This window comes from Solea senegalensis, unplaced genomic scaffold (assembly GCF_019176455.1).
Source record: "Solea senegalensis isolate Sse05_10M unplaced genomic scaffold, IFAPA_SoseM_1 scf7180000012418, whole genome shotgun sequence".
Lineage (NCBI taxonomy): Eukaryota > Metazoa > Chordata > Actinopteri > Pleuronectiformes > Soleidae > Solea > Solea senegalensis.
The window spans coordinates 32,776-176,954 of NW_025320628.1; the positions used below are offsets into that span (position 1 = coordinate 32,776).

Consider the following 144,179-nt stretch of genomic DNA (forward strand, 5'->3'; position numbering starts at 1 on the left):
TGTCCCTAAAATTTGAATTGGAGTGCCTGTGTGACTGTTGTTATTGTCTCAGGCTCCATTTCCTGTGAACATGTGTGCATGCACTTTTCCATGTCCAGTGGCATTCGGGACAAGCCATCAGCATCTCCATTGACTCTCCCAGGACGATACTTTATTGAGAACTTAAAGTCAGCCAATTCAGCATTCCAACGGTGTGTTGTGGCATTGAGCTTAGCTGTGGTCAAAACATAGGTTAGAGGGTTATTATCTGTATAGATGACAAATGAGGGCACATAGTACAAGTACTCATGAAATCTTTCACAAATTGCCCATTTCATCGCCAAAAACTCCAACTTTTCAGAGTGCAGGTGATAGTTAGCTTCTGGAGCAGTTAGCATTCTCGACCCATAACCAATGACAACCAGCTTGCTTTGTTGTCTCTGATACAGTATTGCGCCAAGCCCTTCCTGTGAGGCATCACAATGCAGCACAAACGGTTTCTCAAAGTCAGGGTAACCCAAGATTGGTGGACACAGCAGATAGTCAATGAGCTGGCAGAGCACAGTTGGTGTTTTCCTGTCCAGGTGATTGGTTGGCTTGAAGATAGCTGGTCTTACTTCTTGCGTTTCCCCTTTGCTCTTACTCAATCCTGCTGCTTGGACTTTACTACCAGAATTGTTCTATGTGGTAAGTAGACTGTACAGTGGCCTGGCAATGCGTGAAAAGTTTGGTATGTACTGTCGGTAGTATGACATTCTACCCTATCATTTTCTGCAGGTCCGGTTTTCAGCACCGAAAACCAGGCACTCCCACTCAGGGTGTTCAGCATATCCTGCACTCGAGGGATTGGGTGGCAGTCAGGAATGGATTTTTGCTTGAGCTCCCGATAATCCACACAAAGGCACAAGCTCCCATCCTTCTTATGCACACAGACTATTGGTGAAGAGTATGGAGATCAGGACTTCTGAATCCATCCCCTATTCAGTAGGTCCTCCAAATACTCCTTCACCTCCCTGTGGAGAGGCTTGGGTACAGAGATGTCGGTGCGCCTTACTGGGGTTGTGTCACTCAGTCTGATCTTTAACTGCAGTGATGGAATACATCCCACATCACTGTCATCTTATGAAAAAGCAGCACATTCATCTCTTAACATTTGTTTCACTTTTATCTGTTGCTCTGGGGTCAGGTGATCAACTGACACTGGAGGGTCCCATAAGTCAGGTGTGCATATGTCCAAATGCCTATTTTCTAAATAGACTTGACCTGCTGTAGCTGACCTAACACTGTGCGTGGGGTGAGAGTAATGTCGTGGTTGTTCTCATTTGTCACTGGAATATTTATTTTCAACCAATTTCCCTTCTGTAGACTGATGACAGTTTTAGCGAGGTTAAGCCCCACTGGCCACTTTCGGATCTCATCTGGTTCGAAAAGAACATCCTGTGTTTTGGACCAGGGACCTGTTCTCACAGTACATTTAAACTCTCTGGTCTGGCCCGCAGAAATCACAGTCTTTAGCCTCCCAACTTTCACCACGCCCTCTTTATCATTCTGATCACGGCTCTGTACTATGTGAATTAACACATCTGCTTTCCTACAATCGATGGAAAAAGCTTCTCTTACCACTGCAATTGTAACGTCTGGGTGTTGCTCCATTCCAGTCATCACCAGGTGCTCAATCACATTGTAGCCGACGATTGGTGGTTCTGGCTAACTAGATACAAGCACTGGTACATCAAGCTCTGTCTTTGGGACCCCTTTGGAGCTCAGCTTGAACTTGAGTTGGACCCAACCCACAAAGAGTTTAATCTTCGCCCAGCAATTCATCAATGCTCCGCAGTCTTATGTGTGGAATGTTAGACTTTCTCCAGCTTTCATTAATAATTGTGACTTGCGAGCCTGTGTCCCACAGTGCTTGTGTTGCCACATCCTCAAAGAAACAGTCCACAATACATTTTTTCCCAATGAGTGCTCTTAGCTTGGCTTGGCGATGTGAGGAAAGATGGCTAGAATATGTGGCACCTATAGTCTGTTCAACCCCCCCACTTCTCTCTAAGTCTGCCTCCAGCTGCCTGATACGGTCACAGAGAAGCTCTTGCACATTATCATCTGGTTCTGTCTGGTTTGGGGCTAATGCTTTTGGAGGTGTTACAGTCTGGATTGTAACATTCATGCCATCGGATTTCCCAGTCAGCCCCTTTTACAGCCTCTTGAAAAGTGTCCAGACTGACCACACTTGAAGCAGTGTTGACAATGGGCACCTGTTCCCTGCTCATGACATGTTTTACATCCTCTTCTCATACCCATCCCAGCATGACGGGCGCTGGGGTGTTGGCCATGCTTCTTCTGAGTTCGGCCATTTCTTCTCTCAGCAACCTGACTTAACCTCATCATATAGAGCTTGGCTGTTAAGCTGCAGCTGTGAGTATTTTTCTGAAAAACTCATTTCTGTAATGCTTTGTGTTATGTTTTCTGTTATTTCTTTGCTAGTAATTCTTACAGCATTTTCTCTTATTTCTTCAACTGTTCTCAGCATGGTTCCTAAATAAAACTTTGCCACTTCATCTTCTTCATCATTGATTACGTTGTCCACAGAGTCTGTGATTAACGTTCGCCTTGTTGAGGCATTTCCATATGGGATTTTCACTTCATTACACACCTCTTTAAGCTGATTCAGACGCAAAAGCCATAGTCTCTGAGACACGGTCTCTGCCAGCTCCACCAGATCCTGCGTGTGTGATACTCATATCTCAGTAGGTTATGCTATGCTATTGTGATCCGCAATTAACTCATTTCAGGTGACACACGTTTTCATCTGACTTCCACTTACAACTTACCACTTACTTACTTACTTAAAATGCTGAAGATCAAACACAGTCACATTACTACACACTCTGTATACACTTTCAACACTTTATACTCAACATATTCCCAAACTTTTAGCTCACCTGTAAAACACAGAAACACAAGCACATTAGCACGATCACATCGCGACATGCAGGCTGGCTGGGGGGTCCTCAAATTGATAAGCACTACGTTGCACTTCACTTAAAGGACCCCTTCGCTGCCTTAGAGTATGAGTTTCACTCATTATATCCACATTTGAACCTACTGTAAATATTAGCTCGTCTTGTGCACCGATGTCCATAAACAAATCAATAAAAATAATGACAATGAAGAAATTAGAATATAGTACACACTTAAGAAGAACTAAGAATGGGGGGGTGTCCGCTTATATTGCCCACATTATTGTGAGTCCCACATTAACCTTGTCTCTTTTTTTCCCTAGTTTGTGTCTTTCCTTCCTTTCCTCTATCTCTCTCTCTCTCACACACTCTCTCTCTCACTCTCTCTCTCTGTATCCTCATCTTGCAGGTTGCAGGATCCAGATCCAGTTTTCAAGGCTATTGCTATCATACATACATCACCATAATTATGCTATAATTAAAAGTCGATATCAGTATAATTTTTATCAACACTCTGTGCTGCTTCTTATATAAATTACATTGTATTGCTATAAGCATGTCATCATTGACCATATAAACTTGTAACTTGATACAGTTGTTGTGCATCTGCTCCTGGTCGCTCTCTCTCTTCTGTCTCTACCTCATCTCCCTCTTGTCCTTTCTCTCCCCCCTTTCTGTCCCCCACCTCTCCGCTGTCCCCCATTTTCCTTCCACCCCAATCAGTCGAGGCAGATGGCTGCACATCTCTGAGCCTGGTTCTGTCAGAGATTTCTTCTCTCCACTGATGCCTAGTGCTTGCTCATTGTGTGAACTGTTGGGGTTCTCTGCTCTCCTTAATGTTGTCTATGTACAGAGACCTGAGATAATGTACAGTATGTTATGATTTGGCGCTATACAAATAACATTGAATTGAATTGAATCTCGAAAGCTACATGTGGTGTGAACTTTTCACATTGACAGGCTATGCTGATTTCAGCACAAAGAAGGAAGTCTTCGATAGGGTCATAGGGTGTTCAAAGGCTTCAAGAGGAGAAGAAGATCCTTGTGAAAGAAATGAAGCAGCACTGGGGGTCTCTCAAAGCCCATCTTCTGGATTGACCAGTGCTGTGGAGAACACGGGAGTAGCATGCTAGTTACTAAAACAAATCTAGAGTTTTATAAGCAGTGAGTTACACAAACAGCGGCCAGTATTTATCCGACGTACAAACACACACATTTTTAGGAAAAGGACAAATAGGGCTCATAAACTGATCATTCTGAAACGTCCTGTTGTAGTCTACATACTACAACTTCTTCCGTAGCTTCCTCTTGTTCAGGGTTGGACTCTGGTTCAAACATATATGGTTGAACCGCAATGTTTCCTCCACCAGCCATGTTCCTCCCACGGTTCTCGTTCAATTGTTGTCATGGTAGCGTGAACGTGCTGGTGTCGAGGGGGTGTGTGTTTACCTGTGTCACATTTGCATGTAAAGGGACCAGGCACAAAACCAAGTGTTCTGAAAGGGGCTGTTTTTGCAGGGTTATTGAACTGCTATGGTGCTTCATCCTTATGGTATTTTGACCAAAGCATTTAAAAATGTTGGTTATTGGTTATTATTATTATTATTATTATTATTATTATTATTATTATTATTAATAATAATAATAATAATAATAATAATAATAATATGTATTATTATTGTTATTATTGGTTCAGGAAAGTACTAAACAGAGCTGTGTTAATTATTTTGCATTTTGGGACTCTATGGAGTGATTCTGAGATGAATACAGGTACATTCTGTCTCAAATATGTCTAAGATGCACTTATGACTTATAACTTATGAGTAGCACTTCATAGTTGGGCTTACTTGAAGCTCTTACTTACTTCTAGCTCTTATTTGTACCCAAATGTTTAAATGCACTTATTGTAAGTCGCTTTGGATAAAAGTATCCAAATGACATGTAATGTAATGTAATGTAACATTTATGGGACAATCCTGGGCCAGTCCTAGATAAGGCTTATTGAAGAAACACAGATACTTCTTATATTGGAACTAAGGGATCCACAGGTCAAACCTGTTGTTGATTCTCTAACATTTACGATCATGTGTTGTATAGGAAGAGCATGTTAAAGATAACTTTTAAAAAGTGTGGTCCAGCTCACGGGGGCCAGAATTGTTCAGAGATTCGGCAGGAACACATTCTCCTGAGCTGCTGCAGAGCTTGGTCTGATGCCTAACTTGTAACCAAATAAAATTCCCTATCGTTCGTTAGAAGAAGGAAGCAGACGCATTGTTACAGTTGGAGAAGTGTTTTCCTCCTGTGAACTCAGCCACTGTTAGCAACATGATGAGGACAGATCATGGATGAGCATCTTCACTGAACACAAGATCATGGATGAGCATCTTGACTGAACACACTCAAGACATCTACCAATAACCGTGTGTCACATTATTGTTATTAGTAGAGCTGCAATTTAAGGATTATTTTCATCATCAATTCATCTGTTGATTCTTTTTGATTGTTGATAAAATGTCCAAAGCTGGAAAAGATGATGTCTGAATGTTTGTAGTGATTTCTTTGTCAAATGAACCCAAAAGTATTCAAATTTAAGAAGCTATTAGAATATGGACCATCAATGACATTATAATGTATGAATGAATAAATGAATGAATTCTTGTTGTGTCTTATTTGAGTGCCTTTCGTCATGTCTATTTAAATGTCAAGTCCTTCGTTATTTCTGTTATTTTTGCTATTTTACTGTGTACCTTAAGCCGGGAGTCTCTGCAAAAATTTCATTATGTCCTCATAATGACAATAAAAACTTCTTGAATCTTGAATCTTGAATCTTAATATACATAAATACATTGAAGAAATGTATTTATCAATGCTTTTTCTCTGATGGCCAACTTTAATTCATTTATTCTTTCATTTATTTCTGTATTTTATTTGTTCTGTTAAACAAGCTTTACTCTTAGCATACAGACACTTATCAACCTTTTCTTTCTATGAAACATCAGTGACTATCTCAAGAGTATAAAGAAACACAAAATATATTTTATTTCATAAAATAGATTTATTAACAGCTTAAATTGGATCTCAGTATTTACAAGTGCAACATTTTGCTATTACATCTGCATTGTTTGAAACACAGATTATCATCAAAAAACTGAAGAAAATCTTCATCACTCACAAAGACACACTTGGTCTCACAAGTCTTCTTTTAAACCTGTGCAGTTGGCAGCAACGTCTTTGTCAAATCACTGTATATATATATATATATATATATATACATAGAATGCAATAATAAAATGAACAATGATATTTATGTTGATATGAAGCAGAACTTTGACGGTGATGTATTTTAAAAACCGTCATTACATAAATATCAGGATTATATCACTGTAATACAATTTAGAAAAATAGACTAATCATAAAGGTAATATGCTTGTAATGAAGGTATATGAGAAGACACTGAACATAATCCTATAATTCATTATTTCTGAGCTGAACAGTTGAGTTCAGTCTCAGCAGAGTTCTGTTTCACTGTGTGCATATGTCGTCTCTTTTAGTCTTAGTTTGTCCACCACCTGCTGCTGACTTTCATACATGAAAGGCACCTATTGCAACTTCAGCAACATGGACGCCATGGCCAAAATTCATTCAATAAAATGTTTGAAAAATTTTTATAAATAGTCATAATAATCATGTAATAACAAGCAAACCACTGCCATTTAAAGAGGTTTTGTCAGTATAACATGTCGAATTTACAGCAGGGGTCTCAAACTAAAGGGACCTGGCAGCCAATAAGCATTCAGTCTGGTCATGAAGGTCATGAAGGGCCTGTCATGTGAAATGTGGGAAATTAGCTTCAAATCATATCACAATCATGATATTCATGATGGAATTTCAAAGTCAAATACACAGTTCATCAACACTTAAGTAAATATAAACATATTCACAGCTGCAATAAAAACACTAAACATGATCTATGTATATATATATATGTACAGTTGTGTGAAAAAGTGTTTGCCCCCTTCCTGATTTCTTATTTTTTAGCATGTTTGTCACACTTAAATGTTTCAGATCATCAAACAAATTTAAATATTAGTCAAAGACAACACAAGTAAACACAATGCGTTTTTTAAATGAAGGTTTTTATTATGAAGGGAGGGAAAAAAATCTAAACCTACATGGCCCTGTGTGAAAAAGTGTTTGCCCCCTAAACCTAATAACTGGTTGGGCCCCCGTTTGCAGCAACAACTGCAATCAAGCGTTCACGATAACTTGCAATGAGTCTTTAACAACGCTGTGGAGGAATTTTGGCCCACTCATCTTTTCATAATTGTTGTAATTCAGCCACATTAGAGGTTTTTCGGGCATGAACCGCCTTTTTTAAGGTCATGCCACAGCATCTCAATAGGATTCAGGTCAGGACTTTGACTAGGCCACTCCAAAGTCTTCATTTTGGTTTTCTTTAGCCATTCAGAAGTGGACTTGCTGGCGTGCTTCGGATCATTGTCCTGCTGCAGACCCCATGTTCGCTTCAGCAGTGACAAGACGGAACAGCGAGGACTCAGACGCAGAGGTCTTTTAATAGTCTTTATTGACACTCTTAACAATTCTCAAGGCAGGTCCTCTTTGCTGAGGAAAAACAACAGCGTGGCTATGCAAACCTATAGCAATTTGCGAGCGCAACGCTCTACAAGAGAGACGTTGCGGAACTATAAACGTGGAACCAAAAATCACTCAGAAGAGGAAACAAACTTAGACTATGGTTATCCTAAAAAACTTAAACAGAAAACTCTCCAAACGGAAGAAAAACAAGGCTCTAAGCACTTCAAAAAGAAAACAATCTCTAAGCACAATCCTAATGATTGGCGATCCTTAACTAACTAAGAATGAAATCAAAACGCAATCTAAATGATTGGATCTAAATAGTTAAAGGTAAGTCACAATCCTAATGATTGGAATTCCTAAAGAGGCTGTGAAAATTAACCAACAAAAAATCTCTCCCAAGGAGGAAAAATAAAAGGGCTATAAATCTGAACTAAGGAGTCAGCTATCAAATAAAACGTCGCTCACAAAGAGGATCAGAAACTTGAGAATTCTGTGGCTGTGACAAGGAGCTTGGGTGATCAGGCATTGGCGATGACACACTGGCACTGAAACAAAGAAGCAGAGAGTTTTTAAAGTGCACATGGCTTGATTGTCTGCAGGTGTGTGTAATCAGGCCGGCAGGCCGGCAGAGGAGGGGGCGGGGCAAGCTGCCGGAGTGACAAGCAGGCTGAATGTGCGAACAGATGGCCGCACATTCTCCTTCAGGATTTTTTGGTAGACGGCAGAATTCATGGTTCCATTTATCACAGCAAGTCTTCCAGGTCCTGAAGCAGCAAAACAGCCCCACACCATCACACTACCACCACCATATTTGACTGTTGGTATGATGTTCTTTTTCTGAAATGTGGCGTTACTTTTACAGATGTAATGGGACACACACCTTCCAAAAAGTTCAACTTTTGTCTCGTCAGTCCACAGTGTATTTTCCCAAAAGTTGTCATCAAGATGTATTTTGGCAAAATTGAGACAAGCCTTAATGTTCTTTTTGCCCAACAGTGGTTTTGGTCTTGGAACTCTGCCATGCAGGCCAATTTTGCCCAGTCTCTTTCTTATGATGGAGTCATGAACACTGACCTTAACTGAGGCAAGTGAGGCCTGCAGTTCTTTGGATGTTGTTGTGGGTTCTTTTGTGACCTCTTGGATGAGTTGTCGCTGCACTCTTAGGGTAATTTTTGTCGACCATGTTCCATGTTTTCTAAATTTGTGAATAATTGCTCTCACTGTATTTCACTAGAGTCCAAAGCTTTAGAAATGGCTTTATAACCTTTTCCAGACTGATAGACCTCGATTACTTTCTTTCTCATTTGTTCCTGAATTTCTTTGGATCTCGGCATGATGTCTCGCTTTCGAGGATCTTTTGTTTCAACTTTCACTTGTCTGACAGGTTCTATTTACAGTTGTGTTCAAAATAATAGCAGTCCCACATCACTAGCAAGATAAATCCCTGTTTTTGTTAGAATTTAAATTGCTACACTGCAAGTAAGTTTCTAGGAGGTTTAATAAAGGTATGGAAAACCAAAAGACCCAACAGGCATGACGTGCATGCTGCTGATTCTGTGAAACTGAATCATTTACTGAAAGGGGCGTGTTCAAAAAAATAGCAGTGCTGAGTTCAATTAGTGAGGTCATTGATTATGTGAAAAAAATAGGTTTTAAACAGGTGGCCCTTATTTTAGGATCAAGGCAACTGACGCTGCATACGCTGCATATTTGTCCTTGAAAAACATAGTAAAATGGGTTGTTCAAGACTATGGCATTGGTCCTATTTATCATATACCAGCGATAATGGATCAGTTTGAGTACATCAGAATACTGGAAGAAGTCATGTTGCTGTATGCTGGAGAGGAAATGTCCTTGAAATGGGTGTTTCAACAAGACAATGACCCCAAACACACCAGCAAGCGAGCAAAATCATGGTTGCAGACAAACAGAATTCAAGTAATGGAGTGGCCAGCACAATCCCCGGACCTTAATCCCATAGAAAACCTGTGGGCTGGCATAAAAAATGTTGTCAACCAAGAAATGCAGAGGAATTGTGAAACGTAGTATAATTGTCCCGGTGCCAGAAGTTGGTCAACTCCATGTACCACAGATGTGAAGCAGTTATCAGAAATCGTGGTTATGCAACTAAATATTCGTTTATGATTAATAATATTAATGATGACGATGAAAATAATAATAATAATGATAATAACAACAATAATAATACTACTAATAATAATATTAATAATAAAAATAATAATAATAATCACAGGCTGTGAGTTTGAAACCTCGGCTTTACAGTGATACAGTACCGAATGTACAAAGTCACTATCAGATCACTTTAGACTGCGCTGATTTCTCGTACTTCTTACACAATATCTGAATATTAAAGATGGGAGTAAGCAACATTGGCATTAATGCGAAAAAATGGGACTACATAAATTTTTTTCAAGTTTTTTTGTCTGAGAAAAAACAAAACAAATGCATGAGTCAGAAGATGAACATGTCCTTCAGGTCAGAACCAAGTAAACACACTTTACCATTTCTGATCATTGCTGTCAAGCATCATGGCAACGGCCATTCATTCATTCATCATTTATTGCTGTATCCTCCACACGAGGGTCACCCTGGAGAAGTCATGAGTCCATCACATGGCAAACACACAAAGACCAATAATCACCTTAGAGTTCACCTCTGCATTTGGGAGGAGATGGGAGGAAGGCCACATGCACACAGAGGAGGATCATGCAAAGCTTCTCAGTGTGAGGTAACCACTACTCCACCATCAGCTGAGGAGCTGGAAACTCACAGACAGACGAGTTTCTGATGTTATTCTAAAACAAGAAGATAAAAAAAACCCTGAGGAACAAACACACAGTGTTTCCCTCGAGTCCATAATTAACAGCCATGTTCAAGCAAGTGATTTTGGTTTAAAGAACATTTTGAGTAGCAGCATCATCATCATCATCATCATCACCACTACCATCTGACATAAAACAGTTTGTTTGAGTACAGTGATAAAAAACTCGTACATTCTTTTTTAAATGTGCCACAATGGGGTGCTGCATCTTTCCTCATGACTTATTATTATTGTTATTTTGATCCAATGAAATGAATTATTTGATCCCATCTGTAATGCTTCTGTTTTTTCAGTCATTATTTTGGTCTGGATAAACCTGAAGGGAAATGTTTATGTTGTCTCATGTTTAATAACTTTTTTTAGTGCGACATGCAACTGAAAGACTAGAATTCATCATGTCTAAAGCATGGATTTAGTTATTTGGTTCATTTTAAGGGTAATTAAATATACTAAATATGTACAGTCACGTCCTGGTTTTCAACAAGGCATCGTTGCAAGTCTGAATATCGCTGGTCAACTGTCTGAGTCTCTTCTAGTATTTAGACTTTAGTGGATGCAGCAGAGCTCTATTAATGTCTCCTCACCATGCCTTCTTTCTTTTAGGCCACTATGTAAATGTTGGTAAACGTTACCTTACAAAGTCCAAGTTTCCCTTTAACAACTGACTGTAAGTCAAGGAGCCCTCCTGTCGTATTGGAACAGTGAGGCCAACTCCTTTATTTCTGCCGTAGAATGAACACATTTGGGTTTGACATCAAAAGAAGAATATGAGACACCAGATGAACATTTCATCTTTTACTTCCAGGTATTTACATCTGATCTGACACAACATAGAGGATGGCATTATTTTAATGGATCGCAACATTTTTCATGTAAGCAAAAGTATTGGAACAGACAGACTTAAAAAGGATTAAAGTGAATAAGACTTAATATTTAGTTGCAAATCCTTAGATTTCAATAAATGCATCAAGCCTGTGACTCACTGACATCACCAAACCTTTGCATTCTACTGCCGTGATGCTCTTCCAGGCTTTCACTGCAGCCTCTTTCATTTGTTGTTTGTTTTGGGGCTGTACTGCCTTCAGTCTCCTCTTTAGCAGGTCAGACGCAGCTCTATAAGGTTTAAGTGTGGGCAGTGACTTGGCCAGTCTAAGACCTTGTGATGAACTCCTTTGTGTGTTTGTCGTTATCTCGCTGCATGGTGAAGGATCTCCCACTCATCTTGGTGGACAAGCTGAGGGCACAGCACTCACCAGGGCAGACTCAGCATCAGCACACTCTCTGTGGCACTGGCCCAGTCCCTCAGACAGATCATTCCTGATACACACACAGAGAGAGACAAACTGATGACACAATTGGGTTGAGGTAGAGTGGACGCTGGCATGTATGTTGCCGCTGCTCACCAGTAGTTTTTAAAGTGTTTTTATTGCTGCTATGGCTTATGGTTCTTTGTGACAAAACTGACTCTGGCTTCCACTCATTCACAAGAGTTAAAACAGCTTCTCTCGCACAGTTAAATACTGTCGCTCCGGCACTTCTGTCCAAAAGTGCACGGGCTAATGCCGGCTGCTAATCCAAGCTAGCTGTCACGCCACCGGCTTTCTGAGTTTTTCCGGTTCCTTCCTCGTCATGTGGCCCAACAACTCTCTCACCCGGTTTGGTCTCATTTGGATACTGCTGTCGTTCTGCCATCATCCTGTGGCAGGACTACTTCATTACTCTGTAGCAGACCTTCTTTGGATCCGCTGGAATACACCGGAGCTGCACCATCACCCGGACATCACTCACCCACCCTGCTGGTGTTACATCCACCGTGGGTCCCGCAGACATCTCCAGCACAATGGCTCCAGTACAGTCAACTCTACTTGGTCCACTTCTCGTCGCTCTCCCAGAAACTCCGGCCGTACCGTCAACCACCACGCATTAGCCGGCCCTCCAAGCCACACAGTGATTTTATCAGTTAATTTTCCACTCTACTCACTTATATATCTACTCTCTCACCTAATTTAATTCTGCTGAGGGACTTCAATATACACATGGACAATACCAACCTGCCTCTCACCAGAGACTTTGCATCCTGTCTGGACAGTTTTGGAATACAACACCTCATAGATTTCCCCACCCACATTAAAGGACACACACTGGACTTAGTCTGCTGCTCTGGTCTCACCCCCTCCAAGCCCACTGCTGATGCTTTCCCTGTAACGGACCACTTCCTCCTCACTTTTAATGCCATACTCCGCCTTTCTACTCTCAAAACCCCCCGTCTCATTTCATTTCGTAATATCAAGGACATTAACATCAACAATCTCTGCTCCAATATTGACAGTTTCCCCCTCATATCTGCTATCATCCACTCCTCACTTTCATCTGGAATAGTCCCTTCACTTTTCAAAACTGCCGCTGTCACCCACATATTAAAGAAACCCAGTTCTGGAAAACTATGTCAGTGAAGGGTTGATGGTTTGATCCGAGGGGCGGTAACGTATTGTGTCACTTCCTGTGCTTCCACTGGTGTTCCGCTGTGTGTCTCCTGTGCTCTCTGCAGTTTTTATATCTACTGGAACTATCGTTTCACTGAACAAACACTCGTTTTATTACAAATACTAGTACTAAGACTAATACTTTCACCCGCTACTTTTGCTTAAACACTATCGTTTACGTAGATCACGTACGGTGTTTCTTTCTTTGCTAGTGTAAAGTTAGCTTAGCAGCGATGGCTTCTCTCTCTCCCTCTCCTCCTCCTGTTCTCTCCTGTGTTGTGTGCCACATGTTTAGTTACTCCTCTGCCTCCTTTAGCGATAAAAGTACTTGTAAAAAATGTAGCTTACTGGCTAGGGTGGAGGTGAGGCTTAGTGAAGTAGAAACTCGGCTCCGCACCATAGAAGCTAAATCAGTTAGCCAGTCCCCAGTAGTCGGTGCGGACCACATAGCATTAGCTCCCCCAGCAGCTCCCGTGCAGCCGGGAGACAAAAAGGGCAGCTAGGTGACTGTCCACAGTAAGAGGCGTAGTGTTAAGCCTAAGAGTCCTGTCCACCACCAACCTGTTCACACCTCAAACAAGTTTTCCCCTCTCAGCACCACACAGACTGAGAAACCAACTCTGGTAATTGGTGACTCCATCCTGAGGAACGTGAAAAATAGCGACCACAGTCAGGTGTTTTCCCCGGGGCTAGAGCGGGCGACATAGAGTCTTATCTGAAACTGCTGGCTACAGATAATCGAAAATTCAGTAAAGTTATTATTCACGTCGGCAGTAATGACACCCGATTACGCCAATTGGAGGTCGCTATAGTTAATGTTAAGTCTGTGTGTAGGTACGCACAATCTATGTCTGACAATGTAATCTTCTCTGGTCCTTTGCCCAATGTAACCAGTGATGACATGTATGCATGTCGTCATTTAATCGCTGGCTGTCGAGGTGGTGTCCAGAAAACAACATTGGGTTTTTAGATAACTGGCAAAACTTCTGGGGGAAACTTGGTCTCATGAGGAGAGACGGCGTCCATCCCACTTTGGATGGAGCAGCTCCCTTATCTAGCAGCTTAGGGCATTTTATTAGAAACCCATGACAATCCAGAGTTGAGACCAGGACACAGAGTTGCAGTCTTTCATGCTTCTCTGTGCTTCTTTTCGAGCAGTCACCTATTAAAAACCCCATAGAGACTGTGTCTGCCCCTCAACCTACTAAAGTAAAAACTAAAGTAAATGAAGTAAATAAATCAATAACAAACAGAAGAGGAGTTAGACATTCTAACTAAAGATTAATACCAACAATAAAATAGAGTCAAATAATACCACTTTCAAATGTGGACTATTAAATATAAGGTCTCTCTCCTCAAAATCTGTTTTAATAAATGATCTTATCTCTGACAATTGTATTGATTTATTCTGTGTAACTGAAACTTGGTTACATGAAGACGATTACGTCAGTCTAAATGAGTCAACTCCACCCACTCACGCTAAAACCCATATTCCTAGAAGCTCAGGCTGAGGAGGAGGTGTAGCAGCCATTTTTAATACTAGATTATTAATCAATCCCAAACCCAAACCAGGATATTCATCGTTCGAAAGCCGTATTCTTAATCTATCTCATCCTAGTTGTAAATCACCGAAACCAATTATGATAGTTACAGTTTATCGTCCACCTGCACCTTATTCAGAGTTCCTATCAGAGTTCTCTGAGTTCTTATCTGAGTTAGTGCTTAAAACAGATCAAATCATAATTGTAGGGGATTTCAACATCCATGTAGATGTTGATCGTGATAGTCTTAGCTGCGCATTTAACTTGCTGTTGGAATCAATAGGTTTTATTCAACACGTTAATAAACCAACTCATTGCCTTAATCACACCCTTGACCTTGTTTTAACTTATGGTATTGATATTGATAACTTAAACATAGTTCCTCAAAACCCTCTCCTTACTGATCATTATTTACTCACATTTAATTGTACAATAATGAACTACAATAACATAAATAAGAAATACAGCTACAGGCGGTGCCTGTCTGATAATAATATTAATACATTCAAAGAGACAGTGCAACCTTTATTTAACTCGGTGCCATATGTCAGTACATCTGAATGTACCTTTTGTGATTTTACTCCCGCCCTCATAGATAACCTTGTTGATAGTACAGCAGCCTCACTGCGTATGACATTAGAAAGTGGTGAATCAGATGAGACGAGCACCATGGTTTAACTCCAATACTCGTACTCTTAAACAGGCATTACGTAGATTAGAAAAAGGCGTTCCAATAACCTAGAGGAATTTTATATAGCCTGGAAAGATGGTTTTGTAGCTTACAAAAAAGCCTTACAGAAAGCTAGAGTTGCCTATTATTCTTCTTTAATTGAAGAAAATAAGAATAATCATAGGTTTCTTTTCAGCCCTGTAGCCAGGCTGACACAGAGACACAGCTCTACTGAACCATCTATTCCTTTACACTGAGCAGTGATGACTTTATGAACTTTTTTGTGAATAAAATCTCCTCCCTCATATTGGGACTGACTCATCTTCTAGCACAAGAGCTTTAGAAGTACCAGGTGCACAGTTAGACAGTTTCTCCCTTACAGATCTCCCTGAGCTAACATCATTAGTTTCATCATCTAAGCCGTCAACCTGTCAATTAGATCCTATCCCCACCAAACTGTTTAAAGATGTGTTTCCTTTAATTAACAACTCTATATTAACTCAAATTAATCGATCCTTATTAACTGGATATGTGCCCCAAACGTTTAAAGTAGCAGTTATTAAACCCCTTCTAAAAAAAGCGACCCTTGACCCAGATATTTTAGCTAATTACCGACCTATATCTAATCTTCCCTTTGTCTCTAAAATCTTAGAAAAGGCAGTTGCCAATCAATTATGTGAATATCTGCGCATTAATGGCCTGTTTGAAGATTTTCAGTCAGGTTTTAGATTAAACCATAGCACAGAAACAGCACTAGTTAAAGTTAGTAATGATCTTCTCTTGGCGTCAGATAATGGTCTAGTTTCTTTAATTGTCCTGTTAGATCTTAGTGCTGCATTTGACACCATTGATCATGATATTCTACTGCAGAGATTGGAGCAGACTCTTGGGATCACAGGTGCTGCCCTCTGCTGGTTTAAATCATACTTATCTGATAGATTCCAGTTTGTTCACTTTAATGATAAAGCCTCACTACAAACAAAAGTTAATTGTGGAGTTCCACAAGGCTCAGTGCTTGGGCCTATACTTTTACCTTATATATGCTTCCTCTAGGGAACATTATTAGAAAGCATATCATACACTTTCATTGTTATGCAGATGACACACGGCTATATTTATCGATGAAGCCGGATGAAATAAATCAGGTTGTTCAACTCCAGGAATGTCTCAGAGACATTAAGTCCTGGATGACCTGTAACTTTCTACTTTTAAACTCAGAAAAAACTGAGGTCATTATACTTGGCCCTAAACACTTCAGAGAAAAACTTTCCAATCACATTGTCACTTTAGATGACATCACCCTGGCTTCCAGTTCCACTGTGAGGAACCTTGGAGTTACTTTTGACCAGGAAATGTCTTTTGCCTTCTTCCATCTGCAGAACATTATGAAAATTAGAAACATTCTGTCTTTACAGGATGCTGAAAAACTAGTTCATGCTCTAACAAGTCTGTTGGAATCCTTCAGTTAATTCAAAATGCTGCAGCACGAGTTCTGACAGGAACTAGAAAGAGAGACCACATAACTCCAGTGTTAGCTTCTCTACACTGGCTCCCCGTACAGTTTAGAATTAAATTTAAAATCCTCCTCCTCACGTACAAAGCACTTAATGGTCAGGCCCCTTCATACCTGAAAGACCTAGTCTTACCCTATCACCCAAATAGACCACTTAGGTCACAAAATACAGGTTTTCTTGTGGTTCCCAGAGTCTGTAAGAGTAGAATGGGTGGCAGAGCCTTTAGTTACCAGGCTCCTCTCCTGTGGAACCAGCTTCCAATGATAGTTCGGGAGGCGGACACTCTCTCTGTATTTAAAGTTAAACTTAAAACTTTCCTTTTTGAAAAAGCTTATAGTTAGAGCTGGTTCAGGGAAACCATATGTCATTAACCTTGTCTCTTTCTCTCCCCAGTTTGTGTCTTTCCTTCCTTCCTTCCCTCTCTCTGTATTCTCATCATGCAGGTTGCAGGATCAAGATCCAGTTTTCGAGGCTACGCTTATCATCACCATTATTATTATTTTGTAATTAAAAGGTCGATATCAGTAACTGTATAAACTTGTAACCTGATACAGTTGTTGTGTATCTGCTGCTGGTCTCCCTCTCTCTCTTCTGTCTCTACCTCATCTCCCTCTTGTTCTTTCTCTCCCTCCATTTTCTCTCACCCACCTCTCCACTGTCCCCCATTTTTCCTTTCACCCCAACCGAGGCAGATGACCGCACATCTCTGAGCCTGGTTCTGTCAGAGATTTCTTCCTGTTAAGAGGGAGTTTTTCTCTCCACTGATGCCTAGTGCTTGCTCATTGTGTGAACTGTTGGGGTTCTCTGCTCTCTTTGATGTTGTCTATGTACAGTGCCTTGAGATAATGTATGTTATGATTTGGCGCTATACAAATAAAATTGAATTGACCCCAATAATTACAATAACCTCAACCCCATTTCTAACTTACCTTTCATTTCCAAAATCCTTGAAAAAACTGTTGCCACCCAACTTCACTCTCACCTATCCCTCCATTCACTCTACGAGCCTTTCAGTCTGGTTTCCGCCCCCGTCACAGCACAGAGACCGCCTTAATCAAAATCACCAACGACCTCCTCATTGCAGCTGATTCTGGTTCTGTCTCCATCCTCAACCTCCTCGAGTGCTGCCTTAGACACCATCTCACACCCCATCCTCCTCAGTAGACTCTCCTCCATTGGCCTCTCCCACACTCCCCTCAGCTGGTTCCACTCTTACCTCACAGGCCGCACTCATCTTTCACTTCAAAACCTTCCCCAGTCACTACAGGTGTGCCCCAGGGATCTGTCCTGGGGCCCCTTCTCTTCATCATCTATCTCCTCCCCCTTGGCCACATCCTCCGTAAATTAAATATCCAGTTCCACTGCTTCACGGATGACACCCAGCTCTACCTTTCTTACAAACCAAATTCCACACTACCACCCCCCTCCCTCACCTCTTGTCTCTCTGAGCTAAAAACCTGGTTCACCTCAAACTTCCTTAAATTAAACTGCAATAAAACTGAACTCCTCCTACTCGGCACTAAATCCACCCTCTCTAAAGCTAACAGCTTCGCTCTAACCATTGACAGCTCCTCAGTTTCCCCCTCCCCTCAGGTAAAGAGTCTGGGTGTCATCCTCACACACCGCCTACTCTCTCTAACATCCCTGCTTTTACTGTCACTTCCCCAAATTTATTGTGTTGATTTTATGTGTTTTTTTGGTTTTTAAGTAATTGTTTGATTTTAAATCATCTTGTTTGTAAAGTGTCCTTGAGTGACCTGAAAGGCGTTTTTAAATTACATTTATTATTATTATTATTATTGTTATTATTTAAATTGGCAGACAAATGTTTCTGTAGACTTCTGAGTTCATGTTGCTGCTGCCATCATGTGTTACATGAGAAGATGAATGAGCACATCAGATGAATGAGCCCATCTCAGAAGAAACCATCATGACATGACCTCCACCGTGTTTCACAGATGAGCTTGACTGTCTGGGATTCTTTCTCCAAACTTTAGTCTTTCTATGGTTTTGGTAAAAGTTCATCTTTGTCTCATCAGTCCATAAAACTTTGTCCCAGAATGTTTGAGGCTCGTCTCTGTACTTTTTTGCAAATTCCAGCTTGGTCTTCCTATTCTAAATGCTAATGAGTGGTTTGTATCTTCTGGTGTAGCCTCTGTGTGTTTGTTCATGAAGTCTTCTGTGATACCTTCACTCCTGCCCTCTGGAGGTTGTTGCTGTCATTAAAAGTTCCCATCTTCTCTCGTTTTTCACCTGTAGACAGCTCTGTGGTTTTCATGTTGGTTCCACTTTTAAATGCAGTCTGCATGCAAAACATGTCCTACCCAATCTGATACTGAGCATAGACATTCAGTGCTATTTATTGTTTGAATAAATAATGTAATATGACACACCTGGGCAACACAACACACCTGTCAGTAACATGTTCCAATACTTTTGCTCAAATGAAAAATGGGTGGGTTCAAACTGAAGGTGCCATCTTCTATGTTGTGTATCAGATCAGATGTAAATACCTGGAAGTAAAAGCTGAAAAAGCTCATATTCATCTTTTGATGTCAAACCCAAATGTTTTTATTCTATGGCAGAAAATAAAGGAATCGGCCTCACTGTTCCAATACTTTAGGAGGGCACTGCATTAGAACGTGTGGAAGAATACTTTGTCATTTTATACAACACAATGTGTGTCTTCACAAAGAATACTAAGAAAACTTCCACCAACTTTACTGTTGGACTCATTGTCAGAACCTCATACTAGGCATGGGACAATAGCACATGAACAAATAAATCAGTAACCAATAAATAAATAAGTACTGTATGTTTTTTTTCTTTCATTGTGGTTGACTTATTGTAAGTGCTTTTAATCACGATAATATCATGTATTGTCTGATCACTCCTCACACCTGTCTTTACTTACACAAATCTCACACTCAAAGAACTGGCATTAACCACACCAGAATCCATTTGAAGAAATTACGATTTCAAGTAAAGACCTGAAAATCCTTCATTTATCCATACAATAAATAAATTATAGGAAAAAACTTAAGTTAATCTCATCTACATCCTGTTACTGTACTCCTGTAACCTGAGGTCAGTCTCCTCCACGTTACCGTGGTAACATTCATCACTTTCCACTCTGCCTGGACAGACACCGGTCTAACCTGCAGCCGGACACCAGTGTGTGTGTGTGTGTGTGTGTGTGTGTACCACCACTGTTTGCTGTGCATGAAGTGAAACTGAAGATGTGTACATTCAAAGTGCTCCAACAGTTTACAGTTACATGCAACAGTGTGCACAGGCACCCCACTTCACAGACATGGACAGTGATGGACCCAACTAAATGACTAATCCACATTAAGATTCTCAGCATGTGTGTCTAACACTTTTCAATAAATAGATGTAATGACTAAGAATGGCTATGACCAATCACATCATGTCAAAAAAACAAAAAGATAGGATATGATTGTGTAAAATAAAAAATAGCTTTCTTTTAATTTATTATTTCAGTGGTAACATAGACATTGAGTCAAATATCACAACGTTGGAATTCATCCTGGACATAATCAGGTGTCAGGGAGTCAAAGTAAAGCACAAATACACATTTAAAAAGAACTTCAGCAGGTGAGAAAGCAGTGAACACACACTCTGAGCCGGTGTGACACACACTATACTGCTGATGTTAATGACCTTTGGGTTTCAATTGGAATCTCTCCAACAAGGCTCTCAGGATGTTTCCTGGGATTCGCTGGTGCTGGTTTATCAGAGACTGGACTGCCTGCTGCACCTGCCCCCCCCCCAAAAAAAAACACACCATGTCAGCAGCATTAGCTACAAGGAGGTGGTGTTTCCGTGAATATCTAGTGGAGGCCTGGACTATGAAAGTTGTTGTGTTTCCCTTATTTTACTACTACTACTCCGAGTTTAATACCTACACACACACACACGCACACACAAAGTATGGCTACTGCAGGTGAACAGTCAGTGCAGGATGAGGTAACGTCTCAGTGCCATCTGAAAATGTCTCTACATGGCCTCTACATTAGCCCTAGGTCACATTAGATTGATGTTAAATTTAACAATGAAAAAGGATTTGACTAGCACCAGCTATGCCCAGTATAGTGCACAGAGCGCCATCTCCTGGTATGTTTTATTATCAGCAAGAATAAAATAAACATATCCTAGACATTTATTGGGAGTTTAGTATTTTAATATTGTGTTAATGCCCGGTGAGAAGACCACAGGACTCAAACTACGTGAAACTAAGTCTAACATTTATTGATGTTAAAACAATGCTCTCACGATATCGGTGCTTGAAACTGAGTGTGAGTCGGAGGTAGGGCTGTGCGACATGGACTCAAAGTCATATGTCGATATTTTTTCTGTGATGTAATTGGGGTTTCCCCCAAAGCATTATAGCATATTAGATCAAATGTTTTCCAGGGGCAAACCCTTTAAAAAATAAACAAAGAGTCTGTTTAAGCCACATGCCAAAGGTCAGATATCACTGAAATAAAAATGCTCCTTGAAAAAAAATAAAACAAATCTCGTTCCTGCATGACAATTATATACTGTAATTAGTTCAAAAAGACAATTATGTTACAATTTTAATAGAAATAAAAACAGACTTAATAAAATTGGAACAAACATGACTAATAAAATAAAAATTTTATCTGTGAAAATGAATGCTTACTTGGGTTTAAACAATTTACTCGCTGGGGGGGGGGCGCTGTGAGATGCGGATAGAGTAGACGTGTTTTTCTGAGCTCCTCGCGGCACACCAAATTATACTAATTAGGGGCGCACTTTTGCACGCCAGACTCTCAATTTTTGTCTTTAAGGCTTCACCTTGTGGTCATCCTTGAGTTTATCGAAAAGGGCAACACGGACATGTCGACCAAAACCTCACGAGGCGGAAAGGGAGCTACTCGCTCGCTAACATAAGCTGTTTCTAGTCGTGATCAAGCTAGCACGAAATCTGCTGGCATGTCATCAGCTGAGAAGGAAGACGAGCTTCCACTTATTTGGCAGAAAATGTCCAACAAGCTGCTACAGTCCTTTAATGAGAGGTTTGACAGGAGCTGAGTTTACAGAATCTTCTGTCCGCCGAGAAAGCACTCACGGAGAGGCTGTCCATCAACGAGGGCCAGACCATGGACCAAGAGCAGCGCATCCATGCTGTGGAAACTTCAGTCGCCGAGCTGCAGCAGGAAAATAAAAAGCTCCGGGCCAAGCTTTCGGACCTGGAAGGTAGATCCAGGCGCAACAATATAAAGATTGTTGGCGTTCCCGAAGGCGAAGAGAAAGGGAGGCTGACCGAGTTCTCCAATTTAATTCCCAAGCTGTTGGGGGATGATGTCTTCACCAAGCCGGTAGTCATCGATCGGACGCACCGCACACAACAGCCCAAACCACCGGAAGGCTCCAGACCCCGCACAACAATTGCACGCGTACACCTCGCACAGGATAAAGAAAAGATTCTGCGGCTCGGGAGACAGCGGTCGTTGGATTATGGAGGTCAGCGTATTTTGATCTTTCCCGACTATACTGCGGAGGTGATGCAGCAATAGCGGAGCTTTCGTGAGGTGCTTCAATAGAATAGAATAGAAATACTTTATTCATCCCCAAGGGGAAATTGTTTCGACATAGCAGCAATACAAGAAAATATTATAAACAGAAAATGTAAAATGTACAACATTGGGAAAAAAATAGTGCAATAATAGAGGAATGGCATAAAGGAGTGCAATGGCATACCATATGTCATGGAGAGCAAATGTGCATTGTGCAAGTGAGCAGTCTTTTTATTTTTTTTATTACAGAGAGTTATTATAAGTCCTGATGGCTGATGGCAGGAATGACTTCCTAAATCTATCCTTATGACAGCGGAGCTGTTTGAATCTCTTGGAGAATGTACTCTCCTGGGCCTGGAGGATGTGGTGGAGGGGATGATCGGTGTTATCCATGATGGAAAAAAGTTTATTCAGCATCCTCCTCTCCACCACCATTTCCACGGTGTCCTGCTTGCAGCCGATGACGGAGCCGGCCTTCTTTATCAGTTTGTTGAGTTTGTTAGTTTCACCGGCTCCAATGCTGCTCCCCCAGCACACCACAGCAAAGAACAGTGCGCTGGCCACAACAGACTCGTAAAATAACTCCAACATCTCGCTGCATACATCAAAGGATCGCAGCCTCCTCAGAAAGAATAGCCTGTTCATCCCCTTCCTGTACACAGCACTGGTGTTAGCCTTCCAGTCCAGTCTGTTGTTCAGCCTCACACCTAGGAATTTGTATTCCTCCACCATCTCAATGTCCTCCCCCAGTACCCTCAAAGGTTGTGGAGCTGTCCTCTTCTTCCTTAAGACCAGCCACTCCAGCACCTTCATCAACTGCTGAGGGAGAAGGAGGTTCGCCACTTGCTGCGCTTCCCGGCCAGGCTTCATGTCCATTACCAGGATCAAGTGAAGGTATTCAGCAACCCGGTAGAAGCTAAGAACTTTGTCGACCGAAAGCTTTGAAAGGCTATATTTTGATTTTGTGTGCAAAGAGTCTGGACGCGTAACGAGTGAACTTTTATTGTGGTGTTTGTAGTCTAAATCTGTTCTGCAATGTGTGTTTTTTCTCTTTGCCCGGTGGTCCCTGATATGGATGAGGGTAACTTTGCTTCGTTTGGGGAAGCACTGGTTGGGGGTTTTGTTCATGTATTTGTTAACTGTTGACTTGACCTTTTTTGTTTGTTTATTGCTGGCTGCCAAACTCAATGTTGATATTATGTTTTATTACAATGCTGTTACCTTTTGTTGCTTATTGTTTAATCTTGTCGCTCCATCAAGGTATTACATATTAATAATACGCTTGATTCTATATCCTTGGTTTCTTGGAATGTCCGTGGTTTAGGCCACCTGATAAAGCGAGGTAAAGTTTTTGCACATTTGAAGTCACTGAAATCGGACATAATATTCTTGCAAAAAACACATGTTAAAGCCACTCAGCATAGAATACTCTGAGCTAACTGGATTTCACAGGTCTACCAGTCACATTTTACATCCAAAGCTAGAGGCGTGGCCATTCTTTTCCATAAATCTGTACCCTTCCGTTTTCACTCTTCCATAACTGATCCGAATGGCAGGTTTATAATTTTATCTGGCTATATCAATTTATTTCCCATTATACTGGTAAATATCTACAGACCGAACACAGATGATCCAGCTTTTCTCGCAAGGTATTTGACCCGATCCCGGATGATGATTCAAGTCATATACTGATTGGGGGTGACTTCAACTGTTATCCATATCTGGATACAAATTGAGGGGTGGAGTGGCTCAGTGGTTAAGACTGGTACCCTGTGTGCGAAAGACATCATAGTCGCAATGGTCGCAAGTTCGATTCCACCCCTGGCTGATTATACTCAATTCAATTGTAAGTCGCTTTGGATAAAAGCGTCTGCTAAATGACATGTAATGTAATGTAATGGATAGGTTCTCCTAAAATCCTTGTTGTACAAACTCTTAACAATTTAATGAAGTCGAAAAAGATTACAACACCCATCTGATCTTGATTATTCTTTCTACTCTCATGTACATCGATCATATACACAAATTGATTACTTTTTAGTGGATTCTAGATTAATCTCAAATATTGACCACACTAAATACCACAGCATAATAATATCGGATCACAGTCCAGTCACCCTTAAACTACAGCTGTCTCTTCTTAGGCAGGCCTACAGTTGGCGATTTAACCCTTTTTTGCTCACAGATCAGGCATTTAAGGAATACATCACATTGAACATTTCGCAGTTCCTTGAGATCAATGACAATGGGGAGGTGAATGATTCAATACTGTGGGAGACACTTAAAGTATATATTAGGGGTCAAATTATTTCTTACAAAGCAACATTGAAGTGGGGCAGGTTGGACACGATTGAGAAGGAATTGCTTGCTGCGGAACAGGCTTACAAAAACCTCTTTGCTCCAAAGGGATTATAATAACGTTCTTAAGTTAAAATATGAATACAATTCCATTTTTGGGGAACAAATTGGCAAGACACTTCTAAAACTTAAACAGAAACATTTTGAATTTGGCGACAAACCGCAGAAGTTATTGGCTAGGCAGTTAAAGGGAGAACAAGCAAAACGAGCCATCTATAAAATTAAATCTAAATCTGGTCAGATGCTGACTGATTTAAAGGAGATCAACAAACGATTTAGTGAGTTCTACTCTGAAATTTACACTTCTAAATCAACAGCTACCACAGTAAGACTCTGACCAGTCTTTTGATTCGCTTCAGTTCCCACAGCTGGATGAAGTTTTCAGGGAAAATTTAGACTTGGATTTTTTTGAGTTACAGGATGCCATCAAAGCATGTTTTAGCAAAGTTGCCACTGACAACGCCACTGCGGCTGACTCACCGCTCAGGCCTGGTGCTTCTGCCATGTGTTTGTGACTGTAAGCTGTGCGCGCGTCTGGGCGAGACAGAACTTTAGCTTGTTGTATGTTTTGATACAAATTTCTATCAAAGCTGAGCTGTCCTAATGGAGTTCGTTCTTGCCGGCAGAAACACACAAAAAGCCAATCAGCTAACAGACAGGCGGACCCAGCGTGCGGAAACAGCCAATCGTATCCCCGAACGTCATCAGTAACAGGCAAACAGCCAATCATTCAGCAGCTGTGTCGTTCGGTTGCAGTAGTTGCAATGTGTTTTTTTTTTACAAGGGAGTAGCATGCAGTGAAAAGCCAGGAGGAGAGTAGAGGTGGCCGCAATGTAGCAAAACCTGGTAGTATAGTAATCCACGGTAGTACCGTTGTGTAGAATTTCTAGTATAGTAGGAACCGTCACGATTTTATTTTAACCCATTCATAGAATGGGTTAAAATATTATACACTGATCCAAAATCCTCCATTCTCATAAATCTCTATTTTCCTTGCAATGTGGCATTCGTCAAGGGGACCCATTTTCTCCCTTGCTGTTTGACATCGCACTGGAGCAGTTGGCACTTGGCATTAGGGATCATCCAGACAAAGGGCATCAAGTTGGGCGAAATTGAGACCCGAGTGACTCTTTATGCTGATGGTCTCCTTGTTTGTTTGGCCGACCCAGCAGTCTCTATCCCCATCCTACTGGATTATATACATTCCATTGGGAAGATTTCTGGTTACACTATTAATTGGCAAAAGAGCGAATTTATGCCCTTAGTGGATCAATTTACTGAGGACTTCCTGAGTAAGTTGCCTTTCAGAGTAGTGGAAGACTGTTTCTCTTATCTGGGACGGAAACTGACCAAGAACCCATCTTTTCAGACTGAAATTCATAGAAGCATTAGAGAAACTCGAGTCCTGGAGGACACTGACCTTATCCATGATTGGACGGGTTAATTCTATCAAAATGGTGAGCCTACCTAGGTTTCTTTATCTTTTTCAAAACCTGCCTGTACATTTAAATGCATCCTAACACACCAAGAGAGGCGACTGTAGTGAGGCGTTTGTGCAAAACTGAGGAAAAACTGCAGAAAAAGTGTGGTTGTTAAACCCTCTCACCGAGAAAAGTGTGGGTTTTAATACACCCACCTCCCTCACGGGTGCGTTTTACTTACTTTTGTAGGTAAAAGCAGGTAAAAGCAACAACCATCTAGAACAAATGTCCTAAGGGAGGACCCACAGACCCCACACCAGTGTGTCCCCTCCACATTACAAGTGCTTCGGACGTCCATCCTTTCATTCATACTAAAATAAGGATCTGCATCAGTCTAGCATTCCACAAATTCTAAAAAATGAGCAAATATTTGTGGCCAGTTGTATGTCCTTGTACTCGTGAATCTCCTCACATAAGCTCAACCAACCAACCTCACCTTTTCTGACAGCTCTGCAGCAGTTATGTTGGGGTCATATGGGATCGGATCCCCAAGGAAGGTCCGGAATTTCACAGGAAATCCACCATAGATGGGGGCTACAGGGAGACGGAACCTCTCATACAGCCAGCGGAAAAAACCTGGCCAGACACAGACATGAGAGGATATGAGAGAAATCAAATAAGACTGCAGATGTCATCAAATCAAGAGGCTTTCAATCACATTCTCAGATTATACACTATGTCAAGAATAAGACTGGTTAGTTTTTTTCTTTTTAAACAAAATCCTTCCAGACTAGGTTTTATTACAGGTCTCTCCGCACTGGTTCGGACCTGTAACGCCTCCCAGAGGGGAATGGGGTGAACAGTCTGTGGTTGGGGGCACTGCGTTCATCACCTGCCTCAGCTTCACGGGGCCTGGTCTCCCATAGCAAGACACAAAAATGTTGACTGTTTTTTCCCAAACCTTGAAACCAGTCTTAAATTTACATTTATAAAGCTGAATAACTAAAGAGCTTCTTTTAATCATTAAAATAAAACACACAGTTTAATCTGTAATCAAAATATTGAACAATTAATTGAGTAATCAATCAATTCATTTATTTATTAAAGGTGACATAGAATGCTTGTATCACACATATATGTTAGTTATGGAGGTCTACTTATATATATTAACTTGTTTTCATGGATAAAAACTAATTGCTGCAAACGAGCCGATCAAAATATCCCCTCACTGACGCTCTCGTCAGCCACGCTGTTTCAGACCAAAACCAGACCCCTAGAATGTGGACTGTGTTGTGATTGGCCAGCCAACGAGAGCTTTCCCACTGTCCTGTGATTGGCCAGGTACCTGGAAGTGACGTAATAGATAGGCCAGCTCTCAGATACACAGCTCCCCCTCTGGCACGGTGGATGCTCTGCATCTCAGCAGCTACAACGAGAGTAGTTCTTCTTCTTCTGCGGTTGAATGTACGCAACCGGATGTGCCCGGACTAGTGCCCGCACCAGGAGGCGCTACGGTGGTGAGAGGAGTGGTGAGGATTTTTGATGACGACAACACTATTTTCTCAGCAGTGGCTGAACTGTTTGTTCTGAAACTTCAGGGTTTCATAAACGAGGTAATGACGCAGATACACACACAAACGCAGCGTTAATTGGAGCTTCCGGTCTATGTGGGCTTTAATTGAGTAATCAATGAATTGTCAGTCATTGCAGACCTGTGTTCATGTGTAAGAAATATTATCCTGTTATAAATCGATTGTCACATAATGAACGTATTGGGATGTCATTATTATCTTTGGCCATATTGAGCATAATGAGTAACATTTTAATTTCCAAGCACTTCAGTGACGTTATCTTGTGATTTCACCTACTGAGCGTTCCCAGAGACCTGAAGCCTTCCCGCACATTCTGTGTAAACATTGGAATGACTGGCTGAAAGACAGAGAGCGCAGAGGAAAGAGGAGATTAGAGTGAAGAACGTCCTACACTGTATGTGGAGAAAGAATCACTTATTCAAGAAATGTACACATAAGCTTAAAGTAACATCAATGTGATGGAATTTATACTGTTAATCTACAACTGTTGCAACTTTAGGGGTCGCAACAGTTTTTTAAGGAATTGCAGGACGATGACTCACCACTTGAGAGTCAATGGCAACTTGGGCAAAGCCTTTGCGTTTGCCCCAGAGAAGAGGGTAGGTCTCATCGCTGAGCAGGGCCTCCCGCACTCCTCCTGGAGAAATGCCTAACAGGTGACCATTCCTCAGAGCCCGCACACACTCTTCCTGAGGACCATGGATCACACTGAAAACTTCCAAAAGTAACTTGAACCCTGGAGGAGGGTGATTCAGGGAGGACATAAGAGAACAGAAGAAAAGAGGGAAGTGAAAAGTGAGATATGTACACTCTAATGTTTACTTAAGTTCAGGACAAAGTAACAGTGACTTGTGTGACAATAGATCTTTTTTTTTTTACAATTTTCAAATCATGATGAATCTTGTTTGAGATGGTGTTTCCCCAAAAATCAAAGAGCTTGATTAAATGTTGAATGTAATACATTTAATGTGTAAAAACACAACTTAATGTAGTATTATTACAGCAATATTATCATACAAGTTTTATAGTATTTCAAATATTGCCCGCTGTTCATGGTAACAAAACAACACATGATGTGCAATGTGTTTACTTTGGAGGAGGTCATGGGCCAGTTTTCATTATAACTTCATAATAAGTGCTGTGCTGCATGAAATCAACTATGAGACCTCTGACTGACATAATGTAAGCAAGAGTGCTCATGTATGAAACCTGGAATCTTGAAGAGGAAGTGGTCAGCGACAGAGTGACACGTCCGCCCCTTCTGGATGATAAGAGTGGCCAGAAAGTAGTAGTAGTCGATGGGAATGGCTCCATGATAATAAACGATGAGTGCTGGTCCTTCAACAGGGATTTTCTCCAGTCCATGGATCTCATAGCCTGGTTAAATGATTAAAGAGAAAAATACATTACAACAACCAAACACAGAAAGGATGCGTAATAATAATAATAACAATAATATTATTATTTTTATTATTATTATTATTATTATTATTATTAATAATAATGATAATAATAATAATAACAATAATAATAACTAGTACCGCAAGCGGTAATTAACGGGTTCGAGCTCGACAGCTCATCTCCCGTTCATTCATTGCTTGCTGTACTAGTTATTTTCAGCGGCGTCCCTGCACAAAATCAGATGGCGTTTCCTGTTTAAAATGGCCGACTTCCTGTTGGGTGAAAGGCGTGTCTGTAAACGTGTTCAGGGAAGGTCCCTTGACTCACATATCAAGTTTCTTGCGGATCGGACAATGTTAGACTTTACTTCCTGTAGGGAGGTTATCCTTTACAGCACATATGTCAGAGTCAAGGCCCGTGAATGAGTTATCTCTGGCCCGCGGGATGATATTTAATTACTATTAAAACCGGCTTGCAGTATTATGTGCCCTCAGCACCATAATACTACAAATCCCAAGATGCACTGCGAGTGCATTGGCGTGTACCGAGTGCCCGCAAGCGAGCGCGATCCCATGTCATCCTTCATGAACAGCATCACAGTCACAGTGGAGTACTAAACATCGCCGTCAATTTTCATCTCCCTCTCCCCCAAATAGGCAAATAGAAAGGTAGACGTTGAAAACAGGGGGTTTCAAGAAAAGTGGGAGGCAGAATAATGTTCACCGAAGTAAAAGGAAAGCCTGTGTGTCTTGTGTGTGGAGACAGTGTGTTGAATATAACTTAAGAAGGCACTATGAAACATGCAACTGTTTTGCACTTTTTCAAGTTTGCACTAACTTTTCTCATTTTATTATAAAAGACAGACATTGGTGAGGATCAGAGCAGCACACTGATTTGTTTTTTTAATGCATGCTGTTTTATTTTTGCATTTATCTTGCCATTGAGCTTTGAAGGAAAATTACATTTTGCTGTTTACCTGTTAAAAAGAAGAAGGAAAAACGTTTTCAATTTGTTACTGGAAGAGCCTTGAGAAAATATTGCAACTGATTTTATTTATGTTTTGCTAATTTAATGATTAAGTGCAATATAGGCTGTGGTATTGGTATTGGTTCAATATGTGCAATAATTGCAAGTTTTAAAAATAACTAGTACCGCGCGCGGTTCTGAACGGGTTCGAGCCGACCCGCGCGAGTCGCCGTGTGCCACGGCTCCCCGCGCGCCTCGCGCTCTCACCCGTTCATTCACCGCGCGCGGTACTAGTTATTTTCAGTACTAGTTATTTTCAGTACTAGTTATTTTCAGTACTAATTATTTTCAGCGGCGTCCCCGCACATTTCGATCCAAATTTCGGGGGGGATCGGCAACGTATGGCAAAGTTATAGGGCACTTCCTGTTTAAAATGGCCGACTTCCTGTTCGGTCAAATGCGCGTCCGTAAACGTGTTCAGGGAACTTCCCTTGTCTTACATATCAAGTTTTGTGCAGATCGGACAATCTTAGAGTTTACTTCCTGTTTCGGGCATTCCACTTCCTGTTGGGAGGTCATCTTTTGCAGACATGCTCAGGACAGGTCCCTGGTGTGACATATAAGGTTTCGTGCAAATTGGACAACGTACGGCAAAGTTAGCGGGCACTTCCTGTTTAAAATGGCCAACTTCCTGTTCGTCTCTGGAAACATGTTCAGGGAAGGTCCCGTAACTCACATATCTAGTTTTGTGTCAATCGGACAATGTAAGACTTTACTTCCTGTTTCGGGCGTTCCACTTCCTGTAGGGAGGTGACCTTTTACAGACATGCTCAGGACAGGTCCCTGGTGTCACATATAAGGTTTTGTGCAGATCGGACAATGTACTGCAAAGTTAGAGGGCACTTCCTGTTTAAAATGGCCGACTTCCTGTTCGGTCAACGGCGTCTCCATAAACATGTTCAGGGAAGGTCCCGTAACTCACATATAAGGTTTCGTGCAAATCGGACAACGTACGGCAAAGTTAGAGGGCACTTCCTGTTTAAAATGGCCGACTTCCTGTTCGTCTCCGGAAACATGTTCAGGGAAGGTCCCGTAACTCACATATCTAGTTTCGTGTCAATCGGACAATGTAAGACTTTACTTCCTGTTTCGGGCGTTCCACTTCCTGTAGGGAGGTGACCTTTTACGACATGTTGAGGAAGGGTCTGGGGTCCCACATACTAAGTTTCAAGTGGATACAACAATCCTTGTTGGAGCAGCATCAAAAACTATAAATGTAATTCTGTCTGCTGTCACCAGGGGGCGCTGTATTTGAAAATTAATATTTTCATATAAACGTGTTCAGGGCCGGACTATCATCAATCCCAGCAACTTTGGTTCAGATCGGACCAGGATTGGCAAAGTTGTAACAGTTTGTTTTTTTTGAATTTTCTACCACCACCAGGAGGCGCTGTTTTCAAAATGTACCGTTTCAGCAACACAGTCGTCTTCAGGAACTAACCATCATCAACTATAGCAAGTTTGGTTGGGATCAGACCTTCCATCGCAAAGTTATAAGAGTTTCATTGTCTGCTGTGAAAAATTATTATTATCTCCAACTTTGGCGCCCCCTATCTCGTACGCCATAAAATATTTTAAAAAGCTTTTGATAACTTTTGATGCTCAACTCGTCCACAATGATCTCACCAAGTTTGAAGGTGATCGCACAAAAGCTCTAGGAGGAGATAATTGAAATACAAGCTGTCATACTGTCTGCTGTCACCAGGGGGCGCTGTTTTCGAAATTGAATATTTTCATATAGACGTCTTTAGGGCCGGACTATCATCAATCCTAGCAAGTTTGGTTCAGATCGGACCAGGATTCGCAAAGTTGTAGCAGTTTGATTTTTTGTCCCAAAAATCCGACTTTGCGTCGTTGCCATGGCAACACCGTTAAACGATTTGTCGTCATATTGGTCACGCATCATCTACCATGTGTTGTAACTATTGTCACCAATTTTGAGTGCGGTACGATCATCTGTGTAAAAGTAATTCCCGAAATTGTAAAAAAACTTTTTTTTTGTGTATTTTCTTTCACCACAAGGAGGCGCTGTTTTCAAACTTCACCGTTTTTTCATAGACGTCTTCAGCCATGGCCCATCATCAATCATAGCAAGTTTGGTTTGGATCGGACCTTCCATCGCAAAGTTATAAGAGTTTTGTTTTTCTGATGCGAAACATCAGAATCATCACGAACTTTGCCGCCCCCTATCTCGCGCGCCATGCGACATTTGAAAAAACTTTTGATACCGTGAGCTCCTCAACTGGTCCACAGGGACCTCACCAAGTTTGAAGGTGATCGCACGAAAACTCTAGGAGGAGTTAGTTCAAATACCATTGCTGCGAATTCGCCAAAATCGCCAAAAAATCGCCAATCAACCCAAGATGGCGGAATTCCTGTTGGGTTTGGATCATGGTCATAATGTAATTTTTTCTTCATCCTGACCCACTACACATGTGTACCGAATTTCGTGCATGTGCGATATTTGTGTTGGTCATGGTGAATTTGGACAGGTGGCGCCGCACTTATTGGCCCCTCCCACATTCAATTTTCAACGCACATTCCCCGAACCTTTTTCAGACGTAAATTTACACCAGGATTGATGCGGTCACAAAAATCTGTGAGTTTTGGGGTATGGGAAAGGCCTCAAAAAGGCAATTCATTTGGGGGAATAATAAGAATAATAATAATAATAATCCTTCCAGTTTCAAGAGGGTTCTTGCAACCTTGTTGCTCGAACCCTAATAACTAGTACCGCAAGCGGTAATTGACGGGTTCGAGCTTGACGGCTCGCGAGTCCCTGTGCGTCCACGTCGCAGCGCGAGTCCTCTTCCTCATCTTCCGTTCATTCACCGCTTGTGGTACAGGTTATTTTCAGCTGCATCCCCGCGCAATGTCAGGCGTGTCCTTTTAAAATGGCCGTCTTCCTGTTGGGTGAAAGGCGTGTCCGTAAACGTGTTTAGGGAAGGTACCTTGACTTACATAACAAGTTTCGTGTGGATCGGAGAATGTCAGACTTTACTTCCTGTTTCGGGAGTTGTACTTCCTGTAAGGAGGTCATCCTTTACAGACATGTTCAGGGCGGGTCTGAGGTCTGAGGTCTAACAGTGTGATTTCGTCTATAAGTTGTTATTTTTGTGAAAAACAACTGATGGTATCAGAATTGAAGCTGAATTTTAGAAATAACTAGTTATTTTTGTGATAGAACATCTGATGGTATAAAATTTAGGGTGCATTTTCTCTTTTTTCCCTCTGTTACTTTTTCTCTCTTCCCATTTTCCCTGTTTTTTTTTTCCTTGGCCCCTCTTGCAGTACCTTTTGCCCCATCTTTCCCTTTCAGAGCAGCATGAGAAACTGTAAATGTTAGATTTGATAGATTTGTAGGCAAATGCCTCCATCATGTGGCGAACAAAGGTTACTGCACTGACGAACCACTCAGTAGAGTGGATCCTGTGTAGTGTTCTTATGTCAACACCATTGAACGATTTGTTATCATATTCAGCAAGCATCATCTACCATGTGTTTTACATGTTTTCATTCATTTTGAGTATGATACAATGAAATTTGTTAAAGTTATAAGGGAAATTGTGAACTTGTATTTTCTGTTACCACCAGAAGGCGCTGTTTTCAAAATGTACAGTTTTTGCATAAGCATCTTCAGCAAGATCCCATCATCGATCGCTAGAGTTTGGTTAAGATCTGACCTTCCATCGCAAAGTTATAAGAGTTTGTTGTTGTAGCGAAGTACCAGACGTCATATTGTCTGCCGTCAACAGGGGGCACTGTTTTTGAAAGTGAATATTTTTATATAGGCATCTTCAGGGATTGACTATCATCAATCCTAGCAAGTTTGGTTCAGATTGGAATAGCATTCGCAAAGTGGTAGCAGTTTGTTTTTTGTCGCAAATATCTGACTTTGCAGTGTTGTCATTGCAACACTGTTGAACAATTTGTTATCATATTAAGCACGCATCATCTACCATGTGTTTTGAATGTTTTCCCAAATTTTGAGTTTGATACAATGAAATTTGTTAAAGTTATAAGGGAAATTGTGAACTTGTATTTTCTGTTACCACCAGAAGGCGCTGTTTTCAAAATGTACAGTTTTTGCATAAGCATCTTCAGCAAGATCCCATCATCGATCGTCACGAGTTTGGTTAAGATCTGACCTTCCATCGCAAAGTTATAAGAGTTTGTTGTTGTAGCGAAATACCAGACGTCATATTGTCTGCCGTCAACAGGGGGCACTGTTTTTGAAAATGAATATTTTCATATAGGCATCTTCAGGGATTGACTATCATCAATCCTAGCAAGTTTGGTTCAGATTGGAATAGCATTCGCAAAGTGGTAGCAGTTTGTTTTTTGTCGCAAATATCTGACTTTGTAGTGTTGTCATGGCAACACTGTTGAACAATTTGTTATCATATTAGGCACACATCATCTACCATGTGTTTGGAATGTTTTCCCAAATTTTGAGTTTGATACAAGGACATTTGTTAAAGTTATAAGGGAAATTGTGAACTTGTACTTTCTGTTACCACCAGGTGGCGCTGTTTCCAAAATTTACAATTTTTGCATAGGCATCTTCAGCAAAAGCCCATCATCGATCATCACAAGTTTGGTTAAGATCTGACCTTCAATCGCAAAGTTATAAGAGTTTGTTGTGTGTTGCGAAATACCAGACTTCCTAGTGTTTGCCACCACCAGGAGGCGATGTTTTCAAAATTTACAGTTTTTGCATAGACATCTTTAGCAAGGGCCCATCATCGATTGTCACTTGTTTGGTTACTATCTGACCTTCCATGGCAAAGTTATAAGAGATTGTTGTGTGTTGCGAGGAATCGTGATTTTAGCCAACTTTCCTGACCTTCTTCTTGTTCGCCGTGATACTTAATGAAAAGATTTTGATACCTTTGGATCCTCAACTTGTTCACAGTGACCTCACAAAGTTTCAAGGTGATCCCATGAAAGCTCTATGACAAGTGCGTTCACATACCATTGGTGCGAAATGGCCAAAATCTGCAAAAATGTACTTTCAATCCAAGATGGCGGCTTTCCCGTTCGTTTTAGAGCATAGGCTGCTTTGAATTTTTTGACCGTCCTGACCTAAGGAACGCGTGAGTACCAAGTTTAGTGCATGTACATTAAACGTGCTCCTCAGGAGGACAAGTTTTACGGGTTGTAAGAGTTTCGCCTTTTGTTGTGAAAAATATGAATGAACGCCAACTTTGGCGCCCCCTATCTCAAAAACCATGTGACATTTTAAAAAACTTTTAATAACTTTAGATCCTCAACTTATTCACAGTGACCTCAACCAGTTTGAAGGTGATCGAATTAAAGCTCTATGACAAGTGCGTTCACATACCATTGGTGCGAAATGGCCAAAATCTGCGAAAAATGTACTTTCAATCCAAAATGGCGGCTTTCCTGTTCGTTTTAGAGGTTCGGCTACGCTGACTTTTTTGACCGTCTGGACCTAACGAACGCGTGAGTACCAAGTTTCGTGCATGTACATTCAACGTGCTCCTCAGGAGGACAAGTTTTACGGGTTGTAAGAGTTTTGCCTTTTGTTGTGAAAAATATGAATGAACACCAACTTTGGCGCCCCCTATCTCGTTCACCGAGCGACATTTTAAAAAGCTTTCAGTAACTTATGCTCGGCAACTTGTTCACAGTGACCTCACTAATTTTCAAGGTGATCGCACAAAAACTCTAGGACAAGTTCATTCAAATATCAGGTGTCATAGTGGCTGCTGTCACAAGGGGGCGCTGTTTTTGAAAGTGAATATTTTCAAATAGGTGTCTTCAGGGCCAGACTATCATCAATCCTAGCAAGTTTGGTTCAGATTGGACTCAGTTTCGCAAAGTTGTAGCAGTTTGTTTTTTTGTCACAAATATCTGACTTTGCAGTGTTGCTATGGCAACACCGTTGCGCCATTTGTTATCATAATAAGCACGCATCATCTTTCATGTGTTTTAAATGTTGTCACAAATTTTGAGTTTGATACGATTAAATATGTAAAAGTTATTACCGAAATTGTGTATTTGTTGTATTTTCTGTTACCACAAGGAGGCGCTGTGCTAAAAATGTACAGTTTTTCCACAGACTTCTTCAGCAATGGTCCATCATCAACCCTAGGTAATTTGGTTGGGAAGTGACCTTCTATCGCAAAGTTATAAGAGTTTTGTTGCCTGTGGCGAAAAATAAAAATTTTCACCAACTTTGCCGGCCCCTTTCTCGTACACCATGATACTTATTAAAAAGTTTTTAGCAACTTTAGATCCTCAACTTGTCCAAAGTGACCTCACCAAGTTTGAACGTGATCCCATGTAAGCTCTAGGACAAGTTCGTTCAAATACCGATGGTGCGATATGGCCAAAATCGGCAAAAAATGAATTTTCAATCCAAGATGGCGGCTTTCCTGTTCGTTTTAGAGCATAGGCTACGCTGACTTTTTTGACCATCCCGACCTAAAGAACGCGTGTACCAAGTTTCGTGCATGTACATTAAACGTGCTCCTCAGGCCCACAAGTTTTAGGGGGTGGAGCAGTTATTTGCCCCGCCCACTTTCATTTTTTAACGCACATTCCCCGAAACATTAATAAACGTAAATTTACACCAGGTCTGATGCACTTGCAAAGAATGGTGAGTTTTGGGGCATGTTCAGGGCCTCAAAAACGCGATTTATTTGGAAGGCGGAAGAATAAGAAGAACTAGTACCGCAAGCGGTAATTGACGGGTTCGAGCTTGACGGCTCGCGAGTCCCTGTGCGTCCACGTCGCAGCGCGAGTCCTCTTCCTCATCTTCCGTTCATTCACCGCTTGTGGTACAGGTTATTTTCAGCTGCATCCCCGCGCAATGTCAGGCGTGTCCTTTTAAAATGGCCGTCTTCCTGTTGGGTGAAAGGCGTGTCCGTAAACGTGTTTAGGGAAGGTACCTTGACTTACATAACAAGTTTCGTGTGGATCGGAGAATGTCAGACTTTACTTCCTGTTTCGGGAGTTGTACTTCCTGTAAGGAGGTCATCCTTTACAGACATGTTCAGGGCGGGTCTGAGGTCTAACAGTGTGATTTCATCTATAAGTTGTTATTTTTGTGAAAAACAACTGATGGTATCAGAATTGAAGCTGAATTTTAGAAATAACTAGTTATTTTTGTGATAGAACATCTGATGGTATAAGAATTTAGGGTGCATTTTCTCTTTTTTCCCTCTGTTACTTTTTCTCTCTTCCCATTTTCCCTGTTTTTTTTTTCCTTGGCCCCTCTTGCAGTACCTTTTGCCCCATCTTTCCCTTTCAGAGCAGCATGAGAAACTGTAAATGTTAGATTTGATAGATTTGTAGGCAAATGCCTCCATCATGTGGCGAACAAAGGTTACTGCACTGACAAACCACTCAGTAGAGTGGGTCCTGTGCAGTGTTCTTATGTCAACACCGTTGAACGATTTGTTATCATATTCAGCAAGCATCATCTACCATGTGTTTTACATGTTTTCATTCATTTTGAGTATGATACAATGAAATTTGTTAAAGTTATAAGGGAAATTGTGAAATTGTATTTTCTGTTACCACCAGAAGGCACTGTTTTTAAAATGTACAGTTTTTGCATAAGCATCTTCAGCAAGATCCCATCATCGATCGTCACTAGTTTGGTTAAGATCTAACCTTTCATCGCAAAGTTATAAGAGTTTGTTGTTGTAGCGAAATACCAGACGTCATATTGTCTGCCATCAACAGGGGGCGATGTTTTCAAAATGTACAGTTTTTGCATAGACATCTTTAGCCAGGGCCCATCATCGATTGTCACTTGTTTAGTTAATATCTGACCTTCCATGGCAAAGTTATAAGAGATTGTTGTGTGTTGCGAGGAATCGTGATTTTCGCCAACTTTCCTGACCTTCTTCTTGTTCGCCGTGATACTTAATGAAAAGATTTTGATACCTTTGGATCCTCAACTTGTCCACAGTGACCTCACAAAGTTTGAAGGTGATCCCATTAAAGCTCTTTGACAAGTGCGTTCACATACCATTGGTGCGAAATGGCCAAAATCTGCTAAAAATGTACTTTCAATCCAAGATGGCGGCTTTCCTGTTCGTTTCAGAGCTTAGGCTGCTTTGAATTTTTTGACCGTCCCGACCTAAGGAACGCGTGAGTACCAAGTTTAGTGCATGTACATTAAACGTGCTCCTCAGGAGGACAAGTTTTACGGGTTGTAAGAGTTTTGCCTTTTGTTGTGAGAAATATGAATGAACGCCAACTTTGGCGCCCCCTATCTCGAAAACCATGGGACATTTTGAAAAACTTTTAATAACTTTAGATCCTCAACTTGTCCACAGTGACCTCACAAAGTTTAAAGGTGATCGCACAAAAGCTCTATGACAAGTTAGTTCACATACCATTGGTGCGAAATGGCCAAAATCTCCCAAAAATTTACTTTCAATCCAAGATGGCGGCTTTCCTGTTCGCTTTAGAGCTTCGGCTACGCTGACTTTTTTGACCGTCTGGACCTAAGGAACGCGTGAGTACCAAGTTTCATGCATGTACATTCAACGTGATCCTCAGGAGGACAAGTTTTACGGGTTGTAAGAGTTTTGCCTTTTGTTGTGAGAAATATGAATGAACGCCAACTTTGGCGCCCCCTATCTCGAAAACCATGCGACATTTTGAAAAACTTTTAATAACTTTAGATCCTCAACTTGTCCACAGTGACCTCACAAAGTTTAAAGGTGATCGCACAAAAGCTGTAGGACTAGTTCATTCAAATACCAGGCGTCATAGTGTCTGCTGTCACCAGGGGGCGCTGTTTTTGAAAGTGAATATTTTCATATAGGCGTCTTCAGGGCCAGACTATCATCAATCCAAGCAAGTTTGGTTCAGATCGGACTCGGATTCGTAAATTTGTAGCAGTTTGTTTTTTGTCACAAATATCTGACTTTGCAGTGTTGCTGTGGCAACACCGTTGAACTATTTGTTATCATATTAAGCACGCATCATTGAACATGTGTTTTAAATGTTTTCCCAATTTTTGAGTTTGATACGATTAACTCTGTAAAAGTTATAACCGAAATTGTTTTTTTTTGTATATTTTGTTACCACAAGGAGGCACTGTGCTCAAAATTTACGTTTTTTTCACAGACTTCTTCAGCAATGGTCCATCATCAACCCTAGGTAATTTGGTTGGGATGTGACCTTCTATCGCAAAGTTATAAGAGTTTTGTTGCCTGTGGCGAAACATTAAAATTTTCACCAACTTTGCCGGCCCCTTACTCTTACGCAATAATACCTATTGAAAAGATTTTGATACCTTTGGATCCTCAACTTGTCCAAAGTGACCTCACCAAGTTTGAAGGTGATCCCATGAAAGATCTAGGACAAATCTGTTCAAATATCATTGGTGTGAAATGGCCAAAATCAGCAAAGCATTTACTTTCAATTCAAGATGGCGGCTTTCCTGTTAGTTTTAGAGCATAGGCTACGCTGACTTTTTTGACCGGCCCGACCTAAGGAACACGTGTACCAAGTTTTGTGCATGTACATTAAACGTGCTTCTCAGGACCACAAGTTTTAGGGGGTGGAGCAGGTTTTTGGCCCGTCCACTTTCACCAGGGGGCGCTGATTTTGACTTGAAATATTTTCACATAGGTTTGTTCAGGGCCAGACTATCAACAATCCTAGCAAGTTTGGTTCAGATTGGACCAGGATTGGCAAAGTTGTAGCAGTTTTTTTTTTTTTGTATTTTCTACCACCACCAGGAGGCGCTGTTTTCAAAATGTATTGTTTTCAGCAATATAGTCGCCTTCAGCAACTACCCATTATCAATCATAGGAAGTTTGGTTGGGATTGGATCTTCCTTCGCAAAGTTATAAGAGTTTTGCTTTTTGTTGTGAAAAATAGGAATTTACACCCACTTTGGCGCCCCCAATCTCCTACACCATGAGACATTTTAAAAAACTTTTGATAACTTAAGCTCCTCAATTGGTTCACAGTGACCTGACCAAGTTTAAAGGTGATCGCACTAGAACTCTAGGACTAGTTCATTCAAATACCAAGGGTCATATTGTCTTTGTCACCAGGGGGCGGTGTTCCCGAAATTGAATATTTTCATATAGACGTCTTCTGGGCCGGACTATCATCAATCCTAGCAAGTTTGGTTCAGATGGGACTAGGATTCGCAAAGTTGTAGCAGTGTGTTTTTTTGACGCAAAAATCCGACTTTGCATCATTACCATGGCAACATCATGTAACGATACGCCATCATATTGAGCACGCATAGTCTACCTTGTGTTTAGAGTCTTTTAACCAATTTTGAGTTTGATACAATAATTTCTGTAAAAGTTATTCCCGAAATTGTAAAAGTAACTTTTTTTTTTAGATTTTCTGCCACCACCAGGAGGCGATGTTTACAAACTTGACAGTTTTTGCATAGGCATCTTCAGCAAGGGCCCATCATCGATCGACACAAGTTTGGTTAAGATCGGACCTTCCATCGCAAAGTTATAAGACTTTTGTTGTGCGTTGCGAGAAATTCGTAATTTTCCCCAAATTTGGCGCCCCCTATCTTGAAAACCATGATACTTATAAGAAGCATTTTAATAACTTAAGATCCTCAACTTGTCCACAGTGACCTCACCAAGTTTAGAGGTGATTCCATGAAAGCTCGAGGACAAGTTCGTTCACATACCATTGCTGCGAAATGGCCAAAATAGGCCAAAAATGGCCGTTCAACCCAAAATGGCGGCCTTCCTGTAGGACTTACAGAGGCGCCAGCACGGACTTTTTGGACCGTCCTGACATGCTTAACATGTGTACCAACTTTCGTGCATGTACGTGAAACACGAGAAAAATCGGCCTGATGAAAGCTGTTTTTCATTTTCGTAAGCCCCGCCCACTTCCAATTTTGTACGCAGTGTCCCCGAAGTACTTTCAGACGTAAATTTACACCAGGTTTGATGCACTTGCAAAAGTTGGTGAGTTTTCGTGTATGGGAAAGACCTCAAAAAGGCGATTCATTTAGAGGAAAAATAATAATAATAATAAGAATAAACTTCACAGTTTCAATAGGGTTCTTGCAACCAAGTTGCTCGAACCCTAATAACTCTTACGATTACAATAGGGTTCTTGCAACCTTGTTGCTCGAACCCTAATAATAACTAGTACCGCAAGCGGTAATGAACGGGTTCGAGCTTGAGGGCTCGCGAGTTGCCGTGCGCCCACGTCGCTGTGCGAGTCCTCTAGCTCATCTCCCGTTCATTCACCGCTTGCGGTAGTAGTTATTTTCAGCTGGGACTATTTTCAGCGTCCCTGTGCTAAGTTAGAGGGCACTTCCTGTTTAAAATGGCCAACTTCCTGTTGGGTGAAAGGCGTGTCCATAAACGTGTTCAGGGAAGGTCCCTTGACTCACATATCAAGTTTCGTGTGGATCGGACAATGTTAGACTTTACTACCTGTTTCGGGAGTTCTACTTCCTGTAGGGAGGTCATCCTTTACAGACATGTTCAGGGCGGGTCTGAGGTTTCACATATCAAGTTTCAAGTGAATACAACCATCCCTGTTAGAGCAGCTTGAGAAACTGTAAATGTTAGATTTGATAGATTTGTAGGCAAATGCCTCCATCATGTGGCGAAAAATGGTATTACATGAACAAACCACTCAGTTGAGGTAATCCATTGCATCTTGCCATGGCAACACCGTTAAACGATTTCTTCTCATATTAGGCACGCATCATCGACCATGTGTTTTGTTTGTTTTCACAAATTTTGAGTATGATACAAAAAAGTCTGTAAAAGTTATAAGGGAATTGTGAATTTGTTGTATTTTCTGTTACTACCAGGAGGCGCTGTTTTTAAAATGTACAGTTTTTGCATAGACTTCGTCAGCCATGGTCCATCTTAGCACCCAAATGTGCACCCTAGCACATTTGGTTGTAAAAAGGACCTTCTATCGCAAAGTTATAAGAGTTTTGAGTGAAAGCTTTGCAGTGTTGACATGGCAACACCGTTAAAGGATTTGTTATCATATTATGCACACATCGTCTACCATGTGTTTTAAATTTTTTCACCTATCTTGAGTTTGCTACAATAAATTCTGTAAAAGTTATATACAAAATTGTGATTGAAATTGTGAAATGTGTTGTATTTTCTGTTACCACCAGGAGGAGATGTTTTCAAAATGTACAGTTTTTGCATAGATATCTTTAGCAAGGGCCCATCATCGGATCGGACATTGTACAGCCCAGTTAAAAGGGCACTTCCTGTTTAAAATGACCAACTTCCTGTTGGGTGAAAGGTGTGTCCGTAAAGGTGTTCATGGAAGGTCCCTTGACTCACATATCAAGTTTTGTGCGGATCGGACAATGTTACACTTTACTTCCTGTTTCGGGCGTGTCCACTTCCTGTGGAGAGGTCACGTTTTACAGACATGTTCAGGGCAGGTCTGAGGTGTCACATATCAAATTTGGTGCAGATTGGACAATGTATGGCCAAATAAAAGGGCACTTCCTGTTTAAAATGGCGGACTTCCTGTTGGGTGGAAGACGTGTCCGTAAACGTGTTCAGGGTAGGTCCCTTGACTCACATATCAAGTTTCGTGAAGATCAAACAATGTCAGAGTTTACTTCCTGTTTGGGGCGTTTCCACTTCCTGTGGAGAGGTCATGTTTTAAAGACATGTTCAGGATGGGTCTGGGGTGTCACATATTAAGTTTCAGGTGGATACAACAATCCCTGTGAGAGCAGCATCAAAAACTGTATATGTAGTTCTGTCTGCTGTCACCAGGGGGCGTTGGCTTTGACATGGAATATTTTCATGTAGACGTCTTCAAGGTCGGACTATCATCAATCCTATCAGGTTTGGTTTGGATCGGACTAGGATTGGCAAAGTTGTAACAGTTTGTTTTATTTAGTACTTTCTGCCACCACCAGGAGGCATTGTAGTAAAAATGTACTCTCTTTTGCAACGTGGTTGTCTTCAGCAACTACCCATCATCAATTATAGCAAGTTTGGTTGGTATAGGACCTTCCATCGTGAAGTTATAAGAGTTTTGTTATCTGTCACGAAAAAATGAGAATCTGCGCCAACTTTGGCGCCCCCTATCTCATACCCCATGCGACATTTTAAAAAGCTTTTGATTACTAATTTTCCTCATGTGGTTCACAGTGACCTCACCAAGTTTAAAGGTGATCGCACAAGAACTCTAGGACTAGTTCATTCAAATACCAAGGGTCATATTGTCTTTGTCACCAGGGGGCGGTGTTCCCGAAATTGAATATTTTCATATAGACGTCTTCTGGGCCGGACTATCATCAATCCTAGCAAGTTTGGTTCAGATGGGACTAGGATTCGCAAAGTTGTAGCAGTGTGTTTTTTTGACGCAAAAATCTGACTTTGCATCATTACCATGGCAACATAATGTAACGATACGCCATCATATTGAGCACGCATAGTCTACCTTGTGTTTAGAGTCCTTTAACCAATTTTGAGTTTGATACAATAATTTCTGTAAAAGTTATTCCCGAAATTGTAAAAGTAACTTTTTTTTTTTAGATGTTCTGCCACCACCAGGAGGCGATGTTTACAAACTTGACAGTTTTTGCATAGGCAATTCAGCAAGGGCCCATCATCGATCGCCACAAGTTTGGTTAAGATCGGACCTTCCATCGCAAAGTTATAAGAGTTTTGTTGTGCGTTGCGAGAAATTGGTAATTTACTCCAATTTGGCGCCCCCTATCTTGAAAACCATGATACTTATTAGAAACCTTTCAATGACTTAAGCTCCTCAACTTGTCCACAGTGACCTCACCAAGTTTGAAAGTGATCCCATGTACGCTCTGGGACAAGTTCGTTCAAATACCGATGGTGCGTAATGGGCAAAATCGCCTCTGTTTTGGCGTGCAATCCAAGATGGCGGCCTTCCTGTAGGATTCACAGGGAAGTCGTCATCGACTTTTTTGACTGTCCCCACCTCATGAACATGTGTGCCAAGTTTCGTTAATGTACGGTAAACCCGAGAGCAGATGACCTAATAGAAGTTTTTTGCGTCAGTTTTTAGCCCCGCCCTCTTCCATTTTTTGACGCACATTCCTTGAAACATTGATATACGTAATTTTACAACAGGTCTGATGGGGTTGCAAAATTTGGTGAGTTTTGGGGCATGGGAAAGGCCTCAAAAACGCGATTCATTTGGAGGAATAATAAGAATAAGAATAATTCTAGCGATTACAATAGGGTTCTTGCAACCAAGTTGCTCGAACCCTAATAATCTTTTGCATTTCAATAGGGTTCTTGCAACCTTGTTGCTCGAACCCTAATAATAATAATAATCCTTCCAGTTTCAATAGGGTTCTTGCAACCTTGTTGCTCGAACCCTAATAATAATAATAATCCTTCCAGTTTCAATAGGGTTCTTGCAACCTTGTTGCTCGAACCCTAATAATAATAATTCTTCCAGTTTCAATAGGGTTCTTGCAACCTTGTTGCTCAGCGGCGTCCCCGCACATGTCGATCCAAATTTCAGGGGGGGATCAGCAACGTATGGCAAAGTTATAGGGCACTTCCTGTTTAAAATGGCCGACTTCCTGTTCGGTCAAATGCGCGTCCGTAAACGTGTTCAGGGAAGTTCCCTTGTCTTACATATCAAGTTTTGTGCAGACCGGACAATCTTAGAGTTTACTTCCTGTTTCGGGCATTCCACTTCCTGTTGGGAGGTCATCTTTTGCAGACATGCTCAGGACAGGTCCCTGGTGTGACATATAAGGTTTCGTGCAAATTGGACAACGTACGGCAAAGTTAGTGGGCACTTCCTGTTTAAAATGGCCAACTTCCTGTTTGTCTCTGGAAACATGTTCAGGGAAGGTCCCGTAACTCACATATCTAGTTTTGTGTCAATCGGACAATGTAAGACTTTACTTCCTGTTTCGGGCGTTCCACTTCCTGTAGGGAGGTGACCTTTTACGGACATGTTGAGGAAGGGTCTGGGGTCCCACATATTAAGTTTCAAGTGGATACAACAATCCCTGTTGGAGCAGCATCAAAAACTATAAATGTAATTCTGTCTGCTGTCACCAGGGGGCGCTGTATTTGAAAATTAATATTTTCATATAGACGTGTTCAGGGCTGGACTATCATCAATCCCAGCAACTTTGGTTCAGATCGGACCAGGATTGGCAAAGTTGTAACGGTTTGTTTTTTTAGAATTTTCTACCACCACCAGGAGGCGCTGTTTTCAAAATGTACCGTTTCAGCAATACAGTCGTCTTCAGCAACTAACCATCATCAACTATAGCAAGTTTGGTTGGGATCAGACCTTCCATCGCAAAGTTATAAGAGTTTCATTGTCTGTTGTGAAAAATTATTATTATCTCCAATTTTGGCGCCCCCTATCTCGTACGCCATACAATATTTTAAAAAGCTTTTGATAACTTTTGATGCTCAATTCGTCCACATGGATCTCACCAAGTTTGAAGGTGATCACACAAAAGCTCTAGGAGGAGATAATTGAAATACAAGCTGTCATATTGACTGTTGTCACCAATTATGAGTGCGGTACGATTATCTGTGTAAAAGTTATTCCCGAAATCGTAAAAAAACTTTTTTTTGGTGTATTTTCTTTCACCACAAGGAGGCGCTGTTTTCAAACTTCACCGTTTTTTCATACACGTCTTCAGCCATGGCCCATCATCAATGGCAGCAAGTTTGGTTCGGATCGGACCTTCCATCGCAAAGTTATAAGAGTTTTGTTTTTCTGATGCGAAACATCAGAATCATCACAAACTTTGCCGCCCCCTATCTCGCGCGCCATGCGACATTTGAAAAAACTTTTGATACTGTAAGCTCCTCAACTGGTCCACAGGGACCTCACCAAGTTTGAAGGTGATCGCACGAAAACTCTAGGAGGAGTTAGTTCAAATACCATTGCTGTGAATTCGCCAAAATCGACAAAAAATGACCAGTCAACCCAAGATGGCGGATTTCCTGTTGGGTTTGGATCATGGTCATAATGTAATTTTTTCTTCATCCTGACCCACTATACATGTGTACCGAATTTCGTGCATGTGCGATATTTGTGTTGGTCATGGTGAATTTGGACAGGTGGCGCCGCACTTATTGGCCCCTCCCACATTCAATTTTCGACGCACATTCCCCGAACCTTTTTCAGACGTAAATTTACACCACGATTGATGCGGTCACAAAAATCTTTGAGTTTTGGGGTATGGGAAAGCCCTCAAAAATGCGATTCATTTGGGGGAATAATAAGAACAAGTTTCGTTCATGTACGTTAAACCCGAGAGCAGATGACCTAATAGAAGTTTTTTGCGTCAGTTTTTAGCCCCGCCCTCTTCCATTTTTTGACGCACATTCCTTGAAACACTGATATACGTAATTTTACACCAGGTCTGATGGGGTTGCAAAATTTGGTGAGTTTTGGGGCATGGGAAAGGCCTCAAAAACGCGATTCATTTGGAGGAATAATAATAATAAGAATAAGAAGAATAATCTTAGCGATTACAATAGGGTTCTTGCAACCAGTTGCTCGAACCCTAATAATAATAACAATAATAATAATAATAATAATAATAATAATAATAATAATAATAATCCTTCCAGTTTCAATAGGGTTCTTGCAACCTTGTTGCTCGAACCCTAATAATAATCCTTCCAGTTTCAATAGGGTTCTTGCAACCTTGTTGCTCGAACCCTAATAATAATCCTTCCAGTTTCAATAGGGTTCTTGCAACCTTGTTGCTCGAACCCTAACTAGTACCGCAAGCGGTAATCAACGGGTTCGAGCTTGACGGCTCGCGGGTCTCCCTGCGCCCACGTCGCCGTGCGAGTCCTCTAGCTCATTTTCCGTTCATTCATTGCTTGCGGTAGTAGTTATTTTCAGCTTGGACTATTTTCAGTGTCCATGTGCTAAGTTAGATGGCACTTCCTGTTTAAAATGGCCGACTTCCTGTTTGGTGAAAGGTGTGTCCGTAAACGTGTTCAGGGACGGTCCTTTGACTCACATATCAAGTTTTGTGAAGATTGGACAATGTTAGACTTGACTTCCTGTTTTGGGAGTTCTACTTCCTGTAGAGAGGTTATCCTTTACAGCACATATGTCAGAGTCAAGGCCCATGAATGAGTTATGTCTGGCCCGCGGGATGATTTTTAATTAGGGTTCGAGCAACAAGGTTGCGCAAGAACCCTATCGTAATCGTAAGAGTTCTTCTTCTTCTTCCGCCTACCAACTGAATCGCATTTTTGAGGCCCTGAACATGCCCCAAAACTCACCAATTTTTGCAAGCGTTAAATTTACGTTTGTTAGTGTTTCGGGGAATGTGCGTTAAAAAAATGAAAGTGGGCATGGCAAATAACTGCTTCACCCCCTAAAACGCGTGGGCCTGAGAAGCACGTTTAATGTACATGCACGAAACTTGGTACACGCGTTCTTTAGGTCGGGCCGGTCAAAAAAGTCAGCGTAGCCTATGCTCTAAAACGAACAGGAAAGCCGTCATCTTGGATTGAAAGTTCATTTTTTGCTGATTTTGGCCATATCGCACCATCGGTATTTGAACGAACTTGTCCTAGAGCTTACATGGGATCACGTTCAAACTTGGTGAGGTCACTTTGGACAAGTTCAGGAGCTTACGATGCTTATGGTTAGTTCAAATGTCGCATGGCGTACGAGAAAGGGGCCGGCAAAGTTGGTGAAAATTTTAATTTTTCACCACAGGCAACAAAACTCTTATAACATTGCGATAGAAGGTCACATCCCAACCAAATTACCTAGGGTTGATGATGGACCATTGCTGAAGAAGTTTGTGAAAAAAACGTAAATTTTTAGCACAGCGCCTCCTTGTGGTAACAGAAAATACAATAAATACACAATTTCAGTAATAACTTTTACATAATTAATCGTATCAAACTCAAAATTTGTGACAACATTCAAAACACATGATAGATGATGCGTGCTTATTATGATAACAAATGGTTCAACGGTGTTGCCATGGCAACACTGCAAAGTCAGATATTTGTGACAAAAAAACAAACTGCTACAACTTTGCAAATCTGAGTCCAATCTGAACCAAACTTGCTTGGATTGATGATAGTCCGGCCCTGAAGACGCCTATATGAAAATATTCACTTTCAAAAACAGCGCCCCCTGGACAAGAACTTGTCCTAGAGTTTTTATGCGATCACCTTGAAAGTTTGTGAGGTCACTGTGAACAAGTTGGCGAGCATAAGTTCCTGAAAGATTTTTAAAATGTCGCTCGGTGTACGAGATAGGGGGCGCCAAAGTTGGTGTTCATTCATATTTTTCACAACAAAAGGTGAAACTCTTACAACCCGTAAAACTTGTCCTCCTGAGGAGCACGTTGAATGTACATGCACGAAACTTGGTACTCACGCGTTCCTTAGGTCCAGACGGTGAAAAAAGTCAGCGTAGCCGAAGCTCTAAAACGAACAGGAAAGCCGCCATCTTGGATTGAAAGTACATTTTTTGCATATTTTGGCCATTTCGCACCAATGGTATGTGAACGCACTTGTCATAGAGCTTTAATGGGATCACCTTTAAACTGGGTGAGGTCAATGTGGACAAGTTGAGGATCTAAAGTTATTAAAAGTTTTTTAAAATGTCACATAGTTTTTGAGATAGGGGGCGCCAAAGTTGGCGTTCGTTCATATTTTTCACAACAAAAGGCAAAACTCTTATAACCCCTAAAACTTGTCCTCCTGAGGAGCACGTTTAATGTACATGCACTAAACTTGGTACTCACGCGTTCCTTTGCTCGGGACGGTCAAAAAATTCAAAGCAGCCTATGCTCTAAAACGAACGGGAAAGCCGCCATCTTGGATTGAAAGTACATTTTTTGCAGATTTTGGCCATTTCGCACCAATGGTATGTGAACGCACTTGTCATAGAGCTTTCATGGGATCACCTTCAAACTTTGTGAGGTCACTGTGGACAAGTTGAGGATCCAAAGGTATCAAAATCTTTTCATTAAGTATCACGGCGAACAAGAAAAAGGGCGGCAAAGTTGGTGCAAATTACGATTCCTCGCAACACACAACAATCTCTTATAACTTTGCCATGGAAGGTCAGATATTAACCAAACAAGTGACAATCGATGATGGGCCCTTGCTAAAGATGTCTATGCAAAAACTGTAAATTTTGAAAACATCGCCTCCTGGTGGTAACAGAAAATATAACACATGTCACAATTTCAATCACAATTTCGCATATAACTTTTACAGAATTTATTGTAGCAAACTCAAGATAGGTGAAAACATTTAAAACACATGGTAGATGATGTGTGCATAATATGATAACAAATCCTTCAATGGTGTTGCCATGACAACACTGCAAAGGTTTCACTCAAAACTCTTATAACTTTGCGATAGAAGGTCCTTTTCCAACCAAATGTGCTAGGGTCTCAAGATGGACCATGGCTGATGAACTCTATGCAAAAACTGTACATTTTAAAAACAGCGCCTCCTGGTAGAAACAGAAAATACAACAAATTCACAATTCCCTTATAACTTTTACACACTTCTTCACATCATACTCAAAATTTGTGAAAAAAAACAAAACACATTGTAGATGATGCATGCCTAATATGAGAAGAAATCTTTTAACGGTGTTGCCTGGCAAAAATGCAAAGGATTACCTCAACTGAGTGATTCAATTATGCAATACCATTTTTCGCCACATGATGGAGGCATTTGCCTACAAATCTATCAAATCTAACATTTACAGTTTCTCATGCTGTTCTGACAGGGATTGATGTATCCACTTGAAACTTGATATGTGAGACCTCAGACCCGTCAGGAACATGTCTATAAAGCAGTAATGCCAAAGTCAAATACACGGGGGGCAAAAATAAAAAAAAGGGAGGGCTGGGCTGGTTCAATGTTTATTAAAACTTGCAATTATTGCACATATTGAACCAATACCAATACCAATATCACAGCCTATATTGCACTTAATCATTAAATTAAATTAAATTAAATTAAATTAAATTAAATTAAATTAAATTAAATTAAATTAAATTAAGCAAAACATAAATAAAATCAGTTGCAATATTTTCTCAAGGCTCTTTCAGTAACGAATTGGAAACATTTTTTCCTTCTTCTTTTTAACAGGTAAACAGCAAAATGTTATTTTCCTTCAAAGCTCGATGGCAAGATAAATGCAAAAATGAACACGTTTACGGACACGCCTTTCACCCAACAGGAAGTCAGCCAGCTGAAAATAACTAGTATCGCAAGTGGTGAATGAACGGGAGAAGAGCTAGAGGACTCGCACAGCGACGTGGACGCACGGCGACTCGCGAGCCGTCAAGCTCGAACCCGTTGATTACCGCTTGCGGTACTAGTTACTATTAAAACCGGCTTGCACTATTATGTGCCCTCAGCACCATAATACTACAAATCCCAAGATGCACTGCAAGTGCACTGGCACGTATTGAGTGCCCGCAAGCGAGTGCGATCCCGTGTCATCCTTCATGAACAGCATCACAGTCACAGTGGAAGACTAAACATTGCTGTCATTTTTCATCTCCCTCTCCCCCAAATAGGCAAATAGAAAAGTAGACGGTGAAAACAGGGTTTTCAAGACAGGTGGGAGGCAGAATAATGTTCACCGAAGTAAAAGGAAAGCCTGTGTGTCTTGTGTGTGGAGACAGTGTGTCGTTATGAAAGAGTATAACTTAAGAAGGCACTATGAAACATGCAACTGTTTTGCACTTTTCAAGTTTGCTCTAACTTCTAATTTTATTATAAAAGACAGACATTGGTGAGGATCAGAGCAGGACACTGATTTGTTTTGTAACATGCTGTTTCATTTTTGCATTTATCTTGCCATTGAGCTTTGAAGGAAAATAACATTTTGCTGTTTACCTGTTAAAAAGAAGAAGAAGGAAAAACGTTTTCAATTTGTTACTGGAAGAGCCTTGAGAAAATATTGCAACTGATTTTATTTATGTTTTGCTAATTTAATGATTAAGTGCAATATAGGCTGTGGTATTGGTATTGGTTCAATATGTGCAATAATTGCAAGTTTTAATAAACATTGAACCAGCCCGGCCCCCCCGTGTATTTGACTGAAAAACTGTAAATGTTAGATTTGATAGATTTGTAGGCAAATGCCTCCATCATGGGACCACACTGTGGTGAAAATTAAAATTTTCACCAACTTTGCCGGCCCCTTTCTCGTACGACATGATACTTATTAAAAAGTTTTTAGCAACTTTAGATCCTCAACTTGTCCACAGTGACCTCAGCAAGTTTAAAGGTGATCCCAACGTCAAAGGACGTTCCTTTGACTCACATATCAAGTTTCGTGAAGATCGGACAATATTAGACTTTACTTCCTGTTTCAGGAGTTCTACTTCCTGTAGGGAGGTCATCCTTTACAGACATGTTCTGGACGGGTCTGAGGTCTCACACTGTCTGATCTTCACGAAACTTGATGTGAGTCAAGGGACCGTCCTTGAACATGTTTACGGACACACCTTTCACCCAACAGGAAGTCGGCCATTTTAAACAGGAAGAGCCCTCTAACATACCACAGGAACGCTGAAAATAGTCCGAGCTGAAAATAACTAGGTAGGCAGTGAATGAACGGGAGATAAGCTAGAGGACTCGTGCGGCGACGTGGGCACATGGAGACTTGCAAGCCCTCGAGCTCGAACCCGTTCATTACCGCTTGCGGTACTAGTAATCCTTGCCATGTCTTACCATGCCATATGGCTCCATGTCCATCCCACAGAGTAGCCAGTGTCTTCCTGGCTCCATCCCACAGGTTGTTGCAGTAAGCTTCCCTCAGCTGATTCTTCCTCTGTTAGAATCAAACATCAAGAATCATAAGCATCTGATTGGACCAGCAAAACATTTTAACATCCACACATTCTATTTTAATACAATACAATGTTAATCAAATGTTATGTTTTTGCCTGTGCTTGTCTATGAGCAGCATAACTCAAAAACTAAAAAGATTTTGAAGAATATTTCTTGGGATGTAGTAGCGCTGCAACGATTAATCGATTATAAATCAATTACTAAATGAATTGTTAACAATACTGATAATTGATTTCAGTGTTTTTTTAATTGATAATTCAGGTTGACCTGGACTCCCGTTTGTTTGCTTTTATTATGCACTGTATGGTTTTAATTTTTATGTTTTCTATTTTACTGATTGTTATTGACGTCATTCTGTACAGCACTTTGGTCAACCTCAGTTGTTTTTAAATGTGCTCTATACATACTATTAGAGTTCAGTTGAGATAAAAAAAAAGTTCTTTGATTTTTTTTCAGAGTATAAATTGAGAAAATAATCGACAGACGGAGAGAAAAGAGCAATACAGCAAGAGAAGACAAAGAAAAGAGCGTTATAGTGAGAGAAGACGGAGAGAAAAGAGAGTTAAAGCGAGAGAAGACGTGAGAAGATCCATGTTCATTCTTCCCCCTAGAAACACAAAACCAGTCTGTCTCATATGCTCAGAGACCGTGGCAACGTGAAACACCACTATGAGACCAAACACAAAGTTTTTGACCAAACACACCCACTATTAGGTCAGTATAATAATGATACATATGTTCAGTGTTACATATCTCTATAATTGTATAAAAGTGATGGTAAATATTGTCAAATGTTTTTGAATTGTTCTTTCTATATTTGATCTGACAGTCAGTTGTTGATTACATGCAGACTACTAGGCTACTCAAGTATATGCTTGAGGAAATTTTCTTTAAGTGGACCTAATAGAATTTTAGTTGAATGTCCCTGTCCTAGGTGATATGAACATTCACTTAGACAATCCCTGCTCTTCAGACTACCTATCACTGGTGCATTCCTTTGAGCTGAGGTCACACATCTGCACCACACAGCCTTGCCACAGGGGTGCTCCAAGGCTCTCTTTGCCATGTACACCAGCACGCTGTGCAAGATCATCCGCTCACATACAGTTAGGCCCAGAAATATTTAGACAGTGACACAAGTTTTCAGTGACACATATTCAGGATAAAATTATATAATCAATATAGGCTTAACGTGCAGACGCTCAGCTGTAATTTGACAGTATTGACATCCAAATTGGAGCAAGGGTTTAGGAATTACAGCTCTTTAATACGTAGCCACCTCTTGTTCAAGGGACCAAAAGTAATTGGACAATTGACTAAGAAGGCTGCAAAAAAATAACAAGTCTGCATGGGCTCTTCCTTCGTTAACCTGTCATCAATTAAGCAGTTAAAAGGTCTGGAGTTGATTCCAGGTGTGGCTTTGCATTTGGAAGCTGTTGCTGTGAACACACAACATGCGGTCAAAGGAGCTCTCAATGGAGGTGAAATAGGCCATCCTGAGGCTGAAAAAAAAGAAAAAATCCATCAGAGAGATAGCAGAAATGTTAGGAGTGTACAGTTTGGTACATTCTGAGAAAAAAAGAGTGCACTGGAGCTTGGGAACTCAAAAAGGCCTGGACGTCCACGGAAGACAACAGTGGTGGATGATCAAAGAATCCTTTTCATGGTGAAGAAAAACCCCTTCACAACATCCACTCAAGTGAACACTCTCCAGGAAGTAGGTTTATCAGTATCCAAGTCTACCATAAAGAGAAGACTTCATGAGATTAAATACAAAGGATTCACCACAAGGTGCAAACCATAAATCAGCCTCAAAAATAGAAAGGCCAGAATTGACATTGCCAAAAAACACCTGAAGAAGCCAGCCCAGTTCTGGAGCAGCATTATTTGGACAGATGAGACTAAGATCAACCTGTACCAGAATGATGGGAAGAAGAAAGTTTGGAGAAGAATTGGAACAGCTCATGATCCAAAGCACACCACATCTTCTGTAAAACATGGTGGAGGCAGTGTGATGGCATGGGCATGCATGGCTTCCAATGGCACTGGGTCACTTTAATTTATTGATGATGTGACAAAAGACAGAAGCAGCCGGATGAATTCTGAATTGTATAGGGGTATATTTCTGCTCAGATTCAGCCAAATGCAGCAAAGTTGATTGGACGGCACTTCACAGTACAGATGGACAATGATCCAAAACATACTGCAAGAGCAACCTAGGAGTTTTTTTAAAGCAAAGAAGTGGAATATTCTGCAATGGCTGAGTCGATCACCTGATCTCAACCCAATCGAGCATGCATTTCACTTGCTCAAGACAAAGCTTAAGGCAGAAAGACCCACAAACAAGCAACAACTGAAGACAGCTGCAGTAAAGGCCTGGCAAAGCATCACAAAGGAGGAAACCCAGCGTTTGGTGATGTCCATGGGTTCCAGACTTCAGGCAGTCATTGCAACAAAATATTGAAAAGTAACATTTTACTTTGGGTTATGTTTTATGTGCATTTGTATAAAAATAGCTACAATTCCTACATGTTTAATCATATATTTTTGTTCAACCCCTTGAATTAAACCTTAAAGTCTGCACTTCAATTTCATTGTAGTTGTTTCATTTCAAATCCAATGTAGTGGCATGCAGAGCCCAAATCATGAAGATTGTGTCACTGTCCAAATATTTCTGGGCCTAACTGTAGCTTCTCTTATCACTGCTATGCTGACGATATCTGTCCAGCTGTCATTCCACCTGATGACCACACGGTCTCAGCATGAATCTCAGATTGTTTCTCTGACGTTTCTGCATGGATGAAAGCCCATCATCTCCAGCTAAACCTCTTCAAAACTGAACTGCTGGTCTTCCCAGCCAAACCAACAATACATTATAACATCTGCATTAATATCGACTCCCTATCTCTGGCTAGCAAGAAACTTGGGTGTCATGATGGGTTAGTGGTTAGAGTGCTTGAAAAAATAATTAAGTGCAAATATTTCTGAGAATTAACGGCTGCACAAAAACCTTCCACTACGTCTTCACGTATTTTGAGAGATTCTTTTACACCTAAAATGAAGAGCATATAATTTCTACAACACAGCCATGTTGAAGACAATGTAGGGTTGTGAATATAGACCACAGGCATGTTTTTTGGGTTTGTCCTGAAATTGTACAGTTCTAGGGTAATGTTTACTTGGTCATTGTTGAAATGTGGGGCTGTATGACACAGTACTTTGGTACAGATATCTACTTAAAATCTTATTTGCAGCATGTAAAAAAAGCCATCATGAGGAGATGGGGCAAGGGAGAATCACCCACACAAGAGAAATGTTTGCAAATTGTGACTGAAATACATGACTCAAAGAAGATCACTGTCAAGAGAAATAGGAAGAAATTACTTTGTATACATGTCAGTGAAAATGACTGACACACTAAGCAAGTCACAGTGACTTATAGAAATTCTAAAAATAAAGATATTGCTAGAATTGAAAGTCCAGTTGTTAGGAGAACACAATACTGTTAAGACTCAGCTAGTTTCAAGGTTGGCTCCAAGATTGTCAGTAAGAGGCCAATCAGCCTGGGGCAAGGATGGAGCAGAAAGGGCAGATTATTTCAGAAAGAGTTTGAATCTTCCTGATTCTAATACATGTGCTAAAATTAATTAGACACATGTTTATCTCTGTCATCTTGAGTACTGATTTTCAGAATTAAAGGTAGTGTCAGGCTGTGTACATGCCTGTCTTGATGTTGCCTCTGTTTTTAGTATATTGAAATAAATGTCGTTCAACTTAACTCATCACAGAGACTCCAGGGCCTTCTTCCCCGTTCTACAAAACCTTAATAGCAAAAACTCCCCAAAAGTAACCAAGTTGAAGAGGCTTTGTCTGGCAGATATGAATCATTTCTCATTTAAGTGGTTTTAAAAATGTAAATGGTAAATGACATGAACTGTGGTTCACTGTTCATAAAGTGTAGGAGGAGCATCTGCGTACCTTATAGACGTGAAGGAAGAGTATAGACAGGTAAAGCAAGATGACGATAAGAAATGGCAAGATGAAGACAATAGCCAGAGGAGTGAAGACCCACAGCAGGTACTCCAACACACTCAGGTAGTCCTCCACCTGACCGAGACCGGCCCATTCCTCCAATGCATGGAACACACACACCTGTGGAACAAGAAAACACCACATCTCAAACATCTGCAGGTGCTGGATTCATATGAAACTTTGCTCAATACCTATGTTTGCCTGAGAATGAAAACTATCAACGCTGTGTTCAATGACAAGTGCCTGTCACATGACATGTTTGGTTTCATTTGGGAAATTTAGCTTGAGATGAATTGTCCAGTAATTGTGATTAACTATTGAATTGCCTTCTTTTAATGTTATGCCATAACTGTACTGTGAGCAGAGCTGGGCAATATATTGATATATTGGAAGACAAGATGGCGTGGCGCGTGAACAACGCGAGGCTCAGCGTCTCTCCAGAATCTGCTATTTGGCAGTTTTCTATCTACTCCTGACTGGATTATTCATCCAGAACTGCTCTGCGTTGCTGTCCTATCGCCAATCTTCGACTCATCCCAGAGATCTCCAGAACATCGGAGGCTTCTCAATCTTCCCAGCTGGGCAGAAGTGCACGCAGACGGCACCAAGAACGTACATTATTACGTTATGGGGTGGAGTGGCTCAGTGGTTAAGACCCTACCTTGTGTACCAAAGACATCATGGTCGCAAGTTCGATTCCACCCCTGGCTAATTGTACTTGATTCCATTGTAAGTCGCTTTGGATAAAAGCGTCTGCTAAATGACATGTAATGTAATGTAAACAAACATTTTCCTCGCCAACGTTCTCTGGCAAACAAAATGGATGAAATACGGCTCTCCATCACCGGCGGATTATGGACTCTGAACTGATTTTCACTGAAACATTGTTAAACAACAGCTGCCCGGACAACGCTACTGAGTTAACAGGACACCACACACACCGAGCCTAACCCCCAACGTATGTGGCAAGTACTCCAGATCATCACAGACTACAGGACCATCAACCCCCCCTCCACCTCCTCTGATGTCCCCTTTCTCAACAAGCTCAACAACTTTTATGCCCGTTTGAGACGGGGAACCCAACAACCGCAACCAAGGCAGATGTGACTCCAGACCACCAATCACTGACTCTCTCCCGCACCGATGTAGAAGTGGTACTGAGCAGGATTACAGTCCACAAGGCTGCGGGTCCTGATGGCATCCCTGGACGTGTTCTCAGAGCATATTCTGGGGAACTGGCAGGAGTGCTGATGGACATATTCAACCTGCCCTACCAACCTACATCAAATCCACCTCCATTGTGCCGTTACCCAAAAACTCCAACCCATCAAACCTCAATGACTACCGCTCGGTAGCACTCACTCCCATCATCACAACATGCTTCAGGCAGCTTAGCACACCTTTAATCCTGTCTCCCCTCCACCCTGGACCCCCGCCAATTTGCTTACCGTCAGAACAGGAGCACAGAGGATGCAGTCTCCATAGTGCTGCACTCCTCTCACACCTTGACAATAAAACCACTTACACCAGTATGCTGTTTTTAGACTTTAGTTCAGCATGTAACACAGTCACCCCCTCAAAACTCATCACAAAACTCTCAGACCTAGGCATCATTCCCCTCATGTGCAACTGGGTACTAAACTTCCTGACCAGCTGGCCCCAACATGTCCGGCTGGATAACCACTGTTCATCTACCATCACTATAAACACTGGTGTACCACAAGGCTGTGTGATGAGTCCCTTCCTCTACTCCCTCGTTGCCCATGACTGCAGACAAGTCGATGGTTCCAACACCGTCATTAAGTTTGCAGATGACACCACAGTGATCGGCCTCATCAAAGACAGCGATAAGGCCACCTACAGGGAGGAGGTGGCTCGTCTGGCTACATACACCCATCCACATCAAGGGGATGGTGGTGGAGCGTGTGAACAGCTTCAAGTTCCTGGGAGTCCACATCTCCGAGTATCTCACCTGGACGATCGGCTGCTCCAAGCTGGTCAAGAAGGCTCATCAGTGCCTCTGAGTAATAATAGTAATAAGTAATAATCCTTCAATAGTGTACATTGGTAATTCACTGCTAAAAGCATTTCAGGATGGATGCAAACTGCATTTCGTTGCTCTGTACTTGTGACATGTGCAATGCCAATAAAGTTGAATTCTATTCTATTCTATATTACATCTATATCTCGAAATAAGACAAGATATGATCTTAGATTTTGGATATCAAATCATTATTCGGTATCTGTGATGACTTTTCCTGATTTTAAAGGCTGATAATCTTTGAATTTATATTGAACACATTTGTGTAAAAATGAATAACAAATCTTTAATTTTAGCAACCGTTAACGTAATACCGGCCAATAATGTAATGGTGGCCAATAACATAATAATGCAAATGTAATAAAACCAATAATGTAATAAATTGCCAATAATGTAATAAAGTTGTTGAGCCAATAACGTAATAACTTTTTGCCAATAACGTAATAACTTATTACATTATTGGCTGGTTATTACATTATTGGCCTTGCATTAAAAAAATCCTTTGATAATGTAATAACTAAGCCAATAAGGTAATAACTGAGGTATCACTTTATTTTATTTTAAATTTCTGGAGAGAAAGTGTCACACTTAGCCTTAATAATGCATCTTGCAACAGATGATAAACGTAAGCATAACATTTTCAGGTTTCAGGTTCAAAACAATGATCAACATTTCTCAACATTATTTGACATTTGAATATGGCCTAATACTAATATGGCCTAAACGAATAGCAGTATCTTTTGTAAGACAAAAAGTTCAGTGTGCTATTTTTGAGCAGCTACATCACATTACATTACATTCACAAATGAGGATGATTGTCTGCAGTATAACACACACAGGAGGAGCTGTTTAGAGTTCAGTGTCATGCTCAAACACTTAAGCCTGTAGATACCAACACTGTTCAACCATTCACATCATTAAACTGCAGAACAAAAACGTACCAGGAAGGAGAGCGTGTCCTCTGCTCCCATCAGACAGGACTGGTTCCCAGTGTTTGACATCCTGCTCTGCCGTCAGCCTCAGGATAGAGTACCTGATGCCGTCTACAGGTGACTGAAACAACACCACAAAAAGCTACCCATGTTTATTCAACGACATTAAGTAGAGCTCCTTGATGAAAGAAGTTCAAAGTATAACTCACGAGTCACGACATCCAGTCTGGTCTGTTAGAGTTGTCGCATGTTATCTGTGGTTTCATTAATATCTAGAGTGACTTCACGACCTGAGAGAGACTAATGAGAAACAGGAAGCGGGTCCAAGTAACAGCGCCAGCTAATTGAGGGAAGAAGCGTGACGATAAAACGACAGCGACACCAACCACAGAAAACCTCACGTCACACAGTCAGTACATCTGCCAAGACATTACAACAACGCACCGCTATAAATATAATGTTGCATCATCTCAAATAAACATACACACAAACCTGCTGGCTACCAACTTCCCCCGGAGCGGTTTGAGCGCGACACACTCAAGTGTTGCGTTTGAGAGTCCGCGGAAACACCGAGACCCATACAGGTTTTGTTCCACTCATGGAAAATACATGCAGCCATACACCCTTGAGGCATTCAGAGAACTGTTACACTCTTCAAAATAAAAGCGCAGATTACGTAGAAAGAAAGAAAGAAAGAGAGAGAGAAAGAAAATAAACTAAAGTAATACAAAGCTGGCCCGTGTAATAAAATAAAGTTTCGACATTAATGGGAACTTTGTGTAACTGGGTGGTGGAGAATAACGAGGAGGAGCACAACTGTAGCCAATGACCCACTACATTACCCAGCGTTACAATATCGTTTATTTATTTATTTAAATCCAGATTGTAGTCAAATAATAAAAGAAAAACCCTGAATTTCTGCAGAAAAGGGTGAGTCCTTGCATCACGGTTTTCAGTCTCTGAGATCTGATATTTCCACAGCGGTTGTTACGACAACACCATACCTTTATTTTGAAAGGAGTCGCTGCGGAAGTGTTGTGAAGAAGCGCAGCCATGCTGCTCCGGGTTCAGTGCTGAACTGTCCAGCGTGTGTTTGAGGCTCGTCTCGTCTCGTCTCGTCTCGTCTCGTCATGATGCTTGAGAGGAGCAGAGTGACGGTGGTGGCGGAGCTGTTGTTCAGCAGAAGGAAGCAGAGCTGTGAAGACGCTGAGGAGCAGGAGGAGACCGTTCACTGTCTCTGCTCCAGAGCCTTCGTTCAGTGAGTATCTCTCTCTCTCTCTCTCTCTCTTTCTCTCACTCTGTGTGTTTCACTTGTGTTTCTGTCTTGTGTGGGAACAGCACAAGTCATATGAAATTCAATTTCTAATATGGATCACAGTGCAGTGCAGTAGAAATGCAACAGATAATCACTAAATGAGCTCCTTCCACATGCCTAAAGACAGTTATGCCAACAGAGAGAGGATAAGCAGGGCAATATTCACAACATGTAAACAAAGTGTTTGTTGTTCTGCCATAGATTTGTGCACAATTTCTGGTGATTGTGAGCAGAAAGTTAAGTTAGACTAAATTACTTTAGTTTTGTTTCATTTCTATGATCTGCTTTTTTTCTGAATGACAACTGAATGAACATCCTTCTGCTGACTGGTGATTCCATAATTTCTGCCAGGGGTTTTATGTTAACTATACTAAAGCATGTACAATCTATCAATTACAATCTGGTCAATTACAATTATCCTTCCAGTTGTTCCAGTAATATCATGAATCACTATTGTTTTGTTGAGGTTAATGCTGACAGGAAATGTTCATGCCATGTTGTATTTGTGTTGTGTTCTTGTGTCTAGGGACCGGGAGCTGTACCGCTCTGACAACAGACTGCTGTCCTCTGCACTGATTCACACTGCGGTCCACGGTTTGTTTGTCATCATCTCAAAATCACGTGTTACTTTTGATCACAAGTCATAAGTGTTTCTTTATTACCTCATGTACTGTACATATAAAATGTTTATTTGAAGTCCATGAAAACCAAACTATTTTAATTTTAAAGTCATTCTGAAGTCATATTAATATTAGGGATGTACAATATTATTGGCATATTGATATTCGCTTTTAATACATTTGGCTTTACAGAAGAGAACAGAGATGAGAAAGGCTGTTTTTACGATTTCTTTCCTAATTTCTACTGTTGTTGTTAAGTGATCGCCGATCACGATCAGTTAGGATATTTTCTCCAACCACATTTCTTCCTCAAAGATGATGGTTCCCCGCTATCCTTCCAGTTGTTAATAATGCGTTTGACAGTTCTTAACCCAATTTTAGTCGTTTCTGTAATGTAACATCTTTTCCACGACCATGTGATGTGTTTTTCGGCATGGTTGTTTAAGAAATGAGAAGCTGCTCATTGTATCAGTTGGGGTTAAATAACTTGTTGTCAGCTGAAAGATACTCGCCCATGCAGTAATTATCCAATAGGAGGCTCTTACCTATTTGCTTAGTTAAATCCAGGTGGTGACTTTTTTTTGGCCAAGCAGTGTATGTCCATGTTTATTCATGGTAGAACTGTGTGAGGTCAATAAGGCGTGGTATGTCATGGCATCATGGTCACATGAGTATACAGTGTGAGCACGAAAAACAAAAGAAACCCTGGCATTTTTTTAAAATTTAAATGGACTTTACTGTGTAGTAGTATTGTCTGCTACGACGCACATGCAGAACTGATTGTGCTCCAGGAACAGATCGAGTACTGACAGAGGCCACACTGTCTTGTGCTTCCATGTTTCTACAACAAACCATTCAGAGAGTTTATTTTGAAGTGGAAGCTCATTACAAAAATAATAAATCCAAAATCCTTTGTAGGCCACCGTAGTCCCAATACACTTTCAGGAGTGTTGTCCCAATATGCAGTTTCACCATAAGATGTCATGTTACAGTGTAGACCAGAGGTCAGGGGTCGGCAAGTAACTTTGGCCTAGGGCCAATATTTGCTTCACCCCACAGCTTTGGGAGTGAAGTATTGTTGTTGGTGGCTCTGTGTGTCTGTCTGTCTATTTGTTTGTGTTTCCACACTTGCCAATTTGACCAGCAGAGGCCACCAGAGGCTTTTTGCGTCAATGGGGTCAATTAAATACTGGGCCAAAAAGTTGTATCTTCATTGGGCAAAAAATTCAGCAAATTTAAGAGAGGTGTTGGTTTAAAAAAAAGTAACTTGAATTTGCCACAGACTGTTACTTGTGTCTTAAAATTGTTTACATTTGTTTTCAATTTCAATTTATTGTAATTAAAATGTATTTTTAATATCTACCTGGCAACCTGGTTGCAGGTTTTGGCCTGTGGGCCACCAGTTGTTGACCAGTGCCCTAGACCAGTAACAGCAATGTGTAATACTTACAGAATCCAGTGAGGAGGAGGGGGAGGAGGAGGTGTTGGATGAAGAGGCTCAGCTGATGGTCAGCATGGGTCTGCCTCTAGCCTTCGTCAGCTCCTCTGACCTAAAGAGAGCAGTAAGTCCAACCTGCATGTGCTGTTATTACTGTTTCACTGGATCTGAAATATCCTGCTTAGCACCATTTCCTCACAGTAAGAAGATTCCTAGTTCAAATCCTGTCCTTTGTGTGTGCAGTTCGCATTCTACCCACAGTATATGTGGGTTGAACATACTATAGCTTCTTCCCTCTGTCTAAAGACATGCAGATTGTTAGTAGGTCCATTGGAGATTAGGGCTGCAACTAATGATTATTTTCACAATTCATTAATCTGACAATTAGTTTCTCTGAGTGTTTCCCGAACCTCAAAATTATGTGTTCTTAAATGTAAGTCTCACAAGTATTCGTTTCAATGATTTCTTGGTTTTATGGAGGAAAGGAACCAGAAAATCTTAGTAATAAGTGTAAGATCATTTAATACAGATCATAAAGAGTAGATATTCCAGAGAAACCACCTGTGTGCAGCTTTATATCCACATATATCAGGATTGTACCTAAAAACACCCAGATATTATTTATAAGCCATATCGGCCAGCCTTATTAACTAAAGGATTCATCGTTGCATTGCATTGGCAATTCTAAATTGGCCGCAGGTGTGAACAAAAGTGTGAATGAAAATAATCAAGAGAACTTGATCTTGACCTGTGTCTGCTGGTGCTGAATGAGCCGGTTCTTGTTCATGTGACAGGGCAGGAGGTCACAGAGGAAGACTGACACTTACTCTGAAGATCCAGATGAAGAGGAGAAAGATGACAAACAGATGCAGGACAACAGCAAAGGTGAATCACTTCACTTATTCATGTACATGAGAAATATGTCTAAACAGAAGGATTATCATGAGATTAGAGAATATTCAACCAAGCAGCCGAGTCCTCATAGTTATAAGTGAGTTAGGTTGTGAAGCTGCAGTTTATATCAACATGATCTTCTGCTTTGTAACCTCCTTCCACAGATATTAGACATCAGTAGCACCACTGCAATTGATTCTTTGTAAGAAGGCAATCTCTGATTGTTTTTTCCAGCCAAAAAGCAAGAAGAGTCTGATCCACTGGAGGAAGAAGAAGTAGCAGGGAACCACAGTACTGGCTGGGAAACCTACTGGGGTAAGCAGGAGGACATGAAACGGAGTATTGTATCGGCTCATCTCTAGCGTTAATATGTTACAGTGATGAAAATGAGTCAGATCAAACCATTCAGTACTGTTGCTGTTGCATTTTCTCTCTGTTTGCTGTGTTTGCACCGAAGCTCAACAGGGTGAAGCTCTTCTGTGGAGCAGCTGGCTGAATAAACACCCAGAGACGGAGCTGCTGTTGGCGGAAGATCAAGCAACAGCCACTGCTCCATGGGACAACACGGAAAGTAAAGCAGAGTGGGACAAACATGCTGCAGACATGTACTACTCCTACTGGGAGCAGTACTGTTACTGGGCTGCACAGGGCTGGACCACTGATCAGTCTGTCTGTACTGGGAACACTGGTGGAGAAACAGCTGCAGGTGTGATGGACAGAGGCTCAGTGGAATGGAATGATGGACAGACTGGAGCTGAGAGCCAAAACAGAGAAGAAGATGACATCGAGGTTTTGAAAGACCAGTTTGAACAGAGCTGCACATTAGAAGCAGTTGGAAGCTCTGTGACGGACTCAGAGAAACACACGAGTGTGGCTGATGTCACAGAGCAGTCAGAGGAACAGCTCTGCTGCTCTGATTCTCCGTCTGATGAGAAGGATTGCAAACAACCCACACATAACGTCCCACAGAACACAGCCAAACATACAGGTAATAATAATTAATTTGTTCTTCATGCTCTGTAGTATTAAAGTATAGTTTTGGGATGTCATAAGAATTCAGATGCATTCAGATGCCTTCTTGAAAGGTGGTTGAACAGATTAGTGGTAATATTTCAGGAGTCGTCGACTTCTGACTATGACACATTGCAATCAAAATCACTCTCTGCACTGCTTTTGTTGTTAAAGGGTAACTCAGCATTGAGGTTTGAGGTGGAGACAGATAATGACAGATATGTGCTGTGTTTACAGTGCCCTCCTGTCGTATTGGAACAGTGAGGCCAACTCCTTTATTTCTGCCGTAGAATGAACACATTTGGGTTTGATATCAAAAGAAGAATATGAGACACGAGATGAACATTTCATCTTTCACTTCCAGGTATTCTGATCTGACACACAACATAGAAGATGGCATTATTTGTAATGGATCGCAACATTTTTCATGTGAGCAAAAGTATTGGAACAGACAGACTTAAAAAGGATTAAAGTGAATAAGACTTAATATTTAGTTGCATATCCTTAGATTTCAATAAGTGCATCAAACCTGTGACTCACTGACATCACCAAACCTTTGCATTCTTCTGCCGGGATGCTCTTCCAGGCTTTCACTGCATCACCAAACCTTTGCATTCTTCTGCCGGGATGCTCTTCCAGGCTTTCACTGCAGCCTCTTTCAGTTGTTGTTTGTTTTGGGGCTGTACTGCATTCAGTCTCCTCTTTAGCAGGTCAGACACAGCTCTATAGGGTTTAAGTGTGGACAGTGACTTGGCCAGTCTAAGACCTTGTGATGAACTCCTTTGTGTGTTTGGCGTTATCTCGCTGCATGGTGAAGGATCTCCCACTCATCTTAAAATTGGCAGACAAATGTTTCTGTAGACTTCTGAGTTCATGTTGCTGAGCCCATCTCAGAGGAGTCTAAAATAAAATAATAAAATAATAAAAGTGTGTACCAGTGACGCTGCTTCTCATTTGCATTGAATTTGGGAACTGGGAGTGCTGAGTTTACTGCATTCCACTTGAGAAATGTGAAACAGAAATGTCTTTTTATCTCTTGTTAGTGTAGTTGCAGGCTCATAACTTAATGCAAAACCAGCTCAGTATCAACAACCATCCCCAAAATCATCACTCACTCTCCTCCTTCTCGCTCCGCCATCTCACCTTGTTCTGCTGTTACAGTGCCCTCTAGTGACAACAACCAATACAGCACGTTAACTGCAACAAATACACAATCTGAAGTAACACTAAATCGACTTTCAGTCAATGTGATTATTATTCTTTGCTGAACAACCAGGACATTTGTGTTCAGCCATCACTATTTCCCTCTTACATTAGCGACAGTTTACATACATGGCGTTCTCCGCACAACAGCATAGCAACTTTTCTACTGTTAAAAATGATATAACACTGTGTGATATGATAGACTGTATGATAGATTTACTGTGAAGTGCTATTAATGGTAAAAGAAGCTGTTTGTTTGGTAGATCTTGGAATTCTCACTCTGGGTTTGATGAGGTTGCTCAGAGTTGGAACTCCTAGTTCAGGAGCCTCTCCCTCATCGGGGCACCCGTGACCTCGGACATTCCGAGTTCTGACTACAGCTGTGAAGATTTGCACCTGGATCAACAAATAGCATTACTACATACACATATACACTTACACCTGAAAAAGTGTTTTAGGGGTTTAGTCCTAGTGATTTATTTCAATGTGCCACAAGGTGGAACCTTTATCTTCCCAGTCATTTGAGGACCTCATGATTTGTCTTATTTATAATTTTAGTTTTTCACTTTTTTTTACTGAAAATGTTTCCTGTGTTGCAAAACACAACTTTGATGCCACAAAACGCTAATTTCATGTCACAGATATTGTGTGATTCATGGATTCATGCATCTTATCTTGGACCTCTAGTTTGAATTAATAATACATGTGGGATCATGCAAATCTACTCATGAATGAGTCTTTTTTTACTAAATATCTGTGATACCATGTTTGGGCTTAGGTTCCCAGCAAGCTACTGGCAGCCATGACAGACAGCGAGGCTTAGCGAATAAGATGTCAGACAGAGAAGATGATGATGATGATGACAAACCACCAGGAGGAGGACACGCTAAAATTAAACGCAGGTGATGTTCATATTCACTGGGGAGAGCAAACACTCAGAACCCCTCATGCATGTTGGGGTGTGGAGATTATGAAAATAAGTGACAAATGATTTAGTAATGCATTATTGATTCATTGTTGCAGTCCTGGTTTAGTCTTGACTCAGTGTTGTGTGTTCAGTCATGAGCTGGATGTGGAGGAGACTCCTCATCTGACGCCTGAGGAAGCTTGGCATAAACTGGGACTCAAACGCAATCCAGAGCCCATGTGAGTCTGATCATCATTCCATCTCCATTTGTATATGAAGTACTGTGCAAAAGTTTCAGGCACCACCAGCTTTGTTGTTTTTTTCTGTCTGTCAAATTCTGTGATCATTGGAATTTGGAATGAAATGATGCGACTTAAAGCTGGTCTTATATATTAGCGTCAATGAGTTGACTCATGCAACATGTGTATGTAATGCTCAAAGCATGTCTTCAATAAACCTGGCTTAATAGACGTTTTTTACAGCAGATATTTCTTTAAATTAAATAGTTGGACAAAAACAGGATTTACCAGTAACATTAATTAAGGTTCCACTCCAGTATTAACAGAGCTGTGTTATTGTTCAAGTGTAAGGGTAGATCACGCTAAATACTTGACACCTGTAGAGAATGTTTTTTTTTTTAACAAAAAAAAACAACAACAAAAAACTGCATAGATATTTTCTGTATGTGTGCCAGTAAAGTGAAATAGAAATAATTATCCTCTATTGTCGTTATAGCATTGCTAATACAACAAATCTAATGGTGGCCTAAGACTTCTGCACAGTACTGTATATATTTGGATTCCTAATGGTCAAAGTGTATATATGCACAATATCAACAGAATAAAGATGAATTCAAACTGGATACTTGACATTTACACATTTCTGTGTTTTTTTGACTGGGACAGCTTGAGATTAGCAACATCAGTACTAAATACAACATGTAAACATGTGTGTCCTTGCATGTGTATCCAGGTTCGACAGTGTGTTGAGCTTTAAAGACAGTGCTGGACCAAAGCGTCAGAGGTGGACAAAGAGACTCACTCACAAGATCGACAAACACACCCACTTCTCAGAGGACACACACTCACCTGCTTGCTCCACTCTCGTCAAGGTACTTCCCTGTTGTGGTTTGACACTCTGTCTGGCAGAGTGGTTACAGATGAAGGAGTCATATTTGACTGTGTTGTGTGATATCAGTGCAGCTCAGTAGAATTCAGGTTCACGTTTACTGTGGATGTTTTCCGGCTCCTCCTGGTGGCTCTTCGTATCTATACATTCTATCATTATACATATAACAGCCTTGTTTGTCCTAGAGCAGCCATTCCCAGATGCTGGCTCAGGACCCACCAAAGGGTCTCAGGAGATCTTTTTTTCCAGTCTTTTACTCACAGTAATTATTATATAATACATGTGTAAACTAAAGTATTGATTTTTTCATCAAACGCATCTGGTCTCTGGTACCATTGAAAGTAGTGTTTCCATAATCATTATATGACTTAATACCAAGGCTGAAACAATGACTCTATAAATCAAAGTACTTTGATAATCAGTTTTTTTTCAGCTTCTTAAATGTGAATATTTTCTGGTTTCAGGGCTTCATATCACAAAGAGATCTTAAAAACGAGATAATTTTCATAGATAAAAGAAAGACAGATGAATTGATCACAGAGGTGATTAGTACAATACATGTCTTACCTACAGCTGCTTTAAAGGGTTGGAAACTTTCTGCAAATGTCTTTGGTGACACAGAAAAAGGCCACGATTTATCTGTGAATCCCGATCATTCTCCTCACGTCTACATTCATCTGTGTCCTGGAGAAAGACACATAACCTCAATCACTCCTGGCAACCTCAAACGATGGCACTGCACAAAGTTGTGTTGTGTGTCGTCAACACTAGAAAAGAGCTACATGCACTACATACAAACCTTATGGGTCACTCGTCACGACTAACAAGTGAAGTGTGTTTCCTTCACAGGTCCAAGACTTCCTCAGAAAGAGTCAGGCAGAGACACAAGTGAGTCCATGTGACCAGACTGAGACAACAGAGAGGACATCACAGGAATGTGAGGACGCTTTTCTGTCTGTGAGACAGAAGGAGACGGAGAGTGCTGAGAGAGGAGGTGAAGAGACTGTGGAAGAAAAGAGCTGTAGTTCTGTGTGCAGTTCAGATGCAGAGAGGAGGCAGAGCAGCGCTCTGGATAAAGACAGGAAGGAAGAGGATGAAGAGGAGGAGGAGCAGGAGCAGCCTGGTCGAGAGATAACGTGTCCAGAAATCCCTGTCTTCCTCCTGTGTGAGGAAGCCAAAGATGACAGCGGTGAGCACTGGGCACAGAATGTGTCACATGACCCTGACGGGGACAGTACAGAACTGCAGTGTAATAACAAACAAATGTGTTTAGAATTTAGTGTGAAAGATGGAAAGAGGAAGACCAGGAAGCAGAGGAGGAAGCAGCAGGCCCCTGCAGACATGGCAGTTAAACCTGAGCTGGCCAAATACTGGGCTCAACGTTACAGACTCTTCTCTCGCTTTGATGAAGGGATCAAACTGGACAGAGGTCAGTCTCCCAACACGTCATTTCACTGCCTTAACAACCAAACACTCTATCAGATTTCTTTGATACTTGGCTGGGATGATAAATGCTTTATCTACGTGGTCATCATACAGTAGTGTTTTATTCAGTGCCATAAGGAATAGTTGTCAGTCTTTTCAGGACTGCGATGCAAGGTAAAGGATAGGGATGCGCGATATTATCGGCCAATTATGGCTTTAAAGTGTGCCGGATGATCCCCTGATGTGACTAATGACGAAAACAGTAGGCTGAATAAGCTGCTGCCTCCTTGGATACACAGTATGTAACATCACTATATGTTATCAGCCCAAAGAAACCCGAGTATATGTTAAAAAAAGTCCAATATTGGGCATACCTAGTAAATATCAGTGGGGTTTTTATTATTTAGTGTTTTGTCAGCACAACAGTGCAGCAGGGCACATTTTCTTCCTGCTCAATCCAGCTGTAAGCAACATTTATAAACATTATAACCAAGTTATAAACAGTCAAGACAAACAGAAACCGCTTAACATATGTCAAATATGTGTAAAGCAGCAATTACAAAAATAATAAAGTGACTAGAAGGGTGAGACCTCCTCACTGCCTTAATATAACACAACATAACACGGCTCCACTGTTTGGTAAAGGTGGATTTTTGGAGCCTTAGTAAATATGTGCTCCATCCCATGTATTATATGTGGTTTCAGCCACCTACTTGTTAAACACAAAAATATCATGATTTGGGTTTTAAAATGTGTAAAGATGTCAGCAAACATGATGTCCCCCAGTGTATGTATGTATGTATGTATGTATATGTATATAGATATAGATATATAGATGGATATATATAGATATATACACATCTATTTATGTATAGATATGTATATATGTGTATGTATATATATATATATATATATATATATATATATATATACATACACATATATATAGGTTTGTATATATATGTGTGTGTGTGTGTGTGTATGTATACATATATATGTATATATGTATATATATATATATATATATATATATATATATATATATATATATATATATATATATATATATATATATATATATATATACATATAGAAAGCAAACACTTAACACACACTTTAGTTTAGTTTTTTAACATGACATACATGTATCCATAAATGGTTTCACCATGGTAGTAGTAGTAGTATGGAAAAACTCACGCCATATGACTTCCTGTGAAGTCAGTGAGCTATTCTGTGTAACTGAACTTACACAGAATAGGTTTTTCTCAGAAAAGTGACGAGTTGCTGCTGTAAAAACCACACACGCACACGCACACACACACACATTTGTGTTGCAGAGGGTTGGTTCTCGGTGACTCCAGAGAGGATTGCTGAGCACATCGCCCTCAGAGTGAAGCAGAGCTTCTGTGACTCACAGCTCGTCATCGACGCTTTCTGTGGTGTCGGAGGAAATGCCATCCAGTTTGCCCTCACTGGGAAGAGAGGTCAGCCCTGTGTGTGTGTGTATGTGATCTGTTTGACTTTGATTAGATCAAATATAAAATAACTCAAGTTCATTTCAAATAACTGTAGTCAGGAGCTTTTAAAACAGTCATAAAACGGCAAAGAAAGCAATGCAATGAGGAGAAGACATGGAACAAGTGCAAAAACCAATCAAAGGAGATTTGAAAAGTGTTTATTACAATTAGAGTCCATTATTTTCTCAATGAATTGATTTGGGTTTGGTCCATAAAATGTTGAAAATGTTCTCAAATGTCTTGTTTTGTCCACAAACCAAGAATCTTCAGTTGATTTCTTTGTTATATGGAGCAAAGAAACCAAAAAATAATCACCTTTAAGAAGCTGAAAAATCAGAAAACTTTGTTCACGGTAATAGTTTGTGATAAATGTAGAAATACGTTGATGGCGGATTCATAGTTGCAGCCCCACACTACACTGTTTGACTGACAGCTCCTTCAATCTTCCTCTCAGTCCTAGCCGTTGACATCGACCCCGTGCGTCTGAACCTCGCGCGGCACAACGCTGCAGTTTACGGCGTGGATCATCTCATCGACTTCCTGCAAGGTGACTTCCTTCAGCTGGCGCCCCGTCTCCGTGGTGATGTGGTCTTCCTGTCTCCTCCATGGGGGGGACCAGACTATCTGACTGCTGACGTGTTTGACATCAGGACCATGATGGAGCCTGATGGATATCCTTTCATGTAGAAGTATGATAAAGTATGTGTTTTCAACTTGTCGTGCTGTCACAACGACATAAACACCTGTTGCTTCAGAGAGAAATGTTTAAAATAATGTGCTGTGAACCTGCGTCGTCTCCAGTCAGCATCAAAACTCCACTGCAGTTTAGTTTGTTTGTTGTCCTGTGATTAAAAACACAGTAGTATCCAGCTGCAGCGCGGGTGTAACAGAAGTTTAGAACTGATTGATTGATTTTTTTTAACTTTATTCAGACAAATAAACTTACAACAGTAATTACCGTTACAATAAACCTTAAAAATAAACCTTTATTGTAAAATGATGGCATGTCAGTAACCACTTTTTAAGATGTTGAAGGTTCTGTATAGCTTAAAATTGTAATAAAATATTATTTGTCGTAATGAAACACTTTTGAAGGTGCTGCTCGCTATTGGCTTATATTTACTGTTGTATATGAATTGGTTGATGTTTTGCTTCAAACAGCAAAAGTTCCTTCCTTCATGTAGGCCGAGCTAGCTTTCTCTTTGTTTCTTCTTCTTCTTCACTTTCAGTGTGTAAACAAAGTTTTTTATCAAAAATAACTTGTGTCAGCTCGATCCCACTCTAAAAACATGGCGGTCCAAAATGGCTGCCTCTGTGTAGAAGTGAACCCGCTCCTGATCCGTATAAAAGGCTCATTCTGTGCTCATGAAAACAACACTTTTTCCCTTAACTGTTGACACGTTTCAGATTTTTCGTCTGGCCAAACTGATATCACACAACATCGTGTACTTCCTTCCTCGCAACGCTGACATGGATCAGGTCTGTGTGTGCGCGTCCTTCCTGATTTCATGTCCTAAGTATTAAAGGTGTTTGATATTGACATGGCGCGACAAGATGGTTGCCTCCATAAAACAAGACTTTTGCCTAGTACGTATAAACAGGTGATTCTGAAAGTGGTTCCACACTGTCCCACACTGTTTGTAGTGTTGTTATCAGTCTAGCCCGGGTGACTGAGTTTGTATTCGTGTTTTTTCCCCATTTCTCTCTGGAATGCAGTGAACTCATTCCCAGCTCCGACTTCCAGAAGCATCAGGCTGTTTATAAGGATCTACACTGTAAAAACAGCCCTACCAGCATTAAGCTAAATATGTTTGAAATTTATTTGTTTTTTCTTGTTTTAAGAAAAAGAATCTGCCGATGGGATAAACAGATCTTGCTTAGCTAGAATAATGACACCAAGCTTGTCATTCTACAGCTACTTTCAGACTGAACCGTTCCTTAAAATGAGGGAAAACAGACAAAACCAAGAAGAAACTGAAGATGAGTCTTCCTTTACGTGATACCATTGGAACGTCTGTTTATTTCTGTTTTAAATGTACCCACATCTGTGAGGGAAATGCATATGAGATTCTTCACATTTTACAGTTGAGTTAAATGAACGATGACCTTTATATCAAGTACGTCTGTGTGTGTGTGTGTCTGCTCAGATCGCCTCTCTGGCTGGTGCAGGAGGGAAGGTGGAGGTGGAGCAGAACCTTCTCAACAACAAGCTGAAGACCGTGACCGCTTACTTTGGCAGCTTGATTGGATCAGACAGTCAGTGACCACCGTGTCAGGATTTCTTCTTCTTTCGTCACAGTGAATCTGATGATCACATGTCTAAGTGAGCGACGGCCCATGTTTTTATGAATGTGTTGGGATAAGCTAAGACTTAAAAAGAGAGTTTTACCTTTTTTTATCTATTTTTTATCTATTTTTATCATTCTTCTATGTTTTAAATTTGAACCAATACATTTTTTTTAGAGCCTGTTGTGTTTGTGATCATCATTTTTTAGGGTAAATAGACCTGGCTCGTTGAAAGTGAACAATCTCATTCTCGCCTCGTCTCACGAGACACGAGGAAGAGGACGGCCAAACGTGACTGTTCTCTGATTGGCTGTTTGACTGAGGCTCTGACTCTGGCTGCAGTCATGGTTATGAGGGAGCGACTGAGTGTGTTCACGCAACCATACCTGTTGTTGAATGTTTAATGAATTTATTCAAAGTTTATAAAATTAATGGTGAACACGATTATGACTTTTAACTGTGGATATAATGAATAAGAGTTACCATAATTGTTCATTTTGTTTCCAAAGTATTTTCACTGTATATAAGTCCTTCCATTGTGGAACATTAACACATTAAAATGTAAATAAATGAAACGATATTTGCAGTTTATGTGGATCCAAAGATGGACATGACTCCTAAAGCGTTGTTCTTCATGTACACGTGACTTCATTGAAGTCGTTCCATATTTCAAACAAAAGTTTTTTGATAATGTCACAGTTGACCTGGACATACTGCAGGAAGTAACATGTCATTATTGTAGCTGATTAAATATGAAAACACGTTCATTTATCACCTTGTGCTCGCTCTAAATCAGACAGCAACTCCTAACTAAACTAAGTATCTTGTAGTTTTTTCAAAGCCACATGGAGCCGCTGCAGAGAGGCCGAACAATTACATGCTCTCAATTCTGGGTCAATGAGAAAAGCACAAAAGACTGAGAAGCCAGTGTTAAAAACAATAGCGAGGCAACGTTTTATACACAGAACATGAAGAAAAAAAGCAACGTGCTGCTCGGGAGGCTTTATCAAAACAACTGTGTCATTCAGGGTCCAAACAGCATGCCGTTACAGAGCAGCGCAGTCCAAACAATACAGAGGCAGTACAATCAGAAGTCAGGAATATTCAGCCACAGGTTTTATACGTTTTCATCTCGCGTCAAACAAGGTCGATAAGAAACGTTGTGAAGCAGTGTGAGTCCTTGCAGTCCACTGAGCTGTGACACGTCAAGTTATATATTTAGACAATCTCTTTTGATCATAAGTTCGGAGTGTTGTTTTCTTTATGGTTTCTTTTTTGATCTTTATGAACAATACGTTTCACTCTAAATTGACCGTCAGTGTGACAGTGGACAGTTGTTGTCTCTGTGTCCCTGTGATGGACAGGTGACCTGTCCAGGATGTGACCCCCACCTCACCCTATGTCTGGGATTGGCACCAGCACCCCTGCAACCCTCATGGGGAGGATAAAGCAGGAGAATGATGAATGAGTGAGTGAGTTTATTATTACATTATTAGTGTTGACCATTATCAAGTCATTTTGATCCAATTGTGTTGAACTCAGATCTTCTGATACTTGAGAAGAAAAGCAGCCATGTGTAAATGTGTGTTTGGTTTGCACCTCTGTCCTTAAGACGTAAACATACTTATTTTAGTCTTGTTTTTCGGGATTGTGCTGCTTGGCTGTGTCAACAATGTTATTATGTTATTAACATGTACTTTCAGTATTTAATTTCTGCAAAGCACATTTAATTTAATGGCCACCCTGTATGAGTTTGTGCCATGACAGTGGATTTGTCTTGTTCTTGTGTTCAAATGCCAAACCCTCTATCCTCAGCTTTGAAGCCAGAGCAATAAACTGAGGCTGCATTTACACTGCATGGTGCAAGTTGTGATCTTTGCCTCCCATGTGGCAAAAATCATCATAGGAGTCATGACGACGGTGTGAGCGGGCAAAAAAGCACATGGTGTCAGATCAGATTCAGTGGAATTAAATCAGATATGTGCATTTGTGTGCAGATCAAATATTTCACTGTCAATGTCACACTGCTTCCTTAAAAATAAGATAGTGACAAAATAAAATAGAATGTACAATAAATGAACACACTCTCCTTCAACCAGTGCAACGGAGGACAAAGGCTCAAACCAGTGGACTCATTTTCACATGAGTAGCCACTGGTGTAAATGCAGGTTTCAGATATGGGTCATTTTAGAAAGACAATGAAAGCTGGTCCTTCAGTGTAAATACAATCCCTATCTTTGTGTTCCCCTAAATGTATCCCCAACCTATCTTTGTCATTGACATTCCAAGTAAAAATGATACTATTACTACTACTGGTATAATAATGTGATATCTGGATTGGACCTAAGCAGTGAATCAAACTCTTGTGGACTGACAGGACTCAGCTCAGTCTTCAAAACCTTAACTTGGCTTGTAACCAGAAGGTTGCCAGTTCAAGTCCCCACCAGGTCAAAAGGGCTGGAGTACCCCTGAGCAAGGTACCCAACCCCCATTGCTCCCCGGGCGCTACTCAGTGTGGCAGCCCACTGTTCCTAATTCTAGGATGGGTCAAAATGCAGAGAATAATTTCCCTAAGGGGATTAAAAAGTATCTAAAATAAAACCTGAACCCTCTCCAGCAAAAAGTAAAAAAAAAATCATAAGGACACACGGTCAGATATGTGGATGCAAAAACATAAGAGTATTTTGTTTCCTTTTTTTCCTTCAGGTCTTATTAGTCACTAGGATGCACACACACACACACACACACATGTTGGACATTCATGACTTGAGAGGACATTGCATTGACTTACATTCATTTGCTGGAGACTTACTCTAACTAACCTTAACCACAATTACTACTGGCCTAACCCAAACCCTGACCCTAACCTCAACCTAACCTTAAAACATATCTTCACCTTAAAACGTAGTCATTTACGTTGTGGGGACCTTCACCACAGTAGCCCTTAACTTAAGCAGTTCCTCACATAAATGAGGTTCTGCCTCATTAGGACAGGTTTTGGTCTCCATTAGGACTACTGGTCAGTGCTTTTGACAGAAAAATGGTCAAAAGAGGTAAGAAACACAAAAACACACACATTCTTGTACAGCAGACACTCACAAGCATTTCCAAACCTTAACCATCACAACTAAAGGGTTAACCCCTAACCCTTAACCTAAACTAAAACCAAGCCTTAACAGTCAAAATGATGACAAATGCAATATAAAATATGGAAAATGCAATAAATGAATGAGGACTTGCTACAGATGTGGAGGTTTATTGGAAACAATGGGAGTAATATTCCACTGTAAAGTGCTGTGAGAGCACATGCATAAAGACATTTGACAGAAATATCAAATCAAATCCTGTATCCTTCTTTTTTTTCAAGGATTCTTCCTTGGATCATGCCCCACCTTCCACAAAAGTTCTATAGTTTTTATGTGATCTTGCTACCAGACAGACAGACGGCACTGAAAACACAACCTCCTCTGCAGAGGTCTAAGTCTGACATTTCAGCACATCGCACAAAGGCAGACAGATCTTGTGAAAAAATATATGACTCAAATTAATAAAGAAATAAATTACAAAAATCATATTTAACAAATAAATAAATAAATAAAAGCTAATGAACACATTCAGTCTTTTACTTCATGGCACTGTCGTCCTCTACATCCTGCAAACCTGTCACCATGTCCATCGTAAATCAAGTTAAAAGCACGGCCACATGGGCTCGGCCAGGCCGCGCTCCGCCCTTGCACACGCTCACTGTTCATGCCAACCTGTGACCATAAATGAAATGAACTGCTCGGCACTTCAAGGCTTCCACAAGAGGGGGTCACCTCGCCTCATGTTGCTACTACTCCCTATGCTTAGAAAACTACATACAGTCCGTCCTAAAGGTGTCGGCTTCAGATGAACCACTCCTTCTTGCTCTCTTCGATGGTTTCGGTGAAGGCCGGATCGTTGACGATGATTGCGGCGTCAGCGCAGTCTGCAGACTCCGCCCCCTTGGCTTCGTTGGTGTGGTAGGAGCCTTTGTGACGGAACATGTGGCGGATGACAAACACCATGATGCAGAGGACGATGAAGATCACAATGGAGATGATACCTGGAAAAAAGCACAATGAGCATGAGCTGAAGTAAATGTGATGCAGCAGAGGTCACACCCTGCACAGAGGTCACTAGTCCATCACAGAGGTCACACCCTGGACTAAACAATTTATGGCAGGTTCAGGGATTTTAGATAAAATGAAGTTATATTACTTTCTTAGTAGTTATTTTCATTTTAGCTTATTCTTATTCTTTTGTGCTTATTCTTAGACAATAAACATTTTATGTTATCGTTCATTTTATTAGTTCTTATCAGACACATACATGTTTTAATGTGTTACCTCTATCGGTGACAGTATACAGTTTATTCTATAGAATAAACATTTGAATCTAAAAACACTGGCTGTGCATTGATAGTTGATCCTGTGCATGATTTTTTACATGAATGTTTAGACACGACTGATTAGTTATCATTTCAACAATCAACAAAGTGTCACACGTCATCATCTACACACATTACACACAGAATAAACAGACAGAGTTCACTGAGTTAATCCATGTAACCATTCATTACTGTCACTGATTGTGTTGTGGAAGCTGTGGAGGGAGGAAGAGGGAGGAAGAAGATGCCGGTGTTCCGACGAGTGCGCACCGGCATCGCCTTTCTCTTCTGATTAAACTTTTTTGTAGTTATTTCGTTATCGTATGGATTAAAATCTGATAAAGAAAATGTTCTACTCACTATTCAAGTCCCATTTTCTTACAACAAATGAGTTGGTAACTTTATTTTGGAGCGTTTAAAACATTATAGACTGACGTGTGTTCATGTGTTCATGTCAGCAGCTGTGTGTCTATTTACATCGCTGTGTTACATAAAGAAAATATTAATCTGTGGAAAATTAATTTCTGTAATATGCTCAAAGTAAGTACCGTAAATTTCGGCCTATAAGCCGCTACTTTTTTCCCACACTTTGAACCCTGCGGCCTATACAACAGTGCGGCTAATTTATAGATTTTTACTGGCTAACGGCCACTGGGGGGCACTCTCTAGCAGTAAACGCAAAAGTGAGACTGACACGGGGAAAGATTATGCGCTGAAGATGAAGACTTCAGTGGCTTTAGTGCGCAAGAAGAAGATGAAGATAGCGACCAATGACTTTTCTGGTAGGCAAATTTTTTTTTTTTCTAACCAGTCGTGTTGGCGCAGTGTTTTATTATCGAACCATCCAGGCATGTTGATGCCGTCTCTTGCTGTTTTATTTTCTAAACATGCAGGCATGTTCACCTTGTGTTTAAGTTAAGTGTGTAGTTTTAAGTGTCTAAGAGTTTGCGCAGTGTACGCCATCTTTTTGTGCGTACGCACGGTTTATACATGAGGCCCCAGAGCTTTGAACTCACTTGCTTTCTTTTTTTCCAAATTCAGTTTGAATTTTAGGAACAACAAGATCCAATGAACAAAGATCCCTAATTTGACCAACCTGTGGATGAAAAGCAATTATCAAAGGATCTACCTCCAATTATTGCAAAGTTGCGATCCACTCCATCATCACTGCCTTTGTTGTCATTGAGGGGGAAAACAGCTCCAGCTGTGGACAAAAACAACCATGTTTACATTCTGACAGAAACTCTCCACTCTATTCACAACTATAATCTCTCTATGTGTGTACCTGCTTCTACGTGCCAGGGGTCACTGGCAGAGGCCATGGGGGAGATGGTCAGGGGTGACGCTCCGCAATTGGATGGGACCAGAATCCCATGGGTGCTGACAGGTGCTGCCAGTCCAGAGCGCAGTGCAGCTTTCAAAGGTGCCACGCTGTTAAACTGAACTCTGGACAGACAGCCCACGAAGCCCGGAGTGTTGTAGCGCTCGATCAGAATTGGGTCGATCTGTCCAGTTTCTACAAGAAACATGTTGAATCCAAAAATAAGTCAAATCTCAGAGGAGGAGAGAATGTGTTAATGCATGCCAAAAATATTTTAGTGTAAAGGAGGGAACACGTAATGAACGAAAAGATCATTAAAAGCATGGCACCTGACCACTTTTTAATGTAATAATAATATATATTATTATAATAACAACAATAATTTATGAGGACTAATGACTCATTAATCCAAATAGATCACGTGTCTGATCTGATAATCAGATGCAGAACTCCATGTATCCAAAACTACAGTTCAATCTAGGGCTGCAAGTGAAGATTATTTTCATAAATGATTTGATTATTTTCTTATGGGATTTGATCATGTTCTCAAATCTTTTGTTTTCTCCACAAACCAAAATTATTCATTTTTAGTGATTTCTTTGTTAATATGACGCAATCAATTTGGCCCGCTACACTACATCCTCCAGCACCTGGACTCCGCAGAAACCTACGCCAGGATCCTGTTTGTGGATTTCAGCTCTGCCTTTAACACCATCATCCCAGCTCTGCTTCAGGAGAAGCTCTCTCAGCTGAGTGTGCCTGACTCCACTTGTAGGTGGATACCTACAAGCTCAACGCTCTAAAGACAGTGGAGATGGTTGTGGACTTCAGGAACAACCCAGCCTCACCTGCCCCCATCACCCTCTGTGAATCCACAAAGGGAGTCACAGAGTCTCTTTCCGTTTCCTGGGAACTATCATCTCCCAGGACTTCAGGTGGGAGCTGAACATCAGCTCCCTCATCAAGAAAGCCCAGCAGAGGATGTACTTCCTGCGGCAGCTGAAGAAATTCAACCTGCCAAAGACGATGATGGTGCACTTCTACTCCTACATCATTTGAGTACATCCTCACCTCTTCCATCACCATATGGTACACTGCTGTCACCGCCAAGGACAAAGGCAGACTGCAGCGTGTCATTCGGTCTGCAGAGAAGGTGATTGGCTGCAATCTTCCATCTCTCCAGGACCTGTTCGCCTCCAGGACTCTGAGGCGTGCAGGAAAGATTGTGGCTGATCCCTCCCACCCCGGACACAAAGTCTTTGAGACACTCCCCTCTGGCAGGAGGCTGCGGTCCATCAGGACCAGAACCTCACGCCACAACAGTTTTTTCCCGTGTGCTACTACAATCAACAAGGCCTGGAGCCCCCCCGACACTCTCTGACTCTTCACACTCCACCTCTGCCTCTACATGTCACATTGATATTGCATCCATAATTCTATGCGTTACATTGACGTTGTTACTGTAAAAATCTGCACATTTTATATATGAGTGAACTTGACTTAATTACAAAACAACCATTCATTGATTATATAATTATTTGCCCTTCTACAATGTACTGTACGGTATGACATGCTGTATGAAAATTGATTTGAATAATGTTTCTTATTATTATTGTTTGATCTATTTGGACTATTTTAATTATTGATTATTGAGTATTTTGTGTTATTTTTATTATTATCATTATTATTATTATCAATAATAATAATGATAATAATAAAAACAAGCGATCTGATTTGCTCAACGTAACTGAACAATGTTGGTTTGTGGACATTTGAGAACATCATTATTTCAAACAGCAAGAAAAACACTATTTTCTATCAAACACAGTTACAACGTTTGTAATCGAAATTGCAGCTTTATCATACTATGATTGTGAATTTCTCTGTGAGATGAATAAAGTATCTATCTATCGATCTGATGTAGCAGTGCCTAAATATGGGCCATATTACAGTTTATTTTGACTTTTAAACTATCATTTCCAAAAGCTAGACTCTACACACTTACCAAAGACCTTTCCAAGAAAGATACTTTTGACCAAGTTGAAGTGGGTGTCTGAGGACTCAGGCAGACTGTATGTGTACACTGGGTAGTGGTCCAGCTGGAGAACATAGACAGTGCAAAGGAATAGTGAAAACTTCAATCACAGCCACCAACAACAAAATCTCTGATTCATCCACCAACATCCGGTGTGTTCCGTCACTGAAATGAGTCCCAGTTTTCTATGGTAACTGGTGAAATTTAACATATGGGAACATTAACATATGTTTCAACCTCAAAAGAGATGTGATTTAATATCTTCTTCTACACAGAAAACGTTGTCGTATGAAAGCAAAAGTTTCAAATTAACCCCAGTTCTGATTAGAATGATATACAATCAGGTTGTGCATTACATTTTAAGTTTAAAGTCATTTAGAGTTAAACTGACTCTTTTAATGTTATTTTATCACTACAGATATCACAATACAACAATGTGATGCAACAATGTTTGTATTTCCCAAATAATAATAAAAGTCGCTAAATATTCACACAGAAACGTCACAAATTGTAAACGTAAACAAATAGACATTCTGTCTCTATTATTATAACACTGTCTCCTCTGTTTTGTGGTATAACTTAAATAACAGAATAAAGTTCTGTGCCTGAAATCTTTAAGCCCTCTTGTTGACGGGATTGATCAGATGGACTATATTTCATAATCATAAGAAAATCTAAATTAAAATGACAGCGAAAAATAGACTGCAATGGATTTTTTACAACCCTATCTGTCAAGTGCAACCGCTGCGCAGGACTATGGTCACCCTGAAACTTATTTCACTGTGGTCCTTCTTCCTCGGTGCTAGCTTGGTGCTAGCTCGGTGCTAGCTGTGAACGCATGTGCAGTGTGTGATATGAATCTTGTGCTCAATACACAATGCCCTGTGATGTATTTTTGACAGTTATGTGACAGCTGTAGATTTGTATTCATAACTGTGTGTCCATATTTTTTTGTGTGTCTAAATGTATTTTGGCTTTATTGATCTTACTATAGAACTACAATTACCATGAGGTCTCACTGTGGCCACAGGTGTAGGAAGAGGTTAAATAATTAAACAAAATTAACTGAAACAAACAAAAAACTAAAAAGTTTTAATAACTGAGAAAAAAAAATCAGGCATACAACAGATCCGTCCAGAAAGTATTTTGGCAGCTGTAGTGTATCTACATAAAAGCTACATAGATGACATAGATGATATCTCACTGTGTGTGTGTGTGTGTGTGAAAGAGATCAAGGTGCAAACTATTTGTGATGAGGCCTTTGCAACATTATAAATAATATTTGCCGTCTTTTGACCGACTGACCAAATCCACTATATATATATTTTTATTTTGCCCGTGGGTCAGCCCACAGAGCATCTCTACATGCTGGGTCTAGGGCCACAAGGGTCAATCACAGTCAGTACTAACCTGTAGTCGAATCTCTCTCAGCTTTCTTGTTATGTTGACAGAGTGTGGCTGTCCATTGGCCATGTTACGATGGTCCACATCAATGGTGTGAGGTTCTGTCAGTCCTCCAAGGCTGTAGCGGATCTGAAGAGTGCCTGAAAAGTCATTTTGACAGGATGATCATGTAACAGCAGCTCCCAAAATGAACTTTTTTATATCAGAAAAATGAAATATAATAATGTGGAGGAGAGCCCACCATTGTGTCTGAGGACCACAGCCAGGTAGTCTTGAGTCCTAGAACTGATGTAGACCAGGATGCTCGGAGTGCTGGAGGTGCTGAAGCTGAACACCAGCTCCTCCTCGGTCAGGTTGGCCTCACTGGGAACAGGCACACCTGACAAACTCTTCCCTTCCCGCGACGCAAAAGCTCCCGCCTCTGACAGGAAGTCATAACGCACCAAGGTCCCCGTCTCGAAATAGCCACCCACATCTATCGCACAAACACATGAAACAATGAATATGGCGGAAACATTAATGTGAACAGCACAGATCCACTTCAGCGCCTGAAGCCGTACCTTCAGTGCAGTAGGGTCCATCGTACGCAGTGAGGGAGCAGTCGCACGAGTATCCATTGTACTGCTCCACACACTTCCCTCTGTTCCTGCAGTGCATCCCATAGCTGTTGCAGTGACCCTGACAGCCTGGACTCACAGCTAGAGTCATCTCGGCCCTCCCCTCTAGGTCAAAGGTCACACCATTTATCTTCAGTGCCCGCATGCAGCCCAGGAAACCCCTCTGACCACTCGAGGCACCTGGATAATTATAAATGAAGAAGTGCATTAGTTCAGTCAGCTGGTTTATGACTAATACTACTAATGATAATAATAATGATAATAACAATAATAATAATAACTCATTTCATTTATGGGTGTCTTTTAAGACACTGAAGGACACCTTCCAGAATAAAAAAAATAATAATATAAACAATAACACAAAGCAGATACAAACAAAAACTTTAATATGACAAAACTTAAATTTTAACGCTTACAATTTAATTTCAATTCCATTCAATTTTATTTGTATAGCGCCAAATCATGTACATGGACAACATCAAGGAGAGCAGAGAACCCCAACAGTTCACACAATGAGCAAACACTAGGCATCAGTGGAGAGAAAAAACTCCCTCTTAACAGGAAAAATCTCTGACAGAACCAGGCTCACAGATGTGCAGCATCTGCCTCGACCGATTGGGGCGAAAGGAAAATGGGGGATAGAGGAGAGATGGGGGACAGAAAGGGGGTAGAGAAAGGACAAGAGTGAGATGAGGTAGAGACAGAAGTGAGAGAGAGACCAGGAGCAGATACACAACAACTGTATCAAGTTACAAGTTCAATGATATCGACTTTTAATAATAGCAATAATAACGGTGATGATATGTCTGATATGGATAGCCTCGAAAACTGGATCTTGATCCTGCAACCTGCAAAATGAGAATACAGAGAGAGAGAGAGAGAGGGAAGGAAGGAAAGACACAAACTAGGGAGAGAAAGAGACAAGGTTAATGACATATAAAAAGTCATATTCATACCCTGAGTGTGAGAGAGTATTTTTTTTTTTTATTTCTCCTTTATTTAACCAGATAAAAGACCCATTGAGATCAAGATCTCTTTCACAAGGGCGACCTAGCCAAGAAAGGCAGCAGCACACATCATAGTTAAATAAAAAACAAGAAGGCAGCAACTGCAATACAAACATAGACAGTAACAGGTAGAGAAAGGTCACAGTAAAAATTTTAAGAACACAGGCACTGTTCGATAGATTTTTGTTGTCTATCTTTTAAGATGGAGCGGAAAGCTCCATATAGCTGTGTGTCATCTGCATAACAATGAAAGTGTATGTTGTGCTTTCTAATAATGTTCCCTTGAGGAAGCATATATATATATATATATATATATATATATATATATATATATATATATATATATATATATATATATATATATATATATATATATAAAAATATACATATATACATATATATATACATATACATATACATATATACATACATATATATATATCTATCTATATATATGTAAGGTAAAAAGTATAGGCCCAAGCACTGAACCTTGTGGAACTCCACAATTAACTTTTGTTTGTAGTGAGGCTTTATCATTAACATGAACAAACTGGAATCTATCAGATAAGTACGATTTAAACCAGCAGAGGGCAGCACCTGTGATATCAAGAGTCTGCTCTAATCTCTGCAGTAGAATATTATGGTTCAGTGGAGCTGTGGCTCTGTGTCAGCCTGGCTACAGTGCTGAAAAGAAACCTGTGATTATTCTTATTTTCTTCAATTAAAGAAAAATAATAGGTAACTCTAGCTTTGTGTAGGGCTTTTTTGTAAGCTACAAAACCATCTTTCCAAGCTATATAAAATTCCTCTAGGTTTTAAGAGCGCGATTATTGGAGTTAAACCATGGTGCTCATATCATCTGATTCACCACTTTCTTTTTCAGAGGGGCAACGCAGTGGCTGTACTATCAACAATGTTATCTATGAGGGTGGGAGTAAAATCACCAAAAGGTACCTTGAGATGTACTGACATATGGAACCAAGTTAAATAAAGGTTGCACTGTCTCTTGTATGTATGTATTAATATTATTATCAGACAGTATTTTTTATTTATGTTATTGTAATTCATTATTGTACAATTAAATGTGAGTAAATAATAATCAGTAAGGAGAGGGTTTTGAGGAAATATGTTTAAGTTATCAATATAAATACCATAACTTAAAACAAGATCGAGGGTGTGACTAAGGCAATGAGTTGGTTTATTAATGAGCTGAATAAAACCAATTGATTCCAACAGCGAGTTAAATGCGCAAAATTGGTTTCTGTGATTTCCAACTAGGATGAGATAGATTAAGAATAAGGCTTTCAAATGTTGAATATCCTGGTTTGGGTTTTGGATTGATTAATAATCTAGTATTTAAAATGGCTGCTACACCTCCTTCTCGGCCTCAGCTTCTAGGAATATGGGTATTAGCATGAGTGGGTGGAGTTGACTCATTTAGACTAACTTAATCTTCTTCATGTAACCAAGCTTCAGTTACACAGAATAAATCAATACAATTGTCAGAAATGAGATCATTTATTAAAACAGATTTTGAGGGAAGTGACCTTATATTTAATAGTCCACATTTAAAAGTGGTATTATTTGACTCTATTTTATTGTCGGTATTAATCTTAGAATGTCTAACTCCTCTTCTGTTTGATTTATTTACTTTAGTTTTTACTTTAGTAGGTCGAGACATGGTCTCAATGGGGTTGTTAATCGGTGACTGCTCGAAAAGAAGCACAGAGAAGCATGAAAGAAAGCAACTCTGTGTCCTGGTCTCAACTCTAGATTGTCATCGGTTTCTAATAAAATTTTCCCAGAGCCCGCTCTGGCTCTGGGAAAACACCTGACTGTGGTCACTGGTGTCACTATTTTCACGTTCCTCAGGATGGAGTCACCAATTACCAGAGTTGGTTTCTCAGTCTGTGTGGTCCTGAGAGGGGAAAACTTGTTTGAGGTGCGAACAGGTTGGTGGACAGGACTCTTAACAGTCACCCAGCTGCCCTGTTTGTCTCCCGGCTGCACGGGAGCTGATGAGGGAGCTAATGCTATGTGGTCCACACCGAGTACAGGGGACTGGCTAACTGATTTAGCTTCTATGGTGCAGAGCTGAGTTTCTGCCTCACTAAGCCTCGCCTCCACCTTAGCCAGTAAGCTACACTGGAGAGAGCAGGAGAAGGAGAGGGAGAAGCCATCACTGCTAAGCTAACATGTTACGCTAGCAACGAAAGAAACACCGTACGTGAATCTACGTGAACGATAGAGTTTAAGCAAAAGTAGCGAGTGAAAGTATTAGTCAATTCAATAAAATTAGTGTTTGTTCAGTTAATCGATCGTTACAGTAGATAGAAAACCGCAGAGAGAACAGGAGACACACAGCGTAACACCAGTGGAAGCACAGGAAGTGACACAATAGGTTACCGCACCGGAAAGTAACATGCACCAGAAGCAGCGTCTATCTTGCTGAAAAGGCAAATCTAAAATAAGTTATTTTTTATTAATCCCCTTAGGGAAAGTATTCCTCTGCATTTTGACCCATCCTAGAATTAGGAGCAGTGGGTTGCCACACTGAGTAGCGCCCAGGGAGCATTGGGGGTTGGGTACCTTGCTCAGGGGTACCCCAGCCCTTTTTGACCGGGTGGGGATTTGAACCGGCGACCCTCCGGTTACAAGTCAAGTTCCCTTTCCACGGGCTACCCAAAATGTGAGTTTTGGGAGGTGGCAAGAGAGTCAATGTTACTGAGAGTCTGTGCAAGACAGTTCCAGAGACGGGGAGCTGCACAGCTGAAGGCTCTTGACCCCATGGAGAATAATCGCAGGAGTAGTGAGAAGCATGAAAGATGAATATCTGAGAGTATGGAAAGGTGTGTGGATATGAATGAGGTCAGAGTGGTATGAGGGTGCCAGCTTATGGAGCGCTTTGAAGGAGGATCTTAAACTGTGTTTCCATCGAATGAAATGGTTTGGTACAACACCCATGATATGCATTTTTTGCATTTCCATTAGGAAGAGTACCAAAATAATCAGTCCCTACCATTCCATTGTTTGGAAATGTTCCCTTGGGGTACCAGAGTAAATTGGTACAGTCCCATGACAGTCAACTGATTGAGTGACAGAAAAACACCACTCCCTTCCTTTTCATCACCAGCAATCTCTTCTCTTACAAAGCTGGATGACGTCTTGTTGAGACAAGCAGCCACAAACCGAGCTGCTGGAAGTCTTCTATTGCTGTCTGCTACCTTTTGTTCCTCTTTAAGTGTTGAGTGAGTTTTTCCTCACTCAATGTGAGGGTCTAATTAATAATCGATTAATTGGACCTGTCCCACCCTTCGCCCTATGGCAGCTGGGATTGGCACCAGCACCCCCGTGACCCTCAAGTGGTGGATAAAGCCGTAGAATATGAATGAATTAATGAATTGATTAATTGTTGCAGCTCAGATGTTAGGGATGCAAATATGAAAACCACAGCTTAGGTCTCACGTCTAAATTTATTTATATGTTTATTTCGGTCATGTCAGTTAGATCACTCATCCTCATCTTAGTGTAGTTCACACAATACACATAACCGAAAGGGAAAGCGGGAGAAGCAAAAGCTTATCTAGTCCCGCCCCCATAAATGGAAAAAAATGCTGTTTTTCCTGCAAAAAAGCTTCATGCATTCACTAATGGTTCCTCCCCAAGCTGCTGCGAGGTACAGGAACAAGTAAGACTCGTCAAAGAACCCTGAGAGTAGGTTACCTTGTGGCCTCATTGCAGAGTTATGATGAAGGAACATTATCAACCCACTTCTTCCAGGGAGTTTCTGATTTGTCCTCTTTACAGCGCTTTACAGCTCTATTCGTCTCCCCCTCCCTCCACTAGTTCTCTGACAATATCAACATGGCAGTGTGCGCAGAAAAAAGCGAGAGTGCCGTCACAGGAAGAGACGTCCTACATAAGGATCGAGCCGAACAGTGCCGAACTGTAAATCAGTTAAAAACACTTAGGAACAGCACTGCTGATCGCCACCGCTGATCGCCAGCGGCGCGCGGCGAGCTGAATAAACTGCATGTTGCTTTATCAGACTCCAGAGACCTCGCCACCGCTGACCAGCTCCGGTGCTCCGGCGATCAGCGGTGACACAGAGAGTGCAGCACCGCTGATTGCCACCGCTGACCAGCTCCGGTGCTCCGGGCAGTTTAGGCAGATCGCCGCTCGCCGCTGGCGATCAGCGGTGACACAGAGAGTGCAGCACCGCTGATCGCCACCGCTGATCGTCAGCGGCGAGCTGCATAAACAGCTGCTTTATGTGATTGTATCAGACTGAGTCTGTTCTCCAGTCATGGAGGACGTACTGAACAAATATTTTTAATTAGGACGTGTCAGAATGGTCATTTATGAGCTCTGTGTGATCTTTTCTTAACAATTTGTGTGTTTGTACGTCGGTGAAATAAGTCCCCTGACTAAATACGGCGACCGCTGGCCGCAGTCTGATGCGAAGTGGTACGAACACACGTTTGCTGACTTTATCGGCACATTAGCTTCATATATAAAATCCTCTGTAAAACACTGTGCTCCACTGTGCAGCCACCAACAGCACACTTGTCCCTTCGCGTTGACATAATACCGCTCTTCCTCCCTCGCCTGCACTCTCGCAGGGACAAGGTGGAGCTAAGGTGGAGCTCGTGAAGTAAACTTACTGGTGGGGCGGTAACATTTGCGGTGAAATGCGCATGCTGACATCATAAGTGCAGGGAATTCAACATTGAGCGTTTTATCGCCTATACTTACACTAAGGGGGACCACGAATACATGGCTGAGTATTCTTTTTCCACACTTTGGCGACTGGTAGGGCCTCCAGAGTCCCAAATATAAGTATTAAAATGGTAAAAAAGTTGATTTTGCATAATATGTCCCCTTTAAATATTCATCACACTGATGAACTAGTGCCAGCATGTTACAAGCAAAATGGAGTTTATAATGTATATTATGCTGTTACTGCATCTCTAACTGTATACATTATACATGGCATCATTATGTATGAGTTTAAATGCTGTGTGTGTGCATGTGCTAGCGTGTGCTAGCATGTGTGCATGTGTGTGTGTCTTACCAACATAAAGCTGGCTGTAGAACTCCAGTTTGGTGTGTCCCTGTGGAGGGGTGGCTTTAACCTCCCTATATTGTCCATTAACCTGCAGAACTGCCTCTTTGATATTTTTCTCAGCTTCCACGCGATGCCATTGGTCATCGTTGAGTGGCACAGGTGAGCGCACACTGAGCTCCAACCGCTCACTCCCCACATCAAAAGAGAACAAGACCATGGAGGCTCCTGGACACACCAGAACAAACATAACATTAGCAACATTCTAAACACGCTGAAGCCCTGTTAATTTTCAAAATTTCTAATCAGAAACCCTAGTTTACTTATTGAAAATACATTGCCAAGCATATCAATTATTAAGATTAAAGGGCAGGAAAAAGGCTTATTTGAACTTATACTTATACAAATAACTAAACAAAGTACAGAACAATATCAACAATAAGTGACAGCAAAGTAAGTTTAAGAAAAAGTAAATGTACAACAATAGAGCTGTAAGTAATAAGATAAATATGGTTTAAAAGCTGAAAAAAACACTTTTGCCCTATGTCGGCTGGGATTGGCACCAGCACTCCAACGACCCTCATGTGGTGGATAAAGCTGTAGAATATTAATGAATTCAATATCATGTGAAAAGGAATAATATACAGCCCACAAACAGACGTGTCTGAATGTTTATATGGTTTTACTGCCCATGTAGTGTTGGCAGTAAAACCAACTCGTGGTCGACCGATATGGGTTTTTTATGGCTGATGCCGATTCGATTTTTCAGCCTTAGCCGATGTCCGATACATAAGTTAGAGTTAGTTTTATTAATCCCCCACAGTTAATTTTATTAATTCCTCTGCATTTTGACCCATCCTAGAATTAGGAGCAGTGGGCTGCCACACTGAGTGGCGCCCGGGGAGCATTGCGGGGTTGGGTACCTTGCTCAGGGGTACCCCAGCCCTTTTTGGCCGGGTGGTAATTTGAACCGGTTACAAGTCAAGTTCCCTTTCCACTTGGCCACATGCCGATTTTTTTTTAAGCCGATATTGCTTTTTTCAGCCATTTCTTTAAAAAGAAAAAATTCAGTATATTTTTATCTAATGCTTACATCAGAGAGACGCGTGCGCACACACACACACACAGCGCTGACCACCGCTGCAGTGTGGACTATATTTTATGTGAAGTTAGATGCTGTTTAAACACGTAGTGTTAGGTAATTGTTTTCATGTGCATGCTGATAAATGTGTCGTATTCTGTAGCCATGGCATGCGCAAACACGCAGCGGTACCATCTCACCAGCTGGCGATCAGGCATGAGTTTAAAAAAAAAACAACGTCGACCCGCTAATTTCAGTGGGACACACGCACACATTCAGAGTGACACAGAGACAGACAGACTTTCAAAGTGTAATGCAATAATACAGCTAAGTAAGACAGTTTTAAAAATACATTGAAAGTTGAAAACACTGATCTCTCATGGAGAGTAGTTGTTGGCAAGCTTCCAAAACTCCCAGCTGCTCTCTGCCAGGGAGGGAGGGGCAATGCATGCTTCAGTGCTCTCCAGCATCTCAACACAGCGCTACGTGAATGCACAGGACGGAAAAAAAAAGCATAGATTGGCGAACACACCCACGAATCGGCCGATGCCGCATATATCGGCCCAATCGATACATCTTTAAAACAGCTTCAAGAACATACTAATGTATACTGCATTTGCTTTAAAAAAGAAAAGAAAAGAAAACACCTCTGAGTTCAATGTGGAGGAAGCTGGTGGTCCCCAGGTTCTCCAGGAAGACTCCGTGAGCAGAGGACGTCTTGAAGTAGAAGGAGATGTCAGTGGTAGTTTCCCCTCTGAAGGAGGGGAAATGAAGGTAGGAGGTGGGACTGTTGAAGGACGCAGCGTTCCAGTAGTTACCTTCAGAAAACAAACACCAATGACATGAATAAAAATTACTCTACACTGTGTGTGTGTGTGTGTGTGTGTGTGTGTGTGTGTCACTCACGGTCCCCCTGGCACCTGAGTGGCCCCACAGTAAGTTTGGCCTCAGATCCAGCTCTGCTTGTGTCACCAACCACGACTTGACTGACTGGCAAATGGTCTTTATAGACCAGCAGGCCTGTGTCCTCCCTCCTGCACACACATACACACATTTAAACCGATCATTATGATCATAGCATTAAATAAGGAGATTAAAGAGATAAGAGATGCACTAACCAGGCGCGCAGGTCAGCGTCACAGTTGCAGTAGTGTTTGGGGTCAGTGCAATTGTGTTCAATACCACAGGCACACTTCTGTATCCCTGGTCCTGACCCACCCCAGTAAGAATGCCTCTCATTGGCTCTTCCTACCCACCAGGAGTATGGAACGCCATCTGGGTGACAATGCAGAAGTCCGGGGTCATTTTATCTTCAAATTTATGAGATCAAAGTTCATTTTAATTTAAACTACACAATTATTAAGTCTACTTTGACAGGGCCAACATACAGAGACGACAACAATCATTAGCACTCACATTCACACCTATGGACAGCTCAGGTTCAACAGTTTGGAAATAAAATAAGAGAGTCAAGGTCGAGATGGTTTGGTCATGTGCAGAGGAGAGATAGGGATTATATTGGACAAAGGATGTTGAAGTTGGAGCTGCCGGGGAGGAGGAACAGAGGAAGACCACAGAGAAGGTTCATGAATGTTGTGAAGGAGGACGTGAGGACACGAGGGAGAGGACAAGAACAAAAACAATAGAACTTTACCTGCTTATAGCATCACACATAATCATTGCAAAATTCATCCTGATCTGTAAAGATGTCGTTGAGATATACACATTATAAATTGCTGATCAGGTGGTGGTGAAACTTAGTCTGAAGGTAGAGAGTCTGGTCCTGCATACACATACCAACATTTTGCCCATTATAACTTAGAAAGTTGCTAACAGAAGGACAAACTTACAGATGAAAACATATCCTCCTTGGTGAAAGAAAAAAGAAAAAAAAAAACACAGTGCAACTGTATCACATCACAATGTAATGCACATGAGTGGGATGGTGAGTGACAGACAGCTGTGACCTCTCAGCTAATAATGGACCACTTTACCTGGAGAGTTGAGCAGACGGGACATTCTGCAGGCATAGGCTACATACTGTTCACAGTACTCTGCATTGCCAGTGACTGACAACACCTGGACACACAGGAAAGGGGACAAACACAGGATCTTACTATGTAAAGTGCCTTGATATAATGTACGTTGTGATTTGGCACTATACAAATAAAACTGAGTTGAACTGAAATTGAATTAAATATCAAATTACACACAAGACACTTAAGGTGTTTTGGGCATCTGCTCAGGATTGTGAGTACTGTCTGTGAAACTGAGCTACAACACAAACCCAGGACACACGGACAGACAGATGGAAGGATGGATAAGTCAACAAACTTTGGTTTTACTTATATTTACATAGAGCTGCAACTAACAATTATTTTCATAATTGATTAATCTGTCAATTATTTTATCGATTAATCGTTTAATTGTTTGGTGTTCAGAATATCAGAAAACCTTAAAAAATGTTGATCTGTGTTCGTCAAACCTGGAAATGATGTTCTCAAATGTCTTGTTTTGTCCACAAACCAAAATCATTGACTTTTAATTATTTATTTGTTCTCCAGAGCAAAGAAATTAAGAAAATACTCACATTTAAGAAGCTTAAACAATCGGAAATATTGTTTTAATCATGAAAAAAGCTTCAAAGCGATTATTCGATTATCAAAATAGTTGTCGATTAATTTAGTAATCGATTAATAACCTGTACAACACATAGAACTCTGCTCCGAGTCAAAGTAAGTGTGTCGTGATTGTGTACCTGTTCATCTGTGACATTGTAGGTGATCTTTAGCACTGCCTTTCCTTCCTGGTCTGCACTGGTGACTGAAGTCTGAGGAGAAAGATTGTTCTTCACTGTGGTCCAAACCTTCTCATCTGAAAGAACAGAAAACATGAACATTAGCAGTACACATGCACAAAAAACACAGGGATCTGAAATGCCGGAGTGATTTTTTTTAATTTATTCTGCTACCAAGTGTCAAATGAGAAACTGCAGTGACCCCTCACCCGTCATGTCACAGCTGACTCTGAAGGGGGCAATAGGTCCACTGCTGTCTGGGTCAATCCAGTAGCTCCCTGAGCTCCTCCCCTGGTGCTTATACTCCTCACACGACTGCTGATACATGGCTGTAGAGGAGACAACACACAGCTCAACAGTGAGTGAGTGAGTGAGTGAGTGTGTGTGTGTGTGTGTGTGTGTGTGTGTGTCAACTCACAGTTGTGGCAGGTAGCTCCAGTGTATCCAGTGCCACTACAGTTGCAGATGAATGTGTCCCATGTCTGAGTGCAGTGACCACCATGCTCACAGTGGTTAGGGACACACCTGTCACAAAAAGAACAAGAGGAAACTTAGAATTCAAATAGTGCAACAGCTTTGTTTTTCCTTACGATTAATCACAAATTGACTGTTCATAGTTTTGTATTTTTAATCAAACCACATCATCCTGCTAAAACCACATAATCATTGTCATCTAATGTTTTTACTGGACTGGACTGAAAAAGACAAAGGTGAAGGAACTGAAATTACAGTTGTTGGGACGGCAGGCATTTTTCTCAAAGGTGACTTCAAAAGTGAAAGGCAGCCACTGAAGCATTGTTCAGTTGAAGTCAAGCCGTCATTAAGCACAAGAAGTCCTTCCAAGATGGAGAGATGACAGAGGCATTCGTTAAAGCAGCTTACTCGTTATTTTCAATCAAAGCTCTCCAGCTATCAAGAACTACAGTGACACGGCGCTGTGAAGTCATGGCCGAGGATTTGGAAAAGACAAAACCGTGGTCAATATAATGAGCTCAGTTAATGCTTTCAAATGAAAACCGCAACATTTGCCCTTAAAGTTGCAATGCCACGATTTAGGGAACTTCAGTGCAAGTTATCAGAGTAAGGTAATGAGCAAAAAAATGCAATATGGTTATAAGGTCAATTGGTCACTCTAAATTGACAATAGGTGTGAATGTGAGAGTAAATGGTTGAATGAATTGTTTGTGTCTATGTGTCTCTGCGATGGACTGGCGAACTGTCCAGGGTGTGACCCCCACCTATCGCCCTTTGTCAGCTGAGACTGGCACAGCACTACACTCCTGTGGAGGACAAAGCATTTTTTATGCAGATTAAGGTAGATCATTTTGACTTGGTCATTTTAAAAGTAGCTCCCAAGCTGAAAAAGTGTTGGCACCCCTGCACTAAGTGTTGCTTTTGTACTGGACTCACTGGGTGTGGTTTTGTACTGGACTCATTGGGCTTGGTTTTGCACTGGACTCACTGGGTCTGGTTTTGTAAAGGACTCACTAGGAGTTGGTTTCGTACTTGATTCACTGGTAGGAGACTCGATCAATGTTGTATACCTGTCTATAATGGCACACATATCCAGGCTGACATTTTCAAAGGTTCCAATGTGACCCTGCTCCACAGCTCTGAGGTCAACCAGATGGTCGTCGATGTGGATCATCTGCATGCAGCCCTGGAAGGAGCGCTGAGGTGACCTGGAGTTTGTGTGCATGAAATAGCCTGGGCAAAAACAGAGTAGGTTAAAAAGTCACCAGATATATGATTCAAGCACTGTCACGCCATCAAAGGTCTGTATGAGTCATGTGCACAAGAAAAAAAACAAGTTAATAATGGACTCACCTAATAAAATCTACACCTTCTAAAGTCTACAATATCTTGAGAAAACATGTCGTTTTTAGTTTGTGTAGGACACAGAGTTGCTGGCCTACTGATGCCTTGTTTAGTAACTTTGTCTCAAAAAAAACAATTATTGTTTTCTTGAACTTATTGACAGAGGCAACAGTAAAATCCCTGATTTTCTCTATAGACTTTGGTGCAGGAGGGGGAGATTTTTACAATGTGACACAAATTTCAGTTTCCAGGCAGAAAATTCAGTGTAAGAGCAAGAGAAAGTAGCCAACATATTCTTCAAATATATAACCCTGATTTATACTGTGACATTAACGCTTTTGTAACTATCACCTGACAAAACTTAAGAGTTGTGTTTTCAATTTATGCTTTTTTGATCATCTGTGTGTAAGCACACACCTACAACCGGCTCTTTTACATTGTATCATCCTAATTAGCTTGTTTAGCAATGATTGTGATAGCTTCTTCGTTTTAATAATGAATTAATTCATCAGTTGAAGATGAAACATCTAACACCTATCTGGAGGAGGTGACCCAATCACACTGCACGGATCCCTTTAACATTTTTTTCCACAGCCTTTTTTGTCTCCTGACATGTCAACAACAATGTTTTGGTTCACTGCTCCTGTGGATTTTCTTGGTCACCTCCAAAGTAATAGGATCCTCCAGTCTGGATTTGGATGGGAATGGCTGTTCTGACCGTAGATGCTTCGTCTCCATCGACTGTCAGCATTGCATAGTTCTCCAGTGCATTCAGATGGACACTGTGCCACTGGCCATCATTCAGGCTTGAACCTGACAAGTTAACAACAATCGTCAGTCATGATACACCAGACGACAACAACTGATGAGAGAAATGAGAGAAGAAAAAACAGAACGAGCAGCCGTCCAGAGAGTAGAGCTCACCGGACGAGATGCCAATGCGTGTGTTCTTCCTTTGAGTCACGTTTATGTAGACGGTGACCTTGCTCTCTGTTAGTCCCACCTCCACCCAGCCATCAGCCAGTGACGTGAACATCAGCAGGCCGTTGGGGTTCCACGTCCTGAAAGACAGACTGACTGACAGAGTGTCACTGTTGCTCTGACCAGGAAGCTGCAGGAAGGACGAGGAGTTGAAGAAGACGGGGAAGGAGTTGGAGTCGGTGCAGGAGAAGGTCAGGTTACGCTACGGTGGGAGAAACAAAGAGAAAGAGAAAGAGAGGATAGGAAGTTTGTTTACCTTTACAGAGCAGAACTCACTCTCTTACTGATTGTCTACTAGGGATGCAACGGTACAGTTTTCCCACGGTTCTGTAGACATCATGGTTTTTGGGCCACAGTAACATTAACAGTTTTCTTAATATAAAACTACTCAAACTAGTAAAGGCAATATTGCATTGGAAAAAATAATTAAAAGCACAGATATAATCAAACCACATATCAATCTAATCAGTAAACTTAAAACCAAACTTGAAACCTTTTCTGACAAGAAACTGATGTTTTTGTCACTTTGTTAACAAAAAACTGCATACATATTTTCTGGATGTGTTCCAGTAAAGTGAAATAGAAATAATTATCCTCTATTGTCGTTATAGCATTGCTAAAACAACAAATCTAAAGGTGGCCTAAGACTTCTGCACAGTACTGTAAATCCCAATTTTAAACACAGAAGTCCCAAAACAACACACTTTGGTTTATTACTGGATGCAATGGTTCAACAACTTCTGTGCTCCATGATGTAAAATGGTTGAATTTCTCTATGGACATTGGTGCGGGGGTAGAAAGCAGTTTATACAGAGAAACAAACTTCAGTTTCCAGTCAGAAAAGCATGTGAGTGAGACGAAACAGTCAATTTATTCTTAAAATAGAGTTTAAGCTATGTTAGATTAGAAAAGTTAATGTTAAATCTGTGTGTAGGTATGCACAATCTATGTCTGACAGCGTAATCTTCTCTGGTCCTTTGCCCAATGTAACCAGTGATGACATGTATAGCCGCATGTCGTCATTCAATCGCTGGCTGTCGAGGTGGTGTCCAGAAAACAACATTGGGTTTTTAGATAACTGGCAAAACTTCTGGGGGAAACCTGGTCTCATGAGGAGAGACGGCGTCCATCCCACTTTGGATGGAGCAGCTCTCTTATCTAGCAGCTTAGGGCATTTTATTAGAAACCCATGACAATCCAGAGTTGAGACCAGGACACAGAGTTGCAGTCTTTCATGCTTCTCTGTGCTTCTTTTCGAGCAGTCACCTATTAAAAACCCCATAGAGATTGTGTCTGTCCCTCGACCTACTAAAGTAAAAACTAAAGTAAATAAAGTAAATAAACCAATAACAAACAGAAGAGGAGTTAGACATTCTAACTTAATAAAGATTAATACCAACAATAAAATAGAGTCAAATAATACGACTTTCAAATGTGGACTATTAAATATAAGGTCTCTCTCCTCAAAATCTGTTTTAATAAATGATCTTATCTCTGACAATTGTATTGATTTATTCTGTGTAACTGAAACTTGGTTACATGAAGACAATTACGTCAGTCTAAATGAATCAACTCCACCCACTCATGCTAATACCCATATTCCTAGAAGCTCAGGCCGAGGAGGAGGAGTAGCAGCCATTTTTAATACTAGATTATTAATCAATCCCAAACCCAAACTAGGATATTCATCGTTCGAAAGCCTTATTCTTAATCTATCTCATCCTAGTTGTAAATCACAGAAACCAATTATAATAGTCACAGTTTATCGTCCACCTGCACCTTATTCAGAGTTCCTATCAGAGTTCTCTGAGTTCTTATCTGAGTTGGTGCTTAAAACAGATCAAATCATAATTGTAGGGGATTTCAACATCCATGTAGATGTTGACCGTGATAGTCTTAGCTGCGCATTTAACTCGCTGTTGGAATCAATAGGTTTTATTCAACACGTTAATGAACCAACTCATTGCCTTAATCACACCCTCGACCTTGTTTTAACTTATGGTATTGATATTGATAATTTAAACATAGTTCCTCAAAACCCTCTCCTTACTGATCATTATTTACTCACATTTAACTGTTCAATAATGAACTACAATAACATAAATAAGAAATACAGCTACAGCCGGTGCCTGTCTGATAATAATATTAATACATTCAAAGAGACAGTGCAACCTTTATTTAACTCGGTGCCATATGTCAGTACATCTGAAGGTACCTTTTGTGATTTTACTCCCGCCCTCATAGATAACCTTGTTGATAGTACAGCAGCCTCACTGCGTACTACATTAGATGTGTTGCCCCTCTGAAAAAGAAAGTGGTGAATCAGATGAGACGAGCACCATGGTTTAACTCCAATACTCGTGCTCTTAAACAGACGTTACGTAGATTAGAAAGAAAATGGCGTTCCAGTAACCTAGAGGAACTTCATATAGCCTGGAAAGATGGTTTTGTAGCTTACAAAAAAGCCCTACACAAAGCTAGAGTTGCCTATTATTCTTCTCTAATTGAAGAAAATAAGAATAATCATAGATTTCTTTTCAGCACTGTAGCCAGGCTGACACAGAGCCACAGCTCCACTGAACCATCTATTCCTTTAACACTGAGCAGTGATGACTTTATGAACTTTTTTGTGAATAAAATAACATCAATTAGAAAAAAAATTGATCATTTCCTCCCTCATATTGGGACTGACTCATCTTCTAGCACAAGAGCTTTAGAAGCACCAGGTGCACAGTTAGACAGTTTCTCCACTATAGATCTCCCTGAGTTAACATCATTAGTTTCATCATCTAAGCCATCAACCTGTCAGTTAGATCCTATCCCCACCAAACTGTTTAAAGATGTGTTTCCTTTAATTAACAACTCTATATTAACTCAAATTAATCTATCCTTATTAACTGGATATGTGCCCCAAACGTTTAAAGTAGCAGTTATTAAACCCCTTCTAAAAAAAGTGACCCTTGACCCAGATATTTTAGCTAATTACCGACCGATATCTAATCTTCCCTTTGTCTCTAAAATCTTAGAAAAGACAGTTGCCAATCAATTATGTGAATATCTGCGCATTAATGGCTTGTTTGAAGATTTTCAGTCAGGTTTTAGATTAAACCATAGCACAGAAACAACACTAGTTAAAGTTAGTAATGATCTTCTCTTGGCGTCAGATAATGGTCTAGTTTCTTTACTTGTCCTGTTAGATCTTAGTGCTGCATTTGACACCATTGATCATGATATTCTACTGCAGAGATTGGAGCAGACTCTTGGTATCACAGGTGCTGCCCTCTGCTGGTTTAAATCTTACTTATCTGATAGATTCCAGTTTGTTCACGTTAATGATAAAGCCTCACTACAAACAGAAGTTAATTGTGGAGTTCCACAAGGCTCAGTGCTTGGGCCTATACTTTTTACCTTATATATGCTTCCTCTAGGGAACATTATTAGAAAGCATAACATACACTTTCATTGTTATGCAGATGACACACAGCTATATTTATCGATGAGGCCGGATGAAATAAATCAGGTTGTTCAACTCCAGGAATGTCTCAGAGACATTAAGTCCTGGATGACCTGTAACTTTCTACTTTTAAACTCAGAAAAAACTGAGGTCATTATACTCGGCCCTAAACACCTCCTTCCTTCCCTCTCTCTCTCTCTCTGTATTCTCATCATGCAGGTTGCAGGATCAAGATCCAGTTTTTGAGGCTACGCTTATCATCACCATTATTAATATTTTGTAATTAAAAAGTCGATATCAGTAACTGTGTAAACTTGTAACCTGATATAGTTGTTGTGTATCTGCTGCTGGTCTCCCTCTCTCTCTTCTGTCTCTCCCTCATCTCCCTCTTGTCCTTTCTTTCCCCCCATTTTCTGTCCCCCACCTCTCCACTGTCCCCCATTTTTCCTTTCACCCCAACCGGTCGAGGCAGATGACCGCACATCTCTGAGCCTGGTTCTGTCAGAGATTTCTTCCTGTTAAGAGGGAGTTTTTTCTCTCCACTGATGCCTAGTGCTTGCTCATTGTGTGAACTGTTGGGGTTCTCTGCTCTCTTTGATGTTATCTATGTACAGTGCCTTGAGATAATGTATGTTATGATTTGGCGCTATACAAATAAAATTGAATTGAATTGAATTGAATAGATTCTATAGGATGAACCTTTGGTTGTCGCTTAAAAGAATGTTAACATTTATAAAAGCAAGCTTAAGACCTACCCTTTAACCTGCCTTGTTACCTGACCTTTATTATTTATTTATTTGTTTTAATACAAAATGCCAGCCATATGTCAGCTGGAATGTTTGCAGGTTGTTTTCCTTGATTATGTTTTTATCCTGTGACACACTGCGAGTTACATTGCCTTGTATGAAAAATGCTTTAGAAATAAAGTTTTAAATCTCACACAACCACACTGCAATCACATTGATGCAGAGAAGGAAAAAAGTAATTAAATAGGTCTTTCACACTCTCAGGTTCTACAGTCACAATGACAAAAGCCGATGCTGCGTCAGTGCTGAGTTCAACAAATCTCAAAACCAAAGCTGCTGTAGATGCACATGACTGTACCTGGAGAAACTAAGGAGTAACCTACTCAAACTTAAACTAAGGAGTAGGCTTCAGATACTGTGGATGTTAATTGCCACATGTTCCTTTGTTGCTACATTAACTTTTCTGTCATGTTTAATCACAGTCATTTTAGTCAGGCCAATCACAAAATGAAATGCTGTTATTGACCTATACACACACACACACACAGAATTGTCTTACAAAGCTGGACGTGTCCACCTTCTTCCTGCGGACCAAGTTAGTGATGTTGTCTCCATTGTAAGTGATTCCCTCCAAGCAGCCCACAAAGTTCTCTCTGCCCCCTGAGCTTGACTTTGCTGATGCTGCCACTCCTCCAAAGGTGATCTGAAAACACAGCACAGTAGCAAATAAATACATCTGTCCAACACAAACACTAGTTAGAGTGGAAGAATTAATGGTTTAAAAATCAAAATTACAATTTGAAAGAAGATTAACAAATCGGCTACAATTTAGGATCTAGTTGTACTATAGCAAGTCTGACCAAGGGCTTATAATTTACTGTTAATTGTACTTCATATGTTTAAGATAATCCATTCATCCATCCATCTTCTACCGCTTTTCTGAGATACTTAAACTCCTCCACTTGGAGGTGCTGATTCTCATCCCAGCAACTTCACACCAGGCTGTGAACCGCTCCGGTGAGAGTTGAAGATCACGGCCTGATGAAGCAAACTGGACTACATCATCTGCAAAAAGCCCACGAAACCAGATTCCCTCAACGCCATGACTGCGTCTAGAAATTCTGTCCATAAAGGTTATGAACAGAACCGGTGACAAGGGGCAGCCCTGGCAGAGTCCAACTCCCACTGGAAACGGATCCGACTTACTGCCGGCAATGTGGACCAAGCTCTGACACTGGTCGTACAGGGACCGAATGGCCCTTATCAAGGGTTCTGGTACCCCATACTCCGGAGCACTGCCCACAGGACTCGCGCTGCATTTTGGTTCAGAACACAGCAAGCGTGGCGCTGAGGCAGAAGCGCTCTAACGTGTGGTTATATTTCTCGCAAAAAGACAACAAGACGGTCACTTGTAACACTTGTAAAGTTTCCATTTCATCCAAAATGCAGAAACATTTGGCCACACAGCATGCAATTCATTTGCATGACTGTTGTGTGTTTGATACACTGCTACTTAGCGGCGAGTCATGTAGCAGCGGAGCTAACGGGACGACATCTGTTATTAATGCCGAAGGTAACTTCCAACTCTCCAGACAGGATGGGCTCTGTCTTCTTAGTTAATGTGAGCGCCATTTAATTGTGTAAACTTTTACTGTACGAATAATCTCCATTTCAATTTCAATTTCAATTTTAGAGAGCAGAGAACCCCAACAGTTCACACAATGAGCAAGCACTAGGCATCAGTGGAGAGAAAAAACTCCCTCTTGAAGAAATCTCTGACAGAACCAGGCTCAGAGATGTGCGGTCATCTGCCTCGACCGGTTGGGGTGAAAGGAAAAATGGGGGACAGTGGAGAGGTGGGGGACAGAAAATGGGGGGAGAGTAAGGACAAGCGGGAGATGAGGGAGAGACAGAAGAGAGAGAGGGAGACCAGCAGCAGAAGATACACAACAAATGTATCAGGTTACAAGTTTATACAGTTACTGATATCGACTTTTTAATTACAAAATAATAATAATGGTGACGATGAGCGTAGCCTCGAAAACTGGATCTTGATCCTGCAACCTGCATGATGAGAATACAGAGAGAGAGAGGGAGGGAAGGAAGGAAAGACACAAACTAGGGAGAGAAAGAGACAAGGTTAATGATAGATAAGGATAGATTAATTTGAGTTAATATAGAGTTGTTAATTAAAGGAAACACATCTTTAAACAGTTTGGTGGGGATAGGATCTAACTGACAGGTTGATGGCTTAGATGATGAAACTAATGATGTTAACTCAGGGAGATCTATAGGGGAGAAATTGTCTAACTGTGCACCTGGTGCTTCTAAAGCTCTTGTGCTAGAAGATGAGTCAGTCCCAATATGAGGGAGGAAATGATCAATTTTTTTTCTAATTGATGTTATTTTATTCACAAAAAAGTTCATAAAGTCATCACTGCTCAGTGTTAAAGGAATAGATGATTCAGTGGAGCTGTGGCTCTGTGTCAGCCTGGCTACAGTGCTGAAAAGAAATCTATGATTATTCTTATTTTCTTCAATTAGAGAAGAATAATAGGCAACTCTAGCTTTGTGTGGAGCTTTTTTATAAGCTACAAAACCATCTTTCCAGGCTATATGAAGTTCCTCTAGGTTACTGGAACGCCATTTTCTTTCTAATCTACGTAACGTCTGTTTAAGAGCACGAGTATTGGAGTTAAACCATGGTGCTCGTCTCATCTGATTCACCACTTTCCTTTTCAGAGGGGCAACACAATCTAATGTAGTACGCAGTGAGGCTGCTGTACTATCAACAAGGTTATCTATGAGGGCGGGAGTAAAATCACAAAAGGTACCTTCAGATGTACTGACATATGGCACCGAGTTAAATATAGGTTGCACTGTCTCTTTGAATGTATTAATATTATTATCAGACAGGCACCAGCTGTAGCTGTATTTCTTATTTATGTTATTGTAGTTCATTATTGAACAGTTAAATGTGAGTAAATAATGATCAGTAAGGAGAGGGTTTTGAGGAACTATGTTTAAATTATCAATATCAATACCATAAGTTAAAACAAGGTCGAGGGTGTGATTAAGGCAATGAGTTGGTTCATTAACGTGTTGAATAAAACCTATTGATTCCAACAGCGAGTTAAATGCGCAGCTAAGACTATCACAGTCAACATCTACATGGATGTTGAAATCCCCTACAATTATGATTTGATCTGTTTTAAGCACCAACTCAGATAAGAACTCAGAGAACTCTGATCGGAAGTCTGAATAAGGTGCAGGTGGACGATAAACTGTGACTATTATAATTGGTTTCTGTGATTTACAACTAGGATGAGATAGATTAAGAATAAGGCTTTCGAACGATGAATATCCTGGTTTGGGCTTGGGATTGATTAATAATCTAGTATTAAAAATGGCTGTTACTCCTCCTCCTCGGCCTGAGCTTCTAGGAATATGGGTATTAGCATGAGTGGGTGGAGTTGATTCATTTAGACTGACGTAATCGTCTTCATGTAACCAAGTTTCAGTTACACAGAATAAATCAATACAATTGTCAGAGATAAGATCATTTATTAAAACAGATTTTGAGGAGAGAGACCTTACATTTAATAGTCCACATTTGAAAGTGGTATAATTTGACTCTATTTTATTGTTGATATTAATCTTTAGTTAGAATGTCTAACTCCTCGTCTGGCTGGCTCAGAGGCTGCAGCAAGTTGCTCTTGTGCACCTCTAGCTACTCTGTTCACAGAGGCAGGGAAGAATAAAATGGCGAGGATAAATGAATACAAAAAACACAGAGCAGTCTGCGTTTCTAATTTTATGCTTGAACATGGTGTTTGTTATGGACAGAACTCCAACAACAAAGCACCACTCGGGTTCAGATCGAGGCGGGCGGTGTTCCTCCCAATCACACCCCTCCAGGTCTCACTGTCATTGATCACATAAGTATTAAAGTCCCCCAGCAGAAAGAGGGAATCCCCAACAGGAGCACTTTCTAGCACCCCCGCCAGGGACTCCAAAAAGGGTGGGTACCCTGAAAAGCTGTTGCATAGACACAAACAACCGTCAGCACCTATCCCCCCACCCGAAGGTGCAGGGAGGCTACCCTCTCATCTACCGGGGTGAACCCCAATGTACAGGCCCCGAGCCGGGTGCAATGAGTATGCCCAAACCCGCTCGGCACCTCTCACCAGGGGAAACTCCAGAGGTGAAAAGAGACCAACCCCTTTCAAGGAGACTGGTCCCAGAGCCCAAGCTGTGTGTCGAGGCAAGCCAGACTATATCTAGTTAGAACCTCTCAACCTCGTGCACTAGCTCAGGCTCCTTACCCGCCAGAAAGGTGACTGCAGCCGAGGGTCGCCTTTAACCACCACCCAACTCACACTGCACCCGACCACCATGGCCCCTCCCTCAGGTGGTGAGCCCGTGGGAAGGGGGACACACATTGCTTCTTCGGGCTGTGCCCGGCCGGGCCCCATGGGTGTAGGCCTGACCACCAGGCGCTCGCCATCGTGCCCCTCCCCCAGGCCTGGCTCACAAACACACATCAGCATGATCTAAACAGGGCATATCATACAGCATAGTGTATGATATCCAGTTGGAAACACCTGGTGAACCAACAAAGGTTCCTAGACTAAATAGGAAACTGATCAACATCAATTATCTTATAACATCAAGTATCGGCTCTTACAGATGGTGATGAAAGAGTGGATGTACTGTACATACTGTAGTTTCCACATATCCTAGCCAGAGGTCTGGAGACAATCTTAATCCCTGATGCTGGTTTGGCAGCATCAGGGATTTAAAAGCCACCAGCATTTAAAACGAAATGCCGTAGGAGAACAGACGACTCAGTTTTGTTCTATACTTAGCACAGGGTGAAATCAGCTGACAGAAAACAAGGGAAAGGCTGAGCAACAAAAATCTAAAATTATTAATCTGATGCAAACAGGTGCCACCAAACTCCCTGTCCACCAATAATTTTGAATGTATGTACAATTGCTGCTTAATTAGGTAACAACACAGTTTATAATCCATAACAGTGATTTGTTTCAGCTTCTACAGTAGGTTTAAAGTGTGGGTTTAAAGGAAAGACCTTTGACCTTGGAGCAAAGTGGAGCACACATGGGGCAGCAATAGGGGAGGAATCTTTATGCTCCTCATGATTCTCAAGGCAAACTAAAATAATTCTAAAGCAATTATATAGTTGCATCTTAAAAGTTGTTTTTTGTTACAAAGTGGAACGACATACTTCACTGGAAACCAAGGAAAGATTGATGTGGAGCTGAACAGAGCCTGCCACACCCTCACAGGCAACCTAAAGGCCACCCCCTTGCCAGCCCTGTACACACTGGCAGGCATCTGTCCACCTGGTATCCAGCGAGATGTCCAAACAAGGACAGAGTGACCCCAGACACCCATTACACGGACACCAAGATGCCCCCCGACGACTAAGATCCCATCGCAGCTTCATGACAGTCCGAGGCCTCGAGGGGATGACACCAGTCCCTCAAGATTGAGCTGTGAAAGGGGAGTGACCCAAACAACAACAGGACACTCCCACGAGGGAGTCTCTACCCCCTGAGGCTGACATGCTCAGAACCGGACGAGGGCCAAGGTGGCCAGGACGGGTGATGACCTGATACAGTGGGGTAAGACCACCAGCGCAGCCTGCACTTGCAAAGAGGACCCCCAAACCATACAGCACCTGATGCGCAGCTGCAGGATTGGACCCACCTGACGGACACATACCTTTGGGAGGCCAACGGAAGAGCACGGGACTGGCTGGAGAGATATAGCGACAAGCCATATGATTGTACTTGTATGAGTAATTGTACTTGCGCTCAGTTTAGTGGTTAAAGCTTTTACCTCATAGTCCAGGTCCAGGTGATAAATGCGCAGCTAAGACTATCACAGTCAACATCTACATGGATGTTGAAATCCCCTACAATTATGATTTGATCTGTTTTAAGCACCAACTCAGATAAGAACTCAGAGAACTCTGATCGGAAATCTGAATAAGGTGCAGGTGGACGATAAACTGTGACTATTATAATTGGTTTCTGTGATTTACAACTAGGATGAGATAGATTAAGAATAAGGCTTTCGAACGATGAATATCCTGGTTTGGGCTTGGGATTGATTAATAATCTAGTATTAAAAATGGCTGTTACTCCTCCTCCTCGGCCTGAGCTTCTAGGAATATGGGTATTAGCATGAGTGGGTGGAGTTGATTCATTTAGACTGACGTAATCGTCTTCATGTAACCAAGTTTCAGTTACACAGAATAAATCAATACAATTGTCAGAGATAAGATCATTTATTAAAACAGATTTTGAGGAGAGAGACCTTACATTTAATAGTCCACATTTGAAAGTGGTATAATTTGACTCTATTTTATTGTTGGTATTAATCTTTAGTTAGAATGTCTAACTCCTCGTCTGGCTGGCTCAGAGGCTGCAGCAAGTTGCTCTTGTGCACCTCTAGCTACTCTGTTCACAGAGGCAGGGAAGAATAAAATGGCGAGGATAAATGAATACAAAAAACACAGAGCAGTCTGCGTTTCTAATTTTATGCTTGAACATGGTGTTTGTTATGGACAGAACTCCAACAACAAAGCACCACTCGGGTTCAGATCGAGGCGGGCGGTGTTCCTCCCAATCACACCCCTCCAGGTCTCACTGTCATTGATCACATAAGTATTAAAGTCCCCCAGCAGAAAGAGGGAATCCCCAACAGGAGCACTTTCTAGCACCCCCGCCAGGGACTCCAAAAAGGGTGGGTACCCTGAAAAGCTGTTGCATAGACACAAACAACCGTCAGCACCTATCCCCCCACCCGAAGGTGCAGGGAGGCTACCCTCTCATCTACCGGGGTGAACCCCAATGTACAGGCCCCGAGCCGGGTGCAATGAGTATGCCCAAACCCGCTCGGCACCTCTCACCAGGGGAAACTCCAGAGGTGAAAAGAGACCAACCCCTTTCAAGGAGACTGGTCCCAGAGCCCAAGCTGTGTGTCGAGGCAAGCCAGACTATATCTAGTTAGAACCTCTCAACCTCGTGCACTAGCTCAGGCTCCTTACCCGCCAGAAAGGTGACTGCAGCCGAGGGTCGCCTTTAACCACCACCCAACTCACACTGCACCCGACCACCATGGCCCCTCCCTCAGGTGGTGAGCCCGTGGGAAGGGGGACACACATTGCTTCTTCGGGCTGTGCCCGGCCGGGCCCCATGGGTGTAGGCCTGACCACCAGGCGCTCGCCATCGTGACCCTCCCCCAGGCCTGGCTCCAGAGAGGGAGCCTGGTGACACGCGTCCGAAGGAGCGAGAATGTGGTCCCTTTTTGTGTTTCTTCATAGAGGTTTTAGAACCGCTCTTTGTCCGGTCCCTCACATTCTCACAAACACACATCAGCATGATCTAAACAGGGCATATCATACAGCATAGTGTATGATATCCAGTTGGAAACACCTGGTGAACCAACAAAGGTTCCTAGACTAAATAGGAAACTGATCAACATCAATTATCTTATAACATCAAGTATCGGCTCTTACAGATGGTGATGAAAGAGTGGATGTACTGTACATACTGTAGTTTCCACATATCCTAGCCAGAGGTCTGGAGACAATCTTAATCCCTGATGCTGGTTTGGCAGCATCAGGGATTTAAAAGCCACCAGCATTTAAAACGAAATGCCGTAGGAGAACAGACGACTCAGTTTTGTTCTATACTTAGCACAGGGTGAAATCAGCTGACAGAAAACAAGGGAAAGGCTGAGCAACAAAAATCTAAAATTATTAATCTGATGCAAACAGGTGCCACCAAACTCCCTGTCCACCAATAATTTTGAATGTATGTACAATTGCTGCTTAATTAGGTAACAACACAGTTTATAATCCATAACAGTGATTTGTTTCAGCTTCTACAGTAGGTTTAAAGTGTGGGTTTAAAGGAAAGACCTTTGACCTTGGAGCAAAGTGGAGCACACATGGGGCAGCAATAGGGGAGGAATCTTTATGCTCCTCATGATTCTCAAGGCAAACTAAAATAATTCTAAAGCAATTATATAGTTGCATCTTAAAAGTTGTTTTTTGTTACAAAGTGGAACGACATACTTCACTGGAAACCAAGGAAAGATTGATGTGGAGCTGAACAGAGCCTGCCACACCCTCACAGGCAACCTAAAGGCCACCCCCTTGCCAGCCCTGTACACACTGGCAGGCATCTGTCCACCTGGTATCCAGCGAGATGTCCAAACAAGGACAGAGTGACCCCAGACACCCATTACACGGACACCAGGATGCCCCCCGACGACTAAGATCCCATCGCAGCTTCATGACAGTCCGAGGCCTCGAGGGGATGACACCAGTCCCTCAAGATTGAGCTGTGAAAGGGGAGTGACCCAAACAACAACAGGACACTCCCACAAGGGAGTCTCTACCCCCTGAGGCTGACATGCTCAGAACCGGACGAGGGCCAATGTGGCCAGGACGGGTGATGACCTGATACAGTGGGGTAAGACCACCAGCGCAGCCTGCACTTGCAAAGAGGACCCCCAAACCATACAGCACCTGATGCGCAGCTGCAGGATTGGACCCACCTGACGGACACATACCTTTGGGAGGCCAACGGAAGAGCACGGGACTGGCTGGAGAGATATAGCGACAAGCCATATGATTGTACTTGTATGAGTAATTGTACTTGCACTCAGTTTAGTGGTTAAAGCTTTTACCTCATAGTCCAGGTCCAGGTGATCAAACTCTCCGTTGGTCCTGAAGTGCTGAGCGTGGTGGTCCAGAGTAAAGTTGACATTCCTGCGGTAGCGCTCTATGACCACTGAGTGCCAGTGGTCATCGTCCAGTAAGCTCCCACTGATCACAGAGGTGTGGCCCTGAATGGACCCGTACTGGTCACTGCCTGGAGATTAGCAAGCAAACACACAGACAAAAACAGGTCATGTTTATCATTATCTTTCCAGTCCTTCAAAATCAGACATGTGCTTTTGTCCTACAGGTTTTAAAGAGAGCTACCTAAGTTGATGCTGAGCTGCAGACTCGCTCTGCGGAGCTCCAGGGAAATGTAGTCTCCCTGTTGTCCTTCTCCATGAAGCAGGACCCCATCTCTGACTGTGGTTCTGAACTTGAGGGAGATGACATCCTTCATAATCTTTATCTTCTTGCTCCTGAAGCGGTAGGAGATGACGCCTTGGCCGTCAAAACTAATCACGTCTGCCCCTGAGGGACATAAGACAAGAGAAATCTGTATTCAGGGGAGAACACATCTATTGCTCAATACAATGTACTGATATACAGTAAGATGTTCAAAATATTGAGGTTCTAAAATGTCTTACCTTGTCCACTAACCAAAATAATAAAAAAAAAATTCACAATTAAGAAGCTGAAAAATCAGAAAACTTGTTTTTATTATTGAAAAACACTCAAACAAATTGATCGAATATCAAAATAGTGTGCAAGTGCTTAAGTAATCGATTAGTGGATGCAGTGGTTACGGTATTTTACAGTTTTAAGTTATACAAAGGTATTTTTTTATGCATGTGCATGAGTGAGTGGATCATTTAAACTTAATACCCTCTCTCAAATGCAGGGTTGGCACTGTTTGAATGATTGTGGGGTTAAATAAATGTATGTTGAAATATTTATTGCATATCTTATGATTCTGCATCCCGACAGTACACCTAAATTTCATTCATCACTCATATTCTTACAATGACTACTCAGTATCCGATCTTATTGCAGCAGAGGTGCCACTCTTTGATGGTAAATGTATGATCTATCACATAGCCTAATTTCAGATCGTTTTCTAAAGTCAAAGCTCAGTCACAAACATCTGGAGTGACATGTCCTGTATAGGTTGGTGGAATCACCTCCTCCTGTACTCACAATATGAGCAGCCATAGAGCTCCAGACGCACTCCAATCCGTCCTTCCCTGCTCCAGTCCAGTGGGACGAGGCGGATGTAGCGAGCCAGGATGGTGTGCTGCAGTTCATGGCGAATCACACTCTCACTGTTCATGTTTCCTTCAAATGTCTACGACACAGAAAAATAAACATTCTGCATCATACAATTCAATGTTTACCAAATGTAGGGAATCAGCTCATTACAGATGGAGCCATTAGGGCTGGGCGATATGGACCAAAACTGATATCTCGACATTTTTTGTTGATGTGTTTTAAGTCCACTTGGAGCCGAAATCTGCAGCTAACAGCTGGTGCCGCTAAAAACTAGCAACGACATACAGGCATTACGTCACTAGCTCAACTTTTATTTTGTATTAAAGAGTAACGAAGATGGTTAAGAAAAATGTATCAGAGTAAAAGTACACATTTTATTTAGGAAAATAACATGTTTTCGTTCAAATATCTGTTGTGATATAGGCCTTTAGGCCCTATAGGGCCTTTCTGCATGGAGTCTGCATGTTTTCCCCGTGTGTGCGTGGCTTCTCTCCGGGTTCCTCCCACACTCCAAAAACATGTGTGGGGGATTAGGTAAACTGGACCTAAACTGGAAGTGTTGACCTAAATTGACCATAGGAGTGAATGTGAGAGTGAATGGTTGTTTGTCTCTATCTGTGTGTGGCTCTGCGATGGACTGGCGAGCTGTCCAGGGTGTACCCTGCCTATCGCTCAATGTAGCTGAGATTGGCACAGCACACCCCGCGACCCTCTGGTGGAGGATAAAACGGTTGATGATGACTGACTGACTGACCGGTATATCGCCCAGCCCTAGGAGCCATCATACATCTTGGATGGAGACACACAGCCCTTTGTTCAAAGACCAAGAGGGCTGTAACGTAATTACGCTTTGATAATGTAATAACTGAGCCAATATTGTAATAACTGAGGTATCACTTTATTTTATTTTCAATTTCTGGAGAGAAAGTGTCACACTTAGCATTAATATTGCATCTTGCAACAGATGCTTAAATATCCAACCTTATAGATACCCCTCCACCCTCAAACCCCCCTCCACAGAAGGCCCACAGGAGCAATTAAGAGTCAATTTGGATTTATATGTCACTCTTAGGGTTCCGTTATAGTACTCCATGTATCCAACTCCGTGACCATACAGACACTTTGTGTGAAGTTTGGTGCTGTGTCCTGCTTTATATTGCACCGAGTTTGTGTAACAATCCTCCGTGAAGTGGTTGCCACATACATGGAAGTACTTGGAAAATGAAGCAGGGATATTCCCATCAAATATGAAAGATATCCACCAAGCTTTTCTTTGCTCATTGGTGGGGAGCTTGTGGAGCGTCTGGTATTGTTTATCACAACCCAGAACAGAGCAAACACTCGCTGAACCTTTTTTACACATGTTCTCAACCGATATGCTCAGCAGCTACAACGAGAGTAGTTCTTCTTATTCTACAGTTGAAAGTACGTCCCCGGATGTGCCCGGACTCTAGTGCCCGGACTCGGAGGCACTGCTGTTTACAGGAGTAGTGAAATTTGCCAGTGACGTTATTAGTCAACGGAAGTGCCTTGCCTTACTCGTGTTGTTGTTATATCTAGATTTAGGTTAATATGATGTTAGTAATATCCAAGAATCGGTGTATCGTTTTTCAAAATGAAACAAAAAAAAAACTGCATTGATTAACTGCACACAACACAGTGTGATGACGACCCAGTTCAAATAAACAGTTCAAAGTTGGTGAACAGCGCAGGATCGGTGCACAGAAAAACAGGCTTGTCTGTCTGCATCAGATGAGGGGCATGCACCCTCGTTGTCTGATATGTTCATGAGATCCTCCTAAATATTTTCATAGATTCTTAATTGATTTATTCTTTGAAGCATGAACATTAATCTATACAATTGCAATGCCTTGACTTAAGTGGCAAAATTAGATTTTTTTTAAAAAATGGCATAATATAATTTTGGTGTTTCGGTTTTCAGCCAAGTGTTTCCTGATTTTCGGCCAACAAGTTTCATTTCAGTGCATAAATTAGCATTTAAAGAAATGATAGAATTTAATATCTATAGTATGGTGTTGTTTATGTTTCTTTGCACATGTGAGAGAAATCTCTTACCCAAATGTTTCCGTCCTGTAGATAAGGCCTCCAGTTTTTCTTATTGTCACTGTAGAGCAGCTGATATTTGCTGGTCCAGTCAGAGCTACTGTAGCGACCCTGAGTTGCTATGGCAACCACCTGCTTCCTAGAACCCAAGTCCACCTGTAACCACTGATGACGGTCTGTGTCTGAGGGTGACCAGCCACCAGATCCTAGGGGGAAAATGGGAGAGAGGGAAAAGGAAAATGAGCAAACACGGACATGGACCAAGTGGAACTAAATGATCATTAGTGTGATCCTCTTGAATGAAAGGGGAAGTGTTTTCAACTTAACTGAAGTAAGCTGTAGATAATCTCCTGAAGATACAAAGAATGGATCTTTCTACCATGAAATGTTTCTTTCCTTTCAACTCATCCCAAACTCCTCTTCACTTGTCTCTCCAAATCATTGATAAAGCACAACTAAACCCCCTCTCTTCTGACGCTAACTTCTCTCAATGCCTTTTTTTGAAAAATACTACGTAGTGTTGTCCCACCCACACTACGCATCACAACAGACATTTGAACGAAAACGTGTCGGACACAGTGCAGGTGGAGAGTGAGCAGTTGGTGGCTAAGAAAAAGAATAATGGCGCTGTTATTTTCCTAAATAAAATGTGTACTTTTACTCCGATACTTAACCATCTTCGTTACTCATTAATACAAAATAAAAGTTGAGCTAGTGACGTAATGCCTGTTTGTCATCGCTTGTCGAGCTTCAAGTAAGCCAAAATATGAAGTGCTAGTCATAAGTGCGATGTATACGTTTTTTTTGTTTTGTTTTGTTAATTTTTTTAGTCGAGGTAGAGTCGGAAGAAATTTGTTTTTAGTCGACGGCGGAAGATGTGGGAGGCTTTCCGCTGTCTGGATGTCGATGGGGAGCTCGTTCCACCATTTGGGAGCGAGGACATTGAACAGCAAATGCCTCTGCGATCCTCTCAGTGAGGGGGCAGCGAGCCGGTTTGCCGATATAGAGCGAAGTGGGCGGGCTGGGGTGTAGGTTTTGATCATGTCCTGGACGTAGGCTGGACCGGATCCGTTTGTAGCATGGAACGCAAGCACTAGAGTCTTGAAGCATTATTATAATGTGGCAGTTCTAGCTTCTGTACATTTGAGCCCAACGATCCAATTTTTTAATTACTAATGTTAAATCATATACCACAGGAAATGTGGAGACATTTTCTAGGTAGCAAAACTTAAACACCACCCACCAGCTTTATGAACAGGATCTAACTCAATTCAATTTACAGACAACCTTTCAAGATAGATCAAAACTGAAACAAAAATGACCAGATTGTCAAACAAATGTAAACCTCAAATACATTGACAGTAGAGCTGCAGCTAACGATTATTTTCATAATTGATTAATCTGTCGATTATTTTCTCGATTAATCGTTTGGTCCATAAAATATCAGAAAACCTTAAAAAATGTTGACCGGTGTTTGTCAAACCTGGAAATGATGATGTTCTCAAAGTCTTGTTTTGTCCACAAACCAAAATGATTGACTTTTAATGATTTCTTTGTTATCCAGAGCAAAGAAATGAAGAAAATATTCATATTTAAGAAGTTTAAACAATTGAAAATCTTGTTTTAATCATGAATAAAGCTTCAAACCGATTCGTCGATAATCAAAATAGTCGTCGATTAATTTAGTAATCGATTAATAATTGTTTCATCGATTAATCGTTTCAGCTCTAATTGATAGTAACAGTAAGCACAGAATACTTGGAGTTGCAAAGTCATACCTTGTATTCGACTGAGTTTGGCGTAACCAGCTCCATGTCCTTGGGCGTACGCTGATGAACTGCTGAAGGAGCTGTATGGGAGAGGAGTGGCCAAGCTATCCTCACATTTCCCTGAAAAACACATACAGAGATCAGATTATCAGGAGTATTAAGCAAAGAAAAAAACATACACAAACGCACATATACATATACAGTATATATATATATACATATATATATATATATATATATATATATATATATGTGCATCGTGTGTATGGGTACAAGTGACATGTGCTTGAGTGATGAGTGTGCATGAGACAGCAGATAGGATGAGTGTGTGAGTATAAGTGTGCACATAAATTTATTATTTCAGCATTTATATTTATTAGGGTTCGAGCAACAAGGTTGCAAGAACCCTATTGAAACTGGAAGGATTATTATTATTATTATTATTAGGGCACGAGCAACAAGGTTGCAAGAACCCTATTGAAACTGGAAGGATTATTAGGGTTCGAGCAACTTTGTTGCAAGAACCCTATTGTAATCACTAGAATTATTCTTATTAATAGGGACCGAGCACTCACACAGTGTGCGAGGACCTATTGTAATTCTAGCAACATGGACCAAGCACTCACACAGCAGTGTGCAAGGACCTAGAACTGTGCACAAACACAGTAGTGTACAAGGACCGAGGACCGGGCACGCACACAGCGCGCAAAGGGTTATATATTGTTATTCTAGGACTTATTATTATTAGGGACCGAGCACTCACACAGTGTGCGAGGACCTATTGTAATTCTAGCAACATGGACCAAGCACTCACACAGCAGTGTGCAAGGACCTAGAACTGTGCACAAACACAGTAGTGTACAAGGACCGAGGACCGGGCACGCACACAGCACGTGTATTGTTATTCTAGGAATTATTATTAGGGTTCGAGCAACTTGGTTGCAAGAACCCTATTGAAATCGCTAGAGTTATTAGGGTTCGAGCAACTTGGTTGCAAGAACCCTATTGAAACTGCGAAGATTATTCTTATTAGGGTTCGAGCAACAAGGTTGCGCAAGAACCCTATTGTAATCGTAAGAGTTATTAGGGTTCGAGCAACTTGGTTGCAAGAACCCTATTGAAACTGTGAAGATTATTCTTATTATTATTAGGGTTCGAGCAACAAGGTTGCAAGAACCCTATTGAAACTGGAAGGATTATTAGGGTTCGAGCAACAAGGTTGCAAGAACCCTATTGAAACTGGAAGGATTATTATTAGGGTTCGAGCAACAAGGTTGCAAGAACCCTATTGAAACTGGAAGGATTATTATTAGGGTTCGAGCAACTTGGTTGCAAGAACCCTATTGTAATTGTAAAGATTCTTCTTCTTCTTCCTCTTCACCAAAGTAAATCGCGTTTTAGAGGCCCTGAACATGCCCCAAAACTCACCAATTTTTGCAACTGCATCAGACCTGGTGTAAATTTACATATATTAGTGGTTTGGGGAATGCACGTCAAAAAATTAAAGTGGGCGGGGCTAACGACTGTCGCAAAAACTTCTATTAGGTCATCTGCTCTCGGGTTTAACGTACATGAACAAAACTTGGCACACACGTTCATGAGGTGGGGACGGTCAAAAAAGTCGATGACGACTTCCCTGTGAATCCTACAGGAAGGCGGCCATCTTTGATTGCACGCCAAAACAGAGGCGATTTTGGCCATTTCGCACCATCGGTATTTGAACGAACTTGTCCCAGAGCTTTCATGAGATCACATTCAAACTTGGTGTGGTCACTGTGGACAAGTTGAGGATCTAAAGTTCCTGAAAGCTTTTTAATAAGTATCATGGCGTACGAGAAAGGGGGCGTCAAAGTTGGTGAAAATTTACGTTTTTCGCCACAGGCAACAAAACTCTTACAACTTTGCGATAGAAGGTCCGATCTTAACCAAAATTGTGGCGATTGATGATGGGCCCTTGCTGAAGAGGCCTATGCAAAAACTGTCAAGTTTGTAAACATCGCCTTCTGGTGGTGGCAGAAAATTAAAAAAAAAAGTTACTTTTACAATTTCGGGAATAACTTTTACAGAGATTATCGTATCAAACTCAAAATTGGTAAAAATCACCCTAAACACAAGGTAGATGATGCATGCTCAAAATGATGGCATAGAGTTACATGATGTTGCCACAGCAACACTGCAAAGTCAGATATTTGTGACAAAAAACAAACTGCTACAACTTTACGAATCCGAGTCCGATCTGAACCAAACTTGCTCTGATTGATGATAATCTGGCCCTGAAGACGCCTATATGAAAATATTCACTTTCAAAAACAGCGCCCCCTGGTGACAGCAGACACTATGACACCTGATATTTGAATGAACTAATCCTAGAGTTTTTATGCGATCACCTTGAAAGTTGGTGAGGTCACTGTGAACAAGTTGCCGAGCATAAGTTCCTGAAAGCTTTTTAAAATATTGCTCGGTGTACGAGATAGGGGGCGCCAAAGTTGGTGTTCATTCATATTTTTCACAACAAAAGGTGAAACTCTTACAACCCGTAAAACTTGTCCTCCTGAGGAGCACGTTGAATGTACATGCACAAAACTTGGTACTCACGCGTTCCTTAGGTCCAGACGGTCAAAAAAGTCAGCGTAGCCAAAGCTCTAAAACAAACAGGAAAGCCGCCATCTTGGATTGAAAGTACATTTTTTGCAGATTTTGGCCATTTCGCACCAATGGTATGTGAACGCACTTGTCATAGAGCTTTAAAGGGATCACCTTCAAACTGGTTGAGGTCACTGTGGACAAGTTGAGGATCTAAAGTTATTAAAAGTTTTTTAAAATGTCACATGGTTTTTGAGATGGGGGCGCCAAAGTTGGCGTTCATCCATATTTTTCACAACAAAAGGCGAAACTCTTACAACCCGTAAAAGTTGTCCTCCTGAGAGCACGTTTAATGTACATGCACTAAACTTGGTACTCACGCATTCCTTAGGTCAGGACGGTCAAAAAATTCAAAGCAGCTTATGCTCTAAAACAAACGGGAAAGCCGCCATCTTGGATTGAAAGTAAATTTTTTGCTGATTTTGGCCATTTCGCACCAATGGTATGTGAACGCACTTGTCATAGAGCTTTCATGGGATCACCTTCAAACTTGCTGAGGTCACTGTGGACAAGTTGAGGATCCAAAGCTATCAAAATCTTTTCATTAAGTATCACGGCGAACAAGAAGAAGGGCGGCAAAGTTGGCGAAAATCACGATTCCTCGCAACACACAACAATCTCTCATAACTTTGCCATGGAAGGTCAGATATTAACCAAACAAGTGACAATCGATGATGGGCCCTTGCTAAAGATGTCTATGCAAAAACTGTAAATTTTGAAAACATCGCCTCCTGGTGGTGGCAAACACTAGGAAGTCAGATATTTCGTAACACACAACAAACTCTTATAACTTTGCGATTGAAGGTCAGATCTTAACCAAACTTGTGATGATCAATGATGGGCTATTGCTAAAGATGCCTATGCAAAAACTGTAAATTTTGGAAACAGCGCCACCTGGTGGTAACAGAAAGTACAAGTTCACAATTTCCCTTATAACTTTAACAAATTTCCTTGTATCAAACTCAAAATTTGGGAAAACATTCAAAACACATGGTAGATGATGCGTGCCTAAAACAAATTGTTCAACAGTGTTGCCATGACAACACTGCAAAGTCAGATATTTGCGACAAAAAACAAACTGCTACCACTTTGCGAATGCTATTCCAATCTGAACCAAACTTGCTAGGATTGATGAGAGTCAATCCCTATATGAAAATATTCACTTTCAAAAACAGTGCCCCCTGTTGACGGCAGACAATATGACGTCTGGTATTTCGCTACAACAACAAACTCTTATGACTTTGCGATGGAAGGTCAGATCTTAACCAAACTCGTGACGATCGATGATGGGATCTTGCTGAAGATGCTTATGCAAAAACTGTACATTTTGAAAACAGCGCCTTCTGGTGGTAACAGAAAATACAAGTTCACAATTTCCCTTATAACTTTAACAAATTTCATTGTATCATACTCAAAATGAATGAAAACATGTAAAACACATGGTAGATGATGCTTGCTGAATATGATAACAAATCGTTCAACGGTGTTGACATAAGAACACTGCACAGGATCCCCTCTACTGAGTGGTTCGTCAGTGCAGTAACCTTTGTTCGCCACATGATGGAGGCATTTGCCTACAAATCTATCAAATCTAACATTTACAGTTTCTCATGCTGCTCTGAAAGGGAAAGATGGGGCAAAAGGTACTGCAAGAGGGGCCAAGGAAATAAAAAACAGGGAAAATGGGAAGAGCGAAAAAGTAACAGAGGGAAAAAAGAGAAAATGCACCCTAAATTCTTATACCATCAGATGTTCTATCACAAAAATAACTAGTTATTTCTAAAATTCAGCTTCAATTCTGATACCATCAGTTGTTTTTCACAAAAATAACAACTTATAGACAAAATCACACTGTTAGACCTCAGACCTCAGACCCGCCCTGAACATGTCTGTAAAGGATGACCTCCTTACAGGAAGTACAACTCCCAAAACAGGAAGTAAAGTCTGACATTCTCCGATCCACACGAAACTTGTTATGTAAGTCAAGGTACCTTCCCTAAACACGTTTACGGACACGCTTTTCACCCAACAGGAAGACGGCCATTTTAAAAGGACACGCCTGACATTGCGCAGGGATGCAGCTGAAAATAACCAGTACCGCAAGCGTTGAATGAACGGAAGATGAGCAAGAGGACTCGCGCTGCGACGTGGACGCACAGGGACTTGCGAGCCGTCAAGCTCGAACCCGTTAATTACCGCTTGCGGTACTAGTTATTATTATTAGGGTTCGAGCAACAAGGTTGCAAGAACCCTATTGAAACTGGTTATTATTATTAGGGTTCGAGCAACAAGGTTGCAAGAACCCTATTGAAACTGGAAGAATTATTAGGGTTCGAGCAACTTGGTTGCAAGAACCCTATTGAAACTGTGATGTTTATTCTTATTATTATTATTATTTTTCCTCTAAATGAATCGCCTTTTTGAGGTCTTTCCCATACACGAAAACTCACCAACTTTTGCAAGTGCATCAAACCTGGTGTAAATTTACGTCTGAAAGTACTTCGGGGACACTGCGTACAAAATTGGAAGTGGGCGGGGCTTACGAAAATGAAAAACAGCTTTCATCAGGCCGATTTTTCTCTTGTTTCACGTACATGCACGAAAGTTGGTACACATGTTAAGCATGTCAGGACGGTCCAAAAAGTCCGTGCTGGCGCCTCTGTAAGTCCTACAGGAAGGCCGCCATTTTGGGTTGAACGGCCATTTTTGGCCTATTTTGGCCATTTCGCAGCAATGGTATGTGAACGAACTTGTCCTCGAGCTTTCATGGAATCACCTCTAAACTTGGTGAGGTCACTGTGGACAAGTTGAGGATCTTAAGTTATTAAAATGCTTCTTATAAGTATCATGGTTTTCAAGATAGGGGGCGCCAAATTTGGGGAAAATTACGAATTTCTCGCAACGCACAACAAAACTCTTATAACTTTGTGATGGAAGGTCCGATCTTAACCAAACTTGTGTCGATCGATGATGGGCCCTTGCTGAAGATGCCTATGCAAAAACTGTCAAGTTTGTAAACATCGCCTCCTGGTGGTGGCAGAAAATCTAAAAAAAAAAGTTACTTTTACAATTTCGGGAATAACTTTTACAGAAATTATTGTATCAAACTCAAAATTGGTTAAAAGACTCTAAACACAAGGTAGACTATGCGTGCTCAATATGATGGCGTATCGTTACATGATGTTGCCATGGTAATGATGCAAAGTCGGATTTTTGCGTCAAAAAAACACACTGCTACAACTTTGCGAATCCTAGTCCCATCTGAACCAAACTTGCTAGGATTGATGATAGTCCGGCCCAGAAGACGTCTATATGAAAATATTCAATTTCGGGAACACCGCCCCCTGGTGACAAAGACAATATGACCCTTGGTATTTGAATGAACTAGTCCTAGAGTTCTAGTGCGATCACCTTTAAACTTGGTCAGGTCACTGTGAACCAATTGAGGAGCTTAAGTTATCAAAAGTTTTTTAAAATGTCTCATGGTGTACGAGATAGGGGGCGCCAAAGTGGGTGTAAATTCCTATTTTTCACAACAAAAAGCAAAACTCTTATAACTTTGCGAAGGAAGATCCAATCCCAACCAAACTTCCTATGATTGATAATGGGTAGTTGCTGAAGGCGACTATATTGCTGAAAACAATACATTTTGAAAACAGCGCCTCCTGGTGGTGGTAGAAAATACAAAAAAAAAAAAACTGTTACAACTTTGCCAATCCTGGTCCAATCTGAACCAAACTTGCTGGGATTGTTGATAGTCTGGCCCTGAACAAACCTATGTGAAAATATTTCAAGTCAAAATCAGCGCCCCCTGGTGAAAGTGGACGGGCCAAAAACCTGCTCCACCCCCTAAAACTTGTGGTCCTGAGGAGCACGTTTAATGTACATGCACAAAACTTGGTACACGTGTTCCTTAGGTCGGGCCGGTCAAAAAAGTCAGCGTAGCCTATGCTCTAAAACTAACAGGAAAGCCGCCATCTTGGATTGAAAGTAAATGCTTTGCTGATTTTGGCCATTTCACACCAATGATATTTGAACAGATTTGTCCTAGATCTTTCATGGGATCACCTTCAAACTTGGTGAGGTCACTTTGGACAAGTTGAGGATCCAAAGGTATCAAAATCTTTTCAATAGGTATTATGGCGTAAGAGTAAGGGGCCGGCAAAGTTGGTGAAAATTTTAATGTTTCGCCACAGGCAACAAAACTCTTATAACTTTGCGATAGAAGGTCACATCCCAACCAAATTACCTAGGGTTGATGATGGACCATTGCTGAAGAAGTCTGTGAAAAAAACGTAAATTTTGAGCACAGTGCCTCCTTGTGGTAACAAAATATACAAAAAAAAACAATTTCGGTTATAACTTTTACAGAGTTAATCGTATCAAACTCAAAAATTGGGAAAACATTTAAAACACATGTTCGATGATGCGTGCTTAATATGATAACAAATCGTTCAACGGTGTTGCCACAGCAACACTGCAAAGTCAGATATTTGTGACAAAAAACAAACTGCTACAACTTTACGAATCCGAGTCCGATCTGAACCAAACTTGCTTGGATTGATGATAGTCTGGCCCTGAAGACGCCTATATGAAAATATTCACTTTCAAAAACAGCGCCCCCTGGTGACAGCAGACACTATGACACCTGATATTTGAATGAACTAATCCTAGAGTTTTTATGCGATCATCTTGAAAGTTGGTGAGGTCACTGTGAACAAGTTGCCGAGCATAAGTTCCTGAAAGCTTTTTAAAATGTCGCTCGGTGTACGAGATAGGGGGCGCCAAAGTTGGTGTTCATTCATATTTTTCACAACAAAAGGTGAAACTCTTACAACCCGTAAAACTTGTCCTCCTGAGGAGCACGTTGAATGTACATGCACGAAACTTGGTACTCACGCGTTCCTTAGGTCCAGACGGTCAAAAAAGTCAGTGTAGCCGAAGCTCTAAAACGAACAGGAAAGCCGCCATCTTGGATTGAAAGTACATTTTTGGCAGATTTTGGCCATTTCGCACCAATGGTATGTGAACGCACTTGTCATAGAGCTTTTATGGGATCACCTTCAAACTAGGTGAGGTCACTGTGGACAAGTTGAGGATCTAAAGTTATTAAAAGTTTTTCAAAATGTCGCATGGTTTTCGAGATAGGGGGCGCCAAAGTTGGTGTTCATTCATATTTTTCTCAACAAAAGGCTAAACTCTTATAACCCCAAAAACTTGTCCTCCTGAGGAGCACGTTGAATGTACATGCACTAAACCTGGTACTCACACGTTCCTTAGGTCGGGACGGTCAAAAAATTCAAAGCAGCCTATGCTCTAAAACTAACAGGAAAGCCGCCATCTTGGATTGAAAGTAAATGTATTGCAGATTTTGGCCATTTCGCATCAATGGTATGTGAACGCACTTGTCATAGAGCTTTAATGGGATCACCTTCAAACTTTGTGAGGTCACTGTGGACAAGTTGAGGATCCAAAGGTATCAAAATCTTTTCATTAAGTATCACGGCGAACAAGAAGAAGGGCAGCAAAGTTGGCGAAAATCACGATTCCTCGCAACACACATCAATTTCTTATAACTTTGCCATGGAAGGTCAGATATTGACCAAACTAGTGACAATCGATGATGGGCCCTTGCTAAAGATGTCTATGCAAAAACTGTAAATTTTGAAAACATCGCCTCCTGGTGGTGGCAAACAATAGGAAGTCTGGTATTTCGCAACACACAACAAACTCTTATAACTTTGCGATTGAAGGTCAGATCTTAACCAAACTTGTGATGATAGATGATGGGCTTTTGCTAAAGATGCCTAAGCAAAAACTGTAAATTTTGGAAACAGCGCCACCTGGTGGTAACAGAAAGTACAAGTTCACAATTTCCCTTATAACTTTAACAAATTTCCTTGTATCAAACTCAAAATTTGGGAAAACATTCAAAACACATGGTAGATGATGCGTGCCTAATATGATAACAAATTGTTCAACAGTGTTGCAATGACAACACTGCAAAGTCAGATATTTGCGACAAAAAACAAACTGCTACCACTTTGCGAATGCTATTCCAATCTGAACCAAACTTGCTAGGATTGATGATAGTCAATCCCTGAAGATGCCTGTATGAAAATATTCACTTTCAAAAACAGTGCCTTCTGTTGACGGCAGACAATATGACGTCTAGTATTTCGCTACAACAACAAACTCTTATAACTTTGCGATAGAAGGTCAGATCTTAACCAAACTCGTGACGATCGATGATGGGATCTTGCTGAAGATGCTTGTGCAAAAACTGTACATTTTGAAAACAGCGCCTTCTGGTGGTAACATAAAATACAAGTTCACAATTTCCCTTATAACTTTAACAAATTTCATTGTATCATACTCAAAATGAATGAAAACATGTAAAACACATGGTAGATGATGCTTGCTGAATATGATAACAAATCGTTCAACGGTGTTGACATAAGAACACTGCACAGGATCTACTCTACTGAGTGGTTCGTCAGTGCAGTAACCTTTGTTCGCCACATGATGGAGGCATTTGCCTACAAATCTATCAAATCTAACATTTACAGTTTCTCATGCTGCTCTGAAAGGGAAAGATGGGGCAAAAGGTACTGCAAGAGGGGCCAAGGAAAAAAAAAACAGGGAAAATGGGAAGAGAGAAAAAGTAACAGAGGGAAAAAAGAGAAAATGCACCCTAAATTCTTATACCATCAGATGTTCTATCACAAAAATAACTAGTTATTTCTAAAATTCAGCTTCAATTCTGATACCATCAGTTGTTTTTCACAAAAATAACAACTTATAGACAAAATCACACTGTTAGACCTCAGACCTCAGACCGGCCCTGAACATGTCTGTAAAGGATGACCTCCTTACAGGAAGTACAACTCCCGAAACAGGAAGTAATGTCTGACATTCTCCGATCCACACGAAACTTATTATGTAAGTCAAGGTACCTTCCCTAAACATGTTTACGGACACGCCTTTCACCCAACAGGAAGACGGCCATTTTAAACGGACACGCCTGACATTGCGCGGGGATGCAGCTGAAAATAACCAGTACCACAAGCGGTGAATGAACGGAAGATGAGGAAGAGGACTCGCGCTGCGACGTGGACGCACAGGGACTCGCGAGCCGTCAAGCTCGAACCCGTCAATTACCGCTTGCGGTACTAGTTCTTCTTCTTCTTCTTCTTCTTCTTCCTCTTCACCAAAGTAAATCGCGTTTTAGAGAACCTGAACATGCCCCAAAACTCACCAATTTTTGCAAGCGCATCAGACCTGGTGTAAATTTACGTTTATTACTGTTTCGGGGAATGTGCGTTAAAAAATGAAAGTGGGCGGGGCAAATAACTGCTCCACCCCCTAAAACTTGTGGGCCTGAGGAGCACGTTTAATGTACATGCATGAAATTTGATACACGCGTTCCTTAGGTCGAGACGGTCAAAAAAGTCAGCGTAGCCTATGCTCTAAAACGAACAGGAAAGCCGCCATCTTGGATTGAAAATTCATTTTTTGCCGATTTTGGCCATATCGCACCATCGGTATTTGAACGAACTTGTCCTAGAGCTTACATGGGATCACGTTCAAACTTGGTGAGGTCACTTTGGACAAGTTGAGGATCTAAAGTTGCTAAAAACTTTTTAATAAGTATCATGGTGTACGAGAAAGGGGCCGGCAAAGTTGGTGAAAATTTTTATTTTTCGCCACAGGCAACAAAACTCTTATAACTTTGCGATAGAAGGTCACTTCCCACCAAATTACCTAGGGTTGATGATGGACCATTGCTGAAGAAGTCTGTGGAAAAACTGTACATTTTTAGCACAGCGCCTCCTTGTGGTAACAGAAAATACAACAAATACACAATTTCGGTAATAACTTTTACATATTTAATCGTATCAAACTCAAAATTTGTGACAACATTTAAAACACATGAAAGATGATGCGTGCTTATTATGATAACAAATGGTTCAACGGTGTTGCCATAGCAACACTGCAAAGTCAGATATTTGTGACAAAAAAACAAACTGCTACAACTTTGCGAAACTGAGTCTAATCTGAACCAAACTTGCTAGGATTGATGATAGTCCTGCCCCGAAGACACCTATATGAAAATATTCACTTACAAAAACAGCGCCCCCTTGTGACAGCAGCCACTATGACACCTGATATTTGAATGAACTTGTCCTAGAGTTTTTGTGCGATCACCTTGAAAATTAGTGAGGTCACTGTGAACAAGTTGCCGAGCATAAGTTACTGAAAGCTTTTTAAAATGTCGCTCGGTGTACGAGATAGGGGGCGCCAAAGTTGGTGTTCATTCATATTTTTCACAACAAAAGGCAAAACTCTTACAACCCGTAAAACTTGTCCTCCTGAGGAGCACGTTGAATGTACATGCACGAAACTTGGTACTCACGCGTTCGTTAGGTCCAGACGGTCAAAAAAGTCAGCGTAGCCGAACCTCTAAAACGAACAGGAAAGCCGCCATTTTGGATTGAAAGTACATTTTTTGCAGATTTTGGCCATTTCGCACCAATGGTATGTGAACGCACTTGTCATAGAGCTTTAAAGGGATCACCTTCAATCTGGGTGAGGTCACTGTGAATAAGTTGAGGATCTAAAGTTATTAAAAGTTTTTTAAAATGTCACATGGTTTTGAGATAGGGGGCGCCAAAGTTGGCGTTCATTCATATTTTTCACAACAAAAGGCGAAACTCTTACAACCCGTAAAACTTGTCCTCCTGAGGAGCACGTTTAATGTACATGCACTAAACTTGGTACTCACGCGTTCCTTAGGTCAGGACGGTCAAAAAATTCAAATGAACGGGAAAGCCGCCATCTTGGATTGAAAGTACATTTTTGCAGATTTTGGCCATTTCGCACCAATGGTATGTGAACGCACTTGTCATAGAGCTTTCATGGGATCACCTTGAAACTTTGTGAGGTCACTGTGAACAAGTTGAGGATCCAAAGGTATCAAAATCTTTTCATTAAGTATCACGGCGAACAAGAAGAAGGTCAGGAAAGTTGGCGAAAATCACGATTCCTCGCAACACACAACAATCTCTTATAACTTTGCCATGGAAGGTCAGATATTAACCAAACAAGTGACAATCGATGATGGGCCCTTGCTAAAGATGTCTATGCAAAAACTGTAAATTTTGAAAACATCGCCTCCTGGTGGTGGCAAACACTAGGAAGTCTGGTATTTCGCAACACACAACAAACTCTTATAACTTTGCGATTGAAGGTCAGATCTTAACCAAACTTGTGATGATCAATGATGGGCTTTTGCTGAAGATGCCTATGCAAAAACTGTAAATTTTGGAAACAGCGCCACCTGGTGGTAACAGAAAGTACAAGTTCACAATTTCCCTTATAACTTTAACAAATTTCCTTGTATCAAACTCAAAATTTGGGAAAACATTCAAAACACATGGTAGATGATGCGTGCCTAATATGATAACAAATTGTTCAACAGTGTTGCCATGACAAAACTGCAAAGTCAGATATTTGCGACAAAAAACAAACAGCTACCACTTTGCGAATACTATTCCAATCTGAATCAAACTTGCTAGGATTGATGATATTTAATTCCTGAAGATGCCTATATGAAATTATTCACTTTCAAAAACAGTGCCCCCTGTTGACGGCAGACAATATGACGTCTGGTATTTCGCTACAACAACAAACTCTTATAACTTTGCGATGGAAGGTCAGATCTTAACCAAACTTGTGACGATCGATGATGGGATCTTGCTGAAGATGCTTATGCAAAAACTGTACATTTTGAAAACAGCGCCTTCTGGTGGTAACAGAAAATACAATTTCACAATTTCCCTTATAACTTTAACAAATTTCATTGTATCATACTCAAAATGAATGAAAACATGTAAAACACATGGTAGATGATGCTTGCTGAATATGATAACAAATCGTTAAATGGTGTTGCCTGGCAAAAATGCAAAGGATTCCCTCAACTGAGTGGTTTGTTCATGCAGTAACCATTGTTCGCCACATGATGGAGGCATTTGCCTACAAATCTATCAAATCTAACATTTACAGTTTCTCATGCTGCTCTAATTGGGATTGTTGTATCCACTTGAAACTTCATACGTGAGACCTCAGACCCGTCCGGAACATGTCTGTAAAGCAGTAATGCCAAAGTCAAATACACGGGGGGCCAAAATAAAAAAAATGGTACAGGTGGAGGATTAAATATTTATTAAAACTTGCAATTACTGCACATATTGAACCAATACCAATACCACAGCCTATATTGCACTCAATCATTAAATTAAATTAAATTAAATTAAATTAAATTAAATTAAATTAAATTAAATTAAGCAAAATATAAATAAAATCAGTTGCAATATTTTCTCAAGGCTCTTTCAGTAACAAATTGAAAACGTTTTTCCGTCTTCTTTTTAACAGGTAAACAGCAAAATGTTATTTTCCTTCAAAGCTCAATGGCAAGATAAATGCAAAAATGAAACAGCATGTTACAAAACAAATCAGTGTGCTGCTCTGATCCTCACCAATGTCTGTCTTTTATAATAAAATTAGAAGTTAGTGCAAACTTGAAAAGTGCAAAACAGTTGCATGTTTCATAGTGCCTTCTTAAGTTATATTCTTTCATAACGACACACTGTCTCCACACACAAGACACACAGGCTTTCCTTTTACTTCGGTGAACATTATTCTGCCTCCCACCTGTCTTGAAAACCCTGTTTTCACCGTCTACTTTTCTATTTGTCTATTTGGGGGAGAGGGAGATGAAAAATGACAGCAATGTTTAGTTTTCCACTGTGACTGTGATGCTGTTCATGAAGGATGACACGGGATCGCACTCACAGTGCATCTTGGGATGTGTAGTATTATGGTGCTGAGGGCACATAATAGTGCAAGCCGGTTTTAATAGTAATTAAAAATCATCCCGTGGGCCAGACATAACTCATTCACGGGCCTTGATTCTGACATATGTGCTGTAAAGGATAACCTCCCTACAGGAAGTAGAACTCCCGAAACAGGAAGTCAAGTCTAACATTTTCCAATCTTCACAAAACTTGATATGTGAGGAACGTCCCTGAACACGTTTACGGACACACCTTTCACCAAACAGGAAGTCGGCCATTTTAAAAGGACACGCCTGACATTGCGCGGGGATGCAGCTGAAAATAACAAGTACCACAAGCGGTGAATGAACGGAAGATGAGGAAGAGGACTCGCGCGGCGACGTGGACGCACGGGGACTCGCGAGCCGTCAAGCTCGAACCCGTCAATTACCGCTTGCGGTACTAGTTCTTCTTATTCTTATTATTATTATTCCTCCAAATGAATCGCGTTTTTGAGGCCTTTCCCATGCCCCAAAACTCACCAAATTTTGCAACCCCATCAGACCTGGTGTAAAATTACGTATATCAGTGTTTCAAGGAATGTGCGTCAAAAAATGGAAGAGGGCGGGGCTAAAAACTGACGCAAAAAACTTCTATTAGGTCATCTGCTCTCGGGTTTAACGTACATGAACGAAACTTGGCACACATGTTCATGAGGTGGGGACGGTCAAAAAAGTCGATGACAACTTCCCTGTGAATCCTACAGGAAGGCCGCCATCTTGGATTGCACTCCAAAACAGAGGCGATTTTGGCCATTTCGCACCATCGGTATTTGAACGAACTTGTCCTAGAGCTTACATGGGATCACGTTCAAACTTGGTGAGGTCACTGTGGACAAGTTGGGGATCTAACGATGCTTATGGTTAGTTGAAATGTCGCATGGCGTACGAGAAAAGGGCCGGCAAAGTTGGCGAAAATTTGTAATTTCTCGCTACACGCAACGAAACTCTTATAACTTTGTGATGGAAGGTCCGATCGTAACCAAACTTGTGGCGATCGATGATGGGCCCTTGCTGAAGATGCCTATGCAAAAACTGTTAAGTTTGTAAACATCGCCTCCTGGTGGTGGCAGAAAATCTAAAAAAAAAAGTTACTTTTACAATTTCGGGAATAACTTTTACAGAAATGATTGTATCAAACTCAAAATTGGTTAAAAGATTCTAAACACATGGTAGACTATGCGTGCTCAATATGATGGCGTATCGTTACATGATGTTGCCATGGTAATGATGCAAAGTCGGATTTTTGCGACAAAAAAACAAACTGCTACCACTTTGCGAATCCTTGTCCAATCTGAACCAAACTTGCCATGATTGATGATAGTCCGGCCCTGAAGACACCTATATGAAAATATTCACTTTCAAAAACAGCACCCCCTGGTGACGGAGACAATATGACCTCTGGTATTTGAAGGAATTAATCCTAGAGTTCTTGTGCGATCACCTTTAAACTTGGTCAGGTCACTGTGAACCAGTTGAGGAACTTAAGTTATCAAAAGTTTTTTAAAATGTCTCATGGTGTACGAGATAGGGGGCGCCAAAGTGGGTGTAAATTCCTATTTTTCACAACAAAAAGCGAAACTCTTATAACTTTGTGATGGAAGATCCAATCCCAACCAAACTTCCTATGATTGATAATGGGTAGTTGCTGAAGGCGACTATATTGCCGAAAACAATAAATTTTGAAAACAGCGCCTCCTGGTGGTGGTAGAAAATACAAAAAAAAAAAAACTGTCACAACTTTGCCAATCCTGGTCCAATCTGAGCCAAACTTGCTAGGATTGTTGATAGTCTGGCCCTGAACAAACCTATGTGAAAATATTTCAAGTCAAAATCAGCGCCCCCTGGTGAAAGTGGACGGGCCAAAAACCTGCTCCACCCCCTAAAACTTGTGGTTCTGAGGAGCACGTTTAATGTACATGCACGAAACTTGGTACACGTGTTCCTTAGGTCGGGCCGGTCAAAAAAGTCAGCGTAGCCTATGCTCTAAAACGAACAGGAAAGCCACCATCTTGGATTGAAAGTAAATGCTTTGCTGATTTTGGCCATTTCACACCAATGATATTTGAACAGATTTGTCCTAGATCTTTCATGGGATCACCTTCAAACTTGGTGAGGTCACTTTGGTAACAGAAAGTACAAGTTCACAATTTCCCTTATAACTTTAACAAATTTCCTTGTATCAAACTCAAAATTTGGGAAAACATTCAAAACACATGGTAGATGATGCGTGCCTAATATGATAACAAATTGTTCAACAGTGTTGCAATGACAACACTGCAAAGTCAGATATTTGCGACAAAAAACAAACTGCTACCACTTTGCGAATGCTATTCCAATCCGAACCAAACTTGCTAGGATTGATGATAGTCAATCCCTGAAGATGCCTGTATGAAAATATTCACTTTCAAAAACAGTGCCCCCTGTTGACGGCAGACAATATGACGTCTGGTATTTCGCTACAACAACAAACTCTTATAACTTTGCGATGGAAGGTCAGATCTTAACCAAACTCGTGACGATCGATGATGGGATCTTGCTGAAGATGCTTATCCAAAAACTGTACATTTTGAAAACAGCGCCTTCTGGTGGTAACAGAAAATAACAACTTTAACAAATTTCATTGTATCATACTCAAAATGAATGAAAACATGTAAAACACATGGTAGATGATGCTTGCTGAATATGATAACAAATCGTTCAATGGTGTTGACATAAGAACACTGCACAGGATCCACTCTACTGAGTGGTTCGTCAGTGCAGTAACCTTTGTTCGCCACATGATGGAGGCATTTGCCTACAAATCTATCAAATCTAACATTTACAGTTTCTCATGCTGCTCTGAAAGGGAAAGATGGGGCAAAAGGTACTGCAAGAGGGGCCAAGGAAAAAAAAACAGGGAAAATGGGAAGAGAGAAAAAGTAACAGAGGGAAAAAAGAGAAAATGCACCCTAAATTCTTATACCATCAGATGTTCTATCACAAAAATAACTAGTTATTTCTAAAATTCAGCTTCAATTCTGATACCATCAGTTGTTTTTCACAAAAATAACAACTTATAGATGAAATCACACTGTTAGACCTCAGACCCGCCCTGAACATGTCTGTAAAGGATGACCTCCTTACAGGAAGTACAACTCCCGAAACAGGAAGTAAAGTCTGACATTCTCCGATCCACACGAAACTTGTTATGTAAGTCAAGGTACCTTCCCTAAACACGTTTACGGACACGCCTTTCACCCAACAGGAAGACGGCCATTTTAAAAGGACACGCCTGACATTGCGCGGGGATGCAGCTGAAAATAACCTGTACCACAAGCGGTGAATGAACGGAAGATGAGGAAGAGGACTCGCGCTGCGACGTGGACGCACAGGGACTCGCGAGCCGTCAAGCTCGAACCCGTCAATTACCGCTTGCGGTACTAGTTAGGGTTCGAGCAACAATGTTGCGCAAGAACCCTATTGTAATCGTAAGAGTTATTCTTCTTCTTCTTCTTCCGCCTACCAAATGAATCGCATTTTTGAGGCCCTGAACATGCCCCAAAACTCACCAATTTTTGCAAGCGCATCAGACCTGGTGTAAATTTACGTTTGTTAGTGTTTCGGGGAATGTGCGTTAAAAAATGAAAGTGGGCGGGACAAATAACTGCTCCACCCCCTAAATATTGTGGGCCTGAAGAGCATGTTTAATGTACATGCACGAAACTTGGTACACGCGTTCCTTAGGTCGGGCTGGTCAAAAAAGTCAGCGTAGCCGAAGCTCTAAAACGAACAGGAAAGCCGCCATCTTGGATTGAAAATTCATTTTTTGCCGATTTTGGCCATATCGCACCATCGGTATTTGAACGAACTTGTCCTAGAGCTTACATGGGATCACGTTCAAACTTGGTGAGGTCACTTTGGACAAGTTGAGGATCTAAAGTTGCTAAAAACTTTTTAATAAGTATCATGGTGTACGAGAAAGGGGCCGGCAAAGTTGGTGAAAATTTTTATTTTTCGCCACAGGCAACAAAACTCTTATAACTTTGCGATAGAAGGTCACTTCCCAACCAAATTACCTAGGGTTGATGATGGACCATTGCTGAAGAAGTCTGTGGAAAAACTGTACATTTTTAGCACAGCGCCTCCTTGTGGTAACAGAAAATACAACAAATACACAATTTCGGTAATAACTTTTACATATTTAATCGTATCAAACTCAAAATTTGTGACAACATTTAAAACACATGAAAGATGATGCGTGCTTATTATGATAACAAATGGCGCAACGGTGTTGCCATAGCAACACTGCAAAGTCAGATATTTGTGACAAAAAAACAAACTGCTACAACTTTGCGAAACTGAGTCCAATCTGAACCAAACTTGCTAGGATTGATGATAGTCTGGCCCTGAAGACACCTATTTGAAAATATTCACTTTCAAAAACAGCGCCCCCTTGTGACAGCAGCCACTATGACACCTGATATTTGAATGAACTTGTCCTAGAGTTTTTGTGCGATCACCTTGAAAATTAGTGAGGTCACTGTGAACAAGTTGCCGAGCATAAGTTACTGAAAGCTTTTTAAAATGTCGCTCGGTGTACGAGATAGGGGGCGCCAAAGTTGGTGTTCATTCATATTTTTCACAACAAAAGGCAAAACTCTTACAACCCGTAAAACTTGTCCTCCTGAGGAGCACGTTGAATGTACATGCACGAAACTTGGTACTCACGCGTTCGTTAGGTCCAGACGGTCAAAAAAGTCAGCGTAGCCGAACCTCTAAAACGAACAGGAAAGCCGCCATTTTGGATTGAAAGTACATTTTTCGCAGATTTTGGCCATTTCGCACCAATGGTATGTGAACGCACTTGTCATAGAGCTTTCATGGGATCACCTTGAAACTTTGTGAGGTCACTGTGAACAAGTTGAGGATCCAAAGGTATCAAAATCTTTTCATTAAGTATCACGGAGAACAAGAAGAAGGTCAGGAAAGTTGGCGAAAATCACGATTCCTCGCAACACACAACAATCTCTTATAACTTTGCCATGGAAGGTCAGATAGTAACCAAACAAGTGACAATAGATGATGGGCCCTTGCTAAAGATGTCTATGCAAAAACTGTAAATTTTGAAAACATCGCCTCCTGGTGGTGGCAAACACTAGGAAGTCTGGTATTTCGCAACACACAACAAACTCTTATAACTTTGCGATTGAAGGACAGATCTTAACCAAACTTGTGATGATCAATGATGGGCTTTTGCTGAAGATGCCTATGCAAAAACTGTAAATTTTGGAAACAGCGCCACCTGGTGGTAACAGAAAGTACAAGTTCACAATTTCCCTTATAACTTTAACAAATTTCCTTGTATCAAACTCAAAATTTTGGAAAACATTCCAAACACATGGTAGATGATGCGTGCCTAATATGATAACAAATTGTTCAACAGTGTTGCCATGACAACACTACAAAGTCAGATATTTGCGACAAAAAACAAACTGCTACCACTTTGCGAATGCTATTCCAATATGAACCAAACTTGCTAGGATTGATGATAGTCAATCCCTGAAGATGCCTATATGAAAATATTCATTTTCAAAAACAGTGCCCCCTGTTGACGGCAGACAATATGACGTCTGGTATTTCGCTACAACAACAAACTCTTATAACTTTGCGATGGAAGGTCAGATCTTAACCAAACTCGTGACGACCGATGATGGGATCTTGCTGAAGATGCTTATGCAAAAACTGTACATTTTGAAAACAGCGCCTTCTGGTGGTAACAGAAAATACAAGTTCACAATTTCCCTTATAACTTTAACAAATTTCATTGTATCATACTCAAAATGAATGAAAACATGTAAAACACATGGTAGATGATGCTTACTGAATATGATAACAAATCGTTCAACGGCGTTGACATAAGAACACTGCACAGGATCTACTCTACTGAGTGGTTCGTCAGTGCAGTAACCTTTGTTCGCCACATGATGGAGGCATTTGCCTACAAATCTATCAAATCTAACATTTACAGTTTCTCATGCTGCTCTGAAAGGGAAAGATGGGGCAAAAGGTACTGCAAGAGGGGCCAAGGAAAAAAAAACAGGGAAAATGGGAAGAGCGAAAAAGTAACAGAGGGAAAAAAGAGAAAATGCACCCTAAATTCTTATACCATCAGATGTTCTATCACAAAAATAACTAGTTATTTCTAAAATTCAGCTTCAATTCTGATACCATCAGTTGTTTTTCACAAAAATAACAACTTATAGACAAAATCACACTGTTAGACCTCAGACCTCAGACCGGCCCTGAACATGTCTGTAAAGGATGACCTCCTTACAGGAAGTACAACTCCCGAAACAGGAAGTAATGTCTGACATTCTCCGATCCACACGAAACTTATTATGTAAGTCAAGGTACCTTCCCTAAACATGTTTACGGACAGGCCTTTCACCCAACAGGAAGACGGCCATTTTAAACGGACACGCCTGACATTGCGCGGGGATGCAGCTGAAAATAACCAGTACCACAAGCAGTGAATGAACGGAAGATGAGGAAGAGGACTCGCGCGGCAACGTGGACGCACAGGGACTCGCGAGCCGTCAAGCTCGAACCCGTTGATTACCGCTTGCGGTACTAGTTATTATTATTTTTCCTCTAAATGAATCGCCTTTTTGAGGCCCTGAACATGCCCCAAAACTCACCAATTTTTGCAAGCATATCAGACCTGGTGAAAATTTACGTTTATTAGTGTTTCCGGGAATGTGCGTTAAAAAATGAAAGTGGGCGGGGCAAATAACTGCTCCAGCCCCTAAAACTTGTCGTCCTGAGGAGCATGTTTAATGTACATGCACGAAACTTGGTACACGCGTTCCTTAGGTCGGGCTGGTCAAAAAAGTCAGCGTAGCCGAAGCTCTAAAACGAACAGGAAAGCCGCCATCTTGGATTGAAAATTCATTTTTTGCCGATTTTGGCCATATCGCACCATCGGTATTTGAACGAACTTGTCCTAGAGCTTACATGGGATCACGTTCAAACTTGGTGAGGTCACTTTGGACAAGTTGAGGATCTAAAGTTGCTAAAAACTTTTTAATAAGTATCATGGCGTACGAGAAAGGGGCCGGCAAAGTTGGTGAAAATTTTTATTTTTCACCACAGGCAACAAAACTCTTATAACTTTGCGATAGAAGGTCACTTCCCAACCAAATTACCTAGGGTTGATGATGGACCATTGCTGAAGAAGTCTGTGGAAAAACTGTAAATTTTTAGCACAGCGCCTCCTTGTGGTAACAGAAAATACAACAAATACACAATTTCGGTAATAACTTTTACATAGTTAATCGTATCAAACTCAAAATTTGTGACAACATTTAAAACACATGAAAGATGATGCGTGCTTATTATGATAACAAATGGTTCAACGGTGTTGCCATAGCAACACTGCAAAGTCAGATATTTGTGACAAAAAAACAAACTGCTACAACTTTGCGAATCTGAGTCCAATCTGAACCAAACTTGCTAGGATTGATGATAGTCCGGCCCTGAAGACACCTATATGAAAATATTCACTTTCAAAAACAGCGCCCCCTTGTGACAGCAGACACTATGACACCTGATATTTGAATGAACTTGTCCTAGAGTTTTTGTGCGATCACCTTGAAAATTGGTGAGGTCACTGTGAACAAGTTGCCAAGCATAAGTTCCTGAAAGCTTTTTAAAATGTCGCTCGGTGTACGAGATAGGGGGCGCCAAAGTTGGTGTTCATTCATATTTTTCACAACAAAAGGCAAAACTCTTACAACCCGTAAAACTTGTCCTCCTGAGGAGCACGTTGAATGTACATGCACGAAACTTGGTACTCACGCGTTCGTTAGGTCCAGACGGTCAAAAAAGTCAGCGTAGCCGAACCTCTAAAACGAACAGGAAAGCCGCCATTTTGGATTGAAAGTACATTTTTTGCAGATTTTGGCCATTTCGCACCAATGGTATGTGAACGCACTTGTCATAGAGCTTTAAAGGGATCACCTTCAAACTGGGTGAGGTCACTGTGAATAAGTTGAGGATCTAAAGTTATTAAAAGTTTTTTAAAATGTCACATGGTTTTTGAGATAGGGGGCGCCAAAGTTGGCGTTCATTCATATTTTTCACAACAAAAGGCGAAACTCTTACAACCCGTAAAACTTGTCCTCCTGAGGAGCACGTTTAATGTACATGCACTAAACTTGGTACTCACGCGTTCCTTAGGTCAGGACGGTCAAAAAATTCAAGCAGCCTATGCTCTAAAACGAACGGGAAAGCCGCCATCTTGGATTGAAAGTACATCACAGATTTTGGCCATTTCGCACCAATGGTATGTGAACGCACTTGTCATAGAGCTTTCATGGGATCACCTTGAAACTTTGTGAGGTCACTGTGGACAAGTTGAGGATCCAAAGGTATCAAAATCTTTTCATTAAGTATCACGGCGAACAAGAAGAAGGGCGGCAAAGTTGGCAAAAATCACGATTCCTCGCAACACACAACAATCTCTCATAACTTTGCCATGGAAGGTCATTGATGATAGTCAATCCCTGAAGATGCCTATATGAAAATATTCACTTTCAAAAACAGTGCCCCCGTTGACGGCAGACAATATGACGTCTGGTATTTCGCTACAACAACAAACTCTTATAACTTTGCGATGGAAGGTCAGATCTTAACCAAACTCGTGACGATCGATGATGGGATATTGCTGAAGATGCTCATGCAAAAACTGTACATTTTGAAAACAGCGCCTTCTGGTGGTAACAGAAAATACAATTTCACAATTTCCCTTATAACTTTAACAAATTTCATTGTATCATACTCAAAATGAATGAAAACATGTAAAACACATGGTAGATTATGCTTGCTGAATATGATAACAAATCGTTCAACTGTGTTGCCTGGCAAAAATGCAAAGGATTCCCTCAACTGAGTGGTTTGTTCATGCAGTAACCATTGCTCGCCACATGATGGAGGCATTTGCCTACAAATCTATCAAATCTAACATTTACAGTTTCTCATGTCACCAGATTGTTATATCCAATTTTGAAAACTTGATACGCAGAGACCTCAGACCCGCCCGAACATGTCTTTGTAAAGCAGCTAAAGTCAAATACACACGGGGCTAAAAAAAATGGTACAGGTGGAGGGTTAAATATTTATTAAAACTTGCAATTACTCCACATATTGAACCAATACCAATACCAATACCACAGCCTATATTGCACTCAATCATTAAATTAAATAAAATAAAATAAAATAAAATAAAATAAAATTAAATTAAATTAAATTAAATTAAATTAAATTAAATTAAATTAAATTAAATCAGTTGCAATATTTTCTCAAGGCTCTTTCAGTAACAAATTGAAAACGTTTTTCCTTCTTCTTCTTTTTAACAGGTAAACAGCAAAATGTTATTTTCCTTCAAAGCTCAATGGCAAGATAAATGCAAAAATGAAACAGCATGTTACAAAACAAATCAGTGTGCTGCTCTGATCCTCACCAATGTCTGTCTTTTATAATAAAATTAGAAGTTAGTGCAAACTTGAAAAGTGCAAAACAGTTGCATGTTTCATAGTGCCTTCTTAAGTTATATTCTTTCATAACGACACACTGTCTCCACACACAAGACACACAGGCTTTCCTTTTACTTCGGTGAACATTATTATGCCTCCCACCTGTCTTGAAAACCCTGTTTTCACCGTCTACTTTTCTATTTGTCTATTTGGGGGAGAGGGAGATGAAAAATGACAGCAATGTTTAGTCCTCCACTGTGACTGTGATGCTGTTCATGAATGATGACACGGGATCGCACTCGCAGTGCATCTGGGGATTTGTAGTATTATGGTGCTGAGGGCACATAATAGTGCAAGCCGGTTTTAATAGTAATTAAAAATCATCCCGCTAGCCAGACATAACTCATTCACGGGCCTTGATTCTGACATATGTGCTGTAAAGGATAACCTCCCTACAGGAAGTAGAACTCCCGAAACAGGAAGTCAAGTCTAACATTTTCCAATCTTCACAAAACTTGATATGTGAGTCAAAGGAACGTCCCTGAACACGTTTACGGACACACCTTTCACCAAACAGGAAGTCGGCCATTTTAAACAGGAAGTGCCATCTAACTTAGCACATGGACGCTGAAAATAGTCTAAGCTGAAAATTACTACTGCCGCAAGCGGGGAATGAACGGAAGATGAGCTAGACGACTCGCACGGCGAGGTGGGCGCAGGGAGACCCGCGAGCCGTCAAGCTCGAACCCGTTGATTACCGCTTGCGGTACTAGTTTTTATTATTCCTCCAAATGAATCGCGTTTTTGAGGCCTTTCCCATGCCCCAAAACTCACCAAATTTTGCAACCCCATCAGACCTGGTGTAAAATTACGTATATCAATGTTTCAAGGAATGTGCGTCAAAAAATGGAAGAGGGCGGGGCTAAAAACTGACGCAAAAAACTTCTATTAGGTCATCTGCTCTCTGGTTTAACGCACATGAACGAAACTTGGCACACATGTTCATGAGGTGGGGACGGTCAAAAAAGTCGATGACAACTTCCCTGTGAATCCTACAGGAAGGACGCCATCTTGGATTGCACGCCAAAACAGAGGCTATTTTGGCCATTTCGCACCATCGGTATTTGAACGAACTTGTCCCAGAGCTTACATGGAATCACGTTCAAACTTGGTGAGGTCACTGTGGACAAGTTGAGGATCTAAAGTTCCTGAAAACTTTTTAATAAGTATCATGGCGTACGAGAAAGGGGGCGTCAAAGTTGGTGAAAATTCACGCTTTTCGCCACACGCAACAAAACTCTTATAACTTTGCGATAGAAGGTCCGATCTTAACCAAACTTGTGGCGATTGATGATGGGCCCTTGCTGAAGAGGCCTATGCAAAACCTGTCAAGTTTGTAAACATCGCCTCCTGGTGGTGGCAGAAAATAAAAAAAAAAAGTTACTTTTACAATTTCGGGAATAACTTTTACAGAGATTATCGTATCAAAATCAAAATTGGTAAAAATCACCCAAAACACAAGGTAGATGATGCATGCTCAATATGATGGCGTAGAGTTACATGATGTTGCCATGGTAATGATGCAAAGTCGGATTTTAGCGACAAAAAAACAAACTGCTACAACTTTGCGAATCCTAGTCCAATCTGAACCAAACTTGCTAGGATTGATGATAGTCCAGCCCTGAAGACGTCTATATGAAAATATTCACTTTCAAAAACAGCACCCCCTGGTGACGGAGACAATATGACCTCTGGTATTTGAAGGAATTAATCCTAGAGTTCTTGTGCGATCACCTTTAAACTCGTTGAGGTCACTGTGAACCAGTTGAGGAGCTTAAGTTATCAAAAGTTTTTTAAAATGTCTCATGGTGTACGAGATAGGGGGCGCCAAAGTGGGTGTAAATTCCTATTTTTCACAACAAAAAGCAAAACTCTTATAACTTTGCGATGGAAGATCCAATCCCCACCAACCTTCCTATGATTGATAATGGGTAGTTGCTGAAGGCGACTATATTGCCGAAAACAATACATTTTGAAAACAGCGCCTCCCGGTGGTGGTAGAAAATACTACAAAAAAAAAACTGTTACAACTTTGCCAATCCTGGTCCAATCTGAACCAAACTTGCTAGGATTGTTGATAGTCTGGCCCTGAACAAACCTATGTGAAAATATTTCAAGTCAAAATCAGCGCCCCCTGGTGAAAGTGGACGGGCCAAAAAACTGCTCCACCCCCTAAAACCTGTGGTCCTGAGGAGCACGTTTAATGTACATGCACAAACCTTGGTACACGCGTTCCTTAGGTCACGCCGGTCAAAAAAGTCAGCGTAGCCTATGCTCTAAAACGAACAGGAAAGCCGCCATCTTGGATTGAAAGTAAATGCTTTGCTGATTTTGGCCATTTTGCACCAATGATATTTGAACAGATTTGTCCTACAACTTTCATGGGATCACCTTCAAACTTTGTGAGGTCACTTTGGACAAGTTGAGGATCCAAAGGTATCAAAATCTTTTCAATAGGTATTATGGCGTAAGAGTAAGGGGCCGGCAAAGTTGGTGAAAATTTTAATGTTTCGCCACAGGCAACAAAACTTGCGATAGAAGGTCACATCCCAACCAAATTACCTAGGGTTGATGATGGACCATTGCTGAAGAAGTCTGTGGAAAAACTGTACATTTTTAGCACAGCGCCTCCTTGTGGTAACAGAAAATCCAAAAAATAAACATTTCGGTAATAACTTTTACAGAGTTAATCGTATCAAACTCAAAAATTGGGAAAACATTCAAAACACATGGTCGATTATGCGTGCTTTATATGATAACAAATCGTTCAACGGTGTTGCCACAGCAACACTGCAAAGTCAGATATTTGTGACAAAAAAAAAACTATTACAACTTTACGAATCCGAGTCCGATCTGAACCAAACTTGCTCTGATTGATGATAATCTGGCCCTGAAGACGCCTATATGAAAATATTCTCTTTCAAAAACAGCGCCCCCTGGTGACAGCAGACACTATGACACCTGATATTTGAATGAACTAATCCTAGAGTTTTTATGCGATCACCTTGAAAGTTGGTGAGGTCACTGTGAACAAGTTGCCGAGCATAAGTTCCTGAAAGCTTTTTAAAATATCGCTCGGTGTACGAGATAGGGGGCGCCAAAGTTGGTGTTCATTCATATTTTTCACAACAAAAGGTGAAACTCTTACAACCCGTAAAACTTGTCCTCCTGAGGAGCACGTTGAATGTACATGCACAAAACTTGGTACTCACGCATTCCTTAGGTCCAGACGGTCAAAAAAGTCAGCGTAGCCGAAGCTCTAAAACGAACAGGAAAGCCGCCATCTTGGATTGAAAGTAAATTTTTTGCAGATTTTGGCCATTTCGCACCAATGGTATGTGAACGCACTTGTCATAGAGCTTTAAAGGGATCACCTTCAAACTGGTTGAGGTCACTGTGGACAAGTTGAGGATCTAAAGTTCCTGAAAACTTTTTAATAAGTATCATGGCGTACGAGAAAGGGGGCGTCAAAGTTGGTGAAAATTTAAGATTTTCGCCACATGCAACAAAACTCTTATAACTTTGCGATAGAAGGTCCGATATTAACCAAACAAGTGACAATCGATGATGGGCCCTTGCTAAAGATGTCTATGCAAAAACTGTAAATTTTGAAAACATCGCCTCCTGGTGGTGGCAAACGCTATGAAGTCTGGTATTTCGCAACACACAACAAACTCTTATAACTTTGCGATTGAAGGTCAGATCTTAACCAAACTTGTGATGATAGATGATGGGCTTTTGCTAAAGATGCCTATGCAAAAACTGTAAATTTTGGAAACAGCGCCACCTGGTGGTAACAGAAAGTACAAGTTCACAATTTCCCTTATAACTTTAACAAATTTCCTTGTATCAAACTCAAAATTTGGGAAAACATTCAAAACACATGGTAGATGATGCGTGCCTAATATGATAACAAATTGTTCAACAGTGTTGCCATGACAACACTACAAAGTCAGATATTTGCGACAAAAAACAAACTGCTACCACTTTGCGAATGCTATTCCAATCTGAACCAAACTTGCTAGGATTGATGATAGTCAATCCCTGAAGATGCCTATATGAAAATATTCATTTTCAAAAACAGTGCCCCTGTTGACGGCAGACAATATGACGTCTGGTATTTCGCTACAACAACAAACTCTTATAACTTTGCGATGGAAGGTCAGATCTTAACCAAACTCGTGACGACCGATGATGGGATCTTGCTGAAGATGCTTATGCAAAAACTGTACATTTTGAAAACAGCGCCTTCTGGTGGTAACAGAAAATACAAGTTCACAATTTCCCTTATAACTTTAACAAATTTCATTGTATCATACTCAAAATGAATGAAAACATGTAAAACACATGGTAGATGATGCTTGCTGAATATGATAACAAATCGTTCAACGGTGTTGACATAAGAACACTGCACAGGATCCACTCTACTGAGTGGTTTGTTCATGCAGTAACCATTGTTCACCACATGATGGAGGCATTTGCCTACAAATCTATCAAATCTAACATTTACAGTTTCTCATGCTGCTCTAATTGGGATTGTTGTATCCACTTGAAACTTGATACGTGGTCCTCAGACCCGTCCGGAACATGTCTGTAAAGCAGTAATGCCAAAGTCAAATACACAGGGGGCCAAAATAAAAAAAATGGTACAGGTGGAGGGTTAAATATTTATTAAAACTTGCAATTACTGCACATATTGAACCAATACCAATACCAATACCACAGCCTATATTGCACTCAATCATTAAATTAAATTAAATTAAATTAAATTAAATTAAATTAAATTAAATTAAATTAAATTAAGCAAAATATAAATAAAATCAGTTGCAATATTTTCTCAAGGCTCTTTCAGTAACAAATTGAAAACGTTTTTCCTTCTTCTTTTTAACAGGTGAACAGCAAAATGTTATTTTCCTTCAAAGCTCAATGGCAAGATAAATGCAAAAATGAAACAGCATGTTACAAAACAAATCAGTGTGCTGCTCTGATCCTCACCAATGTCTATCTTTTATAATAAAATTAGAAGTTAGTGCAAACTTGAAAAGTGCAAAACAGTTGCATGTTTCATAGTGCCTTCTTGAGTTATATTCTTTCAAAACAACACACTGTCTCCACACACAAGACACACAGGCTTTCCTTTTACTTCGGTGAACATTATTCTGCCTCCCACCTGTCTTGAAAACCCTGTTTTCACCGTCTACTTTTCTATTTGTCTATTTGGGGGAGAGGGAGATGAAAAATGACAGCAATGTTTAGTCCTCTGTGACTGTGATGCTGTTCATGAAGGATGACACGGGATCGCCCTCGCAGTGCATCTTGGGATTTGTAGTATTATGGTGCTGAGGGCACATAATAGTGCAAGCCGGTTTTAATAGTAATTAAAAATCATCCCGCTAGCCAGACATAACTCATTCACGGGCCTTGATTCTGACATATGTGCTGTAAAGGATACCCTCCCTACAGGAAGTAGAACTCCCGAAACAGGAAGTCAAGTCTAACATTTTCCAATCTTCACAAAACTTGATATGTGAGTCAAAGGAACGTCCCTGAACACGTTTACGGACACACCTTTCACCAAAGAGGAAGTCGGCCATTTTAAACAGGAAGTGCCATCGAACTTAGCACATGGACGCTGAAAATAGTCCAAGCTGAAAATTACTACTGCCGGAAGCGGTGAATGAACGGAAGATGAGCTAGACGACTCGCACGGCGAGGTGGCCGCAGGGAGACCCGCGAGCCGTCAAGCTCGAACCCGTTGATTACCGCTTGCGGTACTAGTTAGGGTTCGAGCAACTTGGTTGCAAGAACCCTATTGTAATCGTAAGAGTTATTCTTCTTATTCTTCTTCTTCCGCCCGCCAAATGAATCGCGTTTTCGAGGCCCTGAACATACCCAAAAACTCACCAATTTTTGCAACTGCATCAGACCTGGTGTAAATTTACGTTTATTAGTGGTTCGGGGAATGCACGTCAAAAAATGAAAGTGGGCGGGGCTAACGACTGACGCAAAAAACTTCTATTAGGTCATCTGCTCTCTGGTTTAACGTACATGAACGAAACTTGGCACACATGTTCATGAGGTGGGGACGGTCAAAAAAGGCGATGACAACTTCCCTGTGAATCCTACAGGAAGGACGCCATCTTGGATTGCACGCCAAAACAGAGGCGATTTTGGCCATTTCGCACCATCGGTATTTGAACTAACTTGTCCCAGAGCTTACATGGAATCACGTTCAAACTTGGTGAGGTCACTGTGGACAAGTTGAGGATCTAAAGTTCCTGAAAACTTTTTAATAAGTATCATGGCGTACGAGAAAAGGGGCGTCAAAGTTGGTGAAAATTCACGATTTTCGCCACACGCAACAAAACTCTTATAACTTTGTGATAGAAGGTCCGATCTTAACCAAACTTGTGGCGATAGATGATGGGCCCTTGCTGAAGAGGCCTATGCAAAAACTGTCAAGTTTGTAAACATCGCCTCCTGGTGGTGGCAGAAAATTAAAAAAAAAATTACTTTTACAATTTCGGGAATAACTTTTACAGAGATTATCGTATCAAACTCAAAATTGGTAAAAATCACCATAAACACAAGGTAGATGATGCATGCTCAATATGATGGCGTAGAGTTACATGATGTTGCCATGGTAATGATGCGAAGTCGGATTTTTGCGACAAAAAAACAAACTGCTACCACTTTGCGAATCCTAGTCCAATCTGAACCAAACTTGCTAGGATTGATGATAGTCCGGCCCTGAAGACACCTATATGAAAATATTCACTTTCAAAAACAGCACCCCCTGGTGACGGAGACAATATGACCTCTGGTATTTGAATGAATTAATCCTAGAGTTCTTGTGCGATCACCTTTAAACTTGGTCAGGTCACTGTGAACCAGTTGAGGAACTTAAGTTATCAAAAGTTTTTTAAAATGTCTCATGGTGTACGAGATAGGGGGCGCCAAAGTGGGTGTAAATTCCTATTTTTCACAACAAAAAGCGAAACTCTTATAACTTTGTGATGGAAGATCAAATCCCAACCAAACTTCCTATGATTGATAATGGGTAGTTGCTGAAGGCGACTATATTGCCGAAAACAATAAATTTTGAAAACAGCGCCTCCTGGTGGTGGTAGAAAATACAAAAAAAAAAAAACTGTCACAACTTTGCCAATCCTGGTCCAATCTGAGCCAAACTTGCTAGGATTGTTGATAGTCTGGCCCTGAACAAACCTATGTGAAAATATTTCATGTCAAAATCAGCGCCCCCTGGTGAAAGTGGACGGGCCAAAAAACTGCTCCAACCCCTAAAACTTGTGGTCCTGAGGAGCACGTTTAATGTTCATGCACGAAACTTGGTACACGTGTTCCTTAGGTCGGGCCGGTCAAAAAAGTCAGCGTAGCCTATGCTCTAAAACGAACAGGAAAGCCGCCATCTTGGATTGAAAGTAAATGCTTTGCTGATTTTGGCCATTTCGCACCAATGATATTTGAACAGATTTGTCCTAGAACTTTCATGGGATCACCTTCAAACTTGGTGAGGTCACTTTGGACAAGTTGAGGATCCAAAGGTATCAAAATCTTTTCAATAGGTATTATGGCGTAAGAGTAAGGGGCGGGCAAAGTTGGTGAACATTTTAATGTTTCGCCACAGGCAACAAAACTCTTATAACTTTGCGATAGAAGGTCACATCCCAACCAAATTACCTAGGGTTGATGATGGACCATTGCTGAAGAAGTCTGTGAAAAAAACGTACATTTTGAGCACAGTGCCTCCTTGTGGTAACAAAATATACAAAAAAAAACAATTTCGGTTATAACTTTTACAGAGTTAATCGTATCAAACTCAAAAATTGGGAAAACATTTAAAACACATGTTCGATGATGCGTGCTTAATATGATAACAAATCGTTCAACGGTGTTGCCACAGCAACACTGCAAAGTCAGATATTTGTGACAAAAAACAAACTGCTACAACTTTACGAATCCGAGTCCGATCTGAACCAAACTTGCTTG

The 144,179-nt window shown here is 41.0% G+C and overlaps 3 protein-coding genes across 10 annotated transcripts; 1 reads left to right on the forward strand and 2 right to left on the reverse strand.

Annotated features, from left to right (window-relative positions):
* Positions 1-7,726: 7,726 nt before the first annotated feature.
* tmem68 (transmembrane protein 68) lies at positions 7,727-59,376 on the reverse strand. Of its 6 annotated transcripts, none has more exons than XM_044014821.1 (10): positions 59,269-59,376; positions 58,986-59,076; positions 58,786-58,897; positions 55,750-55,923; positions 51,652-51,751; positions 28,736-28,903; positions 28,069-28,262; positions 27,803-27,863; positions 26,431-26,570; positions 20,047-20,372 (listed from the first exon to the last, which is right to left on the reverse strand). In XM_044014821.1, the coding sequence occupies exons 3-10, from the start codon at positions 58,843-58,845 to the stop codon at positions 20,268-20,270; spliced, it is 1,002 nt and encodes a 333-aa protein (XP_043870756.1). In that variant the 5' UTR covers positions 58,846-58,897; positions 58,986-59,076; positions 59,269-59,376; the 3' UTR covers positions 20,047-20,267. The 6 variants fall into 6 exon arrangements, with proteins under 6 accessions (XP_043870759.1, XP_043870760.1, XP_043870756.1 ...); XM_044014822.1 differs by having other exon boundaries at positions 58,986-59,116; XM_044014823.1 differs by having other exon boundaries at positions 59,261-59,376.
* Positions 59,377-59,816: 440 nt separating this feature from the next.
* Positions 59,817-74,371, forward strand: tgs1 (trimethylguanosine synthase 1). 3 transcript variants are annotated; one of them, XR_006358303.1, is made up of 16 exons: positions 59,817-60,034; positions 60,618-60,685; positions 62,164-62,273; positions 62,944-63,034; positions 63,278-63,358; positions 63,501-64,031; positions 66,036-66,159; positions 66,281-66,403; positions 67,137-67,275; positions 68,142-68,481; positions 68,566-68,721; positions 70,055-70,201; positions 70,689-70,905; positions 71,635-71,713; positions 72,382-72,557; positions 72,730-74,371. XR_006358303.1 is itself a non-coding variant. In XM_044014830.1 (15 exons), the coding sequence occupies exons 1-15, from the start codon at positions 59,907-59,909 to the stop codon at positions 72,496-72,498; spliced, it is 2,451 nt and encodes an 816-aa protein (XP_043870765.1). In that variant the 5' UTR covers positions 59,817-59,906; the 3' UTR covers positions 72,499-74,371. The 3 variants fall into 3 exon arrangements, 2 of the variants coding, with proteins under 2 accessions (XP_043870765.1, XP_043870766.1); XM_044014830.1 differs by having other exon boundaries at positions 72,382-74,371; XM_044014831.1 differs by having other exon boundaries at positions 66,317-66,403; positions 72,382-74,371.
* Positions 74,372-75,760: 1,389 nt separating this feature from the next.
* Positions 75,761-105,139, reverse strand: LOC122759821 (contactin-associated protein-like 2). The gene is made up of 20 exons (XM_044014827.1): positions 105,123-105,139; positions 99,817-99,960; positions 95,001-95,259; positions 94,740-94,889; positions 93,803-93,965; positions 92,677-92,783; positions 92,468-92,587; positions 92,220-92,335; positions 91,456-91,540; positions 90,580-90,736; positions 90,368-90,495; positions 90,109-90,279; positions 88,390-88,608; positions 82,252-82,488; positions 81,933-82,166; positions 81,698-81,831; positions 80,258-80,351; positions 78,217-78,447; positions 78,061-78,135; positions 75,761-76,607 (listed from the first exon to the last, which is right to left on the reverse strand). Exons 3-20 carry the CDS (start codon positions 95,110-95,112, stop codon positions 76,408-76,410), a joined length of 2,733 nt encoding a protein of 910 aa, XP_043870762.1. The 5' UTR covers positions 95,113-95,259; positions 99,817-99,960; positions 105,123-105,139; the 3' UTR covers positions 75,761-76,407.
* Positions 105,140-144,179: the final 39,040 nt, after the last annotated feature.

Bases quoted from the DNA above. Each gene is read 5' to 3' on its own strand.
- LOC122759821 (XM_044014827.1), bottom strand. From the start codon at position 95,112: ATGTTCACGTCACTGGCTGATGGCTGGGTGGAGGTGGGACTAACAGAG. The intron at 93,966-94,739 runs GTGACCAAGAAA...GTTTTTGCCCAG, and splicing joins AGGATCCTATTACTTTGGAG to GCTATTTCATGCACACAAAC. The intron at 90,737-91,455 runs GTAAAGTGGTCC...ATTGTCACCCAG, and splicing joins CCGTCTGCTCAACTCTCCAG to ATGGCGTTCCATACTCCTGG.
- tgs1 (XM_044014830.1), top strand. From the start codon at position 59,907: ATGATGCTTGAGAGGAGCAGAGTGACGGTGGTGGCGGAGCTGTTGTTC. The intron at 63,359-63,500 runs GTAAGCAGGAGG...TTTGCACCGAAG, and splicing joins TGGCTGGGAAACCTACTGGG to CTCAACAGGGTGAAGCTCTT. The intron at 70,906-71,634 runs ATATCCTTTCAT...AACTGTTGACAC, and splicing joins ACCATGATGGAGCCTGATGG to GTTTCAGATTTTTCGTCTGG.
- tmem68 (XM_044014821.1), bottom strand. From the start codon at position 58,845: ATGTCAAACACTGGGAACCAGTCCTGTCTGATGGGAGCAGAGGACACG. The intron at 28,263-28,735 runs GTTTCATACATG...ACCCTCCTCCAG, and splicing joins CTTCCTCTTCAAGATTCCAG to GGTTCAAGTTACTTTTGGAA. The intron at 20,373-26,430 runs GTGAGGTTGGTT...GGGGGGGGGCAG, and splicing joins CTGCAGAGCTGTCAGAAAAG to GTGCAGCAGGCAGTCCAGTC.